This window comes from Carex rostrata, chromosome 17 (genome assembly GCF_964058835.1).
Source record: "Carex rostrata chromosome 17, lpCarRost1.2, whole genome shotgun sequence".
Classification (NCBI taxonomy): Eukaryota; Viridiplantae; Streptophyta; class Magnoliopsida; order Poales; family Cyperaceae; genus Carex; species Carex rostrata.
In genome coordinates, this window is record NC_135934.1 from 498,577 (window position 1) to 633,942 (window position 135,366).

Here is a 135,366-nt window from a genome sequence, read left to right on the forward strand (position 1 = left end):
TGAGTTTGCAATGTTCTGTACACAGGTCATACATATATACCCACTTAGGGTTAATTTCCATTATGATTAGTTCTCTATACATAAATCATGGAATTTTTTTAGAAACCATAAATAAGAAAAAAGAATTTACTAAACCAATTTGATTGCTTTGGTTTTTACAAAAACTATAAGAACCGAGATGTCATTTCAGTCCGAAGTTTTTTTTTTTTTTTCCAGACCGAATTATCATTTTTGTCCGAGCCGTTTTCACATATTTCGAAAAAATAATGTAGTTGTTGATGTAAAACTTGTGAAAACACGTCGGGCTAAAATGACAATTCGATATGAGAAAAAAAAATCTCTTCAGATCGAAATAGCATCTCAGTTCTTATAATTTTTGTAAAAATCAAAGTAATCAAGTTGATTTGGTAATTTTTTTTATGGTTTCTAAAAAAATTCAAAATCATGAATGTAATGGAATATGAGAAGAGAAATGTGATGTAATGCCTACAAACTTGTTTGAAAAGAGAGAGAGAGAGAGAGAGAGAGATAGGGGTGTCAATAGCACCTTTTTAGTCGTTTATCCGACCCGTTTCGTATTTGATAAGGCGGGTATGGGTAAGGTTTTTTTTTCGTTAGCTTATCGGGTATGGGTAAGAAAAAAAATTTGTTAACCAAATGGGTAAGGGTATGAATAATAACTATTTCGTACCCATTACCCTATAGGATAATTATAAAATTTAAATATATATATTCAATTCAATTTTCAAACCCCTAAATATATATATATTCAATTCAATTTTATAAAAAACAATTTAGTTGGAATTGATTGCATATTTATTTTTATTTTTTATTAAAAATACAATTACATATATGTGAAATTAATGAGTTTTTGATGTTTAATTTGTAAAATATAATAAAACTAATAATTATATTAGTAATATCCGTTATTACTCGCTACCGTTTCGTTACCCTATAATATTAACGAGTAAGGGTAGGGTAGGATAAAATCAATTTTTAATGAGTATGGGTAAAGTCAATTTTAATAGGTATGGATATGAAAATGCCTCCACCCGGCCGGTACCGTACCCATTGACACCCCTAGAGAGAGACATTGCATCAGTGACCAGCTTTCTCTTTGAGAAAAAAAATCTCCCGTTATTCCTTGAGAATAGCAGGAACCTGTTATTCCGATCCAAACTGTTCAAACTTTTTTATGGGCGAATCTCAACGAAGACCAACAGTTGGGATCGGTAATAACAGTTCTGCTTTCTATTTATTTGTACATTAATTGCTATATGTCAAGTTGTCAACCCATGATTGAATTTAACAAGGAGTAGTCACAACTGAGCTGACAGCCTGGGGTGATTTTATCGCTAGCATAAACTTTTGTGTTAAAAAACATAAATTTAGAAACTAACAAATTTGAGTTCAAATTGGAAAATTTTGGGAAAAAATCCTTCTATGTATAGTTCTCTGGCCGTAGCTTTAACCTCTGTTCTGTTCTAATCTTTTGTTATACATGGCCGGACTTCCAAAATTATTGAGGGCTGAGAAACTTTTTTTATATACTTGTTATACCCTTATATATATATATTGTCTTTCTTTTTTTCTTTAAGACAAAGCAATGCATTAATACTATATATATATATAAATGCAAGTAAAATACCAAAATAAAATAAACTTCGAAGTTGATTGTTCCATGACCTGCTGTCTCATAATATTTCAACTTTTAAGCAACCACCAAAACAACAAAAACAAGCACTAGTACGAACAGAAAATTTGAAAGAATCTTAATTAAATAGTTCACAAACAAAATTACATTCAAAATAAATATTCACGCAAAATGAATTTCAACAAAATTTACCCTTCATTTTACAATGCTACATGTTACTCAGAAGCAAATTTAATTAAATCTCTTGACTCAGGCACAATGGATCTGAGGCTCCTCACTGACAAACACCTGCTGAGTTTTGACAAAGTTGGCCGTCTTGCAAACCCTAGCCACCGGGTCACCAATGACAAGCGGTATTACCGGAATGTTGTCACAGTTGCATATCTCAATCATGAAGCCATCAGGGTCATGGAAGAATAGTTGGTCGACAAATATGCCGCTTTCTTCAACAAGACATTTGACATACGGTATGTCCATCTCCTTTAGCCGCTTCTCAACAAAATACATACTCTCACACTGTATAAATTTGGGAAATCAAAGAAATGAGTGATTAATTGAGAGTACTTTACTTTCTATTTTTTAAGGCACTATGCATGTTAAATGATTGCCATATATGTATCTAATTCAATGTATCTAATTAATTACCTGAAAAGACATATGATTATCTTTAGGATTTATCTCTCTCTTTTTTGGCAATTGGTCCGGGTCGTTCGATTTTAAGAGGTGAATCCCGACCCCGTAGTTGAATAACCTGTCATTTATCAAGATCAAAACAATATAATTAATTAATGTTAGTTTCTAATACATATATAATTAATGTGAGTGCCCAATTATTAGGTATTATATATAAAAGGAATTCTCAACGTACCAAGCCCCATCGAAATGAAGGGAGCCGGGGCGCATAACTTGTATGAAGCCAAGAACATTCTTGTAAAAGTCAAGGGACTTCTCCACGGATCGGCATAAGACTGAGATGTGGTTGAGCGATTTCAAAGGCAATGGCAATGGCAATGGCAATGGCAATGCACCATTGTTGTTGCCACTCTCCATAGTAAATTAAGCAGATCGAGAGGAGAAATTAATGATCGATATATATATATATATATATATATATGTTATATATGTCAAAGGGATCGATAAGGATTAATTAGCCTTCAAAAGTACTTGAAGAGGAATGAGAGCTAGCTAGCTAGGTTCCTTATCAGAGGAAGTTGAGATCAAGTGAAGGCTTTAAATAGAGGAAGTTGAGGTGCTAGCTGGGTCCTACCTTAAGGGGTGTTGACTGTTGACATATATATATAGCATCCTCAATGGCACTGGATCTCTTTCAGATTTTATTTCAGTTTCTCACCCTCGCATTTAATTTTTAAAACGAATTTGATCGCACGATCGATCTCAAGACAACACGTTCAAACTTTCACATCAAACTAACTATATATATATTACATTCACCCGAACTTGTACTAAATTTTGTTTACTATCACCCTCATATTAATTTAGTAGTATAGTGCATATATATGTTTATTTCTTTGTTTGTTTTTTTTAATTTTATGACCCTTACATGGAAGTTAATTTTCTAAATCCATAATAAGCAAGTGCTTTGGAAACTTGGAGACAATGTGCAAACATGTCAAAAACGTGCAAAACGTGAAACCAATCTGTTATATATATATATAAATTAGAGGAGTTTGGTAATATCTTTCAAGAACGCGCATTTTAGATTGGTAAATTATATCTTGGAACTTATTTGATTTTCTTTCAGAGAATTGTTTACAGTCGTTCGTGGAAAAATTATTATCATTTTGCCGAAATTGAAGGTGCAAATAGAGAAAAAAAAATGTGCCTTTCTTTTTAAAATTAAAAAAAAAACTCTGGTTGTCAAGTATTAAAAAAAAAATGTGGCTTTCATTTGAAGAGATCTGCATGCGGTAGGAATCTCATGTGTCCGAAATGTTTAATTATAGCATAAAAAAAAAAACAAATCATTATAGTTTTGGAGACATTTGAGAATTATTCAAGCTGCAAACTCATTCTGCGGACTCAAATACTGGAGTCCGCACAGCCAATCTGCAGTTCCAACTTTTTTTTTCCCTTTTTTAAGAGAAATTTATTTATTAACTAAAAGACAAACAAAATCTTGCACAGAGTGATTGATTGGACCAAAACGAGGGATGATTGCACAGAGTGTTTTTTTTCTGTCTTTTAGTTTATAAATCAAAAGATTGATGTATGAACTCTGCACAATATGATTCACATGTTTATGTTTTGTTTTGTTTTTTTATTAATAAATTTTCTGTTAAAAAAAAAATAAGAGTTGGAGCTAGCTGCAGAGTCAATCTGCAGACTCCTGTCAAGGACCGTAAATCGTCTCTGCGGACCTCAGTAGCTAAATTTGTGTGCTCCCACCAGATATCACGCATCTCTTGTACGTAGCTAGCTAGCTAGGTTAATATTTGGATTCAGGAGGTTTAGATGGGTCAGCATGCATTCCCCTCCAGAATCGCAAAAGCTTAATTTACATTTACATTTCATGTAGGAATTTTTTTGCATTCCTCAACACACAGAATCATCTTAATTGGCTATCTTTTTTTATAAATGTTTTTAATCTAGACAAATTCTTATGGGACTTGATAATAGTTCCCTAACTACAATTTCTCAATAGTCTTCTAACTCTAACGTTTAGACAAAATTCCTACCTACCGTATTAATTAAAGAAAATCAGCAGTAACCGGATTAAAGAAAATTAATGCTGAATATTCTAATCTTAATAGTGTTTTGCAAAAGTCTTAATAGTGACAACTATTTTTTCTCTCAATTTGTCTCTACGTCAACAAAAATGAAATTTTTCTTTCACTCACTCTTTTTTTTTCTCTGATTATTTTCATCAATTTTTCCAACGAATTGTCGAGAATTTTGCAAATTTAAAACTACGAATGTATTCTACTGAATTTTCTTTTTCAAATGAGATCCACGGTAAAATACTTTTGAGTTATATTCGTATTACTATTTCTTTTCTTTTCCAAAATTTTATACCGCACATTGTAAGTCTTGATAGTGTTTATAACAAGTCTTAATAGTTATTTTAACAAATCTTAATAGCACTTTCAAAGAAACTTAACAGTGAATTTTTCATGTCTTAATTTTACTTTTAACAAGTCTTAATATTGCTTTCAGAAAGTTCTAATAATTCTTTAAAAAAAATTAATAGAGCAACAAAACACATATTTTAATAGTGGTTTTATCAAGTGTTTAATCAAGTGTGAATCATGTTCAAATTTGTTTTATCAAGTGTGACTTTGTAAAAACTTGTTCTGTCAAATTAACTTTATTTACGTATAAATTTATTTTCCAAACTTGAAACCTAGCTAGCTAGTACAAATTAATTTGATTTCCTAAACATCACAAGCAAATACTCATAGCATGGCTTATCATTCACAAATATTAACCAAATTGGTAATAACATGTATTCCACATAAATTTAGACATAAAATCAAATCGTAAATTCATAATAAATGGATGATGTTTTTTAATAATTCAAAACTAAAATACTATTTTTACAAAGAAATATAATATTGTCTCTATGAGAAGTGTCATGTTTTTAATTCCATTACCATGTAATTGCTGTTCATTTGTTTGTGGTAGGTTTAAATTACATTATTTAGATTTGCTTTGGCAAAGGAATTAAACATTGAAACTTCACTAAATTTTGTTGTAGAAAATTCAAGTAGAGAGAAAATCCATGATTAATTAATCATGCATGTTACTCCATTCTAGAAATTTATGTAATGAAATTAGTACTAATTCTCTCTTATTTTGTTATGGCTTGTATTTTCTGAAGAGCTCATTAGAAATTGTTATAGAAAATCCAAATGGAGAAAAGAAAACAAAAATTTTGGCAGTATTCCTCCTTTGCCATCAGTTAACATCTTAATTAAAATCTCTGACGTCAGAGATGTTAAATATATAATGCATGTGTTTGAATAAGATTTTGTGGATGATAATTATTCCAATTAAAATAGAAAGTAATTAATAATTCCCTTTAATATATCCTTGGACCTCGGTCCTTGGAGCCCTTAATTTAATGTTTTCTTAGAGGATAGGATATAGCTGGTTCTTTAACCGATTGAAAATTAATGTACATCCGGCCGAAAATAAAAGGAAAAACAATATAAAAAAAAGGCGCCTAATTTGAACGCTAGAGTAGATACCAAACATATTGTCACGATACTCCCGGCGTGTATAACGTGTCACGGTACATCGATCAGAAATAGTATAGTCCGTGACAAAACGTACAATCTCTTCAATTAAGTTAGGATAAAATAAATTACATTAATTGGCAGTAAATTAACCTTTACCTGTAGTCATTAAGATATTCATTCGGTAAGCACGGCTAGGGGTTCGAATGTACGGATTATATATTATATTATATGTCTGTGTTTTATTCTGTATTTGAATATTTGCAAATTCAGCTATTTAAATATATATACAGTTTCAATATATTTTAAAGCGAATTTGTATATGAATACACCTAATTATATGTATATGTATAAGTATGTTAATAAACTTTTGAATATCTATTTGTGTGGATATTAATTAATACAAATATGAATAATTATTTAGAGGAGGGATCGATCTACTTACAACATTTGTAAGTTACAACATCTTAAAACAATTCGTTTTTATAATTTTCAGAGTCTAAATAGTCGATCCAAACCATTCAACATGATATCTATATTAAAATATGTTATTGCAAACTCACAACCCCTCCAAAGTCAGTTGTACTTGGGGGTTATACTGTTATAATTAACCCTCACGCCGTTTGTCACACTTTGGATGCTCATAGTTGGTTTTTCTTAATGCTACTCTCGATGATTGATGCTGTGAGTTGTGCATGGTCGGTCCTGGAGTACTCAGACGTGCATGTGTGAGGCGTGTCTTGCTCAGTTATCACCCATGCATCTATATAATTTGTTGTTCTTGCCTTAAGAATGAAACGACAACCCGAAGTGTTACATTTAACTTCCAGCCGGGATCTATCACTTCTCTTCGTATATATCTCTTGGTTCTTGCCAACATGATACTCTCTGATCTTCTTCGTCAGTTGCTCTTTGTTTTCTAAGTATTTATTTTTTTGCGAGCTCACCCCTGTATTCAATCCAATGACCATATTAAGAAACATCTGCTTCTTTAAAAGCAGATGTGTCATTGAAATTTACGAAAGGGTGAGTCTCAAAACGGCCACTTAACGGCATATTTCTATCTTACCTCACACTGGGTTATGTGTCATCTATTGCATTAAAATCATCTTCTTCATCATTAGTGTCCCAGTCTCCTCCCTCCCCCCCCTCCCCCCCCCCCCCCCCCCCCCCCATTCATCTCCAGTTTGTAAATTCTCCTACAGTACCTCGTTCATAAATTAATTAAATTCCGACTCGGTTAGATCTTCCTATACTAGTGGCGGTCTGGGGTAAGGATTTGGTTCAGGCCCAGCTAAGGATGAAGGACTCCCATACTAGGATATAAGTGGGATAAAAGGTGGAGATTATGGTTGGGGTGGGATAAAAGGTGGAGATTGAAGTGAATTACTGTATATTTCTGGTTCTGGTACTGGCATTGGTCCGGGTACGAATAAAGGAGTGTGTGGTTTATAATTTGGTTGATAATTTTCTGTAACCGAATTTTGGACTAAACTTCCAGCTTTGACTCTCTGTAAATTTTGCAGGCAAAAACTTCAAAGCCACCATCGCCGGACCTCACAACCCACGTGATCAGACCTCTCAATGTCCTGTCATCTCCCAATGTGATTCTGACATACCTTCCTGCTTGGACCATTCGACTTATTATTTCCAAGTCTCAATTATTCCTATTGTAGCCGCTCACTTCTTAAATAAGCAATTGCAACTTCTCAGATGAGAAATTTTCATCAATCCAATACATATTTACTGGAGATTTGGAGTAACGTACCCCATACTAGTCAGTTATGAACTTCCCTCCAAAATGTATTGAAATTCCAATAGACATGGTCAATAAACTACATTCGTAAATGGTAAATATTTTGTTAGTTTACTGATTTCAGTTGTGAACAATTGTCAACAGTAGTGAACAGTCATGAACAGTTGTGAACAGCAGTGAATAGTAGTGAACAGTTGTTAACAGTATTGAATAGTTGTAAACAGTAGTTAATAGTTGCAGAAAAAAAAAACTTGATTTAGCCTTATCCTTCTCTCTTTCTCTTCCTCTCTTCCTCCGTGTGGCGCTGCTAAATTTGTGAGGGAGGAGAGAGTTTCTCCAGTATTTATAGTGCAAAACAGCACAAAAAAAAAACCAAGTCGCAGATAATTCTGGCGACTTGGGTATTTTAAAAAAAAACCCTAAAACCTAGTTATTTTTAATAAAATATTTTAGAAAATTGATATAAATAAAAATGTCGGAGTTATTCACCCTTTCAATTTTTGTTTTCCGGTTCCGTCTTTGTAATTAGCATATCACTTGTATGAATAGGCATCAATTATTTTTTAAATAAAGTTGAAGATCAAGTCACTTAACTAATTTAATATTTATGAGAGATCTCTCATACATGGCCGACTCTGATGCAGGGCACTCAAGACGACCGCTCCGGACCCTAAGATTCAAGGGGCTCAAAAAAAAAAATCTAGTTTGTATATATCAAAAAAATAATAATATGTATATATTAAAAATAAATAAAATATTAAGGTTCAAATTTTGTATATATAAAATGCTCGATTTTTTCTATAAATAGGTATGACTTATTAGCATATTAATAAAAAATTAGACTGGCTAATATATAATATGCTTCCATAAGTACTTCAATACCATATACTTATAAGTTGTTTTTGCGTTTTGAAAGTCCAAATAGTCGATTCAAACTGTTCAGCATGATATCCATATTAAAATGTACTTGGAGACCAAATTTTACATTTTTTTTTATTTTTTTACTTTTTCTTAAAGGTAGGTACAAAAGTATTGTTTTTTTATGGTCTTCTGAATCAACATAATTTCTACCTATCTTAAAAAATAGTAAAAAAGTTTTAAAAAATATAAAAGTTGGTCTCCAAGCATGTTTTAATATGGATATCATGTTGAACAGTTCAGATCGACTTTTTGGACTTTGAAAATGCAAAAAATAACTTATAAACATATGGTGTTGAAGTACTTATGAAAACGTATTAGCCGGTCTCATAAAAAAATTATACATATAAAGGACCCAAATTTTTCTCCCGTCCTGAATTTCAAAATCTTTAGGACCGGCTTTGCTCTCATAAATCAAGATATCGAATCTACGATCTTTTATACAAGAAATATTGTATTTGTCAATAGACCAAAAGCTAATTCTAATAAGCACCACTTATGAATGTGAAAATTTACGAAGACGTTAATAAGTTCATTAATGTTCTACTTGTGAAGAGGATAGGTATGCCTTTGTTAGTATACGTTGATGCATACGTGAAATCTACATTTCGCTGTAGTACACGGTACATATATAATTAATTTCCATGAGCAAGTTGATTTTAGAAAATGAAAGATAACTTTTTTTTTTTTTTGAGAAATTGGCAGAGACAAATGAAAGATAACTTGCTGGCAACATCCTACTAATTCAATGAGTCGAACCATTAACTGTTGCAACTATATATAATTTTAAATTTTAAATATATAATTAATTGAAAGGGTTTAATCAAATTGCTATATATTTGGTGTCAGTAGCTTCAATCATGGATAAGTTGGTTGATGTGGAATTGTGGATGATATAACATGTTGTTTATTATAATTAATATTAGAGTGAGTCTATGGTACTATGCATATTACGATTTGGCACCGTGCTACGGCTCTATATTCGAGCTTTCAAATTCTAACGGTCGATCTGAATCGTTCATCTTGTTCTCCATATTAATATGTATTTGGAGACCAAATTTTATATTTTTTTAAATTTTTTTACTATTTTTTTAGATATTTAGAAAATCACTTGATCTGAAAATTCTGGACCATCCAAAAACAGTGATTTTCAATAAATTTAAAAAAATAGTAAAAAAATTTCAAAAAATGTAAAATTTGGTCTCCAAACACATATTAATATGGAGAACAAGATAAACGGTTCGGATCGACCGTTAAGATTTGAAAACTCGAATATAGAGCCGTAGCACGGTGCCAAATCGTAATATGCATAGTACCATAGACTCACTCTTAATATTATATATAACATGTGATTTGCTAGTTGCAGATCGACTTGCCCATTTTGTCTAATATTATATAAAGAAATAGTACGTGCCACTGGCTGTTTGATGAACTTGTACTCTTCCAATTCCATGTGAGGAGATGCATGTTTTGCATATGAGTTGGCACTAGGGGTGCAAACGGATCGGATACGGCTCTTTTTTAATGATAATTAAGCCAATTTCTTGCTCCATCTAAGCTATCTAAGTTGATGTACCAGCTTTATCATTAAATTATTAATGTTCGTATATAATCGTATGGTTGATGTTAGAGGCAGAAATAAAAAATTAAGATTGAAGGACTCAATAAAAAATAATAATATAATTTTATTTATAAAGGAGGCTAATTAGGGCTGGCAAAAAATATTCGTAGTTTGTGATTCGATTCGGGTTTGATTCGAGTTTAATTCGATTCGAAATGAGTTCGAATTGAAACGAACCAAACCAGGTTCGGTTTGAAATTAATTCAAACCAAACTCAAACCTAGCATGGTTCGATCGAAATGAGTTCGCAAACTTTTATGATTCGAATGTCATAATAACATCGGCCGTTCATTTACCTGATGAAATTAAAATCCAAAATAGAGAGTCATAATTTAACTTAGCCGACGCTCCCTCGCTCTCAAATCTCAATAACCTAGTTCTCTCTCCGTCTCTCCCTAACTCACTCTCCCTCTCGCTCTAAAACCTAGCCGACGCTCTCGGCAACTGGCTGTCTCTCCGGCCGTCACTCCTCTCTTCGGCCTAGACGACTGTCTCTCCTCTCTCTTCGGCCGTCTCTCCTCCGCCTTCTCTACCTTTCGAATTCTCACTTCATTAGATGGTCCGATCGAGGGTTTAATTGAGTGAGCACTCGAGGTACGATTACTTGTTTTAGTGCATATTTCAGTTCTTATACTTAATCCTCTTTTTACGATTATTTGTTGTGATATATTTTTTCATGAACAATTTTTCAACATAAAAACACTCATTTCATATTGGTAAAAGAAAGCCATGTGAATTTTGTCCCGCGAGAAAAAAAAATTAATGTATAAACTAGCGGTATAACTAGGCCTGCTAAAAAATAATTTAGTTCGTGGTTCGATTCGAAAAATGTGTAGTTTGCAATTAATTCGATTCGAAATGGGTTCGATTCGAAACGAATCAAACCAGGTTCGGTTCGAATCTTATTCAAACCAAACTCAAACCTAGGATAAGTTCGATTCGTTGCCACCCCTAAGGCTAATAATGTAATTTCATATTATTTTTCTATCTCCTACCCCTCATGGTTGATGTTTTGAATCACATGAGAGGAGATATATATATATATATATGTAGGACGAAATTAACCATCCACATGTGATTAATTAGAAGGTAGCACTTGCTACCTCTCACTTAAAAAGGTTCTAAAAATATATTTTTATCCCTGTGATTTTCTCGTAACAAATTATAAAAAATATATATACTTTGACATTTAAAAAGATAAAAAAAAAATTATGTTTTATCTTTAAATTTTGTCTCATCATATCCGTTCCTGTGTAGAGATGAGAAACGAAGAACGAAACAAGAAGAGATAGGATCAAATCATTGATTAAACGTAACATTAAATTAGATAACAGTGTCAGTTATTTGTTGACTGTAAGCTATAGTGAATGTTCATATCAAGCTTCTAAATAGCTAGCTATAGCGAAGCTATAGCGCCGCTATAGCGGTTTTGGACCCAGAAAGCTAAGCTACGGGCTAAAACTGCGCTAATCAAGCTACGACCGCTATAGCGGTAATAGCGGTCCGCTATAGCGCGTAGCGGCAATAGCGGTCCGCTATGCTATATGGGTTATGATTTTGCAATTTTTTTTTCTGAAAACATGATTTTGCAATTTTAATGGGTCTTAATATCTAGATTGGTTTTTTTTTTTTACTTTATTAAGCTATATCAATACAATGGAACATGTGCGGGCTATACCGCTATATCAATTAAATTTTGTATCATGCATTAATATATGGTAGTGATATATTTTGAATATAAAATATATCGATAGTTTTTGAATTAGGGATATTTTGAATGACAATTTGAACTTTGTATTGGTTTAATATAAATAATATTAGAACTTCTTAATTAATTTGATATTTTTTTTCTTGATGAGACATTTTTACTAGGCAAAGCCTTCTATGGACATAAGGACCTATTTGTAAAATGAACATATTTTTATTTTTAAAGTTCAAACAGTCGATCCGAACCGTTCATCTTGTTCTCTATATTAATATGTGCTTGGAGACCAAATTTTACATTTTTCTGATTTTTTTTACTATTTATTAAGATGGGTACAAAATTCAATGGTCTGAATTTGATATTTTTTATACCCATCTTAATAAATAGTAAATAAATTCAGAAAAATGTAAAATTTGGTCTCCAAAGATATATTAATATGGAGAACAAGATGAACGGTTCGGATCGGCTGTTTGAACTTTGAAAATAAAAATATATTCATTTTACAAATAGGCCCTTATGTCCATAGAAGCATCACTCTTATTACTATTAGTAGAAATATAAAATATAATTTTTGAAATAAAAAAATGCTATTTATAATAGCTTTCGCTAAAGCTTTTTTTTTTTGTCTCCCCGCTACACCGCTATAAACGCTATTTAGAAGCTTGGTTCATATAGATGCCTCACATCTGACAATGACATACACACACATATATGTGTGTGTGTAAAGAAAGGGACCTACTCAAAAATCCAAATCTCCCAAAAAATCAACCTTGTTTCCTGGACCCACTAAATTAACATTTATATAAGTGATAAGTACCTTTGGAAAAGACCCAAAACAAATCAACAGATCATTCCTAGTTTTAATTTGCAAACGTGCCTAATTCGATCGGGATAGATAATTAATTAGGTACTCGGATAACATTTTGAGTATAAATAAATAAAATTTTATGTAAAAGTATCTCTTATAATTAATATGAACAAGGTTAATAATTTAAAATTTAAAATATTTAATTTAAAATATTAAATAAAAATAAAATAAAAAGTATGATGAGTTTGTAATATTTTACGACATCAATATATAATTAACCTGTGTGACATTATATATATTAGGAGAAAATTTGTTGAAATGAATACCTAATTATTGATTGGTAACCTGCAGCTTATTTTTCTAATTGAAGACCCTCACGTTCAATTTTGTTTTTATTTATTTCTAAATTTGCAATTATTATTTCAACCCATGACTCAATTTATAACAACTGCAACTGAGCTGGAAGTCCTATATATAGATATAGATTATAGGGTGGTTATTTCGGAAGTTGGCGTAAATATATATTTTTTATTTTTGTTGAGAAATAAATTAAACCTTCCATTGAATTATATATATATCCAGAGGAAAATAGGAAATTGAAACCGGATAAAGAGTTTAACAAAGTAGTTTTGGCTTCATTCAATGCACCAACTATATATATGTAATATATATATATTAGAATTAGAATGAGGAGTCTTTATTCGCTTAATTAACCGATGGGAATTGGGAGCGGCCATGTGAGTGACTACCCACCCTGCAATGCATGCATGTGCTGTGCTGTGCTGTGCCTGTGCATCTTAGTTTGGCTTTAATTTATTTGTTTTTTATGATTCTAGATTTGGTACGTAAGAGCCAAACACAATATTAATTAATTGGTCAGGTCAGGTCAGAGGATGACTAGACAATTATTTTTTTATTTAATTTTCCTATGAAAGAAGAAGAGATGACAAAATTAATTGTCATTTTAATCTGCATGAGTGACAACAGTCAATAATTTTATTTTAACTAAAATACATAAATATGCATCAGCAGCGCGCAGTTAGCTAGTGTACATCTATCAATACAACACACAATTAAATATACAGTTTAATTAAGATACATATATCAAAGATTTATACAAGACGTTCAGAGATAAATTCATAAATTAATTAAGAATGATTATCAAACCTCGTACATAATTTGAATTCCCATCCTCTCAGATATCTCATATTTTGCGTCACTTTTTGAAAATTCTCAACGTTCCAATACGTTCTGCACAAATCTCGAAGCTCAAATAATACTACCCCCACATTACCCCCGAATAGGCACTGAACACGTCGGTCATGCAAAATACAGTAAAGATATCCCATCTTAAGACCTTAATAAGTATATATTTTACAAAAACTAGTTAAATTCAGACAATTTGAATTTTGTACCCATCTTAACAAATAGTACAAAAATTCAAAAAATGTAAAATTTGATCTAGAAGCACATTTTATTGTGGAGATCATGTTGAATAGTTTAGATCGATGAATTGGAATTTGAAAATGTAGAAAATGATTATGGTAACTCAAAATTGTAGTAATCAGATTCCCCTCATAATATTAATATATTATTATAATAATTATTTAATATATTAACAATATAAGATATTAATTATATAATTATATAGTAATAATATATTATTATAATTATTCGAGTTAGACCACGACGTGTAATAAAATTAAACCACTATATGGAGTGGTTTAATTTAGATCGGCTTAAAGATCAACTTATATCATCTTAGTCTAATTCAATTAATATTCGTTTGATGGAATAACGAGGACTAAACTCCTTATTCTACAGTTTAGGACACAACCAAACCAAACCAAACATGGTGTTAGAGAATTGACTTTTTCAATTTTGAGTGGACGTCTGCAGGAGAAGCCAATGATAAGTATGGGAATCTAATTAAGTTTCCAGCTCATTTTTATAATTAATTTATATTTTATAGTGAGAGAGAGATGGAATTGAGCTGGCAATGACGCGGTAGATATCAGTACACAGTTCCCACAGAGATGCAACAACCTGTTAATTAATGGCCAATTAGTTAGGAGATACTTTACTGCTACTTATTTATAAGGAAGCAACTAACAGTTCTCGGCCCTCAGTCTTCTGAAAATTTTCGGACTTTTTACACTAATTTTATAAACAAGTTCATTATATCCTGTAATACTATGAAAATAATCATATAAACAAGTTCAATGGATGTTCTGCAGATGAAAACGCGTGAAAGCTGTTAAAAACGCATGACAGCTGTTGGGGACCACCTTCTGTGAACATACACATATTATCCTATGAACATACACATATTATCCTGTGAACATACATATTGTACTTGAAATTATGGCAGTTGAAAACGCGTCAGAACTAAGCTAAAAAGGGAAGACTTTTATACACAGAGATTTTCGAAGGACTGTAGTAGCTCGAAAACATTACCTTTTCTCTATTTATAATTATCAGTCGATTAGTACTTGAATAGATAAATGAGGTACCGAACTGGTAACCGGTTGGCATTATATTATATATATATGATAAAGAAGAATTATTCTTTCTACCTATTCAGTGATATTATTGATAGAAAACATGTCTTTAATTTAGTGGCATAAAATAACATTTTTTATGTAGAAAATGAAAATCTCAAGTTTAAAATATGATTGGAGGATTTTTTTTTTTTTTTTAAATATTAGAATGTTGAGGGATTGGTTCCCAACTCTTTTGTCAAAAATAAAATAAAAAAATAGAGTATTGTTAAGTATCTTGAACAAATAATTCAAAAAAATGGAAACTTTATTTAAATTTCCTGAATATTTTATACAAAGTTCATACATGTGATGACATCTTACAGGTGAACAAGTTTTGGAATGATTTTATTCCGAACAATTAATTATTAATATATGCATATGAATACCAATTTATTAAATACTTCATTACACTAAATTGGCATTAGAGGAATTAATTTAGTGATTTTTTTTTCTTTGAAGGTCAGAAAGTTACAAACAAATTTTACAATAAAAAAAATAAGAGTTGGATCTTTGACAATAGTTGTCATTGTCATGAAAAATCATGATGTATTTTTAATTAAGATTAAAAAAAAATCTCAAAATTGATGTAATTGATCGAAGTCGTATATTAAATTACATCTCAAGCGACATTGCCAGCCTTTCACATGCGAAATTTATCCATTTTAAATCATACAATTAATCAAATTCATGGCGACAAATGATTTATGGTGATCTTCCAATTTTGTTCTTTTATCATGGCGACAAACGAAGTCGTATATTAAAAACAAACGAACCAATTAAATATATCAACCGATTAAAAACCGAACTGAAATCTTGCAAATTCATCAATCAAGCGTCTTCGTTCTTCAGCATTTAGAAAGAGTTTTTTATCAAATTGATTTCTCATGTTTGATATCTCTCCATCTAGAAGAGGAAGCACATTATTTGAATGAGCATCAAGTTATTGTGAACTATAGTACCTATTACAAAAATATGCAAGTAAAAAATATGCATCAGTCATTAATATTGAGATTTTTTTGTTAAAATTAGATTTGGACAGAGAGCATGAAAATATGTTTTTAAATATTGACATTTTTCTATTAACAAGGGATCTGGACGGAGAGTATCTAAATGTTTCAAATATGGATTAGGTAGTAATTAATTTAATTGATTTGAAATAGTCTCCAATCTAAGAAAAATCTTAACCTGAATATATCTATGGTGGTGTCATGGTGGGATACTTCATATCATACTTGTCACTTTGTAGCTCATTTTTTTTTTTAAATATGCTTCTATTTTTATATAATTCTTTCAAATAATTTATAAAATTATACTTGAGATTAAAAAAAAATATAAAGTTATGTCTCACCCTCAATTGTTCTACAAAATATATAAAAATTTACTTAATATTTAAAATAATTATAAAATTTTGTATCATTCAAAATTGAACTCAAAAGGCTAAGCTGTCTTACTCTCTAGATACCAAGTAGACCTCTATCCCAATCAAATCAAATCCAACACAAAACCGAACCCAAATTTCTCCAACTGGCCTAATTTGAACCTAATTAATAGAACTCTTTTATCTCATAAATCAAGTAGCTGAAGTAGCAAAATCTGAAACCGATATAAATCCGAACCATAACGCCCAATACCAGAATTGAGTATTGAGTATTGACACACAAAGCAGAACAGAAGTAAGTTAAACCTAAAATGACATGACCCAACATGACATTGACATGAACCTGATTATTATTTGACGGCCCAATCTAAACCTCTCTAGATTGCCATGCTATTTCTATTCTATTTTGACAGCCTGACAGTAACAGCCTCCTCCTCTAGACCTCTACTTGGAAACCAGTCAGTAATGCTACAAAACAGGTCGGATTTTATATTATTCGACCCGGCCCAATTGTATAACATAACCGAGCATTGGGGTTTTTCTTTTCAGTTTTCTCCGCTTCTCGTTCTCGTTCTCCTGGCGGTTACTACTTACTCGGGTTCGGGTTCGGGTTAGGGTTAGGGTTAGGGTTTATCCGTACTTGATATCCATTCTCCAACGAGTCCCCGAGCAAAGCTAACTAGTCTAACAATGGAGGCGATCACGGAGGGGGTTAACAAGATGACCATGGCTGAATCACAAAAGAAAAATCGGATTCAGGTCTCTAATACCAAGAAGCCTCTCTTCTTCTACGTCAACCTCGCTAAGGTTTTTCAATCTCTCTAATTTCAGTTACATGAATTATGTTTTCCATTGTTTTTAATTGCTGGGTTTTTTCTCAATTTGTATTGCAGAGATATATGCTACAGTATGCTGAAGTCGAGCTTTCTGCACTTGGCATGGGTATGTATATTTTTTGTTCTCTTTAAGCCTCAGTGAGGTATACTGTTACCAAGGGCTTAAATAGCTGACTTACTAACAACGTAACATTTGTTTTGTATCACTTTTCGTCAGCCATTGCAACTGTGGTATCAGTGGCAGAGATTCTGAAGAATAATGGCTTTGCAATTGAAAGAAGTAAGCTTTGTTCTTTATACATTTCATAGTTATGTAAAAAATTCAAACTTTCATTTTGGGACCTCTATTTGTATGTTCTTACAGAGATAATGACATCCACTGTTGAAATCAAAGATGAAAGAGTGCCTCGACCTATTCAGAAGGCAAAGGTTAAATACTACACGCATCTCTCTGGATTGTTCATTACTATTCACATTGTAGTTTGTGACTAATTTTGTTCTATTTTTTTTGTCAATAATTGACCAGATAGAGATTACACTTGGTAAAACTGAGAATTTTGATGAACTGATGGCCAAGAGTGCACAAGAGAGGGAAGCTGCTGCTGAGGTTCAGGGTTAAAAAGGGAAATTTTGTTACTATAATTGTTACTCTGTTCAGGGGGCTCTATGTGTGTGTGATTTCATTTTTGCATACTGGTGAGTTCAGTGTTACCAGAATTGAGCTCTAGGGATGCGCTGTGTAATTTACTTTTTCCAGTACTGAAATGAAATTTTGTGTATGTTGTGACTTATAGCAGGTTAGGATTCAAGCGTAAGCTACATATTATATGTTCTCTGAACCCTTTTAAAATGGGCATGAGCTGAGTTTATTTTATAATAAAAATGTGTACAAGCTTGTACAATGTATGTTCAGTTTATGCGGAATGTTTTAAGGTCCACAGCCAACTAAGTTTATACGCTTCAGCTTTTTTCGTTTTCATCGGGCAGAAGGCTTATTAGTTTTACTGCATTTAACAACCACGCCTGAAGCATGCACATTCAACTAACCTGCTATCTTTGCTTTTTTGAATCCAACTGTTCAATTTTTTTTTCGGAAATGAATCTCAAAGCAACTTTTCTGTACACACATTTCGAAACAATTCAATAACTAGATTTAGAAAAACATAGATAACAGGAATACTGTTCATGCACAAGAATAGCAGCAGATTTTGATCCTTCAACTAAGAACTGAACCCCATTGTTTAAAATAAAATTGCAGGGACAACAACACCCAGCAAATTAAAATTAATGTTTAACTTTATGAATATTCGCAATCATCCAAAATTGATAGCTCACGATGGTAATCCGAGATAAACGCATTTGTTAATAAATGAAAGAAACTACGTCATGCCAAAAAAACTGAAACAACTAAATTTCTAGAAAATAAGATCCTCATCTCAAAGCAACACTATTTCTGCTCTTCATCAACCAAAATCTTCTTGCATGCCTCGTAGCACATAAATGAGATACCAGCAGCCGGTACCAGCTTCATGCAACTCGGCCCCAATCCCTTGTATAGTCCCTCAATGCCTTCTTTTTCCAGAATACTCAGAAGTGCATGAAGCATGTTCTTGTAAACTTGTCTCCCTCCAACTGCACCTACCTACAAGGGTTGACATAATTATAGAATATTATTTTTTTACTTTTCAGTATTCAGTTTGATTTTGAGAATATATAAACCAAACAAATGCACTAAACAAAAATATAAACTGAAGGTGTACAAGCAATCTTCCCAGGTTATGACAAGCATTTTGTATCTTTCACAGTTTTACAAAATAAATTAAACTTCATTGTTTTGTGAGCCAAAATTGAGAAGAAGAAAAAACCAGAAAAAAAACAATCAATAGTTAGTTGTAGTTTAGATATAACCTATTGTGCATTAGTTTAGCATGCTTCATTGTTTTTGGTGAGGTTCTATTGCTCAAAAGCTCATGGAAGTGGTGCAAGAGCTTACTGAGGATGGTCCTGCATAGCTATAGCAAAGTGAATCACAAGTGAGGTCCCACCAATGGTGGAGACAAATTAATTCACTCTTGAATTGAACCCCAGTCAAGGGGTTTACCGAATTGATATGAAACAGGATGCTAGATCCACAGCACATGCTCTGAGTCTGCTAAACTGTTCAAAGTATCTAAGAACAGTCTTCATATATAAACCCTATGTGTAAATCTAGTTATTTGCTTCACGTGAAAGAAAAGAGGGTATCGTGCAAGGGAGTGTTTATATTCCACTTCCTAGGCATCACAGCAAATCATAACCACCCCGATCAGGTGGTAGATCTGGCAGTCAAGCCGCAAACTGATCCTAACAGATCAGATCTGGTGGTGAATCGGGCATTCAAGCAACTAAGCGGCATCGATCTATTGGCAGAGAAAGGACCAGAACAAAAGGGATCAGAGTATTAAATTTAGAAGAAACGAACAAAGCATTACTTGGGAAGTCAATGGTTCAAATTTAAGGATCCCGCATACAATAGCTGGTGGAAAACTATTACATCCAGAAGATATAATCATAGGTCTAAAAGTCTTTCACATTTCTAGAAAATGGTAAAAAAGGGAACAAGATTATTGTAGATCTGGGTTGCGGAGTCCAGATTAGAAATGGTCAAAGCACAGATTTTTTTTTGGCAATATAGATGAGGTGGAATTATGCCCACCCTTTCCATCCTGTTATTTATTTTGTTATCAATTTACCAGTCTCATATAAATTAGAAGGGTCTGAGATTATATTACAGTTTTAAAAAAATGTAACTGGGCGTTTAGCCAAGAAAATGCTAAATCAAAAACAACGATATCTGAGATTAATTCTTTAAATGTTACCCATGATGTTTTACTGTGGAGATGGAATGCCAATGGCATCTTTACAGTGAAGTCTCTCTATGATATTCTCAATTTTAGGGTTAGTGGTAAAAAATTTAAAGTGTAGTCTCTTCTAAATTAGAAGGGTCTGAGATTATATTACAGTTTTAAAAAAGAGTAACTGGGCATTTAGCCCAAGAATATGCTAAGTCGAAAACAATGATATCTGAGATTAATTCTTTAAAGGTTAACCACGATGTTTTACTGTGGAGATGGAATGCCAATGGCATCTTTACAGTGAAGTTTCTCTATGATATTCTCAATTTTAGGGTTAGTGGTAAAAATATTAAAGTGTTTGGAAAACAAATATTCCTCCTAAGATCAAAGCTTTTTGTTGGATTGTTTTAAAGGAATGATCATTACCAAAGATGTTTTACTCAAAAAAGATATGGATTGGCTCTAAAAAATGTGTATTTTGTGGTAAAGCTGAAATATCGATCATTTTATTGTGAAATGCTCATATGAAGAAGTGATGGCAATGGGCTCTCTCCATATAACCAATGTAGCATGCCTTTTTTTACTGTTCATGACATCTGGAAAACCATACTAGGTTTCAGAGCTATCAACAGAAAATGTTATGAGACCATATTCAATGCTACTTTATGGTGTGTATGCATAGAACAAAATAGGGTGCGTTTTGGTAACAGCACACCTAAATCTAGCAAATCCTTCGCAGCTTTGGTTATTTCTCGCATCAATTCTGAATTTCTAGAGGAGTTTCTTGGATGCGGTAAGTACATGCTTTGATGCTTGCACATTGGAAGATATACTGCTCAGCTTGAAGGTGCAGTTGATACTGGTACAGAACCAGATATGGGTAGAGACTTGGTGGAATGCAGACAGCCTATCAAAGGGCAAGCTTAGCCAGTGGTATTGTAGCAGTGTGGCCCCTCTTATCAATTTACATTTCTTTTTCTGTTGCTTTGCTAGCTTGAGAAGGATATATTAACTAATAGGCTGGTGCATTAGCGAATGATGGCTTGTTTTATCTTTTATCTAGTACTGGTCCAAATTGTGAGTAAACGAGTTAGAAGTGTCAAGATTGGCATATAATGGACCAGTATATAATGCGCCAGTTAAGTCAATGATGTTATTTTTTTCTCCATGCTGGGATGTGGAGAAGAATTGAGTTTTGTAGGGTTTTGATTTCAGCTTCAAGGATCAGGTGAGGTCCTTTTGACTCTGGTTGTAATAATTCACATTGTGTAATTCTGTGATAGTTTCGTTTTAATGAAAAGGTGGATATAAAAATACCACTTTTTCACAAAATTAAAATTAAATTTCATCTGTATGAGAATGCGTAGCCTACCTGCATGTGCTTCCGTGCCACCTCGAGAGGAAAAGTTGCAGTACTAGAAATCGCTCCTGCAGCTGATCCAATAAGAAGAGTTGCAACATTACTAATTTCTTGTTTTTTGAAGGTCTTACGGTAAAGCTTTTTGAGAGAGTCATATGCAAAGTAATTTGTAGCTGCATATGGGATTACACCGATTAAACTTGGTGTGAGGCCTCTGTATAGCTCCGAGGGGCCTTCTTCCTGCACTATCTTGACAAATGCATGCAAGAAATTCCGATAAACCTCTCTCTGCACAATAAAATACAACAAAACTAAAGTTAAGAAAAGCAAGAAGAATAGTTCAGCACCAACTGGCTATTTCTTGGCTTTCTTTTATCAGAAAAAATAGGCATTAACAAGCTGCATACTGAGAAGCAGCAAAATCCGACCTTAAAAACCCACCTATGCAACCCACTCAAACCAGAAAACATACAAATCTACAGACCCAGAATCAGATTTGAACCAATCGCCAACTAAACCCCACACCCACCTCAAAAGAAATTAAACAAAGGAATCTGGAAAGACCCCAAATTCAGTTAACACATATATCGCCAGATGCAAAAAACTGAAAAATGGAATGTTTGAAATCAGACAAACTCTCATGGACAGACCTGAATAGTTAGTCGGGTCTTGATCAGCTCCAAAGGATAAGTGCATAGAGTTGAACTGACGCCTGCCAATGCACCAGCCACAAGGGAAGGCGAGACCGGTAACTTAGGTGCTTCTCCTTTCTCTGGTGTCAAGAATTTGTTTGCCGTGTCAAACGCAAATAACTGCATGCACGTTGAATAAGACAGAAGACAATAATCAACTCAGATGTTCCTTCAATTGAATTTCAGTGGCAAACTACACCCAAAACCAAGAATGGGTCAAACTGAAAATGATTAAATTTGCTCATCTTATTATTGGTTCACTTTGTGTTTGCAATGTACAAGTCACTCACTGCAAAGTTGCCAATATGTAACCGACAATATCACTAGATTGTCACAATAATGTGACAAATGCTACTTGAGAAAAATTGGGTCTGATTAACCAAAAAAATAAATAAACCAAACCAAACCTCTATAGCTTTGCTAGGAGCAACTCGTATGACATTGACAAAATTACCCCTGAACAGCCCCTTCCACCCCTCAGTGCTCATGATAGTCTGGAACACCTCCGTCGTAGAGTTTCCATTGCTTCCCACCATTAAATGAGTTCGAATTGTCTCCAGTGGGGCAACGGCTGTCCTCGACAGGGCCCCAGCTACAGCCCCACTAATCAGCCTCCTCAAATGGGGGTTACCAACTTTGATTCTCAGCTTCATTCTTCCCTTTTTATTACTCTTCTTTTGTTTTGCTTGCTCCATTCGGCTTGTTTCTCCCAATAACGTGGTGCCCGGTGAAGCTTCGATTGTTTGGCATCCAATTTGACTTACACTCGCAAAAAAGAGACCAGTAGGGGGAAAAAAGGCGTCTTGGAAATTCCATGTTGAGGAATTGTCGTGGTGAATTGGGAGGTCGGGGTTTGGAATCGGTAAGAACCAAGTATGATTCTTTTCTAACGATTGTAGAGACACGGAAGCGTTGCATTGGAGAGAAGATTTGGGAGGCATGACGAATTATTAACTTCAAATTTCACACAAACAAAATTAGACAGGAAAAAAAACGGCGGCTGAGGCTGAATATATGACAAAAATCAGAGGGGCAATAAAGGTTAAAAAAATTGGATAAGAGAGAACTAGAAGAGAAAGATTCACTAGGTATGGAAAAAAAATGGCGAATATGGTTTTGTTATGTAATGATATGCAAATTTATTTTGATGGGAAACTTAAAACTACGAAAGACGAGAAATTGGTAGGTAGAAGGTACTGTTACCATAAAAAACCTGTGAGAAGAAAAACATGAGAAAGGAAGAAGAAAAAATGAAATTAGGTGGGGATAAATTTGGGATGCATTCCTTACCCTTGGCCTTGGGCCTTGGCAAGAGGAATTGATTGAGCACCTTTATCTACCCTCCAAAATGGCACCTTTCGGGCTTTTGCGGTGCTGGGGATAATAATTGGGGAAAGTTACAGCCGCAGAGGCGCTGGGGCTGGGGGGATAAAAGGAGATACACTATGGTATCTGTACTGGAGAGTACCGATGAAAGTACATACAGGTTTTGGGATTCTCTGGAGATGAACATTCCATCTCAACTCATGTGCCAAATCACACCAAATAAATCTTCAACATGTTATTCAGATTCTAACCATTTTAATTTTTTTCATGTGCCAATCTCAACAGTTGAGATCGGAATAACAGGTACCTACCTGTTATTCCAAATAAAGGACCCTCCTTTAGAAAAAAACTTAGAATTCGGCAATAATTCAGAATATTCACATCTAAAATTAAATAATTAATAATATATAGAAATAGTAAAAAATTATAAATTTCTTGAATTATATAAGAATTAATCGTTTATTATTTAGAATATGGTACATATAATTAGATAAATCATGAACATTAATTTATCTATTTATACAAGAGACTGAAAGTTAATGCAAATGTAATAATAGTATTCTTCAAAAATCTTATTATTATAATTAAAAGTTCAAATTCATCAAATCACTCGTGTTTTTTTTTTTTTTAAATTTTAAGCGATTTGCCATAGTGAATGACTCTTAGTAACTGCCACATGGAGTAGTAACCCTTTTGAATTTTATGTATAACATGCTCTTCTGACTACTGTTATGATGAATATAATTTGTAAATGAGAAATAGACTTGAGACAATATGAGCTACGAGACAACAGTCAACTGGGACTCCTTTTTGGAGTATCTGTTTGCTACAAAAAAAGAGCTGGCCCCGTGTCCGTGTGACAAGAATTCCACTACTAGACATTTTTTATTTTTGGCATCACAATTTGTTAATTATTTATAAATTGCGATTTATGAACATCGTAAACCTTGATTAGAGAATTGGACCATTTACAATTCAAAAATAATAACAAATAATTAATCTTAAACAACGAAATATATATATATCATTTTTGAATTCAATTTCATTATGAACGTTGAACGTAGCACTGAATTGTTGATCGTGATAAATAAAATATAATTGTTGCAGTGGTGTGCATGAGCATGACATCCAATTTTAAGGAAGCCAGGAAAATATTATTTTAAAGATTTTCTATCATTAACTTTCGAATCTCCTAAAGATTATTAATAAGACAAAAGTATCAAATTAAACATACACAATAAAAAAATAAAAATAAAAATAAATTAATACTTTGTACGCACAAGTGTCAGTCAATGAACGTGTGGTAAGTACTACGAATCATTGATTTGAACCGGCGCCTAATTATATTGCATTTTTCTTTTGGTTTTGATGGCGAGGCGTGAGTGCGTGACCTAACTGGCGCCGCCGCCACATCCCTCTCCTCTCCAAGTCCCAAGTCCCAATTCTGCTGCTCAGAAATCAGAATCCACTTCATGTAGCAATAAAACCACCAGCCGTTCAAATTAATTATTATGACTTGTGGTCGTGGAGAGACTATTTTGTATTTTCGAACTGAGTAAAGTGCGGAACTGGGGATGGAATTCACAAATTAAAACAACTGAATATAAACTCTTTAGCGCGGATTAAAATTTTCTGCCTATATTATATCTAAACAGTCAAAAGAACGGTTTGAATTCACTAATTCTAATTCTAGTAGATCATCTTTTACGGTACCGTCGCCGTCGGTGACACCAATTCCTTATTTTCAATGATTCTATTTCTATTTGACTCAAGTTGGACTTGTACTCCGGAACAAAGTTCTTTATAAATGTTTTTTTAAGCAAATCCAATATTTTGAATGAGTACGTTTGAATTGAATATTTTGAGTTAGTAAAAATAGTGAATTAACTCAAATTTTAAATAGCAAGCTAATCTAACAAAAACAAAAGGTGCCACAAATATTAACCAAATAAATGTGCCGGAATTAATTCCGTTGGAAATGTTCATTAATGGTTTTAAAAATTATCGCCACAATTAATAGATATATTGTAAAAATTATCTGTAAAATAGCAAAATGTACTTCTTTTATTACGCAAAATAAGTGTTGTAGAAAAGGTTGTTTAGTCTACCTAATTGACTAGCTGATTAGTTGGTGGCGATCGCTAAACGGTTACGAATAGACTTGTCGAAATATTGTTTGTGGATGAAACCGACTAACTGGTCGATTTGTTTGATTAATCGTCCATTTTAGTTTAAACAATCTGATTAATCGTCTGTTTTTTTTATATTGCCAATTAGTCAGTTATTCTTATTCAAAAATACTCTATTTATTTATTATATGTATTGTACTTTATCTTGTTTTATCTAAATCTTTCTAAATAGCAATTTTGTGAAACTTTACTAATTCACAATAAAATTAAGTTGAAATACAATTATTTGAAAGTTAAAATAAGTTTTTTTTTATAAGTTTTAGAAGTTAAATTAATTATCTTTAATAAATTATAATTATATGTACAAAACTTTAATGAAACGTAAAATTGTTCACAAAATTTCAATTAATCAATCGTATACTGATTAATTATTTGGCGGTATTCCGTTCGTCCGATGAGCGCATACCGTTATTTACAACATTGCACAAAATAATGTGTTATAATTCATTTTACAAGCAAAGCTAGGGTGTGATGTGCTCACCAAGACAAGTTAGTGAGCACAACTCTAAAAATTTATCGAATTAGCTTCGAACAACGAATCAAAACCGTTGAAATCCATCTACTTCATGAATGATAAAAAGTTTGAAATTTGAAAATTCTGAATTCATTTAGTATAAAGTCAAGCAGTAAAAAAATAATAAAAAAATCATTTTATTACCTGCTTGACTTTGTACTGAATGAGTTTAAAACTTTCAAAAAATTTAATGTACATGTATCACTTACGAAGAACTTTCAATTGATTAGAAAATATCTTATTAGAAATATGATATATGTTGCCTTAGCGTTGAGTCTGCATCGTTTGCATTAACTTAAAAGAGCATATTTTGAGTTAACGTATCTCGATCGTCTGATTTTAAATGGAGTTAATCTGACCACAACCTATAATTCAAGAAGCCTTTAATATTAGTGTGGATCTAATCTGCACAAATCTTAAAACAAATCAAATAGTGCAAATACATGAACTCAAAAGATTTTTTTTTTAGTTAATGAAGAGGATATGAATTCCTTAGGGTTTTATTAGATAATAGTACAAAGGCAATAAAGTCTTTTATTTTTTTTCTATTTAATTTATCCTATGTATTTAATCTCTTGTGCTTAGGGCTGCACAAAAAGTTAGTAGTTCATGATTTGATTTGAGTTTGATTCGGAAAAAGTTTGTAATTAATTCGATTCGAAATTAGTTGATTCTAAAACAAATGTTCGAATCTTATTCAAACTCAAACTCAAACTGGGTATAGTTCGTTCGAAATTGGTTCGTGAATTATTTATATTCAAATCTCAAATAATGCAACTAATAGCTTCAACCATCAATATTTAATAATGCAGGAACCAAATTTATATCAGATTTCAAAATTGTTAAAATAATGGTAGCTTATAATAGAAAAATGTTTTTTTTTTTTATGGTTGATGGCAAATTGCAGTCAACAGATATATTGATAAGAAAAAATTTTAATTACAAAATAGAAAAATGCTTTAGCAGCGTAATAAATTAACAATGAAAATAAGTTCCATTTGATTAGGTCCATGCCGTGATTTTAATCAATCTAGCAGTGTAAAAAGTAAGTGAATTTTGAGATGGTTCATAATTCATCAGTGTGAATTCATGGAAGTTAAGAGGTATAAGGAAACCGCATGAATTTTGTTCCGCGTCAAGAAAACTAATGCATAAACTACCCGTGTTTGTCAAAAAAATTCGTAGTTCGTGATTCGATTCGAAAAAAAAAGCACAATTAATTTGTTCGATTGAAGATTGTTTGGAAATAAATTAAAATAATTTCGAATCAATTTCAAATTTAAACTTAAACTGAAATAAATTTGATTTGGTTAGATTCGTTTGCAGCCCTACTTGTGCTTACCGAACATGAGTCTTTTAGGGGAGATTAAATTCTTAATACTCTTACCCTTAAGGCTGCCGAACAGCTCCTTTAAAATATTCATGTCTGCAGATATTTTCTTCGTATTTTTCTCCCCAAGATAATAATCGAAGTACGTTCTTTATATGCTTATAAAATATATTTGTGTTCAAATTAAACATATACATCAAATATTATGCATATAATTATTTTGAAAGATGCTATCATACTTTAAAAAGTACAAAAAGTGTTTTACTTTCTGCTTATATATTTATTTTTAAAGTTCAAATAATCGTTTCGTATCTTTATATTAAAATATATTTGGATACCAAATTTTATATTTTTTAGAAAAAAATTACTATTTTTTAAATAATTTAAAAATTATAGCTTTTCATTAAATAAAAAAATTCAAGATGAAGATAATACAAAAAAATTCAGAAAAGCTGTGATTTTTTAAAATTCTAAAAAATTAGTAATTTATTTTTCAAAAATGTAAAATTTGGCCTCCAAGTACACTTTAGTATTAAAATCATGTTGAGAAGTTTGAATTAACTATTTCAATTTTTAAAATAAATATATGAACAAGAAGTAAAACACCATCTTTACTTCCAAAAGTATCGTAGCATCACTCGTTATTTTAAAATTAATCTAATGCATTTGTGCATACGTAGATTCTTTTAAACAATTTTGGGGTGCTGATTTTAATAGCAATAGTTTGGCTCATACAGCGTTGAGATGAGAGAGAGATTCTTTTTTGGACCGTAATGCCCTTCCTTCGTAAGGAAAATAATAAAGACGCTCTTCAAATCTTTAAAGTTAAAATAATAGAAGTTATGGGTAATGGGGCCATGTGGCACACTGGACATTAATTACCTTATATTCAGATAATTTATTAAATTTCACCAGTTTTGACTCTGTAGACGTCTTAGGGGTGGCAACGAATTAAACCGAATCGAACTTGTCCTAGTTTGAGTGTGAGTTTGAATAAGATTCGAATCGAACTGGGTTTGATTTGTTTTGAGTCTAACTAATTTTGAATCGAAATAATTGCAAACTACACATTTTTCGTATCGAAGTCAATTGAATTACAAACTACAAATTTTTTTAGCAGCCCTAGTTATACCGGTAGTTTATGCATTAATTTTCTTCTTGCGGAACAAAATTTACACGGTTTTCTTTTACCTTTCACGAATTCACACTAATGGATTATGAGTCACTTCAAGATTTCCTTACCTTTTACGCTGCTGGATTGATTAAAATCACGGCATGGACCTAGTCAAATAAAATTTATTCCATTGTTAATTTGTTGCGTTGCTGAAATATTTTCCTGTTATAAATTATCATTATATTAACATTTTTGAGCTGTGATATAAGTTTGGCTCCTGCATTATTAAAGATTAATGGTTGAATCCATTAGTTGTTTTATTTGAGATTCAAACCTAAATAGTCCGCGAATCAATTTCGAACGAATTATACCCAGTTTGAGTTTGATTTGAATAAGATTTGAAACGAACTGGTTTGATTTGTTTAAGAATAAACTAATTTCGAATCGAACTAAACTCAAATCAAACTCAAATCGAATCACGAACTACGAAACTTTTTTGCCACCCCTAAACATCCATGATGCTCTTTAATCTATTATCTGATCCATACTGTATTATATCATACGGATATGGGTAACTTTTTTTTTGTTAACTTATTGTTATTGAATAAGAGTATAATTAAGAGGTATTTTGTACTCCTTATTTTATAGGGTAATTAATTAATATAAATTATATATGATAATTTTTTATTTATACATAAAACTATATAATTTTATTATTATAATTAGAGTAAGATTATTGTACTATGTATAGTATATATTGGCATGCACTATGGATTCAAATTTTCAGTTTGAAAATTCTAATAGTCGATATGAACCGTTCAACATAGTCTCCATATAAATATTTACTTGTAAATTAAATTTTACATTTTTTTAATTATTATATTTTATTTAATTAATAATTATATTTGATTAAATAATGGTATAAAAAATTATAAAGAGATAAAAATTATAATTTTCAAAGTTAAAATATGCTTTAGTCTCAATCATGCCTCACATTTTGATTTCTATTTTCAAAGTTCAAATGATCAATATGAATTGCTTAACATTATTTTCATAATAAAATGTACTTTGAGGTTTTAGAATTTGTTATTAATTATTTAGATAAGTAAAAAATCATTATCTTTTGGATGGTCCATTTTTTTTTTTAAATCACTAATTTTGTACATATCTAAAGGTTAGTATTTTTTTAAAAATATACAATTTAGTCTCAAATGACATCTTAATATGAAAGTCATGTTAAGCGGTTCGGATTAACTATTTGAACTTTAAAAATAAATAAAAATATAGGATATATTTAGAATACAAAAATAATAAAACATTTTAACCTCACTCTGGAAAAAAAAATTACCCCAGTAATTTGATGTTTCAAGTCGCTTTAGCCATCGAGCATTTCATTAAATCAAGGTTATGAGATGAGAAAAAAAAATACTACGAGCAAATATATTAGAGATAATGTGAAAAGATCCTGCGTTGCTTGTTTAGACATGCCAAAATTACATTTTTATTGTTTCCTTCTTTGTGTAACGTATATAGAGGAGCTACTTTTATCTGATTATCCGGAACTGAACCGGATCCGACCCGGATTCGATTAATTTGGATAGGGTATGGTTTAAAAAATATAACCAGTTAAATTATGGATATGGTTATAAAATTAATAATTTAATATCCTACCCGAATCCGAACCGGAACCGATACTTTAATGGATAGGATATGAGTTTCATTTAATTATCCGACCCATAACCAAACTCGACCCAATACCCATATAAATACCCGATAAAATATATATTAATAACTATTAATATATTAAAATACAACTTTGCATATTAATTTTTGCATAAGCTGTGGTGAGCCTAGTACTTTTTTGAATGTGAGAAAATAAAATGTAGTCACATATTCGCTATGTTTATACACATAAATGGACGCCAAATTTATTTCTTCCATAACAGCTGCATTAATTTTTTAAATAAAATTTATTACTATAAATACATCCTTCAATATTTGTCTTGATATCCTTTGCATAATAATGGAAATTTATTGCTCTCATTAATATGTCATTTCTACAAATTATTTGTATTCCATTCATAGATTTTTTGAACCATAGAAAAAAAAATCGTCATCTCTAATATTTTACTTTTTAAAATTATATCTCTTCTTCAATATTTTTATTTTCAAAAGTTATTTTCTCTCCATCCTTCTGATTTTTTTGTAACATATACCTGCTCTGGATCCGGAACGGTCCCGTATCCGAATCGGACCCGATAATTTACAAACAAGTTATGGGTATCTATCTACCCGGAACTGAAAGACTGGACCCGAAATATCTACGGGTAGATAGATATTCGGATCCAGACTCGACCCGAATTGAAACAGATAAGTGTATGAATCGAAATTCAGACCTGAAAACTTTTAGGGTACGGGTCCAAATATAATAGTATCCGGACCCGACCCGACCCGATAGCACCTCTAAACGTACACAATTTGAACTCTCAATTGAAAAAGGGCAAAACAGTCATTTCTAAAAACTTTCTCTTACCTCAACGCTGCATGAGTCAAAATATTGGTGTTAAAATCCACACCCCAATTTTGGCTAAATTTACGATCATAAGATCACCAGAAAACATTGATGGATAATTCTTCTAAAATGCATTTACACCGCGTGATGTGTTTTTGCTGTGTTTCTATTTTTTTTTTTTTGTCACGTTTATGATTCTAATATCATTCAAACTGGAGAATAATATTCAATATATACTTTTCACATACTCATAATTTTATTATGCAAAATCAAATATATACATCCAATATTACCCGTATATATATATATATATATATATATATAGAGTTAGGCTGGGGTGCTATGGATAGCATAGAGGCCTCTATGCTACGGCTCAATATTCGAGTTTTCAAAATCCAAACGGTCGATCCGAACCGTTCATTTTATTCTCCATATTAATATCTGCTTGGAGACCAAATTTTACATTTTTCTGAATTTTTTTACTATTTATTAAGTATTTTACAAAATTGTTGATCCAATGGTGGCTGCACAAAACAGTAAAACCGTTGGATTAGCGATTTTCAAAGTGGCTTAATAAATAGTAAAAAAATTCATAAAATTATAAAATTTGGTCTCCAAGCAGATATTAATATGGAGAATAAGATGAACGGTTCGGATCGACCGTTTGGATTTTGAAAACTCGAATATTGAGCCGTAGCATAGAGGCCACTATGCTATCCATAGCACCCAGCCTAACTCTATATATATATATATATATATATATATATATATATATATATATATATATATATTGAGTGAGTCTATGGTACTATGCATATCACGGGTTGTTACCGTGCTACGGCTCTATATTCAATTTTTCAAATCCTAACGGTCGATCCGAACCGTTCATCTTGTTCTCCATATTAATATGTGTTTGGAGACCAAATTTTACATTTTTTGAAAATTTTTTACTATTTTTTTTAGATATTTAGAAAATCACTTGATCTGAAAATTCTGGACCATCCAAAAACAGTGATTTTCAATAAATCTAAAAAAATAGTAAAAAAATTTCAAAAAATGTAAAATTGGTCTCCAAACACATATTAATATGGAGAACAAGATGAACGGTTCGGATCGACCGTTAGGATTTGAAAACTAGAATATAGAGTCGTAGCACGGTAACAAATCGTAATATGCATAGTACCATAGACTCACTCATATTTTTTTTTTCTAAAATACATTTACAATATGTTTTCAGTGTCAGTTGACGTTATTTTAATCTACTTTGATTACATTTACGGGTTTTTTAAATCATTACAAATAAGAATAATTATAACAATCCCCTCAACCCTGTCCCCCCATTTAACCCCGCACTCTCTCTCTCCAAATTAACTCCCTTAATTGCCTTTTATCCCCGCACTAATTTCTCTAAGAATTTCCATTTATCCCCGCATTAATTATTGCCCTTTAATAACAATCCCCGCATTAATTAACAATCCCCACATTAATTATACTGTCCTCTAATAACAATCCACGCATTAATTATACTATCCTTTAATAACAATTCCCGCTAATAAATATTAATCTGTTTATTGATGTTCAAGAAAGTATTTATCATTGTTCTGACAAGTATTTATCCTTATGTCTGAGAAATACTTATCATTGTCCTTGACATGATAATACTTTGATTTGATTAAACATTACTTATTGACAAGTTCAAGAACAAAGTTCAAGAAAGTATTTATCGTTGTTCTGACAAGTATTTACGATTATATATGGGAAATATTTATCATTGTCACAGATGTTTTACTGTAAGTTGCAATTATGTCTGAGAAGTATTTATCCATGTAACATATAGTATTTATCCATATATCATAAAGTATTTATCCTTATGTCTGAGAAGTATTTATCATTGATATTGTACTAAAAGTTGCAATTATGTCTTATAAGTATTTATCCATGTAACATATAGTATTTATCAATGTATCATAAAGTATTTATCCTTATGTCTAAGAAGTATTTATCATTGGGTGAGGGGATTGTTTATTTAATGGTCCCCAGTTTTGCGGGGACAATCCAGAAAAAAAAGGAAAATTTGTGCGGGGATAAATGACAAGTATTTATGAGGGGATTGCTTATTTAATGGTCCCCAGTTGTGCGGGGACGATTCAAAAAAAAAGGAAATTTTGTGCGGGGACAACTCATGGGTTGATTTATTATTTCCTAAATAGAGATCATTGCATAGGGATTAATACTTTGCGAATTCAAGATAAATACTTTGATGCTTCAAGTTAAATACTAACAGTTTCTGCGGAGCATTAATGACTGGGCGGTGCCCCCCATGATATTTTTGGCAGTTTGTGTGGGGTTTTTTGCGGGGATAGACCTGCGGGGATTGTTATCAGGGTCCTACAAATAATTGATAATATTCAATTCAATATATGTGTTAGTTATTTGTTCATAAATTTATTATTAAAAATTAACTTATATTAATTAATGTTTTAGAAGCGAATCCCGCTGAATAGTTTCCTTACCAGCTTACAACGTTTTCTCCCCTCCTCTCAAGCTAGATACCAAGTTTTCTTACTTCCTATTTAAATTTTGTCCATGCAATACTGCGTCTCTATCCAATAAACCCAATAACCATGATAGCCACCACCAGCTGCTCGCCGGCGCTCTTTCTACTCCGGCGGCGTCACCTCTGCTTTATTTCATGTTCAATTTTCCGGCGCCGGCGCCGACCCCCTGACACCTCCTTTCGGACCATGAAGCCCTCCCCGTCGGGACCAAATCCTCTCCACACCTCTTCCAATTTTAAAATTCCACGGTTCGTAGACGCCGCCACGGAGGCATTCGACGATTTAACAACGGCCGTGCAAGTGGACCAGCACACAGGCCGAGTGTTCTTCTCGTGTCGACAATCATCATTGATTTTCGTGGGGAATACGTTACTCTGTGGATTTTTAGCGGCGTTGGTTGTTAGGTTCGTAGTGAGGTTAGGGTTTAGGTTTGTTTTGCGGTGGGTTTTTGGTGATGGGGAGAAGGTAGTTACGAGGAGAGACAGGAGCTTGGGAGGAAGGGAGGTTGTAGTTGGGAGAAAAGATGTTACGACTTCTGCACTTGCAGGAAGTCCAGTTACAGTTGCCGCCAATCCAGTTACAGTGCCAAGATGGAATATGTGGAAAGGTAAACGTGAGGAGTTGCCGGATTGGTGGCCAATTTCTTCAAATTCACCACAACCTAAACCTGTTGGAGATGAAATGGAGAATCTCAAAAAAGACGCTCACAGATTAGTTCGAGGTAATAAATAAATCAACCTCCCTTTTTGGTTATCTATTCCTTCCACAACTCAGTCTAAAAATGGGTAAAGCGTTCACTTTACATATGCTGCCAGTGTTTTGGGCTTTAGTCTTTTCATATCAGATCAAAAGACCTCTCTTTATTAAATTGACTGAATGATGTTAAAATATATTAATGCCAGCAATGTGACATTAAATATTACTAAGATATGAGGGCTAAGGAGCACAATTGGCCCTTTTTATCTCTAAATTACTCAGTTGATTGTTCTGGTATTTTTTACTGCAAGATTTGGTTTTAAAAATTGGCTGTTATACTTTTTGTGTCTAGCTGATAATCTTTCGGATTATATAGGTAAATATTTTGTTACCTTTCCTTTGTGATTGTGCTCCAAGCTTCAAATCATGGTTTCTTCCTCAATCATCACATAATTTATGTTTCCAGCAATTACTGATTACCGAATGGCCGGGAAGGACTATGGATTTGATGATATTGTTAAAGTAAGTGATCCTCATCCAATCTTAAATTTGAGATATTCATATAGTAAAAAGAAATTCAGTTTGTATTTATATTTACCCTATGTTTTCTGAGATTTTTTTATTTTCATAATCCACTCTGTACCTATCTTCCAGCTTCGGAAATTGTGCAAGGTGTCAGGTGCTAAGGTCTCCTTCGAAACAGACAATTCACGCGACTCTCTTTACAGAGCTGCGATAAATTTTGTCCTTGACATCTGTAGTAGGTACTAGTATGATTACTTAAAGTTGCTTTATCTGGTGCAGTGCAGACGGTAGGATTTGGTACATATTTACAGAGTAGCATATTTTTTAATTAATAGACAGTTGAGAAATATGAATCGGAGGGGAATTGAGGGGATGAAAGGAAATGAGCCAGGATGGAGAAAAGTAGCTTCTATTTCCCAAATTGGAGGGTTACAAAATCTCTCAAACCTACTTATCTTTGATCCCCTTCTACCTACCCCCTTCCCCCCCTCCTTTACCCTTCAAGTTTCCCGTTCAAAATTTGGGTTTTTGGAACAAGGCAGAGTATTCGGGCAAGACCAGCCACCCCTCCTTTCCCCTCCACAAGTAAAATTTATTACTTGTGTCATACTATTCATTAAGTTACAGGAGGCCATATGAAATACTAATTTTGTAAGGTTACACAGGATAGTTTGCTAATGCATACATCATATTGTTTTATTCTTTTAGGAGTCTTTTCTGTGTTTCCTTGATTTTAATTTTTAGTTTCTTCCTTTGTACTGCCTTTGGTCCAATAAAGAGCAATCAAAGAAACAGAAGGTGCACCAATAGATAGTGTGCAGGTGAATGGCGAGGATGTGCGAGAATTTGTTTCTGGGCTGGCTGAAAATATCGGGTTGAAGGCTCACCGTGCAGCCACACTTGTACGCGCTGCCATTGCCTCAAGGACTCGTGCTTGCCTCTTGCAATGTTGGGTAGAACCATTTGTTACCCAAATTGAATATGATTAATAAGACAGTCACATTTGCTACTAAAATATTTCTATTGGTCGGTTATGTCCTAGCTGCCGTTTGGTTGTTTTGCCAAAGTAATTTCTGAGTGAAGAAATCAGCCGATACTTAAAATATGAAAAGGTCAAATTTGAGACTAAACTGCTTATGGAGGTGTTGTTTTTCATTCAGGCACTGGAGGCACAGCAAAAACGATCAGAAGCACTTGAGGAGCTACGAAAGATTTGCTTATTTCTTCGAATTTTCCCTCCAGAAGACAACTCAGTAAGTTTCTATTTTACTGGCTTAGTTGCTTTAACTTCCTCCGTGACCAAAATTTTCTTATGATAATCGCAAATTTGACTCTAGAAAGGAATTTGAAATAACTGATATGATTGTTTATTGTTCATCCATTTGGAATCGCAAATAACTGATTGTTAAGATAGTTTATGATCATCCTTTGTTAAATGCTTCTCATGCTTGCTTCTAAATTTTTGAATGTAATCTTCAACAGCCGGAGATGGAGATGGTGGCAAATGGTCTGAAGAAGAACATACAAGAAAGTGAGAGGGAGCGTTTGTTGGCTCTTTACAAAGGACTTTGCCCTTCTGATAGCCATAGAGCTGCGGCTGAAGCTCTTGGTTTTGTAAGATATTAACCCCCTACAATAGTTTTTATTGGGAATTCATGGCAAGGAGGATTGAAAATAAGATTTTAGCCTTATTTCCACTATAATACCAGCCTGATTTTAGAAATATGGGGAAGTTAATTCCTGCTGCTGGGCTTCCCTGAAATTTCCTATTTCAGCTAACACTTGCTAAAGGCCAAATGATTTTCAGAGAGAAGGACATCTTTATCGGCTTTTGTCAAAGATTTCCTTGGTTTGTGCTATTTGCAAAATTCACACACACACACACACACCCACCACCCCAGGAAATGATCTCCTAATCGGTTCATTTGTTTTCCGTGTATTCTAGCTTTTGTTTTATAAGATCCCTCCATCTCTTGCAACACGGAGAAAAACAAATAATTCTATTAGTTTATTGCTGGACCATCTCAAGATGAGATTTTTTTTTTTTTGCAAATATGTACAAGTATTAAAACAACTCTGCAAAATGGAATATTGGAGGTACTTGCTGCAAAAATGGCCATGGTGTCTTCGTGAAAAACCATTGGTTGACTTGGCGATTTTAAAACGGTCATGACTCATGCGTCAAGAGACGTGGGGCTTTAGACTTCCTTTATTTAACAATTTTTATTTCAATTAAATTTCAGATAATGTAGAACTGCAAACACTTGCGAGGAGACCTTGCTGCATTATTCAATGTTTATAGGGATCTAAAGCTCTTCAATTGTTTTGCACATATTTTTTCTTAGTCTTATCACAAAAGGTGAAATTACCTTCTCGTATTAGTGATAATGTAAGATTAGAGCATTTAATTTATGGAACTAATGACTAATAACACTAATATTGTGTAATGAGTTACCCATTACATTTATTGTAATTTAATAATTAACGAATAGCACAACTATTATTCATATTCTTGTTTGGCGAACATCATTTTAGGCAAAATGTTTCAAGTGATCGGCTGACAGCTTGTTTTCCAATTTCAATCAAACATCAGCATTCTTGCTGGTCCATGCAGCACTTCAAAAAGCTTGTTTGAGCTTAGCTCGGAAAAAAGTTCATAATTAGCTCGCTTGATTTGGTCTCTAACTTGTTATTAATGAATTTGAGCCTTATCTAACTTGGGGCTGTACTGGTTAGGCTTGGTTTTTAGCTCCTCCCCGAGCTAAGAGTCATAACATCAAACAACATGGCAAAAACACTCTCCTCTCTTCCGTTTCTCCATCCCGCCATCCATGCTCTACCAAGAATTTGCTCTGATATGGCATTAATGGTTTGCCCCAAGCACGACCTGTCATCAATAGTGGTGAATGTAACAACTAGGAGCAATTACTGGGTCAAGTGTGCACTTTGAAGCTCACAGCCCCAATCAACATATTGGTAGCATCTTTAAAGGAACTCATATTACCTAATAGTCATAGAGAGGTTTATACTTTATTCAACAACAATAAAGAATGGCATTATTATGCCCTTGAATTGCATACAATAAAAAAAATATAGACTGCACTCTCTCAATTCTCCAGAAAGAAAATAACGAAAACAAAAATTGCTGAAGAAAATCTCCACTCAAGATTACAAAAATGAAAAAACTCTCTAAAACCCAGAGCAGCATTCCCTCAACAAAAGAAAGAAAAAAAAGAAGGAGAGAACAAGCACGGTAACTTTATGTTACAATGACAAGCAGCTGAAAATGGTCAAATTTTGTTTATTTTGTGTTTGCTGGAGTTGTGGCCAGATCATTCAGGTCACTTTTGGCTTCATGTCGGGTAACTTTTTTTCCGGCTTCAGGTTCAGTTCAGTTGGGGGGGAATCAGGCTTGTTAAGATTATAGCAACGTGGATTAGCTCCAATCTTTTCATATCAGCTTGGAAGTATAATGTAATGCCAGATTGTGATTGTAGATCATCCATGTTCCAGGTCTCTCAGGTTGATTTCTTTTTATTCATCTGAGTTTCAAAACCAATCCAAGTTTCAAAACATGGATTTGCTCCAATCTTTTCTTGATTAAGAATTTATTCTTGCTTCCCTTGAAGTGTAAATCCCTAGGGCTAATTCTGCATCTTCCAAGTGAAACCAACACAACTCAATGCTTGTGCAGGTAATTGCATACCACATCACACACAGAATGTTACACATGCAACACTATTCTTGCATCATTGCATCAAGCATCAATTCCGCTCCCCCTAACTTGCTCAGGCACATACTCTAGCCACATTAACACTTCAGGGTGAGCACACCAACCATAACAACAAAAGAGATCAAAAGGCATTACCATCCTTCCATGCAATGCTATTCTTAAAAGTACGAAAAGCGATCCTTCTGGCTTGAATTTGGCGAACAGATTGTGCAATCAAGACACTGAACTTAGGCACCGGGTTGTTGCTAGCAGAAGGGTTGAGACCCGCTTTCTTCAGGGCTTGTGCGATGCCTTTTTGAGATTTCTGCAGATGCAACTGGCAAAGAGATGGCATGGCAGCTTTTAGAACTGGCTTCCCACATATGCTCTGTCCTGATTGTTGGGAGCTGTGAAAAGAGAAAACACAAACAATAGACAAAATTTATCATTTGATTTTACAAGTTATAGGTGGAAGTAAAGGTTTTGTGCAAATGAACGTTCCCCAGGCAAGTGAGAAAAACATATAATTTGCAACCGGGCACTTGTTGTATAGTTAGTATCATTTAACAATAATGTGACAATAATTATCCAAATTTCAGGTAACATGGACCAATCAGCACCATGCGCCAATGTGGTTTTGCCATAGCACTAAGTGATACAATTCCAGTCGGCAACAGCAAGACAACTTCCGAAGACTTGTCACATACAATAACCAGATGACCTACCGAAAAAAGGCTTGATCAAAAGAAAAGAAAAAGTAGAAGAATATTGGTATTGCATTTTGATATGGTTTCACTGATGCACCTAACAACACATAATCAGCTGGATATGTCCTGACACCCAACCAAGATTCATCAAATCCTGTAATGGGTTGCCCGATCCAGCTGTAAATGTAGCCCCACCACTTCACCAAAAAAGATACAGTGCCAGCCAAAATTAGTAGATACACATTGATCAAATATAGCTTCTTTAGAAGATCTTATTTCATTTCAAATTTTAGAAATGGTTTTTGACATTACGAGCTTGACGAGGAAAATTATATAAAAGAAGTCCGCCAAAATTAAGGGACTGCTAAAAATAAATATATCCCTAATTAGGGGGTAACAATCGAGATTTTTTCTACCAAGAACTCTGGTAAAAATATGCAGACGCCAATACAACGTAGCTTAAAAAAATTAAACTGCTGAAATTGCTATGGCATCCAGACCAAAACATCAAATCAGTATTTAACATAAGCATATCATACTTAAAAGAAATATTTGATTAAAAAGAATTAGAATACCTTTTAACAAAGGCGCATTGCTTGTACAGAGTTTGTTTCGGATCTGACAAGATGTGCTGATGGCAAAACTTTGTCAGAGGCATGGCCTTCGTCTTACATCCGTAGAAAAAACATCTTTTTCTCTCCCCCGTCTCGAGCTCTAAACCTAGATCTGCTTCTCCTTCCATATTCCTATCTTCTCCTTCTTCCTCTTCCAGCGGGCTCTTGCCATGCTCCCAGCAGTATTCTCTGTGCTTGTTCTTCATCTCTTCCATTAACGCCCAGTATTGTTTCCTGTACACCGCCTCCAATCTCTGGAGCCGTTTCGTCCGCCGGCGGAGCACCTCTTCCCGACTCAGCGCCGCCGCTTGCCCCAGAACGGAGCCGCCTTCCTCCTCACTGGAGAACTTCTCTGGACTAGGATTTGGCGGAGACACGGGGTCGACTGAAGGTGGAGAGCTCCTATCTTCCCTCTCCATTGCTCTCACCTTCTTTCTTTGTCCCTCAAAAGAAAAAGCAGTATTGAGAAGAGAGAGGGAGGAGAGAGAAAGGGACCCGTGTGGGAGTCTTGTGCGGGATATCTTTACCGTGCTCACCTTCTTGATTTCTTGTTTCTTCCTAAATATAACCGTACCTGATGTTTACGCTAATAAAAGTGCAAATAGAAATATCATGCAAAAAAACACTCGCACTACGAATGTCTATTGTAGAAAGGAAATATAAAATCAAATAAATTTGAAGAGGAAAGTTATGATGGGAAAAATGGAAACTGTGGACGGCTGAGATGTAGCAGTGGCGTCTGGTCGCCTCGGGAGGCGGTTGACAATAATGTAATCACATGGATTTGGTCTACATGAACCGTTTTTTTTTTTTTTTATTTGAATGGCGGGGCCCTCGTGAACGCGGTCAACAAACATTGGTTTTATGGAAAAGAAATGTTTTAGGAAAATGTTAAAATATGCTGCTATTTTCGGAGCCGGAATCGGAGCTGTCGGGAAAATTATTTCCCGGGATGGATCGTATAAGATACAGTGTCGCGGGTTCATATATTGTCACGTGGTGGGTTCTGTAGCGTTCTACGTGTAATTTCTGTCAGAATTAGATGATACCTTTCATACGTGTCTTCTTCACGTGCCTGCTGTTTTGTGTTTGAGACAAACTAGCATTTATTTATTGACAATATTACTTTTTTCAGCATAGGTGTCAGTGTAGCGGGTCACAGCCATATACTTTTGACTCGTTGGCGCACGTGACCCGCTTCAAGGGTTTTATGACAACCATTAAACGCCACTTAGCCGCTCAACTCGTTCCCTCTCGCTCGCTCGCTCTCTCTCTCTCCATTTATATCCGTTGCAGCGTTGTTTGATTTAAATTTAGATCTTTTTAGTTTAACTCCACAGCTTCTCTTTAGGTTGCTGTCAGCTGATGTAATCCTTTTTATTCAATCAAAAGTGCCCAAGGGCTTTCATCAAAAAAAAAAAAAAAAATTTAAATTTAGATCTGCTTTTATTAATTTTTCAGGATGTCACTCGGCTGCTCTTCAAATAAAAGAGCAGAACTCTGTTATTCAAAATCTAACTGTTAAATTTTTTTATGTACGAATTATAACACAGATGAATGATCGGATTTGGAATAATAGAATTTGCTCTCAGCGGAGTTGAGCGCAATCTTTTAAGGTCCAACTAAATAAGGAAACCACATCCTCTGAGGTAACAAAATATTTCTGTTTGAATCAATATTATCCGATTGGTATTCAGATCAATCCGGTCTAAGATAGAACAAGTACATAATCACATAATAACTTTAATAGTCATGCAAATTTTGATTGAACGGTCCAGATTCAAACAAAAATATTATATTACCTTAGGTGATACAAATTCCTAAACAAGGATGGTTAAAATATAGGAGCAAAATTCCATCCGACAACCAAACAGATCTCACATTTTCTATTTTTGAAATTCACTATTGTCGTCAGTATCTGAATCCTTCGTCCCAAATAATGAAACTAGTTATTTCTTTGAAATTCAGGGAGGTGCTATATTAAGCGCATACATTTTAATGTTAAAAACTGAGCAAAAAATTTACACTTTTATATTCAATTTATCCTTATATTTTTTATCTTTAATAATCTCACATTTTTTTAATTCTATATATGCCTCCATCCATTAATACATGCAACTATTTATTGATCGGTTAAGTACTAATAAAATTAGAATTAATTACATTCTGAATTACAAATAGAACTAAATAAACCATAATTTAATTTAGTCTATTCGGTTAAAGGGAATTAGAATGAAAATTTTAATCGTAATCAATAATACCAACTTTTTCTCTAGTAATAAAGGTAATGTATTCCGTGTGGGAGACTGAGAAGTCGTATATTCGAAATTCAGATAATTTTTTTTTTTTGTAAATATTAAATAGTTGAGTGTCTTGACTTTCTACCTTTATTTAAAAAAAAAATATTAATTAATGTATTAGTGTCCGTAACATTTCATAATTGAATAATATTTATTAACTATAATTTCGGCTTATTTGACTTGTTTAATTATTTAAGTTTTAATTGTCAAAATCGAACCATAAACCGAAAAGGAAACTATCAAAAAAATTAAAATCGATTCAAATCAAATAACTTAAAAGGTTGAATTATCCAAAGTAAATTTGATTCGATAAAATTAACCGAACAACACCTCTAAATCAAATTTAGGTTTGAGAATTGTGCACAGCAGTGTGACTGTTTTGTAGAAGGAAATCATGATTATGATATGGGAATCATCATTATGGTAGACACCATGCGGACTGCTGGTTTTTTTTAGCTATTGTTGCATAAAATTAGATTATTATTTTTCCATGGTATGGTATATGCTTAATTTCTTTTTTATGGTATGAAAAAAAAAAGAATTGAGCATTGAGGCCATATATATATGCCGCTGATAGTGATTTTAGGACATGGAATCATATCCCCTCATGGTGGAGGTAACCGAAGAAGAGCCTCCCCACTTCTCAGATTGAGACATGATAGTGTTGAAATCACCAATTAAATTTAAAGCTATACCATTATTTGCCCTGGAGGAATAATAGGTAATGCGTTCCCAGATGTATTGATTGACTGATTTGTGCGGATCACCATAGATAAACCCCATGATCAGAGAGCTAGCTATTATATTATCATACACGATTTGTACAAAGAAAAAATTGTGAGATTGCTCCAAAACGGTCAGCCTAACCTCATTCTTCCATAACAGCCAGAGCCACCCTTTCGGCCAGTCGACGGGATTATCTCACTATTCTGAAAAGAAAGAAAAGAGATCCTACGAGTAGCTTTCTGTACACTGCACCTCGTCTCAGAGATAAAAGCCATATCGGCACAGGTGCAGTGGAAGAAACGAGAGAGCGTTCGGATTGTTGCGCAGCCCCCACTCCTGCGACAATTCCACGCAAAGATCTTCACCGAGAAGTGGGCGGTGATTGAGGGCGCGCCGCCCAAGGCCTCTTACTGGTTTTGGTTGAGGAGGTGACATGATGGAATCTGCGAGCCGGGTGGTTATAAGTTGCCGGCAACGTTGTTTGTAAGGGTGGAGATTGGAAGGTGGTGGTGTTCATTTGTTGAGAAGAAGGTTGAAATGATAGGATGAGGGGAGTATTTGGGTGTTGATGTCTCGTTATTTGATTTATAAAACCGACCAATTTCTGTACTAAAATCTGTGTTTTAAACTATCAAATCGTGTCTATTGCATTGAACATCTATAGAATGTGGTACTGCTGCGTTTTTATTTTTACTTTGCAGAAAACGGACAAAATCAGGGAAGATTGTGAATTCTGAAGTTCTACACGCGGGCCGTGTCACATCCGAAGTGGTCCGCATCAAATAATTAGAGATACGTATGGTATGGTACTCTCAAATAAGGTGTGATACGTTTTTATTTTTTAACTCAAGCGAACAAACTCTAAATCTTTGGGAATCTAATTTGAAGGTGTGGCTCTGCCCTGCTGGTGTTGTGATAAACTTGACCTGGCCAATGAACGAGTCATACAAAAGGCAGTGGAATCGTTCGACAACACAATTAGGATCAAAACCAAATATGTGCTAAGGAGTTCATTTTCGGTTGTCTTAATATGTGAATAAAAAACTAAGGAGGCTAAAACAAAGGTAGAGGTGTCTTAAGACCCTGGCAGGAGATTAAGATTAAGAAAAGAAGACTTAAGATTGAGGCCATGGTACTATACATAGTGTACTTTTGTCCGTATTATAGATGCATATCTTCAATTTCAAAATTCAAACAGTTGATCTATTCTTCTCAACATGACCTTCATATGAATGTACTCGGATATCAAATTATACATAGCGTACTTTTGTCCGTACTATAGATGCATATATTCATTTTCAAAATTCAAACAATTGATCTATTCTTCTCAACATGACCTTCATATGTATGTACTCGGTTATCAAATTATATATATTTTTTAATTTTTTTACTATTTTTTTTAAAATATATACAAAGTCACTTGATATAAATATTTTAGACAATTCAAAAGTAGTGATATTCTACCTATCTAACTAACTAGTAAAAAAATTGGTCTCAAAGTACATTTTCTTATGGGACTCATGATGAACGATTCGCATGAACAATTTAGACTTTTAAAATGAACACATAGAACCGTAGTACGACCAAGGTGTGCGATGGATAATATTATGCGTAGCCACACTTATTAAAGTTAGCGTGCACTATGCTCATTAAGAAAGTTTAGCAAGCGTAACTTCAAAATTTAACGACTTAATTTTATACTAAATAAATTTAAATTTTTTACATGTACACTCGTCACTCGTGGTCGTAAAGTATATTTGTTCAAAAATTTGAAACTAATTTGATAAATTTGAAAGCTACGTTTATCAAATATTTTTAGTGAGCATAAGCTAACTTTATTCTTCTTCGATTATAGTTCAGCATCCGCTAAAAATAATTAAGAAGGAAGACTCGAGAAGAGATAGAAAACGACAAAATGGAACCGGCAATTTTATCCTAGTGGGGTGTTAGTGGTCTTGCTCAACACCTCAATTAATTGATTAATTAATTAACGGAGCAAAATGCGCTCCATCTCCTCGATTAGAGTTAGAGATACGTATGGTATGGTACTCTCAAAAAAAAAAGTGTCCACATGAACTAGAAAGATAATAATGTAAAATTTATCTAAAATATACACCTCGGTTTATGTAATAATAAAAGAGTGCGTGCATTTGTGAACAACTGCATGCTTAGCTTGCCTTGTAGTGCTTTATTTGGTGGCTCGATACAATACATCAGCTTTCTTAATTTTATTGTATTGTCTATCACACCGTCCGCATGGAGATTATAATTAATTATATACATTAATTAATTGTCAGATAATTAAATATCAGTACCAATCGATCTCTTGATTCTTCACTTCACTATAAATTGAGGGGTGCACAAGGATCGATCTTAATTAATTAAGGTGGATGCAGTTGCAGTTGCACTGATGTTATTAGGTTTTTTTGGAAGTATGATACGAATACGATGGTTGTTAGTTGCATTGATTTGTTTTGTAAATGCAAAGAGGGTTTTGGGTGACATTGGGACGGCTACTTCCTATGGTCCTCCCTATCTCCGTAAGTTTATAATTAATCATGCATATATAATTGCATATATATTCCTTAATTTCTACTGTACTAGAGTCTTATTATTTTATCTAATAATTTATTGTCACGTTCTTTAATTAATCGCTATTTTTGTGAAGGTAAACTCATGAAATGCCAACACAAATTAAACATTAAATTAAATTGAACTATATATATAGCAATTAAAGTAAGAAATGTGACATTAATTTTTTGAAATTGCCAATTAATTAAGTGCAGCAACAAGATGCCCTGGATATGATCAGGACCAGCTGCCAGTGAACGGCTTCTTTGTCGCTGCAGGAAGCGCCATTTGGGACAATGGTGCCGCTTGTGGAAGGAGATATCAGGTGAGGTGTTTGAGCGGCTTGAGGCGGCCATGCCGGGATGGATTCGCCATAGTTCAAGTGGTGGATGTCTGTCGGTTTACGTCATGTCCTACCATGGCTTTCTCTGACAAAGCTTTTGATGCCTTGTCAAAAATTCCCAACACCAAGATCAACATAGAGTATCAACAGTAATATATATATGCTTCAAATTTGTTTCTACTTGCATATAATTTTCTCTCTGTTCTTCTCCTAAAAAATAAAAATATTCTAACTGTTCAACTATATATTAATTAAATTAATTTTTGCAGGATCTAACAGAGGTGAAGGGTAATTTGAGTAGAAGTGATCATGTCATGCATGGCTGATTGGCTGCTGCTGATGTTCAGTTGATAGTTGAGCATATATAATTATATATTATGGATTAGTGCTACCAATTAATTTATAGTTTTTGGGGGTATTAATTCTAGGATAATTAAGCTCAATGCTGGTGTTACATGTACAGCAAATAAGTAATTTATTTATATTAGAGAATTAAGCTATATATTATAGCCAATAAGTATTCATGTGTTGTATACTTTTATGTTTCACATATGATATGTCATCGAGTTTAATTACTTCAGATGCCATCCAGTGCGTACACTGTACTCTTGATAGTTGATTAATGAATAAATTTATCATTTGCCTGAAAAAAAAAAAAAAAAAATTTTCGATAAAAGTAACTAGACAAGGTACTTTAGACTGACAGGTTTTATAATTATTGAGAGTAACATGGGCTAATACTGAAAAGGCTCTAATCTCACTGGGAGTGGGGATATGATGATATATCAATCAGAGAATAAAACTGGGCCTCAGCAAAATCATGTGAATGTGATGTGTCGAAAGTCGAAACCATTATTGGGCTCAACATGACCTCAAATTAAAGGTAAAAGCATACATGATCCATGGTGTCAGAAGAGAAACATCCGCACGCTCTCCAGTCTCCACGATGTTAAAATTTAGAATATGAAATTTGATTTTTCTTTTGGAACTTAATAATTGCCCTTTAAGGCTTTAACCTATTAGTACTGAGTTGTCTTTTGAGAGTGGCAGGCTTAAGTTATAGAATAATTAACCTATTAGTACTGAGTTGTCTTTTGAGAGTGGCAGGCTTAAGTTATAGAATAATTATTTTAGTACACGCGCTAAGCACCGCACAGTACCCGTGCTACAGTATCACTCTACATTACTTGCACGGCACTGCACTTAGAGGAATAATGTATTATGATCTCCAATAATTATATAGTCTCAACTAATTATTCTAAAATTTCATCGGTATTATTTCTCTATGGTTCCCACTAATTATATAGTTTACCTTTTACAATCTCCGCACTCGTTCTCGCGTCAAAATTTCTCTAACAAAAATAGTTAACTTCATAGAAATAAATACTTTTAGTACTTAGATATTAATACTTTCAGTGTCATATGTAAAAAATACTTAGATATGTATACATTCGTAGTTATAAATACTTAGAAGATAAGATATTAACACTTAAAAAATATTAATATTTTGATGCGTGACTTGTTATGATTATCTCTTTTCGAGTTTTCCAATCATCCCCGCATCAGCCTCTCTCTAACAAAAATAGTTGATCTCATACATATAAATACTTCGGTGTTTAAGTATAAATATTTTCAATACTTATATATTAATACTTTCAGTGTCATAAGTAAAAAAATACTTGCGCGACGACGAGTCTGAAAGTACATTATTATGGATCTCATTTGAAAGAAAAAAATGTGTAGGTATTAATGAGTAGAACTAGGGTGCTCTTAAGCTCACCAAAGTTTTGGTGAGCTTAACTCTAAAACTTATCAAATCGATTTTAAATGATGAATCCGAACTGTTGAAACCCGCCTACCTTACGTGTGATGCATCTACATGTGAAATTTTTAAATATTCGAATTAATTTAGTATAAAGTCAAGTGATCAAAATTAGAAGGTTAATAAATAAATTTTAGTGCATTCATTTTTTGAACGTTTTTGACCGCTTGACTTTATACTAAATTAATTCAAATGCTTAAAAATTTCACATGTAGATGCATCACACGTAAGGTAGGCGGGTTTCAACAGTTCGGATTTGTCATTTGAAATCGATTTAATGAGTTTTAGAGTTAAGCTCACCAAAATTTTGGCGAGCTTAAGAGCACCCTAGTTTTACTCGGTATTAATAATATGGAAAAAAAATAAAATTGTGGAGATTTTGCAGTCTATGCAGGAAGTTATATTTATGTATTTAATTTTTGGTGGTCCCCCCGCGGGTACAGTGCTGCGGGTACTATTATTTTCGCGCTACAGTACGCGCACAATAAATAATTGTTCACCTCATAGTTATAAATACTTCCTTACATAGGTATAAATACTTTCATGCATAGATATTAATACTTTAGGAAAAAAAATTGAATTGTGGAGTTTTTGTGATCCCTACAAAAAGTTATTTTTTCACATCTAATTTTTAGTGGCCCCCCTACGTGTCACACCCCAAATCCACCGGGTGTGACAGCCTGCCGCGTGTATCTATCAATATACACGCAAGGCAGTGGATCTTTTATATGCATTGCCAATATCCTCACCTGCTGTCTCCGTGTAATAAACCTGAAAATAATCGGGAGAGAGGGGGTGAGAATAAATTCTCAGTGCGAATTTGCCACAGTTCAGACTATTGGACTTGCAATCAAACTCTATATTCAAAAATGAAACCCAAACAATAACAGTTCAAACAGATATTTATAATCATAAATAATAGAATGCCAATGCACGACAACAGTTAATTCAACCTGCAACACAGTTTACGGAATTTCCAAGATGAATTTCAAACACCACATATATTCTGGCTTAACTCGATTCATAACTCAGTTCATTAGGGCTTGTAGCAATTACAGATGTTCTTTCGAGCTGAACCTTTATCAAACCCACATCTGTAGGGTTACTGACACCTACAGATGGCCAACCGCTGGACCCTTTATCTGACACCCATCTGCAATCGCTTGGCTTAACAGTTCATTAAGGTCTGGTTCGAATCATATAAAGAAAATCCACTTTGGAATCATTCCAATAGTCGTAATATTCAATTGACCTTTCAAATGCATTAACACGTAGGAGAATGCCACCGAGCCATAGACGTTACACATGTCACCCACGATTTCCAATCACATCTCATAACATAATCACCCTCCCTCGTCCCAACCGGTACTGGGAATATCGAGGGCCGTTCACCTAAGGCCATTAGGATCCTGGGAATCCAAGTCAGCATACAGCCCGACTTGGCAAATTCATTGGATCCAAGTGCTTAACTTCGTAAATCCATTCACATACATTCACATATTCAATCCAATCGTGGTGACTTTCAATCAAGATCAGATCACAATAGATCAACATAACCTATAACCATACCAGCATGCAAATCATTCAATTCAGATCAATTCGAGTTTAATTTGATTGGGCTATGCAAATGCTCTACACAATTCAATGATGCAATCAATGATATTCAACATGACAAAACGAATACACAGTTTAATTCCTGAAAATAAAGTATCAAACAAGTCCAAGAATCCCGCACCTGAGTATGACGAGCGTACCGCTTAATTTAAGGATCAGACGTCTCGTATTGTCTCGCAAGTTCTTGCTCGACCGAGCCTATACCTATATTATACGTATACTTGGTTTAACATTGGTTCACTATTGGAAACATTTACTCGAGTTACATCAGGCTTACACCTTAATCAATTTCCTATCCTTTGGTACCAATCCGTTCAATTCCTGATTTCTTACTTACAACCTTTCAAATCACACCATTTACCTCGGGTTCCTTCAAACCCTACACAATTATAATTAGGTAACCATTCAGTCACAGTTTCACTACTTTGGTTCTCGGTTCATTTCAATTTACCGTTTGGTTAACCCTAATTTGGTCAAAACCTCAAATCAGCCGTTAAATGTTCTAAAAATTCACGATCAGGAGGCAACCCTACCGATTACAAGTCTAAGTGGTTGGGTTAAGCAAATCAAATCACGATTATGCCAACTTTCAATTTTGGCACGAAACCCTAGAAATCAGATTTCACAAATCGGAAGAAATCGGGAAAAAGATTGACAAATAAACAAGCAAGGAGTGTAGAGGAACTAGTCCTCGAGCAATTCGAACACAAATCTCGAGTTTAAAACGAAAACCAGAGAAATCGAGAAATCGTAGATTTTAGAGAGAAACAAAAAGAGAAAAGAATACCGAATAGGAGAGTTAGAAGAGATCCACGGGCGTTTACTCGGTTCCGGTTTCGATTTCTCGCAACAATCGGGGGTTTAAGAGGAACGGGAAACTCTCTCGCTCTTTTTCTTCTCTCTTGGCAGAAATTTCACTTAAAATGGTAAAGGAATGAAGTGGGAGAGAGAGAGAGAGCAGGAATTATGCAAATAAGCCCTTGGAATCACCCAGTGCGGATCACTCACCCGCACTGGATCTGAGTGCGGACGCACTCGGCATTTTGTAGGTCCTTCCAGCACTTTCCAGTGCAAAAATCGGTGTCGGTGCGGGTCCTCCACCCGCAGTGCGGGTCACTTCACCCGCACTCAGCACTTAGTCAGTTTTCAGCATGAATTTTAACACAGAAATCACCCGCAGTGCGGGTGGCTTCACCCGCAGTGAGAACTTAGTAGATTTTTGGAATGAATTTTAACACAGAAATCACCCGCAGTGCGGGTGGCTTCACCCGCAGTGAGAACTTAGTAGATTTTTGACAGAATTTCAGAAAAAGTCCGAGCGTAATGTGGACGCACTGACCCGCAGTGCGGGTGGCCTCACCCGCACTCAGTACTTAGCCAATTTCAGTTCAACACAGAAAATCATGAGTGCGGCCGCACCCAACCGCAGTGCGGGTGGCCTCACCCGCACTCACAGAAATTTCAAAGGCAATTTAAGGAAAACATAAGTCAGTGCGGGTCAGTCACCCGCAGTCACCTACCAGTGCGGACGCAGTGAGCCTGTAAAGTCTCAAATTCTCGAAATTTCGACGCGGTTTCGATTCACACTTAACTTACTTAATTAGAGGAACCTAAATTAAGGTTTTAACTTCCATTTTGTTAATACAATTCTCGATTCTTGCTTTTAAATCAATTCAAAATTAATTATTAAAATTTCGGAATGTAACACTACGGGCACAGTGCGGGTACTGTTATCACCTTCTTCTTTTTTATTGTGCATTGATTTTCTTTGTAATTATGCATGTTTTTTTTTTGTTTGGTTTAGTATATAACTGTCAGATCTAATTATCTAAATCCAAGACAGATCCACATTCATCCGTACGGGTGCTAAGTCATTCTATGATTTTAAAATTTTAGTTATGTATATTGAAATTTAATTGAATTTTATTTTTTTAGAACTTTTTATATAGCCTAGTCTCTATCATAAAATATTACATGTCTACTTGTAATCTAGTGGTTAGAATTTACTTTGTAATTGTAGAGAACTTGAGTGCAATTTTCATGAACAACATATTATTCATTTTAATTTTAGCACCTCATATCATATCATGTAGTTGCACCCCTGTCTAAACCTCACCAATTCAGGGTTCTCTATCTTTAATAAGCGGCCTATTTTTTCCAGCAGGAATTCTTCCGAGATACATAAAAATCTTTCAAGTATTATAAATTTTAACATTCTAAAAGCATATCGATTAGCCAACTAAATTGTTTCAACCGTTTGTATTTGTCGCTTGAGACAAAAATGATATATTTCCTTATAAAATAAATTAATGATAACATTTAACGAAATATAATATATTTTCGTTATGCTTGTTTGTTTTCTAATATCCAACTTCTATGTAATGAACTGATATAATACTTTTGCAGTACTTGTTCTAGGTTTTCATTTTCAATACTTACAACAAGTGCTCTAAAAATAATTTCGAATGAAATTCGATGGTAATCCACTATTTTTTAAAACGTTTAAAAAAATATATATAATATTATTTTCTGAACCTAAAAAAAAAAAAAAAAATTCCTCTGTGGTTTGCGGAAGTCGAAGCTTTCCAAGCCGACATTTTTATTTTTACCCCATTAAAAATCATTTTAATAATAATAACCAAAGTTTAGCAACAATTTTAAAAATACCCCACCTGTGGAAATTTTCCACGGGCTAGAATTTTAATTCCCATTTTTTTTATAAAACAGAAATTTGTTTTTATTTTTTATTTTTTGTATTGAAATATTAGAAATGTTGGATATATTTCTTTGAAAATAGATGGAATACAATATAATTTGATTTATTAGAAAGACTGTAACAAATAACCCGGATCAATATTTTTCAAGTCGGATTTTTCGCGGATGTAAGAAAAATTAATATATTTCTGTATGTGTTATTGGAAAAAAATAAAAATGCTTAGATTCTGAGTTATTGATCCCGGTTCAAAAGTCACTTCTATGTAATCTAGAAAATATTGTGATCCTTCTAGGACATTTAATTTATAAAAAGTTGTATCTATTTTTGAGAATTCTTTTTGAATAATAATTATTAAATAACTTAAAGTTTTTATTTTTTTTCAAAAATAGATACAACTTTCCATAAATTAAATGTCCTAGAAGGATCACAATATTTTCTAGATTACATAGAAGTGACTTTTGAACCGGGATCAATAACTCAGAATCTAAGAATTTTTATTTTTTTTCCAATAACACATACAGAAATATATTAATTTTTCTTACAACTGCGAAAAATCCGACCTGAAAAATATTGATCCGGGTTATTTGTTACAGTCTTTCTAATAAATCAAATTATATTGTATTCCATCTATTTTCAAAAAAATATATCCAACATTTCTAATATTTCAATACAAAAAATAAAAAAATAAAAACAAATTTCTGTTTAAAAAAAAATGGGAATTAAAATTTCAGCCCGTGAAAAATTTTCAGGGGTGGGGTATTTTTAAAATTGTTGTTCAACTTTGGTTATTATTATTAAAATGATTTTTTAATGAGGTAAAAATAAAAATGTGGGCTTTCCAAGTTCCTAGCACATGTTGAGGTCAGATCCTCTCCGATACCGCAATCGGGAATCTTTTACAATTACTGGATCTGGACCGTTGTTTTAAACTTGGAACGAATCTGAAAGCCCAATATTACTATCCCTGAAAAGCTGGAATCTCAAAACCGTAGAGCATTCATAAAGCTAGGACAAGTCAAGTAGATACTCTCGGCGATTCTGTGGTCAAATAGCAACCACGAAAATCAACCCAATAACATCAAATCACCCGGCCCAATTATCTCCTGACACGTCAGTCCGACACTCCAAGTTGAATTTTATCGGAATGCCATACAAGATTGGGTCGTCTATATTATTCTGGACTGGACGGTCCGTCCGGATTAACAGTACATCAGCTCAGCTCAGCTCCTCTCTTATTCATTAGGATTGTATTACCTAATACCTTACCACTGACACTGACGTATCACAAAATCTATCTAAACCGTTAGATCAGATCTAAAAGGAAATTCCATACTACTGTCGCCATTTCCCACAAGTAGAAAAGTAGAAACAACATCTCCTTCCTCTTTATTCTCAATCGTTTACTAAATACAAAGAACATACAAAGAAATTAGCTCTTTGGACATGATTGCGCTCCAGTCGCTCCTCCAGCCTTGTCCAAGAGCTGCTCGCTTCCAATGGAAGTCACCACCGACACGTGTCCGAATCTTCGCCGTTGCTTCTTCTTCGTCTAAGGTAGATTGGGTGAAGGCCACCGATGCCCAATTCTTCCAAACTGACACCCGCCCCATCATGCTCTTTGATGGTATTTTTCTTTTCCCTTTCATTTTATCATTTCTTATTTACTTTGTTTTTCTTTATTTCCCTTTCCCTTTCCCTTTTTCTTTTCTACTTATTAACTTTTTTATTCTTCTGACAAAATAGGCGTATGCAACCTTTGCAATGGAGGCGTCAGGATTGTCCGAGCCAACGATCCTAATAGGTCTGTTCCTTGCACCTCAATTATTCTGAATACATATTTTTGTTTGTTTTTGCTTTGTATTCTTAAATAGTTTCCCTTCATCAAATTTCTAACAGAAAAATAAGATACGAATCGCTACAGAGTGAATCTGGTAGAAAGCTTTTACAGAGGTCGGGGAGGTCGCCAGATGATATATCCAGTGTTGTCTTAGTTGAAAAGGACAGGTACTATTCATCCGCAAACTTAAATGAACAATGGAGACAGACCCATTAGTTGTGGTTTGGTACCTGACCTGATTCGTACATTGGTACATTCTCTCACCAGCATTTTAATAATAGGTCCTACATAAAGTCCGAGGCAGTGCTAAGAATAATGGAACACCTCGGCTTGCCTTTCCCTCAGTTTGCCTTCATGCTGAAATTGGTTCCTCTGTAAGTTGTAAATTTAGTCCAATTAGGTATTTGCTACAAATCTGTATTGTTTTTTTTTTTTTTTTTTTCTTTCAATTTTTATCTTAATAACTGATTTCATTATGTTATTGATAATCAGGTTTGTGAGGGATTTTGCATATGACAATGTTGCGAACAATCGCTATGAAATATTTGGCCGGTCTGAAACTGAAGCTTGTGAGATATCATAAGTTTTTGTAGTTTTGTGTTTTGCAATACTTTATACAGGGAAACAAAAAGAAGTTCATATTGGTACATTTGTATAGTGACTACTGTGAGTTAGTATAGGTGAATTGTATACTTTATAGGAATTATAAATTATGAATAGCTAATTAATAATCAATTGCCATTTCATCACCATGTATTTCTCTATACCACACTAAGAATCTCATCTCAAAAGCAGGGTTAATTGAATTTCTGGCTCAAAGTGGTGACTCCTTATCTGATAACCCTAGTTAGTTGTACCTTAAAACTTGTGAATCCAACATGTTTGAACTCAGGATTTCTGCAGGGCTAATGTAGCTTCTCAGAATTTGTAAGTTTGTCTTATATATGCCTTGCATAAGCAGTCGTGATATTCAGTTAGACAAGGATATAAATGAAGCTCATACCTTTATATTTGTTTAGTTAGTACTAAGACAGATATACTTAGCTTGTATGCAGGGTCTGCCAAAGTTTCTGGTTTTAGAAATTATCTACTGTTATGCAGTTTCTTTTTGATAAATAAGATAGGGGTCAAGCCCCTAACTTACAATTATATTAATTAGGAAAATATCTACTATTCTGTATTAGAAGATATCTCAATTCTGATACTGGTTGTGCTAGTCAGGTAATATAAATAAGGAGATGGAGTGCGGCATATAGAAATGGAAGCGATTACAGAAACTCTAATTTAAATAATTGTCTAATTATCAAATTTTAAACACTGTTCCATCTGAAAAGCAAGAAGGCCAATAAATTTTGTCTCAAAGAGGTGAATTCAGTTTTGAGTAATACTAATAACATGTACTTGTGCAATTTTTTCTCCATTATAGACGCATTCGAATTTGGCTATTGTCCTTCATAGTTCCCTAACAATTTTATAGGTGGGATGATCTTTCCTTTTGTTGTGCCATGTGCATTCTTAGTACTTGCTAGCACAGTTCTGTTGCCTCCAAACCTTGCAAGATTTATGTCATCAAAGAACAAGCCGGTGCATGGCACAGTGCCAGAGCAGTCTATTTTGATCGCAGTTTTCTTTGCTGAAATTCCATGAATGCCAATGAATTTCACATTACTTATGGCCACTGCATGTTCCTGTGGAATCAGTTTTTTGGAACTGTTAAATGTGTATGCACATGCAAAAATTATCAAAGTACTCATAGCAGAATAAAATAGATTTTAATTTTTTATGTCATCCTCTGTTCTGGAGAAAATTTTAGGAAACTAGTGACTTTTGTAGAGAAAAATAGTTGAGCATTTTCTTACATTATGTGGTTTCATTTTTAATTTCTTCTACTTCATATTATTAAAGAATTAGATTGCTTTTCTTAAAAAAAGCATGGAATGAGGAGACATGCTTACCTGAGGGGCATCAGTGTAAAACTGGTTAATATCTATGGGTGCGCCTACTTGTGTAACATTAATGCGCTCAAATGAAACATCTCTTACAAATCCAGATCCTCCCTATAAGTGAAATATGTGAAAGAAGAAAAAAATTTAAATTTATTAACAAGATAGTTAGATGAGTAAGAAAAGAGACTCTTAGCACATGGCATAGTTTTAGTGTTAGTGTTAGTGTTAGTACCTGCCAAGTCTTAATCCTTACACCGGTCATAGTATTAAAAATATTACAGTCGAAAACATGAACTTTGTCTACTGCTGCACCTACACCTCCTTTTCCAAGGCTCCCTATGCTGTGAAGTTATGATAAACGCACTGAGATTCAAGAAAAATGATTCATAAAAACAACATATAGAAAGCAATGAACATGAATTTTTTGTACCTGATGCCATGGCCAGGCCCACATGTAATTTTCGTAATGTTGACATCTGAGGTTCCTGATGAAATTGCTATGCAATCATCCCCTGTACCAACCGAGATTTTTTTTTTCTTTTTGTAAAGAAATGTACAATATCGATTCTGTCAAAACATACTAAGTTATGTATACTGGTGTATTTACAAAAATAAACAAATAAGTACCAGTTGCAAAGGTGGATCCTGTGATTTCTATATGCTGTGAATTTGATATGTTTATTCCGTCGGTGTTGGGGCTATTGCCCGGTGCAGTTACAGTAATCTGGTCAACTGTAATATTTGTGCAACTGTGAAAAGCCAAGTGCCTTCTGGGGCCGTTTCTCAATTTAATGTATCGCACATCAAGATTGTTACAATTCTCAAAATTTAATAGCTGACAAGAACGGACATAAGAAAAGTTAAAAGAAATCTGGTAAAGAAGAGAAACAGAATGCTATATGTCAGGGGATGAGATAACTTACAAAAGGCCGGATACATTTCTGCCAAAAAAAAATGAAAAATTGATCATCATTAAGTAAAAACATATATTAGAGCATGGAAATATTAGTGAAATAAATGTACAATTGCTTACATATTTTCTGAAACAATTCCACCAAATTGCACCTTGGCCATTGATCATCCCTTGGCCATACACAAAGAGGTTGTTGATGTTGTTGAATGAAATAAAGTTCACTGCCTTATTTGTCCAAATTTTGTTTGGTGCCATGATATTACCATCTATCTGGATTGTCGTAAAAAAATTATTCCAAGATCATTATGATCTCTGATATGGAAAATGGCGTCAAAATGCTTTCTCTGCTTTTTTTTTTTTTCCCTTTACATCCTTTTTTGTGTTAATATATTGAACTCGTTAGTAGCTTTCAATATTTTTTATTTGACTAATTCTCTGATAGCGTAAACTTCAGCATTCAATAAAAATTGATCATAAAATAAAAACTAACTGCTCCATTAAATTACATGTTACCTGGACACTGATAGCAGATTTGCATGGGCCATTGAAGGACGTCGCTCTGCTGATCAAGAAATTCTTTCCTGATGGAATGAGCAATGTTGCCATGCGTTTATCAGCACATGCTGAATTCCATGCCTTCAGCAATGCCTGTTTTAATATTGATCCAAGTAAAGAAACAAATGTAAGAGACGAATCTGTTATCCTAATCTGTTGAGACTGAGAAAGAGAGAAATGATACCGCAGTATCATCTGTTATTCCATCCCCCACAGCTTGATACTCGACTACATTATAACTGGGTCCTGCTGTGGTGAATTTGAGCAAGAATAGAAAGCACAACCAAACTACTTTCCTGATTGACTGTATACAAAAAATATTTGTCAGTAAAAATGTAAAATACGACAATATGAAATTTGGAAATTAGAGTTTATTTCAGTGGTCGAATGATCAAGCACATTTTTGGAATTGATGTATTTGTGTTTTCTTGATGCTGTAATGGTAAAGTTTTTAAGGTAATTTTATTTTGGAAATGCAAAAATTTAAAAAGTGTTACGAGTGATCCGTCAGGCAGACTCAACATCTGAAAATTTTAGCAAAGAAAATTGTAACTTGTAAGTAAAAAAAAAAAAAAAAAACCATAAACATACCATTATCATGCTAACAATAGCCTTGATTTATCTTGCAAATTATGTATGGACTGAAAATTTGCTGATTTATGCTAATGTCAAGAGCAGAATTTCATATATATATATATATATATATATATATAGGTGAGATCATCAATACTATTGTACTCATAGATGTCAATTTATTGGATGTATGCATAATAATTTAGTGTATTTATTGTTTCCCGATATACTGGTCATTGATCTACTGAGTTTTTTTTTTTGAGAGAAGATGTACTGATCAGATATTTAAAGCATATCTACAGAAAATGAATAGTATCCTTTATATTTTGACCAGCAAAGTCTAGAAAGATGTACTTAGTCAATGTTGGTCTAGTAACGGAAACCACAAACCTACTGCTAATTAATTTCCTCAGGAGATACAAATTCATGCCTCAACTTCATAATTTTCGAAAGTTTGGAAAGCTATTTTCTCTATATGAAAAAAAGTATCACTTTTTGGTTCTGCTTTTATATAAATGAATAAGTTAAAAAATCAACATTCCAAAATTGTTTATATCAATGTATTTTTTACAAGCTCTTCATACCAATTTCAAACAAAATCAAAATATTATAATCTTTTATATGTGCATAGAAAAAATAATATACATCATATTTAACAGTTTTATTTTAATATTTGATTTGGATTGTAGGATCAAAATCAAGCAACCAAATTACATGTCGATTTTGTAGGGATTACTTTGTTAATTTGATCCAAACTGCTAAGTTTTGATCAGACGATCTATGTGCAATAATGGCAGCTTGCTGCTATCAGTTTTATGATGAAATCATGATACAAACATAGAAGGTAATGGTTTGATATCATTAATTAAATACATTGCTTTATTATTTCGTTTGCATCTAACAATTAGCTATAGTTTGGAGTTCTGCAATCAATTTTTGGTTTTCAAATTGAAGCTTGTGAGATATTGCAAGCTGTTTCACCGCAACTTCCATCTCAGAAATTCTACTTAAACATGGAAATATAAAGCTTGTATCCCTACATTTCTGTTTATCTGGTAGTAGTATAGAGTTAGTATGTATGAACAATCTTCCGAAGTCTATGTTAGAAATTAATCTTGCTTCTCTAAATTAAAACTTTATTAAGTAGTAGCAAACTGTAACGCCACGGAATTTAAGTAATAAAATTCTATAGCCAAATTAAAATTTCATAAACACTAGAGAATAAAATTTAGGAGACTCATAAATTTCAGATAGACAGCTGGAAATATTTTAATCATATCTCATTCATATTAATTCGGATCTAAATGAAATTTAATACCTGAAAACCTAACTCCAAGATCTACAACATTCGTTTAGAAACTTATCTCAAATTCTGAACATAAAATTCTCCATAAATTTCCAAAGTCAGTAAACAGTGTTGTTTTGGAACTGCAGACCCATGTTGACTATTTTATTAATTCCTCTTCACTGGAAATTCCGATTAAGTTGAAATCAGTTGCGTTCGAACCATAATAAAAAATCCTACCACTCTTGTGTTTTAATTTTTTCCAAATTTCAAACACATAATTCTAATTATTTCAATCTTTGAAAACAAATATTTAAACAGTATTCTGTCATGGACCTAAATCCAAATTTATAATATGTTGACCCACTAAGCCCAAAAATCACAAATCCTCTTCTAAACCTAACCCTATCCTATATAAACCCCCCTCTCCACAGCCACCTCCAACCCTCCTTTCTTTTCCCTTGCCCTAGCTGACACTCCCTCCTTCTCTCTCTCGATCGCTAGGCCGCCGCAGCCACCCGCACCTTCCTCAACCTCTAGGCTGCCACAACTACACTCCACCTGCTCAGCCACCGCCGCAGCCTCTTTTCCCAAACTGCAACCCTTTCTTCTCGGACCCCAAGCCGCCACAGCAGCCTCCAAATCAGATCCGAACCCTTACCCCCCTTGATCTGAATCCCCGCTGGATCCAAACTGATCAGCCAGCTTTCGCATAGAACTGCCACCTGTACGTTCAGTATATGAATGAGACTTCAATACAAGAATTGTAGTGCTCGAAGATACCGACGATTGAGCACTGGATTCACCTCGATCCGAGTTTCCACCACCAAGATCTGGCCAAAACCGTGGCTGCTGTCCGTACTCAAACCAGAAAACCGAGCTGAACCAGTCAGCTGATTTTCACAGGGAACTGCAATCTGTACATTCGGAATCTTAAGTAGAGTGCAAGACAAAAGTTGTAGTTCTCGCAGATACGGATCCGTGAGCACTGGATTCACTCCGATCGGAGTCTTCATCGCTGAGAACTATCCAAAACAGTGACTGTTGCGCGTACTGCTAGCTGCTGATCCGAAAATCCTCACTCCAAATCTGAAATTCTTTTTTCGTTTTGGATCATAGAGAATCCGTAAACTCAAGGTAACTCAAAGATTTAGAACAAATAAATTATTACATTCTATTCAAATAAAATAAAAAACTTTAGGAAATTAGAAAACATGAGTTTGAGTATTATTAAATAGAAGGTATATTTAAAACTTAGGTTCGACTTTTGAATAATTATGAGACGTGAGAAACAATCAAGGAATTGTTAAGCTAACAGGTGTGAGTTTTCTAAACTTTATAAAACTATCTTACTTATCTATTGTCATTCAACTGTTTATTATTATGACATTAGATATATTTAAGTATGTTGTTTTCAAACCATTCGTATAATATGAGTAGAACACAAATGACATGAAATGATATAATTCATACTTTGATCGATGGACTTGCATAAATAGGATATGTTGATCATAGCATGAATTGTATGATTAAATGATTGTGGATGTGCTAAGCTAACAGGTGTGATTAAATGATTCTGGACTTGCACAATTCATGCTATGCTCAACATATTTTCCTTATGCAAGTTCATCGATCAAAGTATGAATTATATTATTTCATGTCATTTATGTTCTACTCACATTATATGAATGGTTCAAAAACAACATGCTTAAATACATCTAATGCCATAATAATAAACAGTTGAATGACAATATATAAGTAAGATAGTTTTATAAAGTTTAGAAAACCTGCACCTGTTAGCTTAGCAATTCCTTAATCGTTTCTCACGTTTCTTAATTCTTCAAAGTCGAATTTAAGTTTTAAACATACTTCTATTTAATAATGCTCAAATTCATGAGTTCTAATTTCTTAAATTTCTTTATTTTATTTGAATAGAATGTAATAGATTCAAAAGTAATTTATTTGTTCTAAATCTTTGAGTTACCTTGAGTTTATGAATTCTCTATAATGCAAAACGAAAGAAGAATTTCAGATTCGGAGTGATGATTTTCGGATCAGCAGCTAGCAGTACGCGCAACAGTCACTGTTTTGGACGGTTCTCGGCAATGGAGACCCTAATTGGGATGAATCCAGTGCTCACGGATCCGTATCTACGAGCACTACAACTTTCGTTTTGCCCTCTCCTTGAGATTCCGGACGTACTGATTGCAGTTCCCTGTGGAAATTGGCTGACTGCTTCAGCTCGGTTTTCTGGTTTGAGTACGGACAGCAGCCACGGTTTTGGTCAGATCTCGGTGGTGGAAACTCAGATCGAGATGAATCCAGTGCTTAATCGTCTGTATCTTCGAGCACTACAATTCTCGTGTTGAAGTCTCATTCAATCATCTGTATCTTTGAGTTTAGTGGACCAACATATTATAAATTCGGATTTGGGCCCATTGACAGAATTCTGTTTTAATGTTTGTCTTCAAAGATTGAAATAATTAGAATTATAGGTTCGAAAGTTAAAACATAAGAGTCGTAGAATTTTCTATTATGGTTCCAACGCCACTGATTTCAACTTAATTGGAATTTCCAGTGAAGAAGAATTAATAAAATAGTCAACAGGGGTCTGCAGTTCCAGAACAACACTGTTTACTGACTTTGGAAATTTATGGAGAATTTTACGTTCATAATTTGGGATAAGTTTCTAAACGAATGTTGTAGATCTTGGAGTTATATTTTCAGGTATTAAATTTCATTTAGATCTGAATTAATATGAATGAGATATGATTAAAATACTAACAGCTGTCTATCTGAAATTTTCAGCTGTCTGTCTGAAATTTAGAAGTGTCCTAATTTGGCTATAGAATTTTATTACTTAAATTCCGTGGCATTACATCTAACATTGAGGCCACCTATATAAAGAAAATGATTATAGAAAACCTAACTACAAAAAAATTCCCAATTCATCACAATTCAGTTTATCTCTTTTACTGAAACCACAGTATTATTGATTTCAACTAGAAGGGCCAATCCCTTTTTGTCAGGCAATTAACAGTATTCTATCCAGATATACACCATTCAATATAAAAAATCATGCAAATTTTTTTGACAACGATATAAGCGGGATGGTTATTCCTTCAGACATGCCATATGCATTCTCAACAGTTGCCGAGACAGTTCTGTTGTCTCCTTCATCACGCGCAAGAGTTACGGTACCAAAGGTCAAGTTTGTGCATGGGACAGCTGCAGAGCATCGTATACAGACTGCCATTTCCTTTGTCGATGTCCCTTGAATGTTCATGAATTTCACATTGCTTATGGCCACTGCATCTTCTTTACTAGCCTTTTTATTTTTATTTTGCGCAAGCCAGGTTGCATGCATAGGCAAGATATACCAAAAAAAAACACACAGCTCTTCAGTTTTTTGAATTACGAAAGGAAAAAAATAATCAAAATTAAATAACAAGGAATTGTGTTCAGGATTAAACAGTTTTGGTTACATGCTTTGTCCATCTGTTCTGGAGAAATTTTTCCGAAAATTGTAAATTTGAGATGGAAGATTAGTTGACAATAACTTTGAATAAAGAAAAGGTTTGCTCTCATTGTTCTTTCATGCTATTATATGATAGAATGATTTTCTCAAAAAGTTTAACAAAACAACGCTAAATTTAACTAAACACGGAGTGATGAACAGAAGTGCTTACCGGACTGCTATAATCAGTGTAAAACTGGTTAATAACAATTGGGGTTGCCACTTGGGTAATGTTGATTCTTTCAAATGTTACATCTTTCACATATCCAGACCCCCCCTATTAGTTAAACAAGCATAAAGTACAATTGAATATTCATACTCAGTAATTGGTTAATAGTGATTAATAAATAATAAGAGCATTCAGTGATAATTTTAACTGTTACCTGCCATGTCTTAATCCTTATGCCGGTCATAGACTGAAAAATATTGCTGTTAAAAACATGGATTTGTTCTACTTCTGCCACTGTGCCACCTCGTCCCAGGCTTCCGATGCTGGCATGGTCATAACAGATTATTATTTTTAGTTCTCTAACAAAATGATCAGTGGCAGAGCTAAGTGGACTGGAGTCGGTCAAATGAGCTCCCCTGAAATTCTAAATTATCTTGTAAATTCTTTATAATTGGTTCAAATTAATTATACAAATATCCTCAGAACTTAGTGTGATCGATCTGTTTGAGCAAATTCAGTCTCTCTGCTACTGAATAATGTGTGTGTGTAACAAGAAAGAAAAAAAACACCTCAAGCATATAAATTAATACCTGATGCCATGGCTGGGTCCACATGTCATATTACTGATGGAAACATTTGAGGTGCCTGATGAAATTGCAATGCAATCATCCCCTGTAACAGTATCATTATTGTCAAATCTAAGTCGAGATGCAGGGTCAAAACATACTGGTTCATGGTTTTCTGTTAATTACAAAAAATTAACAATACAGCACCAATTGCAAATGTTGATCCTGTGATATTTATATTCTGTGAATCTGCTATGTTTATTCCATCTGTGTTGGGGCTATCTCCAGGCGCTGTTATAGTTATCCCCTCAACTGTCAGATGTGTGCACTGATGAAATGCCAAGTGCCTTCTGGGGCCATTCATCAATGTTATATTGCTCAAGGCAAGATTGTTGCAACCATCAAAATCTATTAGCTGAGAAGAACAAACATAAGAATATACAGTGAACAAAATCCGGCTGAAAAGAGTCAAATTAAGTATTATACAATTGGTGTTAAGATATAACTCTTACATAAGGCCGGATGCAGTTCTGCAAAAAGGAAAAAAAAAAAAACCATTATTTTATAATAAGTTTAAATTATAGAATTATTAATTAATTAAACTTTTTTTATAATTGGTGGCTCACATGTTTATTCCAACAATCCCACCAAATTGCGCCTTGGCCGTTGATTGTCCCTTGGCCATACAAGTTGAGGTTATTGATGTTGTAGAATGAAATCCAAGTTATTCCCTCAGTTGTCCAGATTCTGTTAGGTGCTGTTATATTCCCATCAATCTGCAAAAGTTTTGAGAAAAAAACATTTTCTTTTGTCAATATGTAAAGAGTAAGGCTTGGGTGCTATGGATAGCATAAGGACATCCGTGCTACGGCCTCAAAAACATATCGTGTAAACTTTAAACTTCGATTTAAGTAACTCAATAAATTGGTTATATGATAAGCTTGTAGAATACTAATTTTTACTATTTTTGAAATTTTTTGACTATTTTTTTATGATTTATGAAAGATGGCCTAAAAATAAAAGAAAATTGTTAATATTTTAGGCTATTTTTTGCCATCTTTCATAAATCATAAAAAATAGTCAAAAAATTCTCAAAATAGTAAAAATTAGTATCTACAAGATTATTATATAACCAATTTATTGAGCTACTTAAATCAAAGTTTGAAATTTATAAAATATGTTTTTGAGACCGTAGCACCAAGTGTCCGTATGCTATCCATAGCACCCAAGCCTTACTCATATGTAAATTAGCAGTCCTTCAATTTGTGATGTTTCTCAGTTCATTTTCTACTGACAACAGTAAGTTGTTTAAGAAAAGAGATTAAAATGAAAGATAATTATTCTATAAAAAAATTGTCACCTGGAAATTGACGGGAGAATTGCAAGGTCCTCGTAAGGACGTAGCTGTGCCAATCAAGAAATTCTTTCCAGGTGGAACGAACAAGGTTGCGGGGGTTGCATCAGAACATGCAGCATTCCATGCCTTCATGAATGCCTTTTAAAATGACCCAAACAAAAGAACACTAATGTTATGTCATCAAATTATTTGTACATGATCCTAATTAAGGTAAAAGCCTACTTTGTTCAACATTTTATTCTTTTGAGAAAACATGTTAATCAAAATATTTTATATGCTGTTGTGTGCTTTGTCAAGCGGTGTACCTGAGAATCATCTATTGTGCCATCTCCAACAGCTTCATAGTCTACTACATTATATATTCGTCCAGCAGTAGCAAATTTTATCAAGAACAAAAAGTAGAACCCAACTACTGTACCTGCCACCTGTATATAGAAAATATTTTTGTCTACTGACAATAGGAGCTTTGAAATCAACAGATTGTAGTTGATCTTTTTTATACAATCTAGCTATTGATCAAATTCTGTTTATGAATATAAGTCTTTTAAGTTCGTTTTACAACATGCCTAACACATTTAATTAGATCCTTTCATGACTTACAATTTTTGTTTTTTTTTTAGTAAAGATTGAAGGTCATTAAGCCACTATTTAATATCCACAAGTGATTTTTCCATTTAGATTTTCAACATGTGATCTCCCACAGAGGTTATTGTTTTTGTCAGTAGACTAAAAACTAGTTCTTGACTTAAAAATTTGTGTAAATCATCACGTACTAATCCAAAAAAAAAAAAATCAAATACACATACACATACCATGCTGATGATCATCTAACAACGGGTAGTAGATATATTTCGAACAGTGTATACCTCAGGTTTTGCTTGTTAGGTGCTAATGTCCAGAACAGAATATTGATATTTATATATAGATGAGAATTCCTTGATTTTACATAATTCAATATTTCGATGCATGCATGTATACCAGTATATTTGATGTATAATTTGCTGATCCATGTAAATCTCTGAGACGATATTAAAGCAACTCTTTGTTAATTATAAAAATAAAAATACAGCATATCTCTTCTTCATAATTAGATGAGTTGAACAAGAGCAAATAAACATAAACAATAAATTAACGATGGTCCTGTATATGGAACGACTGTATATAGATGGTAGTCAGGATTTTGTCGAGGAAGTCAAACTACGTAAAAATATAAAAGTATACTGTATACAACTAAATAAATAAATACTAAATATATGGTCGATTTTTTGTTAAATAAAATATAAATTGGAAACTAAATCTTAGAAAAAGAAATAAATCAATTTCACAATACACTTAATATCATATCTCCATACACTTTTTATTGACACAAACAATAATAAAAAAAGAAAAGAAATAATAACACTACATTTCAATACTGAAAACAAATAATAATTTTCCATCCCCAACGTTTTCATTTTCTTGCATTTGGTTCTGGAGACAAAATGTGAAAGTTGCTTTTGCGGATTTTTTTTTATTTGTAACATTTTAAAAGTCTCATCGTTATCGGAAAATTTCAGAACAAGAATGCTGTGAAGCAATTTCCCAGAGAAGGATTCACATCAGCACAGTTTTTTTACTTAATCTGGAAACTAGCAATGTTTAATGATGTTGCAAAACCAGCAAATTTTTTCTATTACTGTTGATTCTATATTATTGGAATACAAATAATAAAGAGAATGTGAATAATTTTACATGTTAATTTTGTAGGGATTACTTTTTTAAATTTGATCCAAACTGTTCAATTTTGATTAGACGATCTACATGCAATAAGACAGCTTTCTGCAGCTCTGCTATCATTTTTATGACAGAAAAAGTAACGGTCTGATATCATGAGATATACATATGTTATACATTGCTTAATTATGTTGGTTGAAACTGTATGACATTATTTTAACAATTAGTTTGGAGCTGTGTAATTGATTTTTGGTTCCAAATTGAAGCTTGTGAAATATTGCAAGCTGTATCAGGGCAACTTTCATCTCAAATATTCTACTTAGAAATGGAAATATAAAGCTTGTATCCATAAATTTCTGTTTATCTTGTAGCAGTATAGAGTTAGTAGGTATGAGCAATCTTCCGAAGTCTATCTGTTTATATATGTTAGAAATTAATCTTTACTAGTTCTCTATACTAAAAGTATTCAAATAGTACGTAGCAACCTTTAACATTGAGAGTACCTATATAAAGAAATAATTATAGAGAAGCTAACTACAGGAAATTCCCAATTCATCATATTTCAGTTCATCTCTTTTTACTGAAACCACAATATTATTGATTTTAACTAGAAGGGCAATTCCTTTTTTTTTTCAAGCAATCAACAGTATTCTATCCAAATATACATCATTAAATATAAAAAATCATGCAATTTTTTTTGACAATGATATAAGCGGGATAGTTATTCCTTCAGACATGCCATATGCATTCTCAATAGTTGCTGAGACGGTTCTGTTGTCTCCTTCATCACGCGCAAGAGTTACTGTATCAAATGTCAAGTTTGTGCATGGAACAGCTGCAGAGCATTATATACTGACTGCCATTTCCTTTGTTGACGTCCCTTGAATGTTCATGAATTTCACATTGCTTATGGCCACTGCATCCTGTTTTTTTTTTTTTTTTTGCGCAATGAGGTTGCATGCATAGGTCAGATATACTCAAAACAAAAACACAAAAAACTAAGTAACAAGGAATTATGTTCAGGATTAAACAGCTTTGAGTACATCCTTTGTGCCTCTGTTCTGGAGAAAATTTGCCGAAATTGTAAATTTGAGGTGGAGGATTAGTTGACAAATAACTCAATCCAAGAAAAAAGTTTATTTTTTCTCGTTGTTCTTTTATGCTATTATATAATATAATGATTTTCTCAAAAAGTTTAACAAAACAAAGCTAAACTTAACTACACACAGAGTGATGAACAGAAGTGCTTACGGGACTGCTATAATAAGTGTAAAACTGGTTAATAACAATTGGGGTTGCCACTTGGGTAATGTTGATTCTCTCAAATGTTACATCTTTTACATATCCAGATCCTCCCTGTAGTTAAACAAGCATAAAGAGCAATTTAATATTCACATTCAATAATTGGTTGAGAGTGACTAATAAGAGCATGCTGTGATTAGAACAGATATAAAATAGAGCACATAAATAATTTTTCACTGTTACCTGCCATGTCTTAATTCTTACGCCAGTCATAGACTGAAAAATGTTGCAGTTGAAAACATGGATTTGTTCTACTTCTGCCACTGTACCTCCTCGTCCGAGGCTACCGATGCTGGCATGGTCATAACAAATAATAATTTTTTAAGCATACTAACAAAATGATTAGTGTCAAAGCTAAGTGAACTGTAGTCGGGTCAATTGATCTGCTCAAATTATAAAATTATCTTGTATAAGGTTGATTCTTATCAAAGAAAAATAGGTTTGACTGAGGCTGTTCAAACAAGAATGGGTCAACTCGATAGTAACCCTCTAGCACTTGCGGTTATGGATTTTGAGTTTATCGGAGGAAGTATGGGATTGGTAGTTGGTGAAAAAATAATTTAGATAATTAGTTCAAAATTATAGAAATATCATCAGAAGTTAGTGTGATTGACCCCTTTGAGCAAATTCTGTTTTTCTGCTGCTGAATATGATGTGTGTGTAGTAAGAAAGAAAAAACACCTAAAGCATATAAATTATTACCTGATGCCATGGCTGGGTCCACATGTCATATTACTAATGGAAACATTTGAGGTGCCTGAAGATATTGCAATGGAATCATCCCCTGTAACAGTATCATGATTGTCAAATCTAAGTCAAGATGCAGGGTCAAAACATACTGGTTCATGGTTTTCTGTTAATTTTTTAACAATATGGTACCAATTGCAAATGTCGATCCTGTGATTTTTATATTCTGGGAATCTGCTATGTTTATTCCATCAGTGTTTGGGCTATCTCCAGGTGCTGTTATAGTTATCCCCTTAACCATCAGATGTGTGCACTGGTTAAATGCTAAGTGCCTTCTGAGGGCATTCATCAATGTTATATTGCTCAAGGCAAGATTGTTGCAACCATCAAAATCTATTAGCTCAGAAGAACAAATATAAGAATAGTGAACAAAATCAAGAGACAATTTAGTATTGCACAATTTGTGTTAAGATATAACTCTTACATAAGGCCGGATGCAGTTCTGCAAAAAGAAAAAAGAGAGAAAGAAATAAAAAAAAAATCATAATTTGATAATAAGTTTAAATTATAGAATTATCAATTAATTAAATGTTTTGATAATTGGTGGCTCACATGTTTATTCCAACAATCCCACCAAATTGCGCCTTGGCCGTACACATTGAGGTTATTGATGTTGTAGAATGAAATCCAAGTTATCTCCTCAGTTGTCCAGATTCTATTAGGTGCTGTTATATTCCCATCAATCTGCAAAAGTTTTGACAATTAATATTTCTTGATTGAATTTATCTTTGATGTCTTTTACAATGAAACACATTTTGTTTAAGAAAACCCTTTTTCTTTTGTCAATCAGCAGTCTTTCAAATTGTTGTTGTTTATCTGTTCATTTTCTACTGACAACAGTAAGGTGTTCAATCGAAGGAAAGAGATTAAGAATGAAAGATAATTATTCTATAAAAAAATTGTGACCTGGAAATTGACGGGAGAATTGCAATGTCCTTGTAAGGACGTAGCTGTGCCAATCGAGAAATTCTTTTCCGGTGGAACGAGCAAGGTTGCGGGGATCAATTGTATCGGAACATGCAGCATTCCATGCCTTTATGAATGCCTTTTAAAATGACCCAAACAAACGAACAATAATGCATTGTCAAATTATTTGTACATGATAAAAAAAGTAAAACATACTTAATTTGTTCAATATTTTTTCTTATGAGAAAACATGTTAAATCAAAGGTTTAAATAGCGTTTATTGTGTAATAGCGGAATAGCTAAAAAAAACAATGCTATGCTCATATAGCGTCACAATAGCACGGAATAGCACGCTATATCGTCATAGCTTTTATATGATCCAAATATATTGTAGCATGCTATTTAAAACCTTGTGTTAAACTCATTAGTAGAACCGTATAAGATCAAGGAAAGGTACTTGTCTACCTCTAGTCCAACTTTTTTATTTTTTTCTCAAAAAATACTTCTTTTGTCATGCTTTATTTTTTTATAAATTACAAAAATATGTCTGTGTTTAAAATAATTATGTAACTAGCTATGTCATATTTTAAAATTTTTGTTCACCCATCGTATGTTTTGACCCCGCCTGATTAAACATTTAATATATGTGCGTGTGTTTTCGTGGGTTTGGTCAAGCGGTGTACCTGAGAATCATCTGTTGTTCCATCTCCAACAGCTTGATAGTCTACTACATTATATATTCGTTTAGCAAGAGCAAATTTAATGAAGAACAGAAAGCAGAACCCAACTGCTGTACCTGCCACTAGGGGGTGGCAACGAATCGAACCGAATCGAACTTATTCTAGATTTGAGTTTGGTTTGAATAAGATTCAAAATCGAACCTAGTTTGATTCGTTTCGAACCGAACCCATTTCGAATCAAATTAATTGTGAACTACACATTTTGCGAATCGAACCCGAATCGAATCACGAACTAAATTATTTTTTAGCAACCCTAGTTATACCGGTAGTTTATACATTATTTTTTTCTTGTGGGACAAAATTCACATGGCTTCCTTTTACCGGTATGAAATAAGTATTTTTAAGTTAAAAAATTATTAATGAAAAAATACATCACAACAAATAATCGTAAAAAAAGAATTAAGTACAAGAACTGAAATATGCAGTTAAACAAGTAATCGTACCTCAAGTGCCCACTCGATCAAACCCTCAATCGGATCATCTAATGGAGTGAGAATCCGAAAGGTAGAGAAGGCGGAGGAGAGACGGCCGAAGAGAGAGGAGAGACAGCCGTCTAGGCCGGAGAGAGGAGTGACGACCGGAGAGACAGCCAGTCGCCGAGAGCGTCGGATATGTTTTAGAGCGAGAGGGAGAGTGAGTTAGGAAGAGGTGGAAAGAGAACTAGATTATTAAGATTTGAGAGCGAGGGAGCGTCGGCTAAGTTAAATTATGACTCTCTATCTTGAGTTTTAATTTCATCATGTAAATGAACGGTCGATGTTATTATGAGATTCGAACAATAAAAGTTTGCGAACCCATTTCGATCGTACCAGACTAGGTTTGAGTTTGGTTTGAATTAATTTCGAACCGAACCTGGTTTGGTTTGTTTCAATTCGAACCCATTTCAAATCGAATTAAACTCGAATCAAACTCGAATCGAATCACGAACTACGAATTTTTTTGCCAGCCCTACCTGCCACCTATATATAAAAATATTTTTGTCAACTAAAGTAAAGCATGAAAATAGGAACTATGAAATTAACAAATTGTACTTCATTTTTTTTTTTTTATAGTCTAGCTAGTGATCAAAATTTGTTTATGAATATAAGCCTTAATTTTAAGTTCGTTTTAGAATATGCTTAACACATTTTAGATCCTTCCATGATTTGCAATTTTTTTTTTATAAAGATTAAAGATCAAGCTACCAAAGTATTTAATATTCACAAGTGAATTTTTTATTTATATTTCAAACATACAATCTTTTACAGAGGACATTATCTTTGTCACTAAAGCAAAGACTAATTCTCAACTTATAAAATTTGTGTAGATGGATCATCACCTACTAATTCAAAAAAAGATAAATAATACACAAACCATGCTGATGATCTAACGATGAGTATTGGCTAGTAGATATAACTCGAACAGTGTTTACCTCAAGTTTTGCTTGTTAGGTGCTAATGTCCAGAGCAGCCGATTTTTTTTAAAATACTCAAAAAAAATTATTTTATTAAAAATAATCAGGTTCTGAGTGGAATTTTAAAAATACTCAGGTCGCAGATTTTTTCCACACTCCGGAATTTTTATTCCGGGCCGCGGAAAAAATTTGCGCCCCGAATTTTTTTTTTTTTTTAAGAGTTTGGAGAAAGAAATCAAAGTAGTGGCGACGTTGATGGTACGTAAAAAGATATCCATGTGGATGTAACAAAGGTGGATCCGATTAGAATTAAATCAATCCGGTCCGAGAAACAATGCACAAGGCTCCTTCGATATCGTGCCAGAACATATCCGACGGTCCGGATTAAAACTCAAAAGTTGATTTACTTTAGGATATGAATTCCTTGCTTTACCCAGTTTGTCACCTCTACCGTTGGTGGGAAAAGCCGAAAGCATACGCATTATGTAGCTTATGTTATCATATTTTGCACATAAGCCCTTGTTATTTTGTACAAGTTACTTCAAGCTTTATTTCTTTTAGACTACTCGAGGAAAAAGCCTACTAAAATTATTTTAATTATTATTATTGTCCTATTTAGAATTTAATACTTTGGTTGGAACCTGTATCAATAACAATGAGAAAATGCCTAAATATAGTTGAATTGAATGTGACTTGGATATTTTATGTCATCTGTATCAGATTGACTGAGCGGTATGGAAATTATTATTTGAAATTTTAATGCATAAAGATCTTCTTTTAAATTGGCTTTTGACGAGGCAATTATGCTAAAACTTTAAATATAAAAATAGAAAATAGGTGGGATGAAAAAGAAAGTTGGAGAAAGTGTGTTTTCTGCTAGATCCCTCTCTCTCTCTAGCATCGCATTCCACTCGCTCGCATCGCTTTCAAACCATGGATTTCTTTCTCCAAACTCTAAAAAAAATAAAAAAATCCAGACCGCGGAAAAAATCCGCGCTCGGAATAAAAAAATCTAAAAAAAAAGAATTTGGGGCACGAATTTTTTCCGCAGCCCGGAATAAAAATTCCGGAGCGCGGAAAAAATCTGCGGCCTGGATATTTTTAAAATTCCACTCAGAACCTGGTTATTTTTAATAAAATAATTTTTTTTTGGGTATTTTTAAAAAAATCGGCCAGAGCAGCATATTGAAATTTATATATAGGTGAGAATTCCTTGATTTTACATAATTCAATATTTCGATGCATGCATGTCAGCATGTATAACAATATACTAGTATCATACCCGTGCGTTGCAACGGGGACATATTATAAGAAACAAATATATCAATGAAAATAATAATTATCTAAAAATTAAAACACATGTTAATAGAAAATTTATATGATTATGTATTTTTAATTAACTTTAATCATGATCTCTGATAACAATTTGATGATGTGATGATTCTTTATTTTTAAGTACCAATGATATCAAATAATAGCTCGATTCGAATCTAATATCAAATATCATACAACAATTCAATATCAACATATAATATGATATCAAATAACATCAATAAAAAGTGTTATCGTTTTTATGTATATGATATATATACACACACACACACACACATATTATAAGAAAAATATATATTCACACACACGTTCCAATTTATATTCTTCTTTGTTTCCAATTTAGAATACACACACACATACACACATTGATATATTATATATTGGAAATATATTCTAAATTGCTCACACCAATATGTATAGAAACAAAGAAAGAAAAATAAGGAAATTAAAAAAAAATGATTTCCATTGTAATTCGTATAGAAACAAAGAAGTAAGGAAATATAAATAAGAAAATGGAAGGTGGAGTTTTCTTAATTGAAGAGGAGAAATATGGAATAAAGGAATAAGGAAACAAATAAATATATCGCTAAATTTCAGAATTTGTTCATTTTAAATTGTAACATATCGTGTGGCAGCACATGTGGTGGGTATGTTTTTAACTAAATTTAGACTTCTATACATAAAAGAGATGCATTTAATTAAAAGAAGACAAATTATGTAATTGGAGAGCTGAGATCAAATCCGAAGTTTCATCTCTCAATCGTAGCCGTTAGCGGATCGGACACCCAACGTGCTTAATAATATAATGAAGATATATTGGATGTATATTTTGCTGATCCATGTAAATCTTTGATACGATATTAAAGCATTCTGTTTGTTAATAAAAAGAAATATATACCATATCTCTTCGTAATTAGATGAGTTGAACATGAGCAAATAAGCATAAACAATTAATTAATTAATGATGGTCTCTATATGGCACCACTATCCAAGATGGTAGTCATGATTTTGTCGACAAAACAATCACAAAAGGGAAAAAAATAAAATAATACTACATTTCAATACTGAAAACAGATAACATTTTCATTTTCTTGCATTTTGTTCCGGAGACAAAAATGTGAAAAGTTGCTTTTGCCCAATTTTTTTTTTAAACAATTAAAAAGTCGCATCGTTATCGGAAAATTTATTCGGAACAAAACAAGAACGTTGTGAAGCAGCTTCCCACAAGAATTCACACCAGAATTTTTTTTTTTTCCCTAAAACTACTGCTCATAACGTCGCAGTTTTTTTTTTATATATATATATATAATATTGTAAAATTGTCTAATTCATGAGTTGGTAAGAAATTAAATAAATTTATAAATCATTGTTTTTAAATTAAACATATATATGTATATAGAGAGGGTTCAAATACCTCCATTTTTTGTACCTCCACCATGCCTCCATTTTTAAAACTTTAATAACTCAAAATTTAAAACTTAAAAGTCAAAATAAAACTGTTAGATGTGATCTATATTATTTTCTCTATGTGCTCATAAAAAATTATCACATTTTAATTTTGTTTTTATGTGAATAATAAGTTATAAAATCAACATCTAGAGATTATCCACATTAGTACGTTTTTTACAAGCTCTTGATGACAATCAAAACAAAATTGAAATGCCTTAATTTTTTACACATGCATAAATAAAATAATGTAGATCATATTCAACGGTTTTATTTTAACTTGTAAGTTTTAATTTTTTAAGTTATTAAAGTTTTTAAAAATAGAGACATGATGGAGGCACAAAAAAATAGAGGTATTTGAATCCTCCTCATGTACATATGTATATACATATATATGTATATATGTATATTAGAATACAAGATATAACAGATATACCCTATTAGATGAATTTGGATCAAATCTAATACTGTAGAATTACCAAATTCATAATGTATTTTTTTTTTTGGCACAAATTTCAAAACGGACCCCTTATATTTATAAGAGACACCAATTTCAGCAATTTGTCATGTCATGTCAATGTCTCACTTGACTAATATAATTAAGTAATAAACACATGAACGCTGGTGGACTGGAAGTCTTCCTTGAAAAATATATATTTTGGAATTTTGTATTGTTCCAACACATGAGTGATGCTAATAGACTGAAAGTCTTCCTTAAAAAATATTTTGTAATTTGCAGCCACCAGTGGTTACAGAGCAAAATCCGTGTAAACTGGTGGAAATATAATTATGCTCTCATCCATCTTTGAACGCATAATAATCAATAATTAATATTCAATAGCCTGTAATTGTCCGATGAAATTTCCTGGATCGAGATTATGAAGAAAAAACTTCCCCACCATAACCATTTTCAAAATGACAAAATATATATATCTTGCCGATCGACTTGCCGTCACAATTTGGAAATTTAGATCTAGCTAGCTAGCTATATAAACCCAACACCAACAGATACAATCCATCCTACAAATTAAAGAGACAGGTGCTCTGCTCACCCATCTGAAATCCATGATGAGTACCACAGTTTCATATCAGCCCAACACAAAGAAGGTGGTTGACGAGGTATCCGGTTGGCTTCGAGTCTTTGATGACGGCTCAGTCGACCGCACATGGACAGGCCCACCAGAGGTACTTCCTTTAATGGAGCCCGTTCCACCATACGACGTCTCACGTCAAGGCATCACTCTTCACCATCTGCCTGGCACCCCCAACCTTCGTCTCTACCTGCCTGACTCAGATGCCGCCAAAAAGCTCCCAATTCTTCTTCACTTCCAAGGCGGGGGTTTCTGCATCACCCACCATTCATGGCTCTTGTACCACCAGTTTTATGCCCGTGTTGCCCGTGATGTCCAAGTAGCTGTTGTCTCAGTCGAACTCCCACTAGCCCCAGAGCACCGCTTACCAGCAGCCATTGATACATGCTTTGCTGCTCTATTGCGCCTCCGCACAATTGCCCGCTCCCCTGCTCACGATCTTGCTTCTATGATGCTCTCTGATAATGTCGACTTCTCTCGTGTTTTTCTTATTGGAGATAGCTCTGGTGGTAATCTAGTTCATGCTGTAGCGGCCAAGGTTTTCGAGGAGAAAGACGAGTTCTGGGCTCCACTTAAAGTGGCCGGTGGAATTCCTCTCCATCCCGGTTTTGTTCGATCAACCCGGAGCCGGTCAGAGCTAGATCTCAAGGCTGACTCAGCCTTCTTCACGTTAGATATGCTAGACAAATTCCTAGAACTAGCGCTCCCGGTGGGGGCCACGAAAGACCATCCATACACGTGCCCCATGGGGGAAGCGGCACCACCACTGGATACGGTTAGGATGCCGCCATTTTTGGTTGGAGTTGCGGAATTTGACCTGATTCGTGACACGAACCTGGAGTACTGCGAGTCCATGAAAAAGGCCGGGAAGGAGGTGGAGGTGCTGATCAGCCGTGGAGTGAGTCATTCTTTCTACCTCAACAAGTTTGCTGTCGACATGGATCCAACCACCGGTGAGAGGACCCGAGAGCTCATCGCTGCCATTAAGGATTTCATTGAGCGCCATTAATGATCTTAATTAATATTCAATTTGATGTCTATCGTTTATAAGCATCGTATTGTGATTTGGCAACTTTCTTCGTGGTGTGGCGAATGGCGATGTTGGTAAAATTTGTATGTCGATATATATATTGTAACTGTAACAAGTGTTTGGATTGAAATAAGCAGAATAATTTGATATCCATATCTAAAAAAATAGCAAAAAAATCACTGTTTTTGATGGTATAGAATTTTCTAAAAAACACTAATTTTGAAAAATTCTAAAAAAATAGTAAAAAATTTCCAAAAAAAATATAAAATTTGATCTCCACGCACAATTTAATATGGATATCAACTTGAACGGTTCAGATCTACGTTTTGAACTTTAAAACTAGAGATATGAACGCAAATTAAAACACCCACTTGAATTTGCAAAGCATGGTAGCTTTACTCATATACATATATACATATGTCAAAATTAGAAGAGGAATTATTTGCAAATATTAGTACTTAATAATTTAAATATTTATTCAAAAAATATAAATTTCATGATTATTATTGTATTACTAACTATAATTAAAGTCTCGAATGGTTTGAGATTTAATTACTGGCAAATAAATTCTATAAATAATATTATTGACAAGTAATTCCAGTTGTATTTTGAAATAAATGCCTAAATAAAAATAATAATTTATGTATTTATTTTTCTTAAAAATATTATTGACAAGTAATTCCAGTTGTATTTTGAACTTGTGTGTATGTGTGTTTGCATGCTCATTTTTTTTGTTTTTTTTTTCTATTTCAAACGAATTCAGAACACAGTCTAATAAATACACAAGTTCAATGTAGAAATTAGTTCCTCACTATTCACACTCTGCAGTAAGTCTTGATTGATTGTCTTATATTTTCAAATTAAATTTTTTTCCCAATTTGGTAATTATCTGAAGCAGAGTCTTATTGTGCATGTGCATCATATATTTTGTACATTGAACAATTTCTTATAATAAAATTATAAAAGTAATTTCTGGTGCCCAACAACTAAACAAGTTATATATCAAGCACATGCATACCGTTGTGCTTCTATTAATGATCTCACTAATCTTTAAATTTTGTTTTACTTGTTATCAAAATCAAAATCATGATATTGTTGGGTAATTAGATATATTGACAATGGTTTTTACTGAACTAAGGATCTCAGAAAAATATATGGAAAAAAAGATTCACACATGACCTTAATAGTAAATGTCTTTTATAAAGCAAAAAACTTCAGATTTTATTACTTGAAGAATGAAGAGCAATTGCATATACACTTCTTGGGTTCGCTAATGCTTAACAAAGCATCTGTGCATTCAATTAACTTAAGGTAACCTATAAGAAAGGAAGGGGAATACTTTTTTTTTAGAGACGAATACCAAACAACTGGTACAATCAAACAGGAAAGAGAATAATTTAACAGAGCTAAATGTATCAAACGGATCACAAATTTTTCGACCGACCCGCCAATGTTAAGATTGGAATGAGTGTTCCATTTGTAGTACCATAAGCATTTTGAATCGTCGCTGAGACTGTGTTATTGATTGCAGCTCTAGCAAATATGATATTTTCGAATGTTAAATCTGTACATGGCACAGATGCACTGCACTCTAGCTTCACTACGACTTCCTCTGTTGATGTTCCGTTGATATCTTTAAATGCTATATCACTTATAGCCACATCACTTAACTGCAAAAGCAAATTATATATATATAATCGATCATTTGACATGGATATGTATTAAATTAAATCTCATCTTTCTAAACGATAATTATTTACCTGCATTGTACCATAAGACTGATCTATTACTATGGGTGTTTTAAGATCCATCATTCGTATGCGTTCAAATGTAATATTCCTTGCAAATCCTGATCCTCCCTGTACAATAAAAGAGCAACAAAATAATGATGTTGCTGAATTCATCAGTATACTGGAAACATAAGATAAAACTTTACATATGAAAAAATAATATAAACTAAGTGCAGTACGTACCTCCCATGTCTTGATCCTTAATCCAGTCAAAGCCTGAAAAATGTTCGAGTCGTGGACATGGATTCGTTCCACCATTGCCTCTGAATCTTTTCCAAGGCTTCCTATGCTATTATAGGCAATGACAATAACTTTGCAATATTTTACCAAGTACCAATGATTAATATGCAACTATAATATATTGCATTTGTATTAATTATGTGGTACCTGATGCCATGACCTGGTCCACATGTGATTCCAGAGATGTCGACATCAGAGCAGTTTGTCAGAATTGCAATGCAATCATCCCCTGTATTCATCAAATCTCATCTAAGACACTGAAATTAATTTTGTTTAAGGAGAAAATCACAAGGAAAAAGAAAGAAAGCACTAAGTATACCAGTTCCGATTTTGGATCGGGCTATTTGCACTTGTTGGCAACCTTGCATGACAATTCCATCAGTGTTGGGGCTATCACCAGGAGCCATGATTGTAACCCCATGAACAGTTAAATTGTTGCAACCGTCAAATACCAAGTGCTTGTTTGGGCTGTTTGTCAATCTTACATGTTTCACCACTAGATTTTGACAATTTACAAACTCTAATAGCTGGCATGGATGAATACAAAATCAGAGGAAAGCCAGTGATAAGATAATAATAGATATAAATGAATTACATTCTTAGATATTTGAGATTATTAATTAAACACTTACATAAGGTCTGGAGCATTTCTGCAGAAAAAAAAAAAAAAAGCATATCATGATCCAAGTTAAAACGGAATAAATTATGATTATTAATTAAAAAAACATTTAAATCTAAGAAAATTTTAAATAAACAGTCCTTTGATAAATTGTTGGTCACTTACAGCTCTTTTGAAGCAATCCCACCAAATTGCACCTTGGCCATCAATTGTTCCCCAACCATTCATAACGAGGTTATCGATCGCATAAAATGTGATGAGATTCGTCGTCTCCTTAGTCCAAATCTTGTTAGGTGCTGTTACATTTCCATCAACCTAAATATATTTTTAGCATATTATCGATTAATTTCTATTTTTTATTATATCATGAAATATTTCACTTATTTCTTTTGTCAGTTTTTTTTTATACTACTATAACAATATTAAATAGTACTTAACAAGATGGGAATTTTTATTAATCAGCATATGGATCGGCAATTTCTTTTAATTATTTTAGAATATTTTATGACATTTCTCTAACTAAATTGATGGAACATAGTTTGATGCATGCATCTGATCAGAAAACATTTAATTACCTGGATAGTAATGTTGGATCTGCAAGGGCCTTCTAAACGAATCTTGTTTATCAGGAAATTTTTCCCTGATGGGAATAGCAAAATAGGAGATCTTTCATCCTTACATGCATCATTCCATGTCATCAAAAATGCCTTTTTTTAACAAACAAGGAAAAAAAAAATTAAACAGATAATAAACCAACTAAAATTTATAAAAATGTTTTTGCTAACTAATTTGATGTTCACAGAGAAAAAGACAGAGAGGATATTACCCGAGTATCATCTGTTCTTCCATTTCCTGCTGCTTGGTAATCGACTACATTATAAACATGTCTAGCCGTGGCGAATTTTATCATAAACAGGAAGCACAATCCGACTATTGCGAGTGCCGTCTGTATAAAAAATTTAGCATCAATGAGCAGCATTTTAAACGCCAAAATTATTATATTATGATAAAGAGTTGACAATACAAAAAGGTGAAGAACTAGATAATTGCACACACCATGTTTAATTATACTTTTGAATGTATGGAATTGAAGTTTTTCTGGTATCTACCAATGTGAAGAGACCAGCATCTTACATATAAATATATAGAGGTGGTCTCAAACATTTGGTTATTATGGATAATGGATAGTAATATATTTGATTGCATAACCAATTAGGCATGGATGTAATGGAGAATTAGCGTATCTTTTGGTTTATTTTTCTAGATACCTTTTCCTAGTCTGTGAGCTGGTTATAAAAATGCTTCCTACCGAGAAAATATTACAAATGGAAAACAACCAAATATTTTATTATCACATGCATATGCATGCATGAATGCAATTTATAACTTTATTTGATTTATGATATGCTGAAATTCAGGTGATGCACTTGCAGGAGTTAGTCACCAAAACGAAAAAGGCAATTATTGGACACCAAAATAAGTAATTTGGAAAATACAATTAAAATGGAAGCAAATTAATCAGAAATTAAGATTGGATTAATTATAATCAAATGAAAAATTACAATTAAGCGAATCTAAATCAGGATTAATTTTATTCCCATTTCAAAATCAATGCGATTAGGGCAGCAAATGAGTTGTGATCTGAGCAAGCTGATCCTATCTCAAGTTGGGTCAAGCTGAAGCCGAAAATCAATCGAGCTAATTCGAACTCGATCCCTACACAAGTTCAATTATCAAGACATTTTATATTTATTTTCATATTGTTTTGGACTAATTAATGTGTTAAATAATTAATATTCATTTCATCCTTGATTATAATTTTTACTTACCAATATAATATTTTGTTGTTTTTATAAGAAAGTTTGAACAAAATTTCATTTATAGCTTCCAAATCTTCTTACGATGTGAGGAACTCATAGAATTTGATTAAAATTGTGTAAGGTATAAGAGTAATTTCATTTGAGATGAGATTGGAAAATGGTGGAAATCAACAGTGAAAGATTCAATAGCATAAATTTGACAGAAGGATGCATCATATATATATATAAATTTGTTTCGTCCAGCATATGAACCCTGTATAAATTTAAGTATGTGCACGGTTGACTCCTGCAACTTTGCAACTATTTTTCGACTGTAATATTTATTTGAGGTTTCGCTCTTTATGCAAAAAATGTAGAGATAATTGTTCAAAAAATAAAACATGATGCAACAAGAAATATCATATAAACTAAAATTTAGAATATCTTACAAATGCAGCTACCTCATGTTGAGGACCAATGGTTCATGGCGATGTAGAGGTGATTTTCCTTCAATTTTTTTTTCTTGAAGTGTGTTCATAAGTCATTCTAAACTTAAATGTTCATACAATAAAATTTTGGATTTGTATTCATATCAATATAATAGAATTTTGACAACATTAGCCCAGTGTGATTATAGTCAAATTATTCTAAATTGTCTCCGTATTCATTTAATATCCAATTCATATTCATATCCGAAACTATCTCTATTTGAATCCGCATCTGAGAATTAAAAATGACTATGAACACAGTTCGGTTTGACTATTATCAGTCTGCATACGATCCGTTTGCATCCCTAAATCAATAAAATCTAAGAAACAGCGTTGAATACTAAATGCAAAGCAGCACAATAGTTCCACAACAACGTAGTAGTTCTCATATAAAAACTTATAATCGCACCAGGCTCTTTTCTTACAGAACAAAAAAGAAAGGCAAAATTAATACTAGAGAAGTTGTGGCTAGAGCCTAGGGTTGCCAATTGAAGCCAGAATTGAGCACTTAAATAACCAATGCATATCAAGCTGAAGCGAGTGTTGCCGAATTACACTGATCAAAGCCATACCAGATACCATTGGGGATGGGCCTGCCGTAATAGAAGGTGACAGCTCGGCCCGATGGCTCGTAAATCTTGACGGAATCAGGAATCCATCCATCATAGCCGCTTCGGTACAGGTAGAGGTAGCAGACACCGTACCCGCAGGGGCCTTGAAGCGTAAAAGTGTCGGTGGAGCATCGTTCAAATGTGTATGATGATGGATCGTCTAACCTTGGTGCATATACCTGTTTTTGTTGCGTGTATTAGGGAATGAATTGAATTTATTGTTGGTACTTGGAAATAAATTATGTACAGAGTCATTTAGAGAAGAAACAAATTGTATCTGTAAATAAAAATTTGTAACTAGATGCAAGAAACTAAAAAACTATGAAGTCTTCAAATGTACATTTTTCCCCTATACTTGGAGGTATCAAAATAGGACTCGGTTAAAAAGTTTCACCAGACCTGTCAGAACCTGAACCTGATCCAACTTCATTATATCAAATGACCAAAAACCCGACTGATGAACTCTAACTGACCTGAATTCAATTGACCAAAATCCGAGGGAACCTGGACTTCAGATGACTGGAAACAAACTAGACCCAAGCTCAAATCTGGCAAGACTAATATTATCCCTAACCTAATTGATAACACAGTTCTGAGTCAAAAAAAAAAAAAAAAAAAAAAACAAAGAAAGAGAGAAAGAAAGAAAGAAAAGAAGTTGCCATCATCACAAATCCAATTTACTTCTGAGACCCTAGAACCCCAATGAACCAAGATCCAAGGTGGTTCAAACCCAAATGACATATACTCAAGAAAATTGAATCTAAATGCTCTATCAAACAAAAAAAATGAACTTGAATGACTCCGCGGCAGAAACAACTCAAGTCTGAAATAACCAATGGCCTAAGTAAACCCAAAATGGTCACTTTTACTAAACCAATGGACTATATTTTAAATTAATTTGTGACAGCAAAAAGACCATTTGTTCAAAAAGAAAGGTTACTTTTTTGTTTTTACAATAAATGCACAAATCTCTTTTAGGTATTACTTTAGCTCTTTTCAATCCTTCAATCATTGTATAACACAAAAGGTCTCTTTTTAAGACAAACTAAAAACAATCTATAACCATATAACTAAAGATATTGACTATTGGGAGAATTTATCACAACTGGAGCTAATTTCAATTCTCTTTAACAAAGTAAATTACTGAATGAAAAGTTAGAAAATTTGGGTAAAAATAAAAATTAATGAGAAGATTGAGTACCTCATTGCGATAGCGATCGCCGAAAGCTAGGCTGATAGCATCTCTGGTGTACTTGGGAGAAGAGCAACTTGTTTTGATTTTGACAGTATACGAGCATCCCCATGCCTTTCCAACTTGCTAAAATACCGACCGACAATCAGATCGACATGTTAGAGATAATAGAGAAAGGGAGAGAAGGCAAGAGAGAGAGACCTGATTGTCCCGTATCGTAAAAGATGGAAGCTCTTGCGGTGCAGAAAGAGAGAGATCGGCTACTGAAGAAATGACAAAGGAGAAAAGTAGCAGGAGAAGTGCCGAACTGAGAAGATTCGCCATGATATGAATTCCTTGTTCCTTGTTTCCTATTGTTATAAACCTCTGAGATTTGCGTACAGATGGCAATAAATGAAATGCTGGAGATAAAAATTCCTGTCCCGTACTCCCTCCCGTGGGCCGTGGCCGTGAGCCCGTGACGGACAGGGATTGTTTGCAATTTGCACATGTGGTATGTGGAGTTGTGGACAGTTACCAGTTACCAGTTACCACTCGCCGCTGGGCTGGCACCTGGCAGATATTTAATTATCGATTGCTTTGAATCCTTTCATCCCTAACAACTAACTCCGTTACATTTTTACCGGGGCAGGTGGATCCCAATTATTAGCTATCCCATTTTGTTCGTTCCTATTTGTCGGTGCGGTTCATGCACCTGTCTTCCTGTTTAGATCAACCCCGCTGCCGTACATACAATTATCATATCACCAAATTATTTTTGTGACAGTGCAAGTACAGTATATCAGGGGATATGGATTTGCATAACATTATGCCAACTCGTTTGTTGTAATGAAACCTGCACTGCTCTATGCCAACCGTGAACAAATTAATACCTAGAATAAAATAAATTAGTCACGCTATTACCAATAGCAGTTCTGTCACATCATGTCGCAATATGTCGCGGCATGACACGTTAGATTTGACGGTCACGTCATATCACACAAACTAATTTGGTAACGTTATGTCATATTACGTTACGTGACACATAACTATTTTTTTCAATATTGTTTAGTTATTTTTAATTACTTCTGCATAATTTTCTTATTTTTAACTTTTTTTAATAGGAACTAACTAAAAATATGAAAAAAAAAAAATTGTGGCTAGTCATGTTAACTATATGTGATCATATATATTTTTTTCACTATTTTAATCGCCTCACGTGACTATTTTAATCATTTTTCTTCTCATAACATAGTATTCACGTCACGTCATATTTTTCATTTGCTAACTTAGATTTGAGTTGGATCAGTAAATAGATTATTTGAGATAGCTAAGGAAGTGAGATTTACTAAGGATTGATTTTTCACATGCTGTGACGTGAAATGATCAAATCAGTGCATGTCAGTCGCCTCGCATTTTTTTTCTTTTCTAACATAGATTTTGAGTTAAATTGTAATATTTGAGATCGTTGAGAGTGAGATTTACTAATCCAATTCGAGTGGGATCAACAGTCTAACGGGTCTCTTTTTTTTTTTTTAGAAACAATAAAGGTCTAGCCCATATTTCATTAACCATACAGGTAGGTCTGCTTAAAATTATTGACACTTAGGTTAACTAAATAAGTCTGCTTATGTATTTGTCTGCTGTCCGTTGTTCTGTTAATAACCAGACTAGGCCGCTGCATGTACAATGTGAGTATGATGATGTTAATCGTTAATCGTTAACGCAGCAAAGGTGCTTTCATAGAACGGTCCAAGTCCAACCACACATCAATTGTAGCGAAAGATCAGCCACGCATGCATATATCTCGAATCATGTACTACTTTTGCTTTCATGGCTGATGATGCAACACGCTACTCGCTACAAGAACGAATTGTAACCTGCTCCTTACAAACCCAAAATATATCCAGCTCTAATGCCTCATAGTGGTACTGATTAATGTGATAACATTTGTGCTCTTGTTAATGTAAATAAATTGCTAACAACAAGTTGTTTGAGCCATATTTATTTCCCCTATTTATTTATGCACAACAAGTTTACTGGAGAGGAAAATTAAAAGGCAGACTTAAAAGAAAAAAAATCAATTCAGCAATTACGGCACTACGATGCTGCGTGGTACAAACAAAGTGATTTCCAAATCAGTACTTCCAACAGATTTTTACAATTATCATGACAATATAAGGCGAAGAATTTCTCCTGAATATTTGAACGATTTCTCGGTCTCTTCCAGGCAGTGATCCTTTTCTTCCCTTGACCAACTCTGCGTGCAATAACCATATCAAGTCGGGGTTATACAGAATTAAAACTATAATATGCTATTAGATGCTGTTCAAAAGCTCTTACACAGGTAGAAAGTCCTCAAATGGTAACAAAAACAATAGAACAGTACAGCTACATCCTATCGATTTATTCAGTTGAAATAAAAATAAAAATAACCATACTCTTTGGTCCACTCCAGCCAGCTGGAGGATAAAGAAATATAGATACTGGCATGTATCAAGACAGCATATACCTTTTTAAGCGACTTCCATGGGCTATTTATGGGCTGAACATGATCCTTTAGTGGATCAGAAAAACAGACCAACCATCAAACAATCATGTCATCTAAATACAGATTGGGTGAAAATTTGTCACCCCTAGGCATGAAAAAAAAAAATGGAATTGACTTAGACATAGGAGCAGTTAACACTAGCATTTTACCAGGAGATGTTATTAGACAGAAATACCAAAAAGAAGAACAAAAGAAATGAAGATACTTACAGAAGCTACTTCATTGAGCTTCTCTCGCACATTTTGCAACATCTTCGACAGGTTACCCTCCCATTTGTAGAATTCCAGTTCCTTCTTATCTAATATCATCTCAGCAACCTAAACAAATGAGAATAAAGTCAAAATATGCTCTAGGTCTAAAGAACAAGAAATGACTCCGCTTGAAGTACTAATCATTAGTTCCTTCAGTGGAAAATGAACATAAAAACTGAAGCCACAGTACTGAGAACTATATGATATATCCCTGACATACTATGCAAATCCAAAAAACAAAAATGATAATCACAGATGTATCAACCAAATATAATTCTGACCACACAAATATCCAAAAAAACTACTTTAAACTATAATAGAGCTCTTAGTTAAGCAAGGATGTAGTCACCCTTTATTTACATATGACACCAAATAATACTCTAAGTCTAATGAAAAATAATTTACATGCTCCTTGTACTTTCATGTTGGCTCAATTAAATAGCTCTTTTATTGGTTAGTCAACTCAGCAATCAGCATCAAAGTTGAATTTGTGTTTAAATTTAGCTAATATCATGTGCTGATGAAAATGTAGGGTCTTATTTGCAAAATTAGTATAATACTGGTTAAAATATGGAGCGAAAACCAAAAAGTTTTTTCAACAACTACAGGGAATTTATAGGAGCATGCAAAATTTAGCAACATAGGACAATGCAAGAATCAGATTCATATATGGTAAATTGCATGCGAACAGTCAAGCAAGCATTTAAAAAGTAATTAATAAATACCTCTTAGTAACCAACAAGTAGTGCAATCAGAAGAAGTAAGCAATATAGAAATGAGAGCAACTCCAAAAAGAGAGCCAACCTTTTTACCAATCATTCGGCCTCCGGCTGTGTGCGCGAAATAGACATTATAGAAGTGGCAGATGAAGGCTTGTGGGTCCTTCTCTGACAACTCCTCCAAGTAACGGGCATAAGAAACTCCAGGAGAAGAAGGTTCTGGAATTGTGTGACCCTGTTGCTCGAACCATTCCAAATCCTTTTTTAGTGCCTCTGATCTCTCCAGTCCAGTATTCCTAAACTCAGCATCTGCAATTCACAAAAAAATACATGAATTAATTTTCAGATTACCAATCATGCATAAAGACGCAACGTGTCTAACCTTTGTGAACTTCTAATTAACTGTCTGTTGATAAGATTAGTTAGACACTGCAACGAGTAAGGCTATGGTACTATGCATAGTGCATATTGACCCGTACTGCGGATTAATATCTTTGTTCAAAGTCTAAACCATCGATCTGATCCATTCAACATGATCCATACAAAAATATACTTGCAGACTAAATTTTACATTTTTTAGAATTTTTGTGCTATTCTTTTAATAGATAGAAAATCAATACTTTTGAATGATCTAGAATGTTTAGAGATCAAGTGATTTTTTTACCTGTCTAAAAAAATTCTAAAAAATGTAAAATTTAGTCTGCTATTACATTTTCATATGGAGATCATGTTGAACGGTTTAGATCAACTGTTTGGACTTTGAAAATGGAAATATTGACCCATAGTATGAGCCAATATGCGCTATGCATAGTACCATAACCTCACTCTACTAAACTGCTAATCTTATATTACCAGTAATCCTTCAACACTTACATTTCACCTCTACATTAATCCAGAGAGTTATCCAATTAAGTGTGCATCAATTCATGGCAATCACTGTGAAATTGTTTTTTCAGAATGGCCTGACAAAACCCTCTGATAAGAGGGTCATGGTTTAACCTTTTTTCCGCAAGATTTATAGGACAAAATAATAGATAGTGCACCGGTACCAATCAATACACTTGAACTCCTGATTGGTACCCAATCACAGTCTTTTTAAGTCAGCTAACAATTTTTCCCTCCTCCAAAACACAAACCCGGATACACATATAATACCGCTGTTCTAGCTTCAAAATCATGAGGATAAAGTTAAAGAAATTAAAAACAAGCAAATCGAAAAACATACACGACGGATGTGGAGCTTTCTGAACAATCGCCTCCAGCGTGTCGTAAACAAGCTTGCTATCCACGAGGAAACGGAGGTATCCATTAATAGAAGGTTCCCATTTAGCAACTGGAGGACTCTCGGACTTCTTCTCCCCTTCCTTAGCCTGGTCTTTGGTGTGCAATTTCATGGCCACAGCTCTCATCTCATCCACAAATTCCCCCTTTGCGTGCTTCTTCGGCATATCTGTGGTCGCAGCTGCCACCACCACTGTGTGTCTCCGACCAGTTAGAGTAGAGGAAAGACTAACTTGGGAAGATAGGATGGAACTTTTCTTCAAGAGAAGGTAAGAAGATGGCACGGGGATAGATTTGGGAACTCTATTAGGAAGTTTAATGGTTGAGAAAGAGTGTGACTGAGATATGGGAAGCGTAGACGCCATGATTGTGGTGATTATGAAAATGGATAGAACTGGGGTTTGGTGACAGAAGAAGAAATTTGGAGTGATAGTGAACCTGTATTTGTTTTTCAATTTGTGAACAAGAGGGAAGAAGAAGAAGTCGCTTGTAAGTTATAAGTTTATAACGAAGGAGAAGGAACAAGAGATTGTGGGAATAAATGACGGATTGACGGGATGATGCTGCCTTTCTTTACCCTCTGTAGATTTTAAATGGACAGGGAGCATGAGTGGAAGAAAGGAAGGCCAATTGATGGCAACGAGTCACATGGGTTTACTTTCTGGACGATTTGATGATGTGGTAGTAGGAGTTCACGAAGTATTTATCTTTTCGGTGCCTTGGCTCATTCGTCTCTTCGATTTTCGCGCGGGTGGGACAGACTTCAAGCCCCATACGAAACGCTCGGCCAAATCCAATAGTTTGCCATGACTAAATGCCGCTTTTTTTCTTTTTCTTTTTACTTTTTACTTTTTAGGGAGGTGCAATATTGTACTATTGAGGTGTTGAATATATTATTTGTAATTTTGAGGACGGAGAGAAATTTTTTTTTCTAAATATTTATATTATTTTTTTATTCTCTCTCATAATTAATTCTGTTATAATTAATACAAAATTTAATAAAAGAAAAAAAAATACTTCTTTTATTATTATTTTTTCTCTTTTTTCAAATCTATTTTTGGAGTCCCAAATATCCTTTTTTTTTTCTTTTCATATCTGTATCTCATTTTTTTTTTCTTTTTATATCTCTTTACTCCTAAATTATTCAACCAGTGCGCACGATAAATAGAAATAGTTACAGACACCATATCTATTATTAACAGTTACATATACTAGTATTTGGTGTACTTTGAATGTATATTGCAAAAAAAAAAAAAAATCTTTATATTAATAAAATTATAAGGGTCATTTGTCTTTTACTTTCAAACAATATTGTCTATCGGACATTATAATAAGAATGAGAAAGGCAGAGGATGAATTTTAACACCTACACATGAAAACTGTAAATAGGGAAAAACCATTAGGGTAGGGCCCTCTGAATTTCTAAATATCGAAAAGAAAATTAAGAAAATAGTAAAATTTTAAGTTTTCAAGAAACAAACATATGATAGAGGCAGTGTTGGTGGTGAGTAGTATTCCGTCAAAAATCTCAAAAAAAAAAAAAAAATATATATATAAGGCACGACTAAATTGCTGCCAGCAGTTCAGCGGAGGTGCTGTCGGAGCAATATCATAAATTGTGATGTTCAAACAACAAATCCAAACCGTTAGATGTTTAATCTATATTATAATCTACTTGGAGACCAAATTTTACATTTTTTAGAATTTTTTTACTATTTATTAAGCTGGTTTGAAAACCGCTAATTTCAATGCTGCAGAAATTTACTGAAATCAGCAGTTTTCAAACCAGCTTAATAAATAGTAAAAAAATTTCAAAAAATGTAAAATTTGGTCTCAAAGTAGATTATAATAACATGTAACGGTTTAAATTTATTGTTTGAACATCAGAAAATAAAAAAAAGCCCCGGCAACATCTCCGGTGGAAATGCTGCCGGCAGCAATTTAGCTGTGCCCTATATATATATTATGCCAAAAAGATAGATTCCAATTCCATCTCTGTCCTCGTTTGATCAACATTTTGAAATATGACCCTGATGCTGGCAGACATTTTTCGAAAATTTGAAAAATCGAGAACATAGTTGGAATTTCTTTTTTTTTAGGATATCAATAAAAAAACTCGGCAAAGATTATGGTGTTTTTTTTATACAATTCTTTTACGGTTGTTAATGTATTGTCAATTTATTACAAAATAAACACTTTAAAGTTTAAACACAGAAAATGGGAAACCTTAAAACCTGCCGGAGCAAGATTTGAAGCTGGATTATTTGCCTTAATTAAAAATTTAGAAAGGAGAAAGGAAAAACAATAAAAGAAGTATTTTTTTTTATTAATTTTTGTATTAATCGGGACATATAAGAGAAATAGTAAAAAGAAAAGAAAAAGTAATATATGTATTTAGAGTGAAAAGTTTCTCTCAAGTAGAGTGGAAAAAACATGCCGTGCCGTGATTAACACGTCATGATTTTGGTCTCGTATCGTGCTGTGGTCAAGTGAACAGTGATACGTGCCGTGACTAAAATATTGAGAGGTGGTCACGTCGTGACTTGCGTGCCGTGTCCAAATATAACTAGTTACGTTTCTCACGCTTAACTATTGTTTTCATAATTTAAGTTAGTTTATTCAAGATTCATCATTTGATTAAGACCTAACAGTTCTAATTACACGTGATTACATATTGTACTGTGCTATGATCGGATCTTTCACGTGACGTGCCGTGTCAAATTTTCAAAAGCTGGTTACGGCATGCGAATGGTCATGGCACGGAACATGCGAGTCACAGCACGGAACAGTCACACATACCATACAGTTCCATGCTATAACCGTGCAATTCCGTGATGGAACTGGTTCCGCCGTGTCATTTTTCCCACTCTACTCTTAAGCTCTCTTAGATGTGTTGGTTCTTTTATTAATAGGAAGAAAAAAAATATCAACAATGGGATACGATTTCGTGTAATATAAAAATATAGAAAAACTGTTACGGTTTATAATGTTTAGGAGATGTTATGAACCATAACGTTCAAATAATCCAAACCCTAACATCGCTAATTAATTAAAAAAAAATACCTAAACGTTATAGTCCATAACTGATGCGGTGCGTATTGAAGACATATCTGATTTAGATTCAGACTCAAGGGATGACCACAATAGAGCAAGACCGATAAGAATTGATATATACAACTTGAAGTTTGATCCACTTATTCAATAGCCTAGGCTGAATTTCTAGATAATTAATTCAACAATTTGAGTGAATGGGTTTTTATTAAAGAACAAAGTCTCGTTGACTGCATGGGTGGAAAACTAAGGGTTTGAATTGTGGTCTTCTAAACAAATACATTGCTTTGACCACATTGGTTTTGATAAGAGTTAAATTTTCGTTGGGACTAGTATTGAAAGTATTTATTTGTTTTCATTTTCAATGTTAGTTAAATTTTTCTTTCCTTTAAATATGTATGAATGTTTCTGTCGGAGCAGTGAAGATTATTAGAAAGGTTGAGTTTGTGTGTTTTTTTTATTCTCTTCTCTATTACTACTTAACCGGTACGTGAGCTTAACGGGCAAGATCGTATCGGGACCGCTTTGCGTCAAGTGGTATCAGAGCGAGTTCGACAACCACCTTCGCGCTTGCGTGAAATTGTATCTTCGACAACCGCCAAATTCACCTCCATCGACAACCCCCACACTATTTCCCCTATTACAAGCATCACCAACCTCATGGCCGACCCTAACCTTCTCGCTGTTCTCGGTCGTATGCAACAAAATCATGCCAAAACCATGCAACTCATCACTAATCTTGTGGAACGCCTTGCTCCCATCAACAATCCAAACAATCCACAAAATCCACATAATAACAATGATGAGCATGAGCGCCCGCAAAACCGAGAACCAAAGTGGGATGTACACCTACAAGTCGAAATTCCATATTTTTCAGGCAGTTTAAATCCTGAAGAGTATCTTGACTGGACGAACAAAGTTGAAGAAGTTTTTGAGCTCAAAGAAATCCCTCCGAACAAACAAGTGCCATTGGTGACAATACGGTTCTGAGATAGAGCAGCAACATGGTGGCAATCATTCAAGTATCGCCACTATCTCGACAGTCTTCCCCCTCTCAACAATTGGTTCGATTTGAAGCTTAAGATGACTCGTGAGTTCTTACCGCTCAACTATCGACAAATTAAAAATCGTGTCCGTCAGCCGAGGCATGACTCTAGAAGCTTTAACAATAGTTCGCCTCACCAGCATAGTTACAATATCTCTGATAATATTGTTTCTCCTTCTCCTCACATCCAACAGAGAGACAACACTTTCAAATATCTCGACTGTTTGCCTTGCGGTTCAAAAGAAGAAAATATCAATAGAGAAAATGAAAAGATCAATCTATTCCACAACAACAAATCATTGGTGCCATGTGATCAAGATGACCGACATCAACACGACATCCCGCTGAGCACATGCTCCCAGCCAGTCATAGACCAAAAGGCAACCATTCCAGTGGAAGAGCACCTAGACCAGCTGGACGAGCTTGTTGATAGGCTTGTAGCGGTTGAAGAAATTCAAGAGTCTGATGATGAAAACAATGTCAACACCTTGACAGATGAACTCAAGCTAGAAACAAAAACCGTTAAGAACCCTTCAAACTTTGAAGAAGACTTTGTTGGTGATTTTCCAATGCTTACGGGTAATTTATCAAATTCTATGTCCATGGAGGTTAGATATAATTTTTTGTTGCAAACCAAATATTTGTCTTTGACCAACAATAAAGTCCTGACGGCCAACTACAATGATCCATTCTTACAACCAAATTCCAAACCATCAATGATTGAAGCCAGCTCTAGTTTACTGATTTTGAGAGATGTGCAGCAGACAAACATGTGTAGAAAATCTAATTCGAAAGAGGTCTACAAAGATTTAATAGTCCTTGATCTAAAATTATACTGTTTCAAAGAGTTCTACAAAGAAAATAAGGATTTGAGAAAATGCAAGTTTGTGCCCTATGGTGAAAACATAAGCTTGAGGACAAGCTTCAATCAACCCGAGGAGCCTGATGCGGTGCGTATTGAAGACATATCTGATTTAGATTCAGACTCAAGGGATGACCACAATAGATCAAGACCGATAAGAATTGATATATACAACTTGAAGTTTGATCCACTTATTCAATAGCCTAGGCTGAATTTCTAAATTATTAATTCAACAATTTGAGTGAATGAGTTTTTATTAAAGAACAAAGTCTGTTGACTGCATGGGTGGAAAATTAAGGGTTTGAATTGTGGTCTTCTAAACAAATACATTGCTTTGACCACATTGGTTTTGATAAGAGTTAAATTTTCCTTGGGACTAGTATTGAAAGTATTTATTTGTTTTCATTTTCAATGTTAGTTAAATTTTTCTTTCCTTTAAATATGTATGAATGTTTCTGTCGGAGCAGTGGAGATTATTAGAAAGGTTGAGTTTGTGTGTTTTTTTTTATTCTCTTCTCTATTACTACTTAACCGGTACGTGAGCTTAACGGGCAAGATCGTATCGGGACCGCTTTGCGTCAATAACATTCAGCACTGTAACATTTTTTATTGTTTTGGTTTCATTTTGTATTATTCTTCTGTAATGGTATAAAGCGGAAACAGTAGGATGAGCTCAAACAAATTAAGCTACAGGAAGAGTATTTGAATTGAGCGTGTAAAGGTTGATTAAACGTACGTACTGTGTGTTTACAGAAACAAAACAAAACAACCATAACCAAATTAAGAAAACGGATGGGTTATCATATATATATGCAGGCTGGACTGTCATGTGATGTCTCTGTCTCTGTGATTCCACAATCAAAACAACCATAACCAAATTAAGAAAGGAAAGGGACTGATCGATGGATGCTTGAAGACCGGAATATTAATTAATGCTCCCTTCCACTAGCAAGTAGCAACTCTTCCTCTCCCAGTCCCAGGTACCGAGTTGGTGAGAATGAGATTGAAAAATCAGTGATGCCGTGAGATGAGACTGTACCCAGCTACAGCCTACAGGGCTTATAACCAAAACGGCCCACGGTCCACCTAGACTTGATGAGCCCAAATAACAGCCAAGGGAAAATGAACAAAAACTGGGGCATTCCGAGAATTGAACTCGGGACCTCTCGCACCCTAAGCGAGAATCATACCACTAGACCAAATGCCCTTCTGTTTTTCATGTGGAAAAGTTAGTAATAAAAGGGTTTTATGTGTTCTTCTCATCTTTTTTTTAAAGGATTAAAATTGAAGAAAACGAAAACCCAAGTAAATACAAAGCACACAAATAACAATTCATAACACTTTTAATTAGGTGAGAAACACCAAACATTCAAATAGTACTACAAAAGAAAGGTTATGAAGCTTCTTCAATAACCTTGAATTTCTATTTGAAATTCCTAACACAACCCAAGAAAAAAAATACTATATAGTAAATATGAACCTTCTTCATATTCCCTATATATACATATATATATTCTTATTCATTTTCCATAAATTTAGTTGAATTGGGAGCAAATCTTCCTGATCTGACCCTGGGAACCAGTTTGGACACCAATAGCACCCATCTTCACCATTGATTTGGGGAACTCAAAATCAAACCTCAGTCCCAAAAGCCCCCTTATAGTCCCGGCATAGTTTTGCACTATGCTTTTCGTGTTTGAATCGCCCCACAGCCTTTGGTCCGACTCCAACACTGCATTGCCATCTCTCACATTCTTGAAGTATGAGACATCAAATTTGTTCTCGGTGTCCTTGTCAAGAGGAATACGCTTGGAAGAATCGCCGTTTTGAGGGCATAGCGATTGCAACTGGCTTAGAAAAGAGGGGCTGATGCTCGGATCAGCATTGCCTGTTGCTGTGAAATTGAATAGCCTATATTGCACGAATTGGCAAGCTGTCCGTCCTATGGTATGCGCACCTACAAATTGCACAAATTGGCTCAAAATTTAAAAATAACTGATCTGAATTAAAAAGATGATGTTCGAATTTGAAAATATATATATGATGTGGTGTCTCAGTCTGTCGTATGAATTATGTTATATTAACTTATCGGCATCCAATCTGAAGATTCTGATGTTTTAATTTGGGATTAAAATGAGATAATTACATACCAATCAAGGTGACGAGATCTTGATCTGTCAAACCCTTGTCTGAGAACTTCTGCCTCTGAACGGCAACAGAGTCGGTCGGGGCAGGCAAATTGCTAACGTCGGATGCGGAGGGTACTCTTCCATCTCTCCTTCCCAGTTCCACTGACCAACTTGGCCCACCAGTCTTAACAAAATAAATGTATATTTTTAATTAATACAATGTTATTATTTTCAATTAATGTATAAACCAAAAACCTTTTTGGTTTTGAATAGAGAATTATTGTTCATCTTTTCCAGCAATGCTATGCTATATATGTATTCATGTGTACTTACAAGAACGACAGCATCTCGTGCAGCCAAGGCAAGTATGTCGGAACAAGAAACAACACCGGGACACGCTGCCTCTAGCTGTGACTTTGCATCATCAATAACCTCAAACCCTCTAAGATTGGCATTTGCAAATGCAGTCCTCTCAGTAGAAGCACCCGATATCAAGACTGATGCTTCACATCCCTACATTCATTTCATTAATTTCATTGAACAATTAAAAATTGGATAACTAATCATCACTTAATTTAATTGTGTATCTAATCTAAATGATTAATTGTTGATAGGCAGACCAGCTGGTTGGTACCTGAACAAAGCAGTCATGGAAATGTAGCCTTAGAAGGCCAGGAGCAACGGTTGAATCCTTGTTGAAAGCCTTTTGAACGCTTGACTTAACGATATTCTCGACTTTAGAACATGTGCCAGAGTAAAACCCCTTTTGCAAGCCTTGGCTTTGTATTACATGGGCCATGGCAAAAAGGATCATTACAGAGTAAACAAAAGATGCCATATTCAATGACACTAGCTAGCTATATAGCTAGCTCACTAATTAATTAATTAAGCTGGTGTGTGTGTGAACTGTGAAGTATGAATACTGAATATATAGCTAGGTTTGGATTTATATAGAGGTTTTACTTCTATGTGAGTGATGGGGATTGGGGAATAAGGGATCGAATCATGCACTGGCTAAGCGTGTGGGCCGGCCTACATTAATCAAATCAACTCTTAATTTCTTTTCAATTCACACCTAATTAATCCGCTAAGGCGGCAGTGCTAGTAAGCTGATCATAAGGATGGCTGCAACGTTGGTAGTAATATATCAGCTCCTTATCTGTGTTAGTGGGTTGTTACTTAATTAAGCATCACAATTATTCTTGATAAGGCATCCAATGAGAAAAATCAGTATTGCAGCACTACTAATATAATTAATTTGTTCCTCTAGACTCTAGTAGTTAAAGCAATGTGAACTATATATATATATATATATATATATATATATATATTTGGGTATTACTTTACGCTTTATTACTTTATAACTCTTTATATATATAATGATTAAAAGTTAGACAGGTAGAAAGACATATTTGCATAATCACAAAGGTCTGCTATACAGCTCAATTAATTTTTAGGGACTTAATAATATCTGATTAATTAACTAGTTGAAATAATATGCCTATTTTGGGACTAATTAACTAATTGAATTCTATGGCCCTCATTGTAGATGAGGATATGATTAAAGAATGTTAATTTTGAAGAGTAGATCAGTGGTTAATCAAAATTAAAATTAGTGGTTATATATATAATTAAACCGTTTCTGACCTGGCTCTATATCTTATAGGCAAATCAAAATTCTTTTTTTTTGAAAAACTGATAGTGGCTATCAGTGCATACATCCTAATACTGGTAAAATAAACATCAGAAAAATAAAAATTAGAAAAAAACGAAAAAGAAAAGGAGTGCAGACTTCAAGCCTCAAGCATAACGCAGCCACAGCAACGCTTCATTCCATGCTCTATGCGCAGCTCCTCTAGGCTCCATGATTTTCCCTTCAAAAATTTTACTGTTTCGTGCTTTCCATAATACCCAGCAAACCGAGAAGAAAAAAACACCCCACACCTTTCTTTCTACACGGTCCTGACAGACTCTCCAAGATCTTGATACCGTGTGCTGAACCGATCGACCTGTGTGCATAATTGTGAAGCCCAAAAACGACTGGTACCATCTCCACACATTCAGAGCATACTCACACTGAAACAATATATGTAAGGTGGTAATCCCAATAATACTGCCCCCTATATTAGCCCGAATCTCAAACCGTAAAGTGAGAGTAATCCTCTACAATACCTGAGAGCATACGAATTCCAGATCCCAATACACATGTTCCCACTGCTACAAAATGCCAATTATACATTGTACATCCACCGATGAATGAAACTTCAAACGGGCGTAACTTTTTGCTCGAGTGTTTAATTCCAGTGTTCAAGTCTAATTCGTAATTAAAGCTTATGAGGGGATCTACAGCATTTAACGGGTAACCCATTAAAAATGTGTTTTGTCATGTCCAAAAAATAAAGGAAATAACCTCAAAATTTAAGTTGAAGTTTCTGATATCATACTATTTTTTAAGCTTTGTTCATGTAAATATATAAAGTTTCAGATTTAGACTTTTTTGTTGTATTTCATTTTTTTAGTTAGAATATTGTTATTCATGTAACAATTTGTGTAATGTGATAATAATATTGTTTATATTGATAAATATAGCATTTTTGGTACATGTTATGTTTAAATTCATAATTTTTTAAAATTTTAGTGTTTTTGATATATTGGAAATGTAGTGTATTTGCATGAATTCAGATCTAGAATAGCTATATTTTAAAAAAAAAATGAATTATAATAGTTTTTCAATTAATACTGTGCACAACTCTACAATCGTGTGCAATTTACCAACACTTTCATACACGATGACTCTAGCCACAATTGCACGTGTACATACAATTCCAGTTTTTAAATGTGTACAACCACACTTTCTGAATTAAAACAAATAAATATAATATTTTTACATAAACTAACTGGAAGAATCATTAATCAAACTCCTTGATACCAAACATAATTAATTTGTGTTCCAAATAATTAAATAAAGGAGAAGTATTTTTATATTTTATTAGATTAACATAACTAGATTTATTACTATTGTAATTATGTATATAGTTAAAAATATTAATAAGTACCAATATAACTAGAGCAAGTCATTCTCAAAAGGCCTTCAAGACCTTTAAATTTCCGTCATTTTTCTTATATATATGACAAGGTCTTGAATGACATTTGTAAAATAAGATACAGTTTCTTATATGACATTTGTAAAATTTTCGTCAATTTTTCTGGTACTTAAAAAAAATTTATTACTTTTATAAAAATAAAAAATATGAATATTATTTGTCCAGTGTGTGTACTGGTGTGAACAAAACTTTAAATTATTATTTGCAATACGACTTAATTAAGTAGTGGGATTAATTGGCGTTCATCAGCGTTATCCATTAGCCTAATTAAAGTCCTTTTGTTTAATTTTAATAGATTAAATAAGTTAAGTGCTTCTACCATGAAAAAAATTGCACATTCTACACATGTTTTCTGGTTGATATATACAAGCCAAGTGGAGCACCAATTAGGATCTTATTATATATATAGATATATATTGGCGGCTCTGTACGTATTTCTTTCCTCAAATGTTTTTCATATTTTTTGTTCATGGCTTTCGTTATTGCGATCTACGAGGCAATGCATGATTGTGATTATAATTAAGCGATATAGTCACGTGAAATTAATTTTCGAAAACAAATTAGTTGTCCTCGAAAGTGATAAATATTCTACCCGTAAAATGATTCAGAAAACACAACTAAAACGAAAGTGATATATATATATATATAGGTTGGCTAAGATCAAAGTGGTAATTCATGAGTTTTGGTGCTACTACTAATTCGTTTTTTAATTTTTAAAGTTTAAAACGTCGATCCGAACCGTTCAAGTTGTTCTCCATATTAAATTGTGCTTGGAGACCAAATTTTACATTTTTCTGAATTTTTTTACTATTTATTAAGCCACATCGAAAACAGCTGATCCAACGGTGGCTTCTGATTTTACTATTTTGTTAAGCCACCGTTGGATCAGGGATTTTCAAAGTGGCTTAATAAATAGTAAAAAAATTTAAAAAAAATGTAAAATTTGGTCTCCAAGCACAATTTAATATGAAGAACAACTTGAACGGTTCGGATCAACGTTTTGAACTTTGAATTGAAAAACGAATAGGTAGCACCAAAGCTCAGGAACTACCACTTTGATCTTAGCCAACCTATATATATATATATAGAGAGAGAGAGAGAGAGAGATGGGCTATGGTGCATTGCAATGCATGGAAGGGTTTGTGCATTGGATCATAAATCTAAAATTCAAAATCCAAATGACCGATCCAAACCGTTCATCTTGTTCTCCATATTAATATGTGCTTGGAGACCAAATTTTACATTTTTCTGAATTTCTTTACTATTTATTAAGTATTTTACAAAATTGTTGATCCAACGGTGGCTTAACAAAACAGTAAAATCAGCAGCCACCGTTGGATCAACAATTTTGTAAAATACTTAATAAATAGTAAAGAAATTCAGAAAAATGTAAAATTTGGTCTCCAAGCACATATTAATGTGGAGAACAAGATGAATGGTTTGGATCGGCCATTTGGATTTTGAATTTTAGATTTATGGTCCAATGCACAAACCTCTCCATGCATTACAATGCACCATAGCCCATCTCTCTCTCTATATATATATATAGAGAGAGAGAGAGATGGGCTACAGTGAGTTGCGAAGTAAAGCGACTATTTTATTTCACGCTCATATTTTGCGATTTTAAAGTTCAAAACGTCGATCCGAACCGTTCATCTTGTTCTCTATATTGAAATGTAATTGGAGACCAAATTTTACATTTTTTAGAATTTTTTTACTATTTATTAAGCAATTTGGAATTCTTTTACTATTTATTAAGCAATTTTGAAAGTCGCTGATCTGATGGTCCAGAAAATTTTACTGTTTTTCACTGTTCACAGCAAAACAACAATTTTAAAAAATGCTTAATAAATAGTAAAAAAATTCCAAAAAATGTAAAATTTGGTCTCCAAGCACATTTCAATATGGATTAAACATCTAACGGTTCGGATTGGTCGTTTGGACTTCCAAAATAAAAATACGACGTGAAGTAGAAACGTGTTTTACTTCGCAACTCACCGTAGCCCATCTCTCTCTCTCTATATATATATATCTATATATAGTCCCGATATCTTTAAATACCCTAAAAAAATAACAAAATTATTCTCTGATTTTAAATTTTCGAAAAATACTTCAACCACCCCACTGTGAAGCGATCCAGCTCCCGTAAACAACCGCCCCAGTAAGGCAGTTGGCTATGATTATTTTTTTTTTTAGAGATTGTTTGAGAGTCAAAATTCTTAAACCATTTCTATTGTAAATAATGAGTTTTAAACTTTAGATTTAAATTATTATTTAAGATAATAATTTAGTAATTTTTTTTAATGAGTCTCCAATTTTTAAAAAATAATATGAACAATCTGTTGTTCCATGCAATCTTCTAATTATTTTGTTTCACTAATTTGCAAATCATACAACGATTTTATTGTATGAGTTAGTTTGCATAGTCAAAAACATTATAACTGCAAGATTAAAGTTTGAAGAACCCAAGGAAATCAATAAGACTTTACGAAGATTAAGATTATAAATTGTAATATCAAATAGAAAAATAAATATATTTGAGATTGTTGATTTCTAGAATTATCCGTTCGATAAGGAAGCAAACCGTTCAGTACAGCATATATTGAATGATACCGAACGGATAATGAAGCGTTGCAGTATGGAAGAATTATTCCGGTTGGTAACCATTTAGAACATAATGTTCTGTATCATCCAGGGACTCCCAGTTTGTCTCCGTTTCGAACGGATACTATCGTACTGTATACTACTCAGGTTTACATAGAATTGGGATGAAATATACTATTTTGTTCTGTATGGACATAAACGTAGAGGTGCTATCGGGTCGGGTCGGATCCGGGTACTATTATATTTGGACCCGGACCCTAAAAGTGTTCGGGTCCAAATTTCAATCCATATACTTATTTGTTTCAAATCGGGTCGGGTCCGGATTCGGATCCGGATACCTATCTACCCGTAGATATTTCGGGTCCAGTCTTTCGGTTCCGGGTAGATAGATACCCGTAACTTGTTTGTGGATTATCGGGTCCGATTCGGATACGGGGCGGTTTCGGATCCAGAGCGGGTATAGGTCACAACTCCAAAGTATTCGAGAAATTATTTACATTTAAATATAATTATAATTTCTTAAACATCTCATATAATAAATCATTACAATATAAATTAAAAACTATTGCAAAATAAAAATTATACTATTAATCATGTTTATAAATAATAAAATATATCATGCTACATAGCAAAATAAAAATAATAACTCTAAATTATTAGTTGGTTGTTGGTTGTTTGGAGTACTCATGGTGTAACAAAAAATATTGAATTCAGTTTTTTGTTAATAGCTTTTGAATTCAGGAGGATGGAGGAGATATAATTTTTAGAAAGTAAAATATTAGAGATGATGATTTCCTTTTCTATAATTCAAAAAAAAAATCTATGAATTGAATGTAATAGAAGAAAAAAAGGTATAAAATAAGCTGGTTATGGAAGAATAAATTTGACAATCATGTGTCATGTGTCACATGTGTATAATATAGAACAAAAATTAAAGGGCGTAATTAAAGGGCTAGTTAAGGATGTAATTAAAGGGTAGTGTAAAACAGTAGCATAATTTTGGTTAAGTTTTATCAAATTATAGCTCAGCTGAAATATATTATCTAACACAAAAACTTGATGCAGAGTTATTAATATATATTTTATCGGGTATTTATACGGGTATCGGGTCGGGTCTGGTTATGGGTCGGATAATTAAATGATACCCATATCCTACCCATTACAGTATCGGTTCCGGTTCGGATCCGGATCGGATATTAAATTATTAATTTTGTACCCATACCCATAATTTAATCGGTTATATTTTTTAAACCATATCCTATCCAAATTAATTGGATCCGGGTCGGATCCGGTTCGATTCCGGATCGAATCCGGGTAATCGGGTAAAAGTATCACCTCTACATAAACGTACTGAACAATTAGTATAAAGTTCAAAAAGGTGAAAATCCTAATTTCAATTATATTTGAACTATCCGTTCGAATGAAAGATTATCGTATTGAATGGATCAATTCAAATACCTAGATCTGAAGCTCCCTCTATAAAAAGAGTTAATACTCTAACTTCAAATTTAAACTAGCTGCCTTTAAATTTCAAATAGCACTTATTGTGTGTTCTTGAGAGCTTCCATCTTTGAGAGAGCTAAAACTTCAATACGCCTTTAATAAAATCAAATCCACTTAACTAATCTACTTCTATATTAAATTAGAGTGTTTTTTCGTTGTTCTATAGTGTGGAGATCTACTTAGTACTCCCTTCTTATAGCCATGTGACTTCACTGGCTCGAGCATTTTGCTCACATATAAACATAGTTGTGACGATCCTCTGCATAGTACTCTCCAACTCGAGTTTCTATGCTCAACTTTGTACACGAGTTAGGTCGTGACTTCTCACCTTTGTTGGGGCTCACGTGTCACGAGTTGTATCATTTTCTTCATTGGGTAATAAAAAAAGGCACGCCGATGAAGTTGTGTTGCTCCAGAGACAGATATTTTAATCCGAACTCCGTTAACATCCCGCGTGTCAATCTCTCTTACTCTATCTATCTATTTACTTTACATTCCCTCTCTAGATGTTGTTAGAGACATCACAATCATTATTATTTGATCAGATGATTATTACTTCATAAAAGCTTTATTATATGAATAGAAAGAGACAAAACTAGATAATTTACATAGAAGGAGATAAAATTTAAAATGAATAATGTATGGTTGGGACTTGAATTTATATCCTCACAATAACAAATTAAAATTCTAACTACTAATCTACAAACACATGTCATAATTTATGAAGATAACTGAACTATATTAAAACTTTAAAAAAAATGAAAATTCAATTAAATTTCAATATACATGATTAATTTTTAAAATTATAAAAATGACTAAGTACTTCTGAGCTAGATGTAGATCCGCCCATGCTGAAAGAAACTTTTTTTTTGATAAAAGTGCTGAAGGAAACTAATTTAACTAAAACTGATAATTAGTTAATGAGAATGAAGTCCATTTTAATGCTCAAGATATTGTTCTCGAAATGAGTTGATGGTTTGTAATGTTTATCTTAAACAAATTTCGAGTTTTAGTGGTGATCTATTGGTACCGATCGATTTTGCTCCTCTCTGGAAATTTTTTTGCCCCCTCTAGATGTTTGATTTGTAATTCGGGTCAAATTTATTGTTAAAATCAAAATAATTTTTTTGAATTATGATTGGTAATATTAATTATAAGTTATAGGATCAGAAATTATAAGTTAGGGTGTTGGAAAATATAAGTCAAAATATTTTTTTATCGAGTACCCAATTAGTTAATGGGTTTAAATCTGATAAGCTATTTAAACCTGATTCGATATTTTTTTGCTCCCCTGACGAAAATTCTGAGTCTGCCCTTGATCTTAAAATTATGATTAAAAAATAGGAAGTTGATATGAGTACCCGCGCTACAGTACCCGCACAGTACCCGCACCTAAACTGTCATAACTGTTTGTGGGGACCAAACTGCCATAACTGCACTTCAGATCTGTAACTTTTTTTTAATATTAATAGTCAAATTTTGAAGTATGTAGTCCAAAGAACATAAGTATTTATATTTATATAGTAAACAATGTAAATGATAAATTAATTAATTTTAAATAATCGTACCCGCACTTTTTTTTGAAATTTATGATGTCGTACCCGCACCTAAACTGCCATAATTACTTGTGGGGACTGCAACTCTTCCAGATCTGTAACTTTATTTTAAAATATTAATAGTCAAATCTTGAAGTATATAGTTCAAAGAACACAAGTATTTATATCTATATAGTAAACAATGTAAATGATTAATTAATTATTTTTAAATAATCATACCCGCACCTTTTTTTGAAATTTCTGACATCATACCCGCACCTAAACTACCATAATTGCTTGTGGGGACGCAATCGTTCCAAATCTATAACTTTTTTTTTTAATATTAATAGTCAAATCTTGAAGTATATAGTTCAAAGAACACAAGTATTTATATCTATATAGTAAACAATGTTGTAATTTTTACATAACTGCTTGTGGGGACCTAAACTGCCATAATGTTGTAATTAGATCCCTCCTCTTTTTACATATGACACTGAAAGTATTAATATCGAAGTATTGAAAGTATTTATATCTATGCACTGAAGTATTTATTTTTATGAGGTCAACTATTTTTGTTAGAGAAATATTGACGCGAAATTAGTGTCGAGGCTTTGAAAGGGTGCTGCTGAAATTTTAGAATAATAATTAGTTGAGACTATATAATATCTTTTAAGAATAATAATTAGTGGACACAATATAATTAGTGGAAACCATAATACATTATTCCTCTAAATACGGGTACTATGGCACAGGTACTGTAGCGCGGATACATAAATGATTATCCTCAAAAATAATAATAAATACCATTCGCAAACACTGCCAAGGCTTTAAAAAAATAAAAAATAAAAACTAATTAAACATGAGGTGCAGAATATTATAAGCTGTAGATGCACCAAGGATTAGGCGGACCAAATAAATTAAGAGGACTTTCCGAAACTCCAACGCATCGAATTGGTCGATGGGGGTCCACATGCACCATTAAATCACATCACTTTAAAAATAATTTGTGGATCCAGGATTTCAGTGAACCAGCTAATACTTATTTTATACCGAAGGGAATATTGGTGCAAAAGTGCAGACGATAGGATGCGGAGAGAGATGTCAGATGTTAATTTCAAAAGGCCAAAGTTTGACCATGGAGCTCAGCTTAAGGATCTAGGGATCAGACTTTTGGTACTTAATTTGAGATTGTTTACCCTTTTTAATCATCAGAAAAGAATCTGCAAGCTTTTTGAAAGAAAAATCTTCATTTATGTATTGGCTGGAAGCCTGATAAAAATATCAATTTATTTAACACAACTTGACAAGTACCAGTACAAATTAATATTGACAAATTTCAGTATCCACTGATTGAGGAAATGCGCAACCTTAATTAATTCACTTGATTTTGACCAAAAAAGTAAAACAAAAACCCAAAATCTTAAAGCACACTTCTCTTTCCATGCATGTCTTATATGTTACAGTTACATCACTCAGCAGCTTAATTAGCATATATTGCCAGATATCTGTCACTAGTTAAACTGGGAGCAAACCGACCTAATCTCACCAAACGAACCGGTCTTCACGCCGATTGCGCCCATCTTCGCCATTGCTTTAGGAAAATCTAAGTTGAACCTCAGCCCCAAAAGCCCCCTTACATTCCCAGCATAGTTTTGCACTATGCTTTTTGTGTTTGAATCGCTCCACAACCTTTGATCCGACTCCAACACGCCATTGCCATCCCTCACATTCTTGAAGTATGAGACATCAAACTTGCTCTCAGTGTCTTTGTCAAGAGCAACGCGATCTGATGAGCCTCCGCTCTGGGGACACATAGTTTGCAACTTGCTTAGGAAGGAAGAACTAATAGACGGGTCAGGATTGCCGGTGGCGGTGAAGTTGAATAGTCGGTACTTAATGAATTGGCAAGCTGTTGTCCCGATGGTATGGGCACCTAATTAAATTTTGATAAATAGTTAACTTATTGATCTTAATAAATTAGTTTCTTCTGACTTTGGATTAGGGAAAAGAAGAGATCTAGAGTTTTAATTACCCACTAAGGTGACAAGATCATGATCCGACAAGCCCTTGTCAGAGAACTTTTGCCTCTGAATATCAACAGAATCTGTCGGCGCAGGGAGAGTCCTTACATCGGATGCAGAGGAGACGGTTCCATCTCTTCTTCCCAGCTCCACAGACCAACTTGGTCCTCCAGTCTAAACAACATATATATATACATTTGCATGTGTAAATAATACAAATTGTAGAATTATATATGTCAATTTTTTAAAATTCTTTTGACTTCCAAATTCTACTTAAATAAGAGGTTTAATATGGTGTATTGTATCATTTATAGAAGATGGAATTTAGTATAATTAATTTATAATCATGTATGTGTACTTACAGCACCAACAGCATCTCGTGCGGCTAGTGCAACTATGTCAGCACAAGAGACGACACCGGGGCATGCCGACTCCAGCTGTGACTTAGCATCATCAATAACCTCAAACCCTCTAAGACCGGCATTTGCAAACGCAGTTCTCTCTGATGAGGATCCCGATATCAACACAGACGCATCACATCCCTAAATTCATTTCCATCCAACATACATAAATTAAATTAATTATCACTCTTAAGTCTTAATTATAATTTTAGATACTCAGGAGGGATTAGGGATCGAATAAGACCTGCACGAAGCAGTCGTGAAAATGCAACCTCAAAAGGCCGGGAGCAATGGTTGGATCATTGTTGAAAGCCTCTTGCACGGCAGACCTCACGATGTCTTCGGCCTTAGGACATGTATTAGAGTAAAAACCCTTTTGCAATGCTTGGCCATCTATTACTATTAGATAAGCCAGGAATAGAAGTGTTATTACAGAGTAATTAAGAGAAACCATATTAAATGCCATGAGCTCTAATTTAGCAGGTGAAGCATCAATTCTTCAGATTTCTTTTTTTTTAGAGAAAGGGAATATGGTACTTATGATTAATTAAGACTAGATGTGGAAGATAAGAAGATGAAATTACACTTGGGATGTTTATATAGGTGCATTCTTTTGTCATGAATGAGGTATCATGCACTTAATTGCAAACTGTGTCTCCAATTCCTATACTACTTACAACTCTCTTTCCAATACAAGAGAGCAACTAGAAACTCCCAAACCCCTATTGAATAAAGTATTATTGTCGACAATTGCCGACAACAAATATATTGATAAAAAAAAAGTTTATTTACAAAATTTTTCTATACTACTTACAACTTTCTTTCCGATACAAGGGAGCAACTAGAAACTCCCAAACCCCTATTGAATAAAGTATTGTAAGATTTTCCTAAAGATTCACTCTCTAGTTCTCTATCTCCAGCGATGTATCAGTGATTAGCTGATGCACCATTTTCTGTTTTCCAAAAAACAGTCTCCTATTTCTCTCTAGCCATAGAGCTCAAGCTTTCACTGCCCAAATCATCTCCCAGTTTGCCGCTGGTGATAACTGACTCCTACCCTTAGTCCATATTGCAACTATGTCTACCCCTCCCTGAATTGATATGTTGTACTGCGCCATCAGCTTCGTCCAAAAACTTGTTGCATAGCCGCATTCCCACATAATGTGATCTCTAGTTTCGACAATATTTGCCGAACATAGGTGGCATCCTGTCTGGATTGAGCATCCTATTTTATATGTTTGGTTGAATAATCATTTTAAAAGAAAGAACACACAAGATTTAGATATGTCCATCTGCTAGTGTGCTAGTATCTTGTAGGGCAATGCTCGTTATTGATCCAATTGGCACGGAACAGGGTGATATTTCTTATTCCGTATTATTATATAAATTTCGACACACAGTATTTAGGTACTGGACACCGATTTGGACATGAATATATATTCTCCTTTTTATTTTTAGAAATCTTTTGCATATTGGCATAATAGGTTAATCGTATCATTGGATAGCTGCACCTACTATATGTATTTTCTTTTTAATAGTTAGTTATATTTATAGGACTTGGCTACGGTGCTATGGGTTGCATAGAGGCCTCCCGTGCTACGGCTCAATATTCGAGTTTTCAAAATCCTAACGGTCGATCCGAACCGTTTATCTTGTTCTCCATATTAATATGTGTTTGGAGACCAAATTTTACATTTTTTGGAAATTTTTTACTATTTTTTTAGATTTATTGAAAATCATTGTTTTTCAGACAAATCTGGACCATAAAAAACAAAGATATTCAATAAATCTAAAAAAATAGTAAAATTTTTCCAAAAAATGTAAAATTTGATCTCCAAACACATATTAATATGGAGAACAAGATGAACGGTTCAGATCAACCGTTAGGATTTTGAAAACTCGAATATTAAGCCGTAGCACGGGAGGCCTCTATGCAACCCATAGCATATTAGCTAAATCCATATTTATATATAGATAAATAACTTGCATATAAAGTTTTATTTACAAAAATCATATGTAGTTTTATATTTAAAAGTACTTTAGCCGTAGTTGATCCCTGAGGGGATAATTTTGGGTCACAGCGATTAGTCGCTCACCCACAAGTTGTTTCGTGAATTTTTAGATACAGACAGCAACATTATTTGTCAGGAGCTGTCTCCGATGACCACGTAGTTTGATTTACTTTTTTAGAGGACTTTTGGTTAGGATATACGAGTCCCGATGTTTTTGATTTGTACATTGAACTCGTTAGATCATGTATCCTTTGTTTAGATTATGTTATGATATTATGATGTGGATTGTATGGATGTTATATGTATATGTTTATCTATAGATTGTATGACATATATATGTTTTTATTGTTATTATTTACGCTTCTACATTTCTTTATATTTATATTTGTTTAGCATTGCATTGCGTGTTTATTGAGTAATAAATATATACGAGGTGAGGATTGATCACGCTGGAATTCTTAATTTGAGGTGTGACAAAATGCACATTATCCAATGTTAAGCATGCAATTAATGGACGTCTCAATCTAATAATTCATACCGGAATGACATGCCAATAAAGAGAAGCACTTTTCCAAGTGGATATTGCACTATGGTCTTCGTTTTTTAAGAAAAGTTTATGAGGCTTCTGGCATTAGAAGCAGAGAAATGCATATATAATTTGCAAATGCAAGTGCAGGGCCAGTCCAGTTAGTGCTTATTAAGTGACACTCCACACACTATATATTAACCGTCTGATGGTTGATACTCCTTTGCGTTAATAGAATTTTAAAGTTAGACCTCTATTTGTTTCACAAAAAATATACCGATGTTACAGATGTTATAATGTTTCTAAAATATTTGGGCCTGGTGCAACTGACGTTATATAGACAGAAACTAAGTTAATGCTTACTTAAAAATTGCAAAGTAGCATTACTTAATTTAGAAATTCAAAGCAGATGAAAAATGTAAATCAAATGACAATATATATCTGCTATGTAAAACTTTAATTTTTTTTTTTTTTCGATTCTATTTCCTATAGTAACGTCAGTTGCACCAGGCCCAAATTAATATTTTAGCAATGATTGAGTGGAATCTCAGGCCCAAAGCCATTGCTAAATGCTAACATTGTTCAACACTTCCAACCTGTCGTTCAAACCTACCATTCTCGTTCTCTTTTTCTCCCGCCACCTCAGTCTTATATAGCTTTACTCCTTAATTTTTCAATGAAACCAAATCGCACCATCCACATTATGTTTAGTTGCTTTGGCCATACAATTAATCTGTCATGTCTCTCCGAATCATTCTCAAGAAGCTCTCCGATCAGGAGGTACATCATGCTTCGGATCAACTTGAACAGGAACTAGAGACTTATCCCTTCGGTGCAATCAGATCTGAACGGTATTTTGTCAATGGATTTGAAGATCAGAGATCTGACCTTGAATTTGAGGTGTTTATTTTTGACATTTGTTACTGCCCTTGAATCAGAGATCAGAGATTTGACATTTTGCTAATTGTGCAGCTCTCACAAAAAGTCATATGCATTGAAGCATTGCAACAAGTTGTTTGCGAAGGTCTTCGACATGGAAAAGAGATGCGTCCTTTAGTGTGGAAGGTTCTGTGAATCAGATTTTAGTATCTTTTACAATTAATTAGTTTGAGGAGTCATTAGGTCTATTCTAGTAAACTTGTTATTGTTTTCACACACACCAAAATAGAAAAAAAATTGTGGAAGGTTGGTTTAACAAATTAATATACCCATAATCTTATACTGATGTTATTAAATGCATATATGAAGAACATTCAATTGTTTTAATTGCAAATAATTCAAAAAAAAGGAAAAGGATGGGAATGAAGGTGCTTTTTTTTTCTTATAATATTTGTGAATGGATAAGAAGCAAGTTTATCACCCTAATAATTTGCACGGAGAAATAATTTTGTTGGGTCATTTAATTTCTCTAGCCAGAATAAATCATATAAATTCTGAAAATTTATGTTTATTGGGAGGATAATGCTATTAGTTTCCAGACCCCTGCCTGTTCTAATTTCTTAAATATAATGTTCTCTAATGATTAAAGAATCTTATGTTTCATTGGCATGTTCCTCTTGCTTTTTTAATTTATTTCATGCCATTGACATGAGAATGAACCAATAACAATCCGAGTTTTCTCATTAAGTCATCAAATACTGGTTGGGTATTTTCTGTAACAGTTAATGTGCATTTTTTTTTATTCAAATTGCAGATACTACTGGGCTATTTATCAGTGAATAGTGAATTATGGGAAGATGAACTAACTCAACACCGACTAAAATACACTCAGCTTAAGGAAGAATTTCTTGCAAGTCCTGTAACCACCTTCAATTTTATCCTAAATTTTTTTATTATAGTCCCTTGAGGAGATAATTATTACATGAATTTTCAAAGTTTTATTTATTTCCTTCTGGTCCTTGGCTTCAGTACTTAATTGTTAGCTTGGTGTAGGTAGTCTGAATGCAGAAACAAAGAAGAAAAGGATAACCATGATGATGGGTTACTAAGAGGGTATGAGGTTACTTATAAAGATCATCCTTTGAGCCTTCGTAATGGGAGCACTTGGAACCAATATTTCAAGGTGATCAATCTTGAGGGCATGTACATTTTTGATAGCATCTATAAAAACTTATGCTCAGATTACTTACAAGTCACATGTATGTCTTTGATAGGATGCTGAAATTGCTGAGCAAATCGATCGTGACCTTGAGAGAACGCATCCAGATATTGAGTTTTTTTCAGTGAATTCACCAATAAGCTTAAAGAATCGGGTAATATATTTGACATGGGTAACATATTTTAAAGTGCCATAATGATAGGAAGGAAGGAGGGAGGGAGAAAAATTGCAAAACAGAATGAAAGAAGAAGAAATAATGGAACTGAATGTACATTTTGTTGGATGTAGGAGGCAATGAGAAACATACTACTGCTATTTGCCAAAATGAATCCTGCAATTGGCTATGTGCAAGGGATGAACGAGGTCTTGGCCCCACTCTATTATGTTTTCAGGACAGATACCAATGAAGACAATACAGTGAGTTGAACCACTTCTCTACTTAATATAAACCAAACTATTAATTCATTTATTCAATATAACAGGAAAGGAAGTTTTTTATTGGTAATACGTACTGTGGTTCTGTTGACAAAATGAGGGGTTACTGTGGTTCTGTTGGAATTGATTCCTATCAAATAAAAGTTCAACATTCATGATTATTTTTTATTCTTTTAGCTAATTTTTCTTTATGTTGCTTAATTTTGGCAAGTTTAAATTCTCAACCAGATTTTAGTTGGCAACTCTATAACTTGAGTTCAGACAATAACTGGACAGTAAATTACTGAGTGATTGCCTAAATTTCTGTATTTTCCTTGTTTAATTTAATTTCCTCTTTGTCCATTGTTAACTAGCTACATGCAGAAGCCGACAGCTTTGATTGCTTTGTGCGTTTACTGAGTGGTTTTGTGGATAATTTCTGTCCGCAATTAGATAATAGCTCTGTCGGCATTCATGCCACACTTTCACGTTTATCTCAACTTCTGAAAGCAAATGATAAAGAGCTATGGGAACACCTAGAGAATTTAAAGGTTGGTGTTCAAAACTGAGCTGACATAATATTATTTTGCTACGGTAATTTTTTTTTTTTTTTTTTTTTTAAAGGTTAGTGAGATTTGGCTCACTAACATTTTCATTAAAACCAAAAGAAGTCTGTACAGGGCCCTATATAACAACTTTAGAAATAGTATAAATACATAAATTTTACAGTGAAAAAAGATTCACAATCATTGTGTTTACATTTGCATCTCCTAGTGTTATGCCCATCAGTGGCAGTAAAGCCTCCCAAAAAAGGCTTGCATATGCACATCTTCAAAGTATGGTCTCTTTCTTCCAACCAATTGTGATTGCACAATGCACATCTCGGTGTGACCGCACAACCTCTGGATATCAAAATTGTTGAGTTAGTAATTTGTTTTGTATTGCCACCCACAAGAAAGGTTTGAACCTTCAAAGGAGCTCTTATTTTTCATAGTAACAGTTAATATTTCTTGTAATTCACCTTTCTTTTCTCCTGAAATCCAGCCTAACACAGTTTCAGCTTGCACATTAAATCATACTGTTGTTTATCAATTGGATTTGAAGTTGCTAGTTTGTTAATTTAAATGTAAATGCAGATCAATCCCCAGTTTTATGCTTTCCGTTGGATCACTTTGCTGCTAACTCAGGAATTTGAATTTCATTCGATAATGACAGTTTGGGATTTTCTTCTCACCAGCCCCCTTGACATCCAGGTAAATTAATTTTTATTTTTTTATGTGATTAAATTAATAAGGATTATAATTTTTACTTGATATGCCAGTCAGGTTGACTACTCCTGTATGTATCTGCTGGTATAGAAAATGGTAAAGTAGAATTAATTTTGGAGAAATGTGTGAAAATGCATATATATATGGTTAATTGATGTGAGCATGAGCAGGATAGGGTGCTAAGAGTTTGCTGCTCCATGTTGCTGTGTGTGAAGCATGAACTTTTCTGTGGTGATTTTGCTGCAAACTTGAAACTCCTTCAACATTACCCCCAACTTGATTTGTCACATTTACTTGATGTTGCTTCTAATATTATTTTTCTCTAATTTACTCTTTATTTTCTACTTGTATGTCGGGATATATATATATAGTTCAGTGTTTTGATTAGCATTTGTATCAATTTTTATGGCGATTTCTGCAACATTTTTAAAAATAAAAATATAAACAAATAAGTAGGGGTGTCAACGGATATGGTAAAAATCGGATGAAAACATTTTCATATCCATACCCGTTTCAAATTGAACTTACTCGTACTCTATCCTTACTCTCTACAAATTATCTTACATATACATTACCCTTACCCGTTATAATTGTCAGATAACAAAACTGTAGTGAGTAAATAACGGGTAATACTAATATAATAATTCTTTTTTTATTATTTATTAAATAAAACATTAAAACATATACATTCATTTCACACATGTATAGTATTTTATTGAAAAAAAAATCTGATTATCCTAAACGCAAGAAAACTAATTAAAATAATTTTTTCAATGTTTATTAATATATATAATGTGAAGGGATCCACTTACAACATCTTACAACAATTTGATTTTGCAATTTTCAAAATTCAAATAGTCGATCCAAACCTTTAAACATGATATTTATATTAAAATGTACTTTAAGATCAAAATTTTTATTTTTTTTGAATTTTTTTACTATTTATTAAGTATTTTACAAAACTGTTATTTTTTAGACAATTATAGACTACTGAAAAACAATGGTTTTGTAATACTTAATAAATAGTAAAAAAATTCAAAAAATATGTAAAATTTGATCTCCAAGCACATTTTAATATATATATATATATATATATATAGAGGTAGGCTAATAAACAATCGATTGTTCCTAGCCTCCCGTGCAACCAAGTCATTTTCCGATTTTTAAAGTCCAAATGATCGATCCAAGCTGTTAGATGTGATCTCCATATTAAAATGTGCTAGGAGACCAAATTTTACATTTTTTGGAATTTTTTTACTATTTATTAAGCCACTTTGAAAATCGCCGATCCAACGGTGGCTTAACCAAACAGTAAAATCAGAAGCTACCGTTGGATCAGTGATTTTCAAAGTGGCTTAATAAATAGTAAAAAAATTCTAAAAAATGTAAAATTTGGTCTCCTAGCACATTTTAATATGGAGATCACATCTAACGGTTTGGATCGATCATTTGGACTTTAAAAATTGAAAAATGACTTGGTTGCACTGGAGGCTAGGAACAATCGATTGTTTATTAGCCTACCTCTATATATATATATATATAGAGAGAGAGAGAGAGAGATGGGCTATGGTGCATTGCAATGCATGAAGAGGTTTGTGCATTGGACCATAAATCTAAAATTCAAAATCCAAATGGCCGATCCAAACCGTTCATCTTGTTCTCCATATTAATATGTGCTTGGAGACCAAATTTTACATTTTTCTGATTTTTTGTTTTACTATTTATTAAGTATTTTACAAAATTGTTCATCCAACGGTGGCTGCTGATTTTACTGTTTTGTTAAGTCACCGTTGGATCAACAATTTTGTAAAATACTTAATAAATAGTAAAAAAAATCAGAAAAATGTAAAATTTGGTCTCCAAGCACATATTAATATGGAGAACAAGATGAACGGTTTGGATCGGCTATTTGGATTTTGAATTTTAGATTTATAGTCCAATGCACAAAACCCTCCATGCATTGCAATGCACCATAGCTCATCTCTCTCTCTCTCTCTCTCTCTCTATATATATATATATATATATAGATGGGCTATGGTGCATTGCAATGCATGAACCCTCTTATGCATTGCACTATAAATCATGGATTTAGAGTTCAAACGACCAATCCGAACCATTTATCTTGCTCTTCATATTAATATGTGCTTGGGGACCAAATTTTACATTTTTTGGAATTTTTTTACTATTTATTAAGCAATTTTGAAAGTCGCTGATCTGATGGTTCAGAAAATTTTACTGTTTTTTACTGTTCACAGCAAAACAGCAATTTTCAAAAATGCTTAATAAATAGTAAAAAAATTCCAAAAAATATAAAATTTGGTCCCCAAGCACATATTAATATGAAGAACAAGTTGAACGGTTCGGATTAGTCGTTTGGACTCTAAATCCATGATTTATAGTGCAATGCATAAGAGGGTTCATGCATTGCAATGCACTATAGTCCATCTCTCTCTCTCTCTATATATATATAGAGTAATGCTATCCTACTTCACGAATTAAACCGTCTGTTTTAATTCACGTTTCTGACCCTCCGATCTGCTTCAAAAATCGTGCTGATCGGATCTAAAATTTGCGGAAATGGACGTCTCCAATACATCCCCTTTACATCTCCTTGCCCAAATTAAAGGAACTGGACGTCTCCCATTAAACCCCAGACGCTCCCGCTGTTTATCCTTCTCTCTCACGCGAAAAAGAAAAGGCAGCGCCTCTCTAAACCCTAGTCGCGATCAGCGCCTCTCTAAGTCGCGAAGTCGCGAAGTCGCCTCTCCCTGTCAGTCGCTTTACCTCTCTCGCTCAGTCGCTTCTCTCTCTCAGTCGCCTCTCTCTCTCTCAGTCGCGATCCCCTCTCTCAGTCGCGAAGTCTCTTGCCAGGTGCTCTCTCTCTCTCAGTCGCAGGTGCGCTCTCTCTCTATCTCTCTCTTTTTATGTACTGATTTTTTTGATTCCAGTGATTTTTTTGTTTAGAAGGCTTAGTTGAAGGCTTTCTCCAGTCACTGGTACCAGTTAGTACCAGTCCGTACCAGTCTTTAATACAAGTTTACTGGTTAACAAAATTGAAAATTTTCTGAAACTGAATATTCAGCACCGTTTACTGGTTAACAAAATTGAACTAATTTTATTTCTCCATTTTTTTATCGTATATTGTTATTCATGCTGTAAAGGACTTGAAATAGAAAAGACAAATAGAGGGGGGGAGTTGCATTTCTAAATCCTCTCTCTCACTAAATTTCTTTCATTTAAATCTGTCCAATAATCTTTGAGTCTGTGTATAGAGTGTAGAAACCCTTAATTCCTTTTCAGTTGGCCATTTTAGGGTTTAAATTGGTCCAATTTATGGTGCTCTCTTTGCACTAATTAAAGAATTGTTTATGCTTATTAGATCATTTCTTTTGTAGATAAATGGATGCTCTGGAGGTAGATGAGATGCTTTGGAGGTAGTTGGGAAGGGCTGTTGTCTCTTGAACTTAATAAGAAGGATTTGAGTTTGAAAGTTATATATTAAGAAGATGGCCTAGGTGTTGCTTAAATTAGTAGTTATGAACTGTTATCAAGCAATATTATTTTGTTTAGAAGAGTAATGATCTTTTGTTGAAATAAGTAATGTTATATTTTTTTATTTTTATTGCAAAATATAGAGGTAAGGAAGTATATTGACTAGTGCTGTTTTAGGACCTGTTATGCATCAAGTTCAATTCATAACTAAAACATCAAAATAATTCATACAAAGCAATTACCATCACCGAGACGTGACAACTCATATTTATAATCATAACATAACATACAACTAAAACATACACATTAGTACATTACTAATTGTAGTTTCCAACATTTATTTCAACAACCAGACATAACAAAAGTACATTCATGGAAGCAAAATCTACAACTCAACAATACATGGAAACAAAATCACTTCATCAGATGATTTGTCATATCACATACATCAAAATCTACAACTAATTCTGCATATCGACTTCTTTGTTGACTTGTACACCTCGACTGATTCTGGTTCCCACCATCCTAATCCAGGTTTTAACCTGTGCATAAATCAGGAAAATGTTTAGCAAGAATTGCTATTGGATAATAATAATATTGGTTTCAACATTAAACATTATACTTTCATTTTCATACAACCAAATCAACTTAGCAAAAGATGATTATAGTTAACGTACATTCTTTATAGAAGTATCACAAATAAAATCAAAACATGTTTAGATATTAAGCTAGAAGACACAAATAAAATTAAAAATGAAGATGTCATTCGTACATAGTAACTGGTACCAAATTTCCAAACCAGGTAGCAAGCCCCTCTTATAGACCATTCCAAAGTATTATTCAACAAATTTCGCATCTGATATGATTTTGCATCCAACTATAGATGCAAAACATATATGAACTGTTATTTGCATTATAACATTTGCCTCACAAATTAAATTAGAAAAAATACAAGTAAATTTCTAGAAATTCTGAAATTTGGCACACATATGCTTAAGACATATGTATTTGATCCTGTGAAAGAAAATCACATACTTAATTCACCAAATTAACAATAAAAGGATCAAATTCAGAGGTGAAAAATATGAATTCAATGCCATGATTTACCAAAACCCAATTCAAGCCAAACCTATGCTCCAGTCATGCTCAAAACCATTCAATATGCTCAAGTTAACCCTTCCCAGCTATTGATCGAATCCCAAAGTCACTGTACCATCAATCGGCACTAACTTGGTACCAAGGAAAAACACCAAACAACAAGACAGCAAGGCACATTGGTTAAAATTACTCAAATCAACCAAATTAGAACAAATATGTTGCTTCCAATAAGGAAAAGAAGGACATAGAGAGAAGGGGATTAACTAATATGTTGCTTTCAATCAAATTACATAATCACTGGATACGAAAGCGGGAGGCGATTTAACAATAACAGATCTGGTCAGAATTCAATCAAATTACACTCTACATTTAGGCTATTAACTATGCGATTCGACTAAACACATAATAGATTTGCAAATCAGATTCTACCATGCAATTTTGTATATGTACAAACAATACAAAAATTGGAATCGAGTAAAACTAAACAAAAGATGAGAAGTACAAGACCATACCTGAAACAAGGTGGCGCCATCGATTTCTTGCGAGCCGCCAGAAAAAAGAGGGGGGTCGCGTGAGAGAAGGGGGAGGCGCCACGGGATAGAAGTTGGTGCTGTCGATGGAGTCGCTGGAGATGGAGATGGGTCACGTGAGAGAATCAGGAGGGGGGTATAGGTTGGTGCTGTCGGGGCTGGGGGCTGTGTAGGCGTGATCGCCTCTCTTTAGGTTTTCGCGTGAGAGAGAAGGAGAGGGGTCGGGGTTGGTGGGTCTGTGGTGAAAATGGGAGATCTCCAGTTTCGTAAATTTCAGAAGATGTTAAGGCCTCTGTATAGGAGACGTCCAGTTCCGCAGTTTTTAGATCTGATCAGCACGATTTTTGAAGTAGATCGGAGGGTCACAAACATGAATTAAAACAGGCTGTTTAATTCGTGAAGTAGGTAAAACAGGCTGTTTAATTCGTGAAGTAGGATAGCATTACTCTATATATATATATATATATTGAGTAGAACTAGGGTGTTCTTAAGCTCACCAAATACTTTGGTGAGCTTGATTTCAAAACTCGTCAAATCGGTTTCAAATGACGAATCTGAACCGTTGGAACCCGTCTATTTTACGTGTGATGCGTCTACATGTGAAATTTTTAAACTTTCGAATTAGTTTAGTATAAAGTCAAGCGGTCAAAACATGTTCAAAAAATGAATGCACTAAAATTAATTTATTAACCTTCTAATTTTGACCAATTGACTTTATACTAAACTAATTCGAAAGTTAAAAAATTTCACATGTAGACGCATCACACGTAAAATAGACGGGTTCCAACGGTTCGGATTCGTCATTTGAAACCGATTTGACGAGTTTTGGAGTCAAGCTCACCAAACACTTTGGTGAGCTTAAGAACACCCTAGTTCTACTCATATATATTTATAATTACTCAATCGGACAGTGGGTACAAAATAGATTTTATCCGTTCCCATACTCGTTTTTATAACAAAAAAATCACCCGATAAATTTTAAAAAAAAAAAAAAAAAAATCTTACCGGTACCGTTTTATCGGACACGGTACGGATCAGGTAAACTGATAAAAGAGTGCCAACAAATAAGATAGCGGTCAAGCAATTTGTACTGGTCTTGCCTCGAGACACCCTTCTTGAAAGTGAATTGGAAATAACGTTGATTCCCTTTTTTTTTAATGAAAATAAGTAACACTTTCCCGGACATGTGTAGCTTTCTCATAAGTCATAACTTTCATAACTTGAACAGTTGCGTTGAAAAAATTAGTCAGAAATTGACTATATAGTCTTCTATTAAAACATAGTTAATGTTTAGATGATCCTGGGCACATGATTGCTTGTTAATTACTTTTGTATATTAAATGCATGTCCTTATAGATTAATTAATTAATTAATATATACCTGGATCATCAAGCTTTATCATGATAGTAATAGTCCTGAATCAATGGCCAGATTAAAACTTGGTCATGGATGGATGGTTTAGATCCAATCCGTCCATTTAAGGTGAAAATATCGATTTGCAATTGCTATAATAGAATTTTATTTTGTAAGTTAGGTAAAAAGATATAAATACTTGTAAAATATAAAAATAAAACGGATGGACAGAAATAGTTTTTTTTTGTTTGTTTTAAATAATCCATGGCAGTGGCTAGTGGCTACCAAAAGTAGAGAAAAATAAAGATATTTAAAACGGACGGAGAGAAATAGTAATAGATACGAAACCAGGAACCTCTAAAGTCTTATTCTTCTCCTTCTCACTTTTCAAATGGAAAAGAAGAAGAAACTGACTTCCAAATGACCAAAACAAAGGACAAAATTCGTAAATAAATATTTGCAAACTTCTTACTTTCTAAAATTTGCAATTTCGGATTTCATTTTCCTCGCTTATGCTTTTTAACCGAATTTTTTATAAATACCCAAAATTCATAACAAATTACCGAATCAAAAACAATTTCAACTAAAATTTTGAGGCTCTAAACAATTTTTTTTTTTTTTTTTTGCAATTTTGATTCTTTCGATTTTCTATGGCTTATGCCTCAGACTCCAAGCCCTTCTATTTGTCAACAAACGCACAAACTGGAGTTTCTAAAAAATCTTATAGTCTTTTAAAGTTTAAAACGATGTATTGATGTTTTATACCCTGATTAATCTCATCACAAGTGCATTGACGTTCAAGTGCATCGATGTTTCAAAATAACTGATGAACAATTTTACTCCTCAATTAATTCTCTATATGTTATTTGTTTGATATTTTTTAATAAAAGACATGCATTTTTCAAAATTTTGAAAATCGAAAACAATTTTGGATTTTCCCTTTCTGAGGATACGAATAAAAATTTCGGTGGATGTCGTCACCAGATTTCATGTTTTTAACGTGCTTGTGGGATCTCCTTTATATATAATACTAAACTCAGCGTGGGATTGGGTTTGGAAATTAGGAGAGGAGATCGGAATTTTGGAGCGAATATCCAGGATGTAAAGGAACAAAAGCAAACAATATCCTAGCTGGTGAATTTTTAGGTTCAACCCTGAAAATTATCATCATATCATGTATGGATTGCAACACAAACACAAGTACTAACTTCTATTTAATTGTCCATAAAAGATTATCCTATTTGAATTTCGAATCTACACCTTAATTTCTACACAGATGGTGTTACCTTTTATGGTTTTACCTTTAAATTAAAAACTGGTTCTTCTAAATTCAAAATTTTATTATGAGGTTGAAATTCATTGATAGTTTTGATAATTACAAAAGGTAATAAAAACAGTAAACCTAACACAGTTGATAATGAGTCTAATATTAAAAGGTTACAAAAGTAATTTTAAATTTTAAATTAGTTTTCTAGAATATTATCTATATGAATTGCATCATGCTCAGGAAAAAAAAAATTATCTAAATTTCCCTTTCCAATCTCTGAAAATTCCCACAGCAACCAATCTCTAATGATGTATGAATTTTAAATATAATTAAATTTAACTCGAGTTGTATGGATTTTGATATACACGACTAATTTATAAAGGCCAACTTATATAGATTTTTTTTCCCTATTTTTGGAAAATCTTCTACTTAGATTAAGAAGTTATGCTTGATAATTACACTCTATATAAAAAATTATCTCATGAAAATATTTTCATGAGCTTTTCAGGCACCTTATAATGTATACTTGACTAATACATAATCATACTTGCATATTGTGTAATACACATTTGATTATTATATAGTGTACATGCACCAGCTATTTTAATTTGGATACAACTGTTATATGTTCTGTTTAAGACAAATTACATTTTAAGTAACAGTTACAAATAGTTGTCTCATTTTTCAAACTTTCCAGTACATACTTGAAAATATTTATGCAAAATTGTTGAAGAATAGTAAGGTGGTGTTTGAGATCTTATCTTATCTTGAGGAATCTCACGAGATATTATTTTATAAGTTAACTTATTGTCAAATTCAAATCCTTATGATTATTTAATTCTAAAGTCTTCCTATTCTATATTAATTAAGGTCTTAATTAGTTATTAAAACATCTGTTTAATTTTTCTTCTAATAAATTAACATTGGGATATGTTTGGAACTTTGGATGTTAAAATTAGAATGTTATTCTGAAACAACAACATTAAGGCTTGAGAATAGTTTTGGAGTTGGTGGTACTTTAACTTTGCTAACTCACTTTCATTAAATTAGCACAAAATTAAGAGTTTATTCATTAATCCCACCAATACTGTTTCCATATACAATTTATAGTTCCAAATAACATTTGCATTGTTGAGTAAGCACAAATTAATTAAGGCTCGTTTTGCACTATGTGGATTAATTTTTAATTTTAACACATGAATCTAAATAAGTAAATATATTATATTATTTTTTTGCTACCTTCTCTATCGGGCGTCGGCATCGGCTATTCTCTCGTCCTTTCATCTCATCTCAGTATACATAACATACCGTATACTCCGTGACGTCCTCCATCTACCTCTCTCAAGTCTCATCTCCTTTCTCTCTTTCTCTGACACACCCACACCCACACCCACCCCTTCCTTCAATTTCAGAGATAGTGCGCTCTCATTTCGACATTTCCACACACCCCTTTCCAATTTCCATGTTAGAACCTGCCACAAGTAACTCAAAACTTCACTCGCTATCCGATCCCGTCCCTTTTTCACAGATCTCCCAAATTCTATCCAAACACTTTCGTAATTTTGGGAATTAAGGCAAGATCCTGTAGTTTCAACTCGATTGGGTTAATGGGTCGACCATGCGGGATAAGATTTTGAAGAGGAGAGAAGAAAGGATTAGCTAAGAGGAGAAGAGGAAGAACGAATGGGGAAGGAGGATGAAGAGACAAAAGGAGGACAAGATGAGGATCAAAGAAAGCCTCAAGAGGGTTGCAACCCGGTTAAAAAAGCTGGACCTGTTAGCTTAGAGCACGTGCTCCTTGCCTTGAGAGAAACCGAGGAAGAAAGGGAAGTGCGCATCAGAAGCCTCTTTAGCTTCTTCGATGTGGCAGGTCATGGCTACCTCGACTTTGCTCAGATCGAGGCAGGGTTGTCAGCTCTGCGCATCCCGGCTGAGTACAAGTATGCGAGGGATTTGTTGAAGGTGTGTGATTCTGACAAGGATGGGAGAGTGGATTTTGATGAGTTTAGAAGTTATATAAATGATAAGGAGATGGAATTGTATAGAATTTTTCAAGCAATTGATGTCGAGCATAATGGGTGTATTTTACCCGAGGAGCTTTTGGATGCCCTTCACAAGGCAGGTAATTTTTGTTTTCTTAGGGACTTTTTTCTATAATATTGTGCATGCCAACACCCTTTGTTACCTGTATTTAAGTTATTACACATTATAGCAAAAGATGATTATTTGTCGAGATTCTGGGCAAGTTTATGTACTGGTGCATACCATACAAAACTTTAAGGTTGAAACCAAACTTCTTTTAGTCTACTTAATTGATTGAAACCAAACTTTAAGGTTGTTCGAGAACTTTGTGCCAAGGCTCCAGTTTTGTAGTTGGTGTCTGTGTGTGTTATAAATGTATAAATTTTGTGTCTTTGCAACCCCTCAGCTTTGTGTGACATCCTCCTTTAGTCTCTCCTTTCGAAATTAAGATTGAAAGGAAGCTGCTTGGGTTTCCTTTCAATACCAAACTTTTGAATAATAAGTTTATATTCGAACTAGAGAGATACCATGCATGAATGAACATCCAAGTTCTGTACTGTTTCATATTCTCATATTAAATCATTTCCGTATCATAACACATGTACAAGAAATCTGCATTTTTAGTGTTGCAATATCACAAATTCTGGTACAATTATAGGAATCTTCACATTTATCATTTTCATTTTATTTCATTTGAGCAATAATGGTTTAATTACCCCATCTAACAAGATATGTCAGCTCTCTTTTGTTTTCAGGAATAGAAATCAATGATGAGGAGCTCGCTAATTTCATGGAGCACGTTGACAAGGACAACAATGGCATCATAACTTTTGAAGAATGGCGTGATTTTCTCTTCCTCTACCCTCATGAAGCAACATTTGAAAACATTTACAAGTACTGGGAGAGAGTATGCCTCGTAGACATCGGTGAACAGGCTGTCATCCCAGAAGGCATTAGCAAGCATATACACAAAACGAAATATTTAATTGCAGGTAGGAAGGTCAATGGGCGGGTTGGGTCTGGTTAGGTAAGTTGGGTTGTTTCCGGATTTATAGTTGCCCTTATGCCCTTATATTATAAATTAAAAAGTTAATTTATTTTAATCTGGAAAATTGAAGGAGAGAGATCCAAAATAGTTACTTGGTACCTATTACTAAGCATGCTGGGTTCACTAAGAAATTTGTTTTCCTTGTTAGCAGATTTTCTTTCAGGTTGTTTTTGTTATTTTTTAATTCTTTAATGGAACAAAACTTAAGGCACCCTTTTTACTGCAGGTGGAGTTGCAGGAGCTACTTCACGCACAGCAACAGCACCTCTTGACCGTCTAAAGGTGATGATGCAAGTGCAAACCACCAAGACAACAATTTCCCATGCTGTGAAGGAGATTTGGAGAGAAGGCCGTTTTCTGGCATTTTTCAGAGGAAATGGTCTGAATGTGGTGAAGGTAGGACCAGAAAGTGCAATAAAATTCTACACCTTTGAATTGCTGAAGGATTTCATTGTGAAAACAAAAGGAGAGGCTAAGGAAGACATAGGTGGTGGTGGCCGGCTTGTAGCTGGAGGTTTGGCTGGTGCCATTGCACAAACGGCAATTTATCCAATGGATCTTGTTAAAACGCGGCTCCAGACTTATGTGTGCCCGGGGGGAAAGGCGCCGAGTTTAGGTTCTCTCTCTAGAGAAATATGGGTGCAAGAGGGGCCTCGGGCTTTTTATCGAGGTCTTGTTCCTTCCCTTTTAGGGATGATTCCTTATGCCGGTATTGACCTTGCAGCTTATGAGACTTTGAAAGATATGTCTCGATCGTATATTCTCAAAGATACTGGTGAGTTTTTCCTTTGTTTTTATTTTATTGCGCCTTTTCTTTTGGTGCTCATTGTTTATATGAGACTTAAACTTAGTTTGATATTCTTTTGTGTAGAGCCGGGTCCACTAATTCAGCTGGGCTGTGGGACCGTCTCTGGAGCTCTTGGGGCCACATGTGTCTATCCCTTGCAAGTCATTAGAACAAGGTAAGGATGTTGGTAAAACAGCTTCACGGTTAAATTTATTGGTTTATGGACTTGCCCAGTGATATCGTACTTGAATGTTACTTGAGTGCTTTTGTACCATTTAATTCCTAATCATATGATTATTATTGTATTAGAATTTGGGTAACTAAATGGTTGTTAAAATGAATGTACAAATTATTATAATATTACTTAAAAGGACTTTTTAAATTGGTGTGTTTTGTGCTAGGTTGCAAGCGGATAAGGCCTACAAGGGAATGTCGGATGTTATCTGGAAAACTTTTCAGAAGGAAGGTTTCTGGGGATTTTACAAAGGTTTGGTACCTAATCTACTCAAGGTTGTGCCGGCGGCTAGTATCACATATCTAGTGTACGAGTCAATGAAAAAAAGCCTCGCCCTCGATTGAATTCTGATCGGATTTATATTTATGTTCGACCAAATTTATTAGTTTGATTTTGACATTACCTGACTATAGAGTTATGTGATGATGATAATTGATGACAATGAGTAATAATGAAGTTGTCCCATCATTTCATCCCATCATTTGTATTTAGGTAGTTATGTATCTTTCTTCATTACACAAGTTGTGGGTATCAAATCCCATTTTTTTGGCAGCTATTTAAGTAATGAAAATAAGATTTAGAAGGCTTTTCATTTGCCACTGTTTCAAAGCTATTGATACTCAGTTATATGTATTTTTTTTTTTTTTTATCATAGTTATTAATATTTCTTATTCAGAAGTTTCAAACTGCACCATGGTTTCTGTGTGCTTGCAATTGGAACTTGTAAACACATGCAACTCATTTATTTTTGTTCACGTTTTCTGTGTGTATGTTTGCAGATAATTAATTTAGATATCATAGAAAGAGAATGCCATGCCCTTTTATTGCAAGGTTCCGTGGTGGGGACCTTAATCGACTTGTTAGATGTAGATATTATACTCATTTATTATATTTATGTCAATACTTATTAATCAACTTGTTAGATGTAGATATTATACTCATTTATTATATTTTATGTCAATACTTAATTATTGGAGTGAGCTGTTACTGTCTTACTGGGGTGAAAACGGTATGGATAATTTATCCGATTTGTATTCGAAAAATTAGATATGAATATCCGATATTCGAATATCCATGTGGATATGGATATTAATATAGTTTTACGTTTCAATTATCTGTATCCGAATAATAGATATATATCATATATTTTAGTATATATTATGAAAAAAAAAATTGTTATTCACCATTATAATTAGAAAAATATTATAAAATTTAGTATTTTTAATAAATTTTTATATTATTTTAATAATTATCCGATCTGTATTTGTATTCGTATTCAGTTAATATTTGATATGCATCTATATTCAAAGACTTAAAAAGAGATGAATATAATTTTACCACTAGTACGAATTTGTGATGACAACCATTGGCCAGATTTTGATGTTTGATCTGGGATCTCGGTTTACATTTACTAGATGATTCATATATAATTTAAATTTTTTACGAAACTTGATGTGAATCAAACGGATCCAGATCGGACGTGCAGTGCAAATTGCAAGTTGCTAACATGCATCCATGCAAGGTGAAGCGAGATCCAAGTTGCATTTTACCAAATTTCAACCAAAATTTAGTAACAAATGGGAGAGAATAGATTGTAAATATAGTGATCCAAAACCAGTAGTTTTAGTGTAATGTTATAATTACATTTTTTTTACATTAATAATTAAAGATTTACAGTCCAACTAAAAATTGTCTCTGTGTGTGTGTTTTTTTTAAAATAAAAAATTGCGAACCATTAATTTTATTTCATTTTCAATAATAATGCATTTATATTGAAGTCCTAAAATTTGGAGTTATATGTACTAGATGAAAATCGAAAATCCATAATTAATTGTGATTAATTTGCTGCATTGATTCTTTTGTACTTTTATTATTGTAAATAAGAACTGAAACTTCTAGTTTATAATTTTTAACATTAATGCAATAATTACGAATAAAAAGTTCCAAGAGATTATAATTTGAATTCGAATTATTAATAAAATTTAATACACGTTCGTGATGAAAGAAAACATTTGGACTTGGATCTTTTCGCAAAATTAAGACATTTATTTAGTAGCTATTAGCAATTTTGTTCTTTGATCGATATACAATATTGCGTACCCAAAAACATCATATATAAAATTCTCAATAAGAAACGATTTGTATATTAAAACTACATGTACATTTTATTGTGGATTAAATTGAGGAATAAGGAGCTTCACTCTTACTTAAGAGTTAAATGCAAATTAATTAGTCAGACTTAAGTCTACCTTCGAACAGTCTAATTAAAATAAAGTGTTTTAATATATTTTTTTCTCTTCCGTCAAATAAATATAAATTGAATTAATCAGGCTAAAACAATCAAAGACTTCTTTAATGAATTTATATCACCTAAGGTAACAGAGTATTTATGTTTAGATATGGACCGTCCGATCAATTCGCACGAATATTAAAGAACTCCCTTGCATTTCACCTCGGTCCAAATAGGTCTGAATTCTTATCGCACGGTACGTATGTAAACAGAAATATTATGCTACCTCAAAGATGTGCACACTGTCTACGGCGTAGCTTTGACTGGCGACTTGCTACCTAGTTTACCCCGATACCCAGATTCCGAATTCACATTCCCTCAGTTACCTGACTGAGCACAATTACAATCGGACGGTTCTTTTAGCCTGGCACGAATCTACAGTCCACGGGAACCGGATAGAATGATGCGGCTGGGATTAATCTGGCCCGTCAGTTTCAATTTGTTTGAATCAGGTACCTGGGAGGATACGGTTCCTATCCACAAGATAAGTGGTGGAATGAATGGACCCAGCATGTCAGTCACATCTCTCATAAACCGAAATGCGCGACCTGCAACTCTGCAAGTAAGTCTCTTTGATATTTACTTGAGATACCATCAGTCGACCTCCACGTCCTTATGCCTACGGTCTCAACAATCCTCTACAACGTTTCAAATATTCCATCGAACATTGGAAGGATGAGATTGCGTCACATATTCCCATCAGGTACGCTTGAATGGTTCCAGCGCTGTAGAGGATAATCATCGTTGCAAACGGGCGTACGGGATGACGGGAAGTCTCGCTCTCCGCGCCTTGTTGTCTTCTCTTTTACTCCTCTCTCTCTCTCTCTCTCTCTCTTCTAATTTCGCTTTATCCATTTTTCTACGATTGCAACAGTCTGTTTTTAGCATCTCCCTCCGAAAAGAACTAAAGTAGATAATAAAGAGGTTCTTTGCTCTGATCTCTTCGTCTCTCGCTCGCGTGCTTGATGTGGTGATTTCAATTCAACGAAGCTGGTAGAGATGGCCCAAACCTCGGGTTCCAACTGGATCGACTCCTTTCTTGGCTGTCTCAGGTAAGTATCAAGCTCTTGATTTGCTATCAGATGCTTTAACTGCATTTTCTAGTTTGATTTCTATTTGTCTTCGTTCGATCTGGCCTCTGATTTAGTCTAGGAGACCTGGAATTTGAGTGATACGCAATTAATTAATCAGCTTTTAATTTGCCTAGAACTAATTCAGCGCAGGAGTTGTTTTGGATTCTACAAGTCGGCGTGCGCTCCAATAATTGAAGGTGAAGAGCACTATAACAGCTCAAAAGTCGATGATCGAGCTTCTCAAAAGCCTCTTTTGTATGATAGTTTTTTGAGTTCAAGCACATATGATCTTGAGCACAATTACTTCAACCCAAATAATAGCAGTTTACACTCTTTGGAAAAGAGCATTTCTTCAGCCAACCATCAAGCTGAAGGAAGTGGTGTCGACTCTCATGAATTTAGAAATCATGGTAATTATCTACCAAATAGAAAAACTAATTGGGTTCAAACCATCAAGGAAAGTGGAGACAATTTCATACATAGAGGCTATCTTGTAAAATCTTTTTTTTTTTTGAAAACCTGATAGGGGCTATCAGGGTGACAATATCATTTCATACATAGAGGCTATCTTGTAAAATCTCTTTTTTTATTTGAAAACCTGATAGGGGCTATCAGGGTGACAATATCCTCCTCCATGGGAGATATTTCCTATACAACTTTCTATCTGGTATATAACTCATCAATTACACACAGTGTTGCCACCAAAGCCTAGCATCCTGCATTGCTCTGTCAGCCACCAGCTCTGCTCCTTTTGCTTTGCCATGAAAAACCCTTTGGTTTCTTTCTAACCATAGGTGCCAACAACCTGCCAGTAAAATCGCTCCCCACTTGTACCCTAACATCCCTTCCACCTATCTTGTAAAATCTCACAGTATCAAATTTACCATCCTAAACTTGCAAAATATCACATGTACCTTTTTAGAATCCAAAATCAATTTACTTGCAATTACATAAATTTTTCCCAAAATTAATGTAACATCTGGATTGGAGATTAATATTTTTTCTAAGGTGCTTGTAGCCTTGTACGCAAGTCAAACCTTTAGTATTTTATTTCTGAAGTTGCCAAAACTGTCCTTTTTGTCCATTCTTCCAACTCTTTTTTCCCTTGCTAGTACTTGTGTAATACAGCTGAAATCAATTGAAAATGATTGTAACTTAAGTTCATTGCAAGTCGTTGCTGTTCTGACGAGATTTTTGGACCAATTTAAGTGGTATAATTATGCAATGGAATGCATCTTATAGTGATTTACTAATATATGTTGTCTCTTCTATCCAATCTGAATTATAGGTCTTCTACACTGGAATGAAGCTAGACAGCAATGGTTAGGTCATAGGAGGCAGCGAAGGAAGTCCCAAGAGATTAACAATCCCAGGATAAGGTATGTGTAGCATTATTGTACTTGTGCTACATTAGGCCTTTATTCAAAATAAATGCACACAGAGAAATGCAGGGGGAGGGTGGGTGGGGTGTGACTATGTGAGTGGTTATGGATCAAGGATTAAATACAGCTTAGCTGACATTGATGATTTTGTCGTTTATGAGTTTCTTAGAAACATTGAAGGATTTGATAAACCTTAAGAAACCTGCATCCTTGCTTACAGTGAAGCAGTGTTTCTTTTTTTTCTTTTTTTGGATGCTATTTGGCTCAGTCTCTCTGGAGTAATATCATTTCTCAAATTGCTATATCATTTCTGCAAAACAACAAATGTGTGGTGTCCCTTTAAGATGTGATAGAGATTAGATATCATTATGCCCCTCCTCTCCTAGTTTCATAAACAATAACTATATTGCTCCTCTTACTCACCCCAGATAAGTAGAGATTAACAACGGAAAACATAGCATAGTTCCTGCATTGTTTTGAAGTAGGGAGGAAATACTATTACCGTATAGGTATACATGATATTGCTTATATTATGTTATGGCATAGAACATTGCAAGGGTATAGAAGGTACTTTAAAATTTACCCCTTAGTTTGGCAACTAAGAACCAAATCGGAACCAAATGATGAAAAAATAGGATTGTTTAATTTTTAAATTTTTTTAATGTCCATGCTTCTTATCTTCTCTTGTATTTTGTTAGTCTATATTAATTGGAAAAGCACTTTGTTGATGCAGCTGGAATGCAACATATGAGAATTTACTGGGGACCAATAGGCGATTCCATCAACCTATCCCTCTATCTGTAAGATCCACTGATCTGGCATCTTATATGTGGTTATTTTGATATTTTTCTTAATCTTATTTTATTTATTTTATTTTTATTGTATGTGGCAGGAAATGATAGACTTTCTGGTAGATGTGTGGGAGCAGGAGGGCCTTTATGAGAATACAACATTTGGGATACTTTAAGATCTTAGCTACCAAATATCATACCTTTTTTTTCTTTTAGTGGTGCTAATTATCATAGCTCTCTCTCTCTCTCTCTCTCTCTCAACTAATCTATTTCAGATGTCAAACTTCTTGCAAATACCTTAGCCATATAGATGAATCTTTTAATGATACTTCTGGGTCCTTTTTTTTTCCTGAAGCCATTTAGTTTCTAGTTATAAAATCCCTTGTTGTAATGTGTCTGTCGAAATACATAATTGCATGTTTGTGAAAATAGCTTCTCTTAATTCGTCTTCTTTTCGGGTTTTTTTTTTGTTGTTCAGGAAAATAACACTGCTAACAGGAAAGTTACATTTCCACTTTTTGTTCTCCTGTAGATTGTAAGGCTACAAGTACCGATTTTGATTGAAAAATAGACGACTAATGGGTGTCAGATAATCACATTTAATTTTACTTGCTATATGGGGTTAGTGAGTCGCTGCTTAGGAGAAAATCTATTTTTTTTTTTTTAAATGATATCCAAAAAGAGAAATTAGCATACATAATATTCATATTTACTTATTTAGCATACATAATATTCATTATTTTGATTTTTTTTTTCAGAATTAGTATAAAGAAGTTAAAATGAATATTTATCGAACAAGTAAAACTATAATTATGAAAATTTTATTCTCGGTTACGTAAAATATAAATAAAAAAAATGTAAACATGTCAGGAATATCAATAAAGTACAGATAATAAAATACAATTACAAAAGTATGTGATTTTTTTGTTTGTAATAATTAAGTTGTCATTTGTTGCATTGACGCCATCACCTTGTTGCACCAAGCCAATTTTGGGCCAGACAAGTCATATACACGGTGATTGTAGAACAAATCTTTGTATTAAAAAAGGAAGACTAACAATGACATCAGATTAGTATTTATTTTAATTAGAATATGTTAATCGAGATGCATCAGATTAGAGGCCGTGAATCTAACAACGCACACGGTCATTGCATCATCGTAACAATGACAGCATTTATAAAATTGGAGTTTGGGCTTTGCAAATAATACATTTTAAATCAAAGTTTAATAAGAAAACCAAATTGTCTTCTTACTCAAACTCAAAATAAAAACAATAAAAGCGCTATTCTCAAATTTGGCAATGAAGGTATTTCTTCTCCAAACTCAATTATTTAAAAGGGGAGTGCTATACTGAGGGCAACAATTCAAGTTTTGAGAGCTGAGAGAATAATTTGTTTTTAAATGTCAAATTTACCCTTGCTCTCTTAACGGATGGCTTAAGGAATCGCTGAATCAAAATCCAATTAAACCCGCTTTCCTTACTTTCTCAGTTTCTCGTCTCTCTTGTGTTCGTCCATTTCTCTCCCACTCGCTACAGATACACTTTCTCTCTCACCCGATAATAAAGAATGTTCCTTTCCGTTATATTTCTTTCCTTCCCCTCTCTCTCTCTCTCTCTCTCTCACCTGATAAATAATACCCAATTTCTTTCCTTCATACTAACTCAAAGAATCCAATAGGGAGCCAGTGGAAAATCGTTTCAAAAATTCTGTTCGATTCTTATATCTTTTTCTCCTCCAATTTCTTATAATTTGAAATAGTTTTGTACACAAGAATGGAAATAAATCAGACTGTAGAATCAATTGACGGAATACTTAGTATGACATCAAATTGTGTGACATACGCTTAAATTCTAGACACAAGCAAGCTTAAAGCCTTGTACTTCGAGCAAGAGAAGCTGATTAAAAACAAGCTTCGTTATGACTCACGAATTCTCAAGCAAAAGTTAAAAGGTAATCTATATTATTGTATTTTTTTTAATTCAACATAATCCAGTTATGAAAAGGAAAAATTTGGCCTTAGGCAATTCTAGCTATGCACTTGTAGTTCATTCTTAATTAACAAGAATTCACTAACAGTATTGGTAATAAGCATAACAATTTCTGTTATTTAATAACAGTATTGGTAATAACCTTACTAGGGATTAAATTGATTAAATTAAGAAGCCATTCTAGAATTAATTAGCACTACTGTAAGGTCTAGTATGGATATATATTAGCACAATTGGTACAACTTCTAAAAACTGACCAATATGTTGGATCTTGTGCAACAATTTATTTATAATTCTAAAACACTTTGTACTCTGTTGACAGATGAATCTTAACGAGCCGATCAATAATGATGGCATGGAGAATGAAAAGCTCGAGTTAACCATGTTAAGCTTCGAGACATCTGATGACTTGATCAAGGGAACACGTGCTTTTTTCTCACAAAAAGGTTATGGTTTATCAATTCGTAGCTCGAGAAAAGATAAGTATGTGATTTTGGGATGTGACAGAGGTGGTTGTTATTGAGACCAACGTAATATTTCGATAGAACAAAGAAAAAGAACAACCACAAGTCGTTTAACGGATTGTCAATTTAAGATTAAGGAAAAACGACAAGATAATGGGTTATGGATGATTGAAATAAAGAACTACTTACACAATCATGAAGCTTCGATTGATGTAACCGGACATCCGATATGTCGTAGGCTATTGCAAGAAGAAATAAGAAGTGTTGAACAATGGCAGATTGTTGGAAGGACCTTGAGTGATTATGCGACTACACACAATGATGACAACGATGATGGCTTTAGTGTCATGCTCGAAGAACTTCGCACTAAGTATCAAGAATGGCCGGCTTCTAAAAAGGAAATTGCTCGTGAAAGGATAAAAGAACTCATAAATCAGTATGATGTTCTATTCGAACCTATTACTCGACCTCCTAAAGGCCGTCCACCAAAGTCAAATAATAAGAGAAAGGCAGTAAGTTCTACGCGGCGAGATCCTTCTGGTTTTGAGTTTGTTGAAGCATCCCGTCAATGCGGTTCGAGCAAAAGGACTTGATATGAATATGTAATAGTTGAATTTTGTTGGTTTTAATTTTTTATATGAATATGTTTTATTTTAGTTTGCAGATCATGGATTTTGTCACGTGGCTTTAATTTGTAACTAATGTTGTCACTTTTGAAATATTGTTGGTTTTAATTGGTTTCAGTTTAGAGTAGGTTGTTTGCATGCTGGTACGAGCCTATTTTGTTATTTGCTAGTTTCAGATTTGATAGAATTCTAATGTAAGCAACTAGAACTGATGTGCCAGTGCTCTCATTTTCTGACGCTGTGCTATCATAGCACTGATGTGCCAGTGCTATGGGTTTGTGTTTGTTGTCTTGTGCTCCAGCTTTGTGCTCTATCATATACCCATGTATAAACTATAATAATTTCATTGATTAAAAAGAATTTTTTTTCAAACAAGATAAACATGCCACTACTAAACAACCAAATTATATAATTCATAAGTAAAAATTAGAACTTTTTTTTTATTTCAAAGCCCTTGGGCAATTACATAAAGTAACCTTACATCATCAAATTCATAATAGATACGTTACAGCATCTCCACATAGCTACTGGTACTACAAACCAATCAGGTCCTAAAGACTGGAAAAATAAAACCTTTACAATTGCAGGTTAGACCTTGATTTAATCTAAAATGCTTCCAGATCTCAAAACATTCGCTATGCACTCTCCAATCAATATCTAGGGGTGGTTGTGCAGCAGTTGCAACCTCTACCAATTGGGAGCAGTCAGAGAGAAAATTACACATAGCCACACCCCCCCTTCCCCCCACACACACAACATTTAAATTTCCAACATAGCCTCTTTCATTGCTATTGCTTTAGCCTGCAAAGGTGAACAAGTAAAAATTAAAACTAATGGAAGTCTAAATAACTTTATTATTTTTAAATGGATACAGAGGTTTTCCCGGTCCACCGCGTTCCTCAATTTATCATTATTACACTGCCGAGTCAATGTTCCATCCTAGATTTTCCTTTGACATTAATTATGTTCCTGTATAAAAAAAAGGGAAAGAAAACAAAACAAAAATGTAAATACAATTCATTTATAATCTAGTACAAATGAATAGGTATGCTTTAAGGTAATGAGATACTTAAAGTGTATAGTTCTAAAACTATTATTTAGAGACCACTCACTACAGAAGGATGATTCACTGCCCCGAGGTTACCAGTAGGCCCATCACTTGACACTAAATTCATCAGGGAAGGAACACTTTCTTTGATCCTTCTACACAAGCTTACTACGAGTTTTCACGCAGAAAAATTGACAATTGAAGAAGAATATCAAAATATAGCACATCTGAAATAATATAAAATTAGACAAAAATTTGTAAAGAAAAAGATTAAAAAATCAAAGTCAGTACGTACCAAGATTCTAATTGAAATCGGCATAATGTCATAGAGCTTAGACCAACAATATTGGAAAACTCAAATTAATTCGTACAGAGCAACAGAAGAGGGCGTAAGGGTGGTCGTCGGTACAGATGCTATTGCGGCGGTGGCTGCGGTTAGAGAAGTATGGATCAAAACGGGAAGCATGAAGAGAGCACAATCGGCGAGTTCGACAACGGCGGTGGTATGGATGCCTTCGACCTTCTTCATTGGTTCTGTAGCGAGTGGGAGAGAAATGGACGAAGACAAGAGAGACGAGAAACTGAGAAAGTAAGGAAAGCGGGTTTAATTTGGATTTTGATTCAGCGATTCATTAAGCCATCCGTTAAGAGAGCAAGGATAAATTTGACATTTAGAAACAAAGCTCTCAAAACTTGAATTGTTGCTCTCAGTATAGCACTCCCCTTATTAAAAACACAACATGCAGTAAATAAAAACAGTTAGATTCAAGTCAAATTTATATACCTACCCAAATCTGAGCAAAACTATATTGTAAGCCCAAATTTGGTTAAAGGCGATGCATACCAATGATGCAGCAACTGGAAGCTGAGTAGCATTTTACAAAAATTTAAATCAGGTAAATTTATATTATTAGACCAAAATTAATTCATACATCTATGAATAATGTGAATCGTAGAATCAAAATGGAAAGGTCCAAACAAGTATTCTTTATCTTCAAAGTAGAAATATATACAACTTAAAACCAATCAATGGCCCGTTGACAAATAAAGAATAATCGTCTTCAGTACGACTGTCCTGGTTCTTATTAGATCTACCCCTGCGTACTGGTATGTTTGGCTAAGAACACGGCACGTCTTATTAGACGTGCCGTGTTAAGACATGTCTGCA

The 135,366-nt window shown here is 33.7% G+C and overlaps 18 protein-coding genes, 1 long non-coding RNA gene and 1 other non-coding gene across 23 annotated transcripts in view; 8 read left to right on the forward strand and 12 right to left on the reverse strand.

Annotated features, from left to right (window-relative positions):
* Window positions 1–2,748, reverse strand: part of LOC144568772 (glyoxylase I 4-like) — a 14,872-nt gene extending 12,124 nt beyond the window's left edge. Inside the window, exons 1-3 of the mRNA XM_078319157.1 lie at window positions 2,523–2,748; window positions 2,300–2,405; window positions 1,943–2,170 (exon numbers count right to left, since the gene is read on the reverse strand). Of these exons, the coding sequence (XP_078175283.1) occupies window positions 1,943–2,170; window positions 2,300–2,405; window positions 2,523–2,704 (516 nt within the window). The 5' untranslated portion in view covers window positions 2,705–2,748. The remainder of the gene's footprint in view (window positions 1–1,942; window positions 2,171–2,299; window positions 2,406–2,522) is intronic.
* Window positions 2,749–17,172: 14,424 nt separating this feature from the next.
* On the forward strand, window positions 17,173–18,194 carry LOC144568429 (uncharacterized protein At2g34160-like). The gene is made up of 5 exons (XM_078318784.1): window positions 17,173–17,386; window positions 17,473–17,521; window positions 17,633–17,695; window positions 17,780–17,844; window positions 17,942–18,194. The coding sequence occupies exons 1-5, from the start codon at window positions 17,270–17,272 to the stop codon at window positions 18,032–18,034; spliced, it is 387 nt and encodes a 128-aa protein (XP_078174910.1). The 5' UTR covers window positions 17,173–17,269; the 3' UTR covers window positions 18,035–18,194.
* A 485-nt stretch (window positions 18,195–18,679) lies between these two features.
* LOC144568773 (adenine nucleotide transporter BT1, chloroplastic/mitochondrial-like) lies at window positions 18,680–23,604 on the reverse strand. The gene is made up of 4 exons (XM_078319159.1): window positions 22,709–23,604; window positions 22,260–22,421; window positions 21,622–21,897; window positions 18,680–19,057 (listed from the first exon to the last, which is right to left on the reverse strand). The coding sequence occupies exons 1-4, from the start codon at window positions 23,240–23,242 to the stop codon at window positions 18,863–18,865; spliced, it is 1,167 nt and encodes a 388-aa protein (XP_078175285.1). The 5' UTR covers window positions 23,243–23,604; the 3' UTR covers window positions 18,680–18,862.
* Window positions 23,605–33,853: 10,249 nt separating this feature from the next.
* Window positions 33,854–37,567, forward strand: LOC144568477 (phosphoribosylformylglycinamidine synthase). 2 transcript variants are annotated; one of them, XM_078318841.1, is made up of 7 exons: window positions 33,856–34,565; window positions 35,007–35,062; window positions 35,195–35,304; window positions 35,844–36,018; window positions 36,226–36,318; window positions 36,548–36,679; window positions 37,309–37,567. In XM_078318841.1, the coding sequence occupies exons 1-7, from the start codon at window positions 33,911–33,913 to the stop codon at window positions 37,315–37,317; spliced, it is 1,230 nt and encodes a 409-aa protein (XP_078174967.1). In that variant the 5' UTR covers window positions 33,856–33,910; the 3' UTR covers window positions 37,318–37,567. The 2 variants fall into 2 exon arrangements, with proteins under 2 accessions (XP_078174966.1, XP_078174967.1); XM_078318840.1 differs by lacking the exon at window positions 37,309–37,567 and having other exon boundaries at window positions 33,854–34,565; window positions 36,548–36,706.
* A 560-nt stretch (window positions 37,568–38,127) lies between these two features.
* LOC144568464 (uncharacterized) lies at window positions 38,128–40,601 on the reverse strand. The gene is made up of 2 exons (XM_078318822.1): window positions 40,060–40,601; window positions 38,128–39,184 (listed from the first exon to the last, which is right to left on the reverse strand). Exons 1-2 carry the CDS (start codon window positions 40,515–40,517, stop codon window positions 38,920–38,922), a joined length of 723 nt encoding a protein of 240 aa, XP_078174948.1. The 5' UTR covers window positions 40,518–40,601; the 3' UTR covers window positions 38,128–38,919.
* A 4,957-nt stretch (window positions 40,602–45,558) lies between these two features.
* On the forward strand, window positions 45,559–46,419 carry LOC144568623 (EG45-like domain containing protein). The gene is made up of 3 exons (XM_078318996.1): window positions 45,559–45,664; window positions 45,911–46,187; window positions 46,308–46,419. Exons 1-3 carry the CDS (start codon window positions 45,559–45,561, stop codon window positions 46,312–46,314), a joined length of 390 nt encoding a protein of 129 aa, XP_078175122.1. The 3' UTR covers window positions 46,315–46,419.
* A 7,118-nt stretch (window positions 46,420–53,537) lies between these two features.
* Window positions 53,538–54,779, forward strand: LOC144568573 (Putative thiol-disulfide oxidoreductase DCC). 2 transcript variants are annotated; one of them, XM_078318941.1, is made up of 5 exons: window positions 53,550–53,814; window positions 53,934–53,991; window positions 54,087–54,194; window positions 54,309–54,401; window positions 54,520–54,779. In XM_078318941.1, exons 1-5 carry the CDS (start codon window positions 53,634–53,636, stop codon window positions 54,608–54,610), a joined length of 531 nt encoding a protein of 176 aa, XP_078175067.1. In that variant the 5' UTR covers window positions 53,550–53,633; the 3' UTR covers window positions 54,611–54,779. The 2 variants fall into 2 exon arrangements, with proteins under 2 accessions (XP_078175069.1, XP_078175067.1); XM_078318943.1 differs by lacking the exon at window positions 54,309–54,401 and having other exon boundaries at window positions 53,538–53,814.
* Window positions 54,780–55,469: 690 nt separating this feature from the next.
* On the reverse strand, window positions 55,470–57,883 carry LOC144568626 (polygalacturonase-2-like). The gene is made up of 7 exons (XM_078318999.1): window positions 57,400–57,883; window positions 57,007–57,156; window positions 56,601–56,844; window positions 56,404–56,485; window positions 56,206–56,314; window positions 55,983–56,084; window positions 55,470–55,715 (listed from the first exon to the last, which is right to left on the reverse strand). Exons 1-7 carry the CDS (start codon window positions 57,634–57,636, stop codon window positions 55,470–55,472), a joined length of 1,170 nt encoding a protein of 389 aa, XP_078175125.1. The 5' UTR covers window positions 57,637–57,883.
* A 4,492-nt stretch (window positions 57,884–62,375) lies between these two features.
* LOC144568627 (exopolygalacturonase-like) lies at window positions 62,376–68,959 on the reverse strand. The gene is made up of 13 exons (XM_078319000.1): window positions 68,803–68,959; window positions 68,626–68,707; window positions 68,107–68,215; window positions 67,873–67,977; window positions 65,214–65,333; window positions 64,912–65,046; window positions 64,178–64,327; window positions 64,064–64,081; window positions 63,759–63,966; window positions 63,576–63,657; window positions 63,200–63,308; window positions 62,989–63,093; window positions 62,376–62,627 (listed from the first exon to the last, which is right to left on the reverse strand). The coding sequence occupies exons 1-13, from the start codon at window positions 68,957–68,959 to the stop codon at window positions 62,376–62,378; spliced, it is 1,632 nt and encodes a 543-aa protein (XP_078175126.1).
* A 6,567-nt stretch (window positions 68,960–75,526) lies between these two features.
* LOC144568796 (putative carboxylesterase 17) lies at window positions 75,527–76,763 on the forward strand. Its single transcript, XM_078319188.1, has one exon. It carries the CDS (start codon window positions 75,553–75,555, stop codon window positions 76,585–76,587), a length of 1,035 nt encoding a protein of 344 aa, XP_078175314.1. The 5' UTR covers window positions 75,527–75,552; the 3' UTR covers window positions 76,588–76,763.
* A 1,116-nt stretch (window positions 76,764–77,879) lies between these two features.
* On the reverse strand, window positions 77,880–80,386 carry LOC144568628 (polygalacturonase-2-like). The gene is made up of 10 exons (XM_078319002.1): window positions 80,381–80,386; window positions 80,084–80,203; window positions 79,833–79,964; window positions 79,423–79,572; window positions 79,271–79,288; window positions 78,958–79,165; window positions 78,786–78,867; window positions 78,582–78,687; window positions 78,369–78,467; window positions 77,880–78,278 (listed from the first exon to the last, which is right to left on the reverse strand). Exons 1-10 carry the CDS (start codon window positions 80,384–80,386, stop codon window positions 78,033–78,035), a joined length of 1,167 nt encoding a protein of 388 aa, XP_078175128.1. The 3' UTR covers window positions 77,880–78,032.
* Window positions 80,387–81,923: 1,537 nt separating this feature from the next.
* On the reverse strand, window positions 81,924–83,759 carry LOC144568451 (embryo-specific protein ATS3B-like). The gene is made up of 3 exons (XM_078318806.1): window positions 83,549–83,759; window positions 83,357–83,473; window positions 81,924–82,334 (listed from the first exon to the last, which is right to left on the reverse strand). Exons 1-3 carry the CDS (start codon window positions 83,669–83,671, stop codon window positions 82,071–82,073), a joined length of 504 nt encoding a protein of 167 aa, XP_078174932.1. The 5' UTR covers window positions 83,672–83,759; the 3' UTR covers window positions 81,924–82,070.
* Window positions 83,760–85,315: 1,556 nt separating this feature from the next.
* LOC144568195 (heme oxygenase 1, chloroplastic-like) lies at window positions 85,316–88,606 on the reverse strand. Its single transcript, XM_078318468.1, has 4 exons — window positions 88,073–88,606; window positions 86,933–87,156; window positions 86,087–86,194; window positions 85,316–85,586 (listed from the first exon to the last, which is right to left on the reverse strand). The coding sequence occupies exons 1-4, from the start codon at window positions 88,491–88,493 to the stop codon at window positions 85,494–85,496; spliced, it is 846 nt and encodes a 281-aa protein (XP_078174594.1). The 5' UTR covers window positions 88,494–88,606; the 3' UTR covers window positions 85,316–85,493.
* Window positions 88,607–94,221: 5,615 nt separating this feature from the next.
* Window positions 94,222–94,293, reverse strand: TRNAP-AGG (transfer RNA proline (anticodon AGG)). The gene has a single exon. It is a non-coding gene; the product is annotated as a tRNA-Pro (tRNA).
* Window positions 94,294–94,402: 109 nt separating this feature from the next.
* Window positions 94,403–96,064, reverse strand: LOC144568381 (peroxidase 25-like). The gene is made up of 4 exons (XM_078318714.1): window positions 95,850–96,064; window positions 95,549–95,728; window positions 95,237–95,399; window positions 94,403–95,043 (listed from the first exon to the last, which is right to left on the reverse strand). The coding sequence occupies exons 1-4, from the start codon at window positions 96,051–96,053 to the stop codon at window positions 94,622–94,624; spliced, it is 969 nt and encodes a 322-aa protein (XP_078174840.1). The 5' UTR covers window positions 96,054–96,064; the 3' UTR covers window positions 94,403–94,621.
* A 9,168-nt stretch (window positions 96,065–105,232) lies between these two features.
* LOC144568800 (peroxidase 25-like) lies at window positions 105,233–106,947 on the reverse strand. Its single transcript, XM_078319191.1, has 4 exons — window positions 106,628–106,947; window positions 106,345–106,524; window positions 105,994–106,156; window positions 105,233–105,894 (listed from the first exon to the last, which is right to left on the reverse strand). Exons 1-4 carry the CDS (start codon window positions 106,847–106,849, stop codon window positions 105,473–105,475), a joined length of 987 nt encoding a protein of 328 aa, XP_078175317.1. The 5' UTR covers window positions 106,850–106,947; the 3' UTR covers window positions 105,233–105,472.
* Window positions 106,948–109,523: 2,576 nt separating this feature from the next.
* On the forward strand, window positions 109,524–113,106 carry LOC144568305 (uncharacterized). Its single transcript, XM_078318605.1, has 9 exons — window positions 109,524–109,821; window positions 109,894–109,986; window positions 110,615–110,719; window positions 110,858–110,983; window positions 111,075–111,173; window positions 111,308–111,436; window positions 111,808–111,984; window positions 112,570–112,686; window positions 112,872–113,106. The coding sequence occupies exons 1-9, from the start codon at window positions 109,660–109,662 to the stop codon at window positions 113,025–113,027; spliced, it is 1,164 nt and encodes a 387-aa protein (XP_078174731.1). The 5' UTR covers window positions 109,524–109,659; the 3' UTR covers window positions 113,028–113,106.
* Window positions 113,107–116,421: 3,315 nt separating this feature from the next.
* Window positions 116,422–118,069, reverse strand: LOC144568721 (uncharacterized). The gene is made up of 2 exons (XR_013515715.1): window positions 117,804–118,069; window positions 116,422–116,735 (listed from the first exon to the last, which is right to left on the reverse strand). It is a non-coding gene; the product is annotated as an uncharacterized LOC144568721 (long non-coding RNA).
* A 3,796-nt stretch (window positions 118,070–121,865) lies between these two features.
* On the forward strand, window positions 121,866–125,183 carry LOC144568235 (calcium-dependent mitochondrial ATP-magnesium/phosphate carrier protein 2-like). Of its 2 annotated transcripts, none has more exons than XM_078318513.1 (5): window positions 121,866–122,563; window positions 123,219–123,455; window positions 123,738–124,286; window positions 124,383–124,473; window positions 124,700–125,183. In XM_078318513.1, exons 1-5 carry the CDS (start codon window positions 122,125–122,127, stop codon window positions 124,875–124,877), a joined length of 1,494 nt encoding a protein of 497 aa, XP_078174639.1. In that variant the 5' UTR covers window positions 121,866–122,124; the 3' UTR covers window positions 124,878–125,183. The 2 variants fall into 2 exon arrangements, with proteins under 2 accessions (XP_078174639.1, XP_078174640.1); XM_078318514.1 differs by having other exon boundaries at window positions 122,422–122,563; window positions 123,202–123,455.
* A 2,476-nt stretch (window positions 125,184–127,659) lies between these two features.
* On the forward strand, window positions 127,660–130,511 carry LOC144568707 (uncharacterized). Its single transcript, XM_078319075.1, has 5 exons — window positions 127,660–127,875; window positions 128,047–128,306; window positions 129,185–129,275; window positions 130,012–130,078; window positions 130,171–130,511. Exons 1-5 carry the CDS (start codon window positions 127,823–127,825, stop codon window positions 130,243–130,245), a joined length of 546 nt encoding a protein of 181 aa, XP_078175201.1. The 5' UTR covers window positions 127,660–127,822; the 3' UTR covers window positions 130,246–130,511.
* Window positions 130,512–135,366: the final 4,855 nt, after the last annotated feature.

What these genes read in the sequence shown, in the direction of transcription:
- LOC144568235 (XM_078318513.1), top strand. Translation starts at nt 122,125, where the DNA reads ATGGGGAAGGAGGATGAAGAGACAAAAGGAGGACAAGATGAGGATCAA. An exon ending in GTATATTCTCAAAGATACTG is followed by an intron (nt 124,287 to 124,382) that starts GTGAGTTTTTCC and finishes TCTTTTGTGTAG; the next exon opens with AGCCGGGTCCACTAATTCAG. An exon ending in TTGCAAGTCATTAGAACAAG is followed by an intron (nt 124,474 to 124,699) that starts GTAAGGATGTTG and finishes GTTTTGTGCTAG; the next exon opens with GTTGCAAGCGGATAAGGCCT.
- LOC144568464 (XM_078318822.1), bottom strand. Translation starts at nt 40,517, where the DNA reads ATGGAGAGGGAAGATAGGAGCTCTCCACCTTCAGTCGACCCCGTGTCT. An exon ending in CAATGCGCCTTTGTTAAAAG is followed by an intron (nt 39,185 to 40,059) that starts GTATTCTAATTC and finishes CTCTTTTCACAG; the next exon opens with CTCCCAACAATCAGGACAGA.
- LOC144568800 (XM_078319191.1), bottom strand. Translation starts at nt 106,849, where the DNA reads ATGGCATTTAATATGGTTTCTCTTAATTACTCTGTAATAACACTTCTA. An exon ending in TTCACGACTGCTTCGTGCAG is followed by an intron (nt 106,525 to 106,627) that starts GTCTTATTCGAT and finishes AAATGAATTTAG; the next exon opens with GGATGTGATGCGTCTGTGTT. An exon ending in TGATCTTGTCACCTTAGTGG is followed by an intron (nt 105,895 to 105,993) that starts GTAATTAAAACT and finishes AAATTTAATTAG; the next exon opens with GTGCCCATACCATCGGGACA.
- LOC144568628 (XM_078319002.1), bottom strand. An exon ending in GAAGAACAGATGATACTCGG is followed by an intron (nt 79,965 to 80,083) that starts GTAATATCCTCT and finishes TGTTAAAAAAAG; the next exon opens with GCATTTTTGATGACATGGAA. An exon ending in GGACCAGGTCATGGCATCAG is followed by an intron (nt 78,688 to 78,785) that starts GTACCACATAAT and finishes TGCCTATAATAG; the next exon opens with CATAGGAAGCCTTGGAAAAG.
- LOC144568195 (XM_078318468.1), bottom strand. Translation starts at nt 88,493, where the DNA reads ATGGCGTCTACGCTTCCCATATCTCAGTCACACTCTTTCTCAACCATT. An exon ending in GAAAGCTCCACATCCGTCGT is followed by an intron (nt 87,157 to 88,072) that starts GTATGTTTTTCG and finishes TGTGAATTGCAG; the next exon opens with ATGCTGAGTTTAGGAATACT. An exon ending in AGCTCAATGAAGTAGCTTCT is followed by an intron (nt 85,587 to 86,086) that starts GTAAGTATCTTC and finishes TATTGCACGCAG; the next exon opens with AGTTGGTCAAGGGAAGAAAA.
- LOC144568707 (XM_078319075.1), top strand. Translation starts at nt 127,823, where the DNA reads ATGGCCCAAACCTCGGGTTCCAACTGGATCGACTCCTTTCTTGGCTGT. An exon ending in TCATGAATTTAGAAATCATG is followed by an intron (nt 128,307 to 129,184) that starts GTAATTATCTAC and finishes TCTGAATTATAG; the next exon opens with GTCTTCTACACTGGAATGAA. An exon ending in ATTAACAATCCCAGGATAAG is followed by an intron (nt 129,276 to 130,011) that starts GTATGTGTAGCA and finishes TTGTTGATGCAG; the next exon opens with CTGGAATGCAACATATGAGA.
- LOC144568477 (XM_078318840.1), top strand. Translation starts at nt 33,911, where the DNA reads ATGATAGCCACCACCAGCTGCTCGCCGGCGCTCTTTCTACTCCGGCGG. An exon ending in CTTGCCTCTTGCAATGTTGG is followed by an intron (nt 36,019 to 36,225) that starts GTAGAACCATTT and finishes TTTTTCATTCAG; the next exon opens with GCACTGGAGGCACAGCAAAA. An exon ending in TCCCTCCAGAAGACAACTCA is followed by an intron (nt 36,319 to 36,547) that starts GTAAGTTTCTAT and finishes AATCTTCAACAG; the next exon opens with CCGGAGATGGAGATGGTGGC.
- LOC144568429 (XM_078318784.1), top strand. Translation starts at nt 17,270, where the DNA reads ATGGAGGCGATCACGGAGGGGGTTAACAAGATGACCATGGCTGAATCA. An exon ending in GCTTTCTGCACTTGGCATGG is followed by an intron (nt 17,522 to 17,632) that starts GTATGTATATTT and finishes ACTTTTCGTCAG; the next exon opens with CCATTGCAACTGTGGTATCA. An exon ending in GACCTATTCAGAAGGCAAAG is followed by an intron (nt 17,845 to 17,941) that starts GTTAAATACTAC and finishes ATAATTGACCAG; the next exon opens with ATAGAGATTACACTTGGTAA.
- LOC144568773 (XM_078319159.1), bottom strand. Translation starts at nt 23,242, where the DNA reads ATGCCTCCCAAATCTTCTCTCCAATGCAACGCTTCCGTGTCTCTACAA. An exon ending in CTCCTAGCAAAGCTATAGAG is followed by an intron (nt 22,422 to 22,708) that starts GTTTGGTTTGGT and finishes ACGTGCATGCAG; the next exon opens with TTATTTGCGTTTGACACGGC. An exon ending in TGGCACGGAAGCACATGCAG is followed by an intron (nt 19,058 to 21,621) that starts GTAGGCTACGCA and finishes CAACCCTTGTAG; the next exon opens with GTAGGTGCAGTTGGAGGGAG.
- LOC144568627 (XM_078319000.1), bottom strand. Translation starts at nt 68,959, where the DNA reads ATGAATGCCCTCAGAAGGCACTTAGCATTTAACCAGTGCACACATCTG. An exon ending in GCACAATAGATGATTCTCAG is followed by an intron (nt 65,047 to 65,213) that starts GTACACCGCTTG and finishes TCATTTTAAAAG; the next exon opens with GCATTCATGAAGGCATGGAA. An exon ending in ATTCTCCCGTCAATTTCCAG is followed by an intron (nt 64,328 to 64,911) that starts GTGACAATTTTT and finishes AAACTTTTGCAG; the next exon opens with ATTGATGGGAATATAACAGC.
- LOC144568626 (XM_078318999.1), bottom strand. Translation starts at nt 57,636, where the DNA reads ATGATACTGCGGTATCATTTCTCTCTTTCTCAGTCTCAACAGATTAGG. An exon ending in AATCTGCTATCAGTGTCCAG is followed by an intron (nt 57,157 to 57,399) that starts GTAACATGTAAT and finishes ACGACAATCCAG; the next exon opens with ATAGATGGTAATATCATGGC. An exon ending in TAAGGATTAAGACTTGGCAG is followed by an intron (nt 56,085 to 56,205) that starts GTACTAACACTA and finishes TTTCACTTATAG; the next exon opens with GGAGGATCTGGATTTGTAAG.
- LOC144568796 (XM_078319188.1), top strand. Translation starts at nt 75,553, where the DNA reads ATGATGAGTACCACAGTTTCATATCAGCCCAACACAAAGAAGGTGGTT.
- LOC144568451 (XM_078318806.1), bottom strand. Translation starts at nt 83,671, where the DNA reads ATGGCGAATCTTCTCAGTTCGGCACTTCTCCTGCTACTTTTCTCCTTT. An exon ending in TTACGATACGGGACAATCAG is followed by an intron (nt 83,474 to 83,548) that starts GTCTCTCTCTCT and finishes TCGGTATTTTAG; the next exon opens with CAAGTTGGAAAGGCATGGGG. An exon ending in GCGATCGCTATCGCAATGAG is followed by an intron (nt 82,335 to 83,356) that starts GTACTCAATCTT and finishes CAACAAAAACAG; the next exon opens with GTATATGCACCAAGGTTAGA.
- LOC144568623 (XM_078318996.1), top strand. Translation starts at nt 45,559, where the DNA reads ATGATACGAATACGATGGTTGTTAGTTGCATTGATTTGTTTTGTAAAT. An exon ending in CTATGGTCCTCCCTATCTCC is followed by an intron (nt 45,665 to 45,910) that starts GTAAGTTTATAA and finishes AATTAAGTGCAG; the next exon opens with CAACAAGATGCCCTGGATAT.
- LOC144568305 (XM_078318605.1), top strand. Translation starts at nt 109,660, where the DNA reads ATGTCTCTCCGAATCATTCTCAAGAAGCTCTCCGATCAGGAGGTACAT. An exon ending in TGCGTCCTTTAGTGTGGAAG is followed by an intron (nt 109,987 to 110,614) that starts GTTCTGTGAATC and finishes TTCAAATTGCAG; the next exon opens with ATACTACTGGGCTATTTATC. An exon ending in CCAGCCCCCTTGACATCCAG is followed by an intron (nt 112,687 to 112,871) that starts GTAAATTAATTT and finishes GAGCATGAGCAG; the next exon opens with GATAGGGTGCTAAGAGTTTG.
- LOC144568573 (XM_078318941.1), top strand. Translation starts at nt 53,634, where the DNA reads ATGATTGCGCTCCAGTCGCTCCTCCAGCCTTGTCCAAGAGCTGCTCGC. An exon ending in CGAGCCAACGATCCTAATAG is followed by an intron (nt 53,992 to 54,086) that starts GTCTGTTCCTTG and finishes AATTTCTAACAG; the next exon opens with AAAAATAAGATACGAATCGC. An exon ending in ATGCTGAAATTGGTTCCTCT is followed by an intron (nt 54,402 to 54,519) that starts GTAAGTTGTAAA and finishes ATTGATAATCAG; the next exon opens with GTTTGTGAGGGATTTTGCAT.
- LOC144568381 (XM_078318714.1), bottom strand. Translation starts at nt 96,053, where the DNA reads ATGGCATCTTTTGTTTACTCTGTAATGATCCTTTTTGCCATGGCCCAT. An exon ending in TCCATGACTGCTTTGTTCAG is followed by an intron (nt 95,729 to 95,849) that starts GTACCAACCAGC and finishes AAATGAATGTAG; the next exon opens with GGATGTGAAGCATCAGTCTT. An exon ending in AGATCTCGTCACCTTGATTG is followed by an intron (nt 95,044 to 95,236) that starts GTATGTAATTAT and finishes TGCAATTTGTAG; the next exon opens with GTGCGCATACCATAGGACGG.